We start from the raw sequence: 144,179 nt of genomic DNA, 5'->3' as shown, positions 1-144,179 counted from the left end.
CTTAAGGATAGTAAGTTTTGGAGAGTTAATTAAATCTAATCAGAGGAGGCGGAGGGGTTTTTCAAAAGGTAGTTTTTCTAAACTAATAAATCATAGACAAGAAATGAAAAAGAAATGCTGTATGGTCAGGACCTTATTAAAGTTTTGCATCCATCCATCCATCCATTCATCTTCTGTGCACATAACACATATCGGTGAGTGTGCCAGACCTAGTGGTTCCTGACATCATTGTCATCTTCCTTTTGGTTTCGTTTGCCCACCCTTGTTATGAATCTTGTTCGGCAAAAAATATTAGTTAGTATATAAAAATATTAAATCTCAAATTTTTAAAATTAGAGACAGTGGTCTCTGAAACATCCTGTACTGGCGGAATTTTCCCTATTGACGCTGTACAGCAAGCTTTTAGCTATTGGGCGCGAAGACTTACGGAGTCGCCATCTGTCGGAAGCGCCTCCCTTGCGTAGTATGATGGATAACGCGGCCCGCTCCTCATAGGTTTCGCTTACGGCGCTCAATAAAAACACCACGCGGCAGCCGTCCTGGACATTTATGTAGGTACTCTCAAAACGAGGGAAGTTTTTGACTGTCGATATAATAATCTTGGCAAACTTAAAGCACAGAATCGTTTACAGACGCTGTCTCTTTACCGAATACGTACAGCGAGCGCCACTACGCGCGGTCGCAGCGATGCAGTCTCCCGAACCGGCTTCTTGCGTGAAAGGTAGGCAAACGCTGTGAGCAAACTATGTGAAATATGTTCTTATAGTGGGCTGTCTGTATAACCAAATGGGGCATAACAGAATGAACCCTCAATGCAGCGATCGCACGGGTTCGCAGCGACCGACTGCGCGTCTGCATGCGTGTCCACGCAGAATGTTTTGCTTTCGCTGCGAACGCATTTTCACACCGTGCCGTGAGCTTTAGGTCGCAGAATATGAGCATCTTACAGTACACAAGCAACCGTTGTTGCTTGGACGCTATCAGAGCTGTTCAAAAATAATTTCGTTCTAGAGAGTTCGACGACTACGGCGACTGTGATGTGCCGTCGCGACGATTCAATCTTTTCTTTTTTCCAAAATTCTTGGACGTTTCAATATTATTTATCAAGTTGCGTCGCGCTGTACGTTTATCGGTCTTCTCAGCGTGCGATTTCCCGCTGCTTCTTTTTCCTAATCCAGTGCATTAATTCATAACAAAAACATGACCATGTGCCATGCCTTTTTTGAAGCGAAAAGCTTCAAAAACGCTAGCCAACACCGCGCTTCGCGCGAGCCGGCGTATGTCGTAATCGGCTCCGTAAGCGTGTTCGGAGTCGGCGCAGGAGGCCACTGCCGCGCGCTATGCGTCATCGTTTGACGTTCGCCGCAAGCGCGCGTTTATCGCGGAGGCCGACTATATAACCGCTTGCCAGAGAATAGGCGTGCACATTCAACATGGAAGGAGAAGAGAGTGATACTACTGATACAGAGAGCTGTGTTTATGGTTGTACAGAAATCGCAAGACAATGTGCCCAACAATGATGAATAAAGTTCAATAATCCTGCATAACTTATGGTATATATCATTGATAAGCAATTTGCATAACTACACAAGGCACACGTATAGCATAACCACAAGCTAACCAAAGCATATCCATAAGTGAAACTGTAAGCATAACCACAGGCTAAATCATAAAGCATAACCATAAGCTAAACCGTAAGCATATCTATAACTTAAACCATAAGCATATTCATAAGTTAAACCGTAAGCATATTCATAGGCTAAATCATAAAGCAGAACCATAAGCTAAACCGTAAGCATAACCATAGGCTAAATCATAAAGCAAAACCATAACCTAAACCATAAGCATCACCGAACCTTTTCGCTTCGAGATATCCAGGCTAAACCTTAGCTAAGCTCCAGCCAATTTGTTTAATGTACTTCTTTCTGCTCCCTTTCCATTTCAGTGAACTTGCCAGAATCTAGCATCAACAAGTTCATAGACCAAATAAAGTGTCATGACATTAGCCGGGCAGCGGTCGCGGGCGAGCGTCTCAGTGCGCGTTTTCTCACCAAATATCGCAGTCCCGACGCCGTAGCAGAAATGTTCCTCGCGTTTGTGCTTGCTGCATACCCGAGTTGTAGCCGATGGCTGTTTGCTGGTTCTAAGTTTTGCGAGTTAAGCTTCAAGCGGCTTCTTGTCCTGCGGCTACGTGTGAATAAGGCTGACACCAGGCTCTGTTGCGTACGTCCGCCACTGCGGCACCGAGCAGTAGTCTACCGTGCTGCACGCCTACAAAGGCAGCCACTACCTATTATAGTGATTTCAAATGTTGTCAAGCAGACACCCAAGGCGGGAAAACCTCACCACTTGATCAGAGCTGCAGCGCAGGTGGGACTTTAAAGTTTCGTTTTCAGTTCGCTTCGGCGCTCCCGAAGCAGCCGACGCGGCCGCTGTGTCCACGTGATCCCTCATGACACGTCACGCCGACGGTGACGCCAGCTTTTCTAGTGTTGGAGCTCGTCCCCAATACTTTAAAGGGCACTGTTGACTCTGTTTTTACAGGTAAGCAGCAGTTAAAAAAGCAGCAAATTCCATAACTAAGAACAATGTACGCTAAGGCATGGGCCGATGTTTGTTGGACAAATAGAGGAAGGAAGCTTTGGTGTTGTAATGCAAGCAACCTTAATTCCAAAGTTTTCTTTTTTTACAAACAAGCGCCATGCGTGTTTTCCACGGAAGGTCATCGTCAACGTAAATGCCAAAGTATGGCACAATTCACACACGTTAACATGGTTGCAGATCAGGCAGTACATTTAGACCTGCACAAGCAGATGGAATTGCTTTGTGGCACAACCTTGAGTGGATTGCGCACACAAAAAAGTTTAGTTTTAACAAGTTTACGTGGACGTGTATTGAGTCGGCTTCAAACCAATCACTCAGTGAAACATCGGCGTCCTTTTGAAGGCTTATACACGCTGTATACTGTATTCTCTGCTACCTGAAGCAAATAAAGTATAACATCAGCATACTGACACACTTGTGAAGCCGTAATAACACCTGAAGGGTCATTAAAGCAAACGTTGAATAAAAGCGTCGATCATTATAAACGCTGAGGAGCACCACCGTTGACGTATGCAATCTCACTTTGCACATTCGGAAATGTTACCACCTGGAAGCGACCAGACAAAAGTTTGCGCAGCAGTGGTAAATAACTGACCCCCAAAACCACAGTCATTAAGCTTATAGCAGAGTATCTGATGGTTCTCTATAACAAACGCTTTTTAGGAGCGAAAGATATTCCATTGTAAAGTCGAGTGCAGCTCATCAGATAGCTCTTCAAGTAATAGTTTAGCGTCTGATCCCGATATGAAAGCATACTGAAGTTTATCGAATGTGTTATGCTTTACAATAAACTACTCCGTCAAAGAAAAAGTGCACATTTCAAGAATCTGCGAGATACTGGAAACTATATAGGTGCACGTTAAAGAACCCCATGGGTCCAAATTTCCGGAGTCCTCCGCTACGGCGTGCCTCATGATCAGAAAGTGTTTTTCTCACGTAAAACCCCAGAATTAATTTAACAGAGAGATATATAGGTTGTCCCAGTTGTCATTAGCCAAGCTGTTCAACGAATGAAAGAAAAAGAGTAAGAAAAACAGCGTGCAAGGTACGATCCTAATACCTACTGTGTTTGGTCGACAGACCACTGACTACCGAACACCGTAAATATTATAACTGCATCTTGTACCGTGTTCTTTATATTTTTTCTCCGTTGAACAGCTTGGCTAACGCTAGCAGGCACACACGGTATACATCTATAAGAAGAAAAGGCAGGTAGCCTAGCCATGTAACGGTCGCGGCTGATTACCTACTCAATAATACGCTAACTTGATTAGATCTTGTTGCTGGGGAAAGAAAAGCAGACGCCGTCAGACAGGACACTTTAAACGAGTGTAAAGTTGTGCCTCCCGAGCACTGATATGATGAGAAAGTAAAGTCATGCTCGGTTAAATTGAGCCAAAGTTGAGCTGAACAGTTTCCTCCGTACATGGGCGTTCATATTCACTCAGTTGGTTTACGACAGTCCATGTTTTGGCAGCGACACAATGCACACTTTGAAATTTTGTCGCATATTATGCGACATTTTTTCAGACGAAAAAAAATCTGGCGTTTTTGTTACAGTCTAGCTGTGAGGTACGCTGTAGTGGGCGGCTGCTGGTAATAATTTAGCCACCTGGATTTCTTTACCACACATCAACATCTCGGGGCGCTCTCGCGTTTGCATTTCGCCCCCATCTAAGTGCGGCCACTGCGGAAGGGATAGAATTCCCGACCTTGACCTCAGCAGAGCAACGCGTTACAGGTGGCATTGCGTGACGAAGAAGCCCATTTGCCTTGTGACAGGCAGAATGGTCATCTGCGCGGTGTAGATATCGTTCGTAGGCCTGCCGTCCGACATCGATACCAAGTGACCACCGAAAAATAATCCCTGGACCACCAGAGAAGTAATACAGGCAAAGCGCCGTCTGAAAATATTGCGTAGAGAGAGAGAGAGAGAAGAATACAGGAAGGCAGGGATGTTAACCAGTCAATAGTCTGGTTGGCTACCCTACACTGGGGGAAGGGAGAAGGGGAAGAGAAAGAAGGGAGAGAGAAGGTGTAGGTACGTGTACGGACAGCACTTCAGTTAAAGTCGCTCGAGCAAACCAGAAGTTCTGAGAAAACACAAAAGTGCCTTCACTGCCTTCTGAGCCGATGATCGGTCGGGACGGTGCTCTAATATTGTCTGTTCACTCAGAGGACGATGGTCTAGTCTCCTCAATGTGTCGGACAAATACTGTCTTTGTGCTTGAAATTGAGGACAATGGCACAATATGTGGTCAATGTTCTCCTCGCATGCGCAAACATCACATGCAGGACTATCAGCCATTCCAATCAGGGCTGAGTAGGCATTCGTGAAGGCCACTCCAAGCCATAACCGACACAGAAGAGACGCTTCACGCCGGTGCACACCGGCTGGAGGTCTGAGTTGAAGTGATGGGTTTAGTCGGTGCAGTCTTGTGCGCCTTGTATGTACGGTATTCCACTCTGCTAAGGAGATCGTGCGTGCCAGAATGCCAAGTTGTCTCGCGGCGTCGGTCCTTGAGAGCGGAATGGGGACGCAGCGGTCTTCTTGGTTTGACGTCCGAGCTGCCTTATCGGCGTCATCATTACCAATGATACCGCAATGACCTGGTATCCACTGAAAAGCGATATCATGGCCTTTTTCTCCTAAGTGATGGACAAGTTCCGCGATTTCGCACGTGAGCTGATCGTGATTCCCATGTCGGAGAAATGAATGCACACATTGCAAGGCCGGCCTTGAATCGCAGAAGACTGCCCATTTTCTAGGACTTTCAGTATTTATCACTTGAAGCGCCTCGCGGAGAGCCGCGAGCTCTGAAGCTGTAGACGTAGTGACATGGGAAGTCTTGAATCGCTTGGTTATTCTCATTGCTGGTATAACTACAGCGCCGCCGGAACTGGTTGGTGTAGTTGATCCATCAGTGTAGACGTGTGTGCAGTCGCTGTATTTCTCGTACAACAGAAGTAAAGTTAGTTGCTTGAGCGCTGATGATGGCAAGTCCGACTTTTTCTGAAGTCCTGGGACTGTAAGGTTCACTTGAGTACGGCGCATACACCATGGAGGAATAGAAGGCCTTGCCGCAGGTGTGTAACCTGACCTGAAAGAGGCACGGTGCGCGAAGACAGTCGCACTGAATGTCGTGTGGGGCCTATCTACTGGGAGACTTGCTAGGTGGTGGGTAGGGGTCCGGGCGACGTGTCTTATGTGCACACGCATTGTTTCAATGTTAATGTGCGTTCTAATAGTGAAATCTTGAGCGACTGCAATGACTTCAGTCGTTGACGCACTCCGCGGTAGACCGAGACATATCTTGAGTGCTTGGGCTTGGATGCTTTGGATTGTGTTCAGGTTAGTACTGCAGGTGTTGGACATGACAGGTAGGCTGTACCGCAGGAATCCAATAAAGAGGACCCTGTACAGTTGCAGCATAGAGTGTATTGGCACTCCCCAGGTCTTTCCTGCAAGGAACTTAAACATATGGCAAATTCCTGTCAGGCGTTTTTTCACATAATTCACATGAGGGGTCCAGGAGAGATTTTTGTCAAGGACCACCCCCAAAAATCTGTGACTCGTGCTGTACGAGATGATGTGTCTGTCGACGGATATCACGTATGGAGACATTGATTTCCTGGTAAATGTCACCGCTGCGCACTTCTCGTATGATATACGAAGTCCTTGTTCTCGAAGGTAGGATGATGTTAAAGTAGCTGACTTTTGAAGCCGCGCGCGAAGCTGCAGTCGCGTCACAGCCGACGTCCAAATGCAAATGTCGTCGGCATAGATGGAGAGCCTAACGGTGCCTGGCAGGATGTCGGTGAGTCCAAGGAGTGTTAGACTGAAGAGCGTTGGGCTGAGTACTCCGCCCTGAGGCACCCCACGGTTACTGTAATGCTGGGAGGTCGGGCCATCCTCGGTAAGTACGAAAATTGTTATAAAATATTGCGTAGAACAATAAAAATTAAAGGAGGAAACGTATTCAGAGTGACGAAACTGTCTAAGCCTTCGCGGAATTTAAGCTTACAGCCAAACGTGCAAAAGAACATTATTTTAATGTAACGTTACCCAGCTTTCTTACTAATAATCCCGGAAGGCTCTGGAGGCACTTTCGCACCAATGACAGAAAAGCATCCCACCTACTCCCTGATGAAGAAACTGTGAAGGCCAACACATATATATATTTTTTTTTCAATCAGTATTTCCTACAGGCAATAACATTATTCCCCCTATCCTAACCGGACAGAGTGTAAGCATTGGCAAATTAGACATTGCGCACGTTGTAACACTTAGTCTTCTGCTTAACCTTGACCCTAAATAAAGGCAGCGGTCCTGACAATATACCTAACGACTTTATAAAAAGTCATGCGGAATGGTGCAGTAGATACCTTGGCATAACTTTTCGCAAATCCCTCACGACTTAACGACTACCAAACGACTGGGAGATTACAAAAATAAAACTGATATATAAATCAGGCGACACAGCATAAATTTCAAATCTTACAGCAATTTCATGAATTAGTACAGCCTGTATAAGCTTCTAGAGCACATAATCTTAAAGCACATCACAGTTTTTACGAGCGCATTGACTTTTTCTCTCCCTACCAACATGGCTTTCGCAGTGGTTTATCAGCTGTAGTAACCCAACTAACAGAACTAATCCACGATCTTGCATTTACAGTCAATCACCGCGGTCAAGCTGGCAGGATTTTACTTTTTTTTATTTAATACATACTTCGGACACGAAGTCACATGAAGGGTTGATAAAATACAGTATTAGGTCGCAAGAAGTAAAACAATGCCAATACAACAAAATGCTGCAACAATACACCAATCGGCGAAGAAAAACATTTGGTATTATCGGGTCCCGAAAAAATTTTAGTTTTAAGTTAAGCAGCATTGAGAGCAAGGGTAACTAATAATATTTGAAAATTTTTTAATTGCAGTGTCGGTGACATCGAGAACCCGATAATTAAAGGCATTGCTGAACAATTCAATATATACTTCAACCTCGTATTTTCTGCTGCAACTGATGGTGGTCATCAGTTGCAGCAGAAAATACGCGGTTGAAGTATATATTGAATTGTTCAGCAATGCCTTTAATTAATATGGGGTTTTACGTGCCAAAACCACTTTCTGATTATGAGGCACGCCGTAGTGGAGGGCTCCGGAAATTTCGACCAGCTGGAGTTCTTTAACGTGCACCTAAACTAAGTACACGGGTGTTTTCGCATTTCACCCCTATTGAAATGCGGCTGCCGTGGCCGGAATTCGATCCCGCGACCTCGTGCTTAGCAGCCCAACGCCATAGCCACTGAGCAACCACCGCGGGTTGTTCAGCAATGCCTCTTTGTTCGTTAATAATAACGCCGTTAGCTGAAATCTGGGAAACTCGTTTCTTTTTCTCACTCAAGTAGTTCCAAAATTTAGTTGGGTCGGTTTTAATAAAGTTTGGTAGCGTTGTACTGAAACAATGCTCCTTTGAACGATGCAATGCTCTTGCAAGGCTTCCGTTGGATTGTGCTATGATGTTAAGTGATGCGCGGTTCTTTTTTAATCTTTTCACTTTGCGTTTTAAATGGATGATGTCTCGCGTCATCCGCGGCGTTTCCTTGTGTGCTTTCTTTCGTTTGTTCGGGACAATCTTATCAAGGCAATACCGGCACATGCTCTTAAAACGTTCCCATAAAGCACCAGCATCACCACTATCAGAATCGGTAAGACATGCCTCCAAGTGACCGATAATTGACGCATCATCCGCACGCGAGTAATCTTTGTAGTAATGTACAACAGTTTCGTTTTGTACTTTATGGCAAGAAATCGACATAGAAACATCGACTAGTTCGTGATCAGATAGCCCGTTTTCTATATGCGCAGTGTAATCAACAATACAGTGTGGAAGGAGCACTAAATCTAAAACAGAACTGCAAGAGCCATGCAGCCGAGTCGGATGGTTTACCTATCAAAACCTATCTTCATGACCTATCTAAGGCATTTGATTGTGCATGCCATAATAAATTATTCGCTAAAGTTGTATATATATATATATATATATATATATATATATATATATTACTCCAAGTCCTAAGATGATAGTTGTAACCGCCATTTTTCCCACTAATTTCTTGCCTAGATGTTTCTTCTCAAATCATTTCTTCTCTCTTTCTAAGTGCTGTATGTTATAAGCGCATCTCTTCCCCCAACACAACAGTATAATTTTTTGCCGCGTTAAGGGTTATATTACGGTTTGTTCCTATTTTATGTATAAATGGTTACCTAAGCGTTCTTCAATGCTAGTTTCTTTTCTTTACTATCACGTTAGTTAATGTCATGTGTAAACATGTATTTGTATTCCTAAATTCGGCGTCCTTTTTATATTATTGTCCTTGAACAATTGCGTTTCTTTTTCTTCTTTTCTTCTTTTCTTTTTGAGTTAGCTGTCATACCTAGATATTATTTAAACATATTTTATACTTAAATCCCACATACTAATATACATGAATATACACTATATTGCCAACTACCACGCTCTCGAATGAGAGTAGCAGTATTGCAAATAAATAAATAAATAAAGCTCGCGCCAATAATAGATAAGAAATAATTAAAATAAAGATAATATACCCTTGCGATCACGTTCGATAATGCTTTTACGACGACGCTCCTTTACCGCATTTCTAAAGAAAGCAGGAAAACGTTTCCAAAGAATGGGTCCTAATAGAGGCCGGCAAGGTGAGCGTGTTATTTCGAAGTGTTAACCGTCTCTCTGCACGCTCGTGCAGCCGTTGTCCCGAAACGGAGACCTTCGAGAAGGCAGCGTAGGTGAAGAGATCCGTTCACTTATAACGCGCACGCGTAACTATAGCCAGCTCGTGAAATCAGCGGTGTTTGTCTGAAGCCGCTAAGAAAGCGAACGAGGAAGGCGCCCGGGCCTCCATGCTGGCTCCGGTTTGTCTGCAAATTTAATTCGTCTGCACATTTTATTAGCACTACGGGAAACGGCAACGCAGAAATTTGAGGATAAACATCATTAAGCATCCTTCATATTCTTCAAGCTAACACTTTGAACACAAAGTCTGACACGCGTATGCCTGAAATTGCGCTACTGAAATGTTTGCTATTAATGGATAACGAAAACATTTATGAAGAACCAGCCCCGCTTACTATTCAAGAGTACGTTATGCCTTGGGAGGTGGTTATTTGCGGCACTATCGTTATGGCGGGGTGGTCCACCTTGCCACCGTTCTTTACCCGTACGTGGCAGCCAACCGGTACTTCGAGTGCCACTTCCTCAAGCAACGCGATCGGAACACCATGAGGCATCTGCCGACGCATCTGATCGCAGACGCTGCGACCAGAGGCGCAGCTTCTCTATGACAGTGCCTCAAAGCGCTAGCTGTCACGAGGGAATGCGAGAACGGATGGATGGATGGATGGATGGATGGATGGATGGATGGATGGATGGATGGATGGATGGATGGATGGATGGATGGATGGATGGATGGATGTTATGAGCGTCCCCTTTGGAACGGGGAGGTGGGTTGCGCCACCAAGCTCTTGCTATTATACTGCCTAATGTCCTACCTAGGTTAAACAATGAAAAAAAAAAGAAAAACACTATGAACTATACACGCCCAAACGTTCCCCTTACCACCGCGCCACCATGCGGTACTGAACGGTACTACCCTGTCAGCGGTACCACCATACTGTACAAAGGCGATGTTGCGCGCAGTTGCGCGGGCTTTATCTTGAAAGCGATCTGCTTTGGGGGCACGGTCTAGGTGGGCCGACTGCTCGTAGCTTTGCGTGTGCCGTTTTCTCACCGCTCAGTTTTCATTGAAGCGACAGGCAGCATGAAGGTCACTTCGCTCGCTGCTGCTGCCGCGATTCCTCACGCCAGCGTTTTGACAGCGAATGTCCGCCGTCATCGAGTGTGAAGTGTTCATGTTTGCCTGTGCGCGCTGACAGCATGCTAGGTAATTTAGACAGTAAGCGAATGTTTCCAACGGGACCTTCTACTCCGGCGGCTGCTGCGTATGGGGCAGCCGCGCGAGCCGTGTCTTGAATACGAGCTGCGGTGCGGACAGTGTATGTGTCTAGGCGCACCGGGGGCCCATAGCGTCGTGTGCGCTATGGCACCCACACGCTTGCGCGTCACCCGCGTGCACGAAGTAAAACGTCACTGTAACTTTTTTTTTAATGGAAGACAGCCCGCATATGGCGCTCCACTGCGGGTGGATATTTTCGTTGTGTGTAACTACGAATGAGATCGTGGCAAAGGTAAGCATTTATAAACTGAATGCTGCAGCAGTAAGAAAGTCAGTATGACACTTTCCGCCAAACCGCTCGTCTCTGCTGTATCCGTCCGATTTTTGCGTTATGCCGTCGGCCTCGTTATCGTGCCGTCGTCTTCAGACCACCCCTGATCATCCTCCGGTTCACCCTCGGTACACGATGCAAATGCAGGAAATGGGACAAAGTAATACGCGACAAGGACAGTAATTTTGTCCCGTGTGCTGCATTTGTGCTGTTACCCAAACACCGTTCGTGAATCCAGGCCGGGAGATGAGGAGGGGCTCCTAGGGACCCGCATCACAACCTACCCCAACCCCCTCCAAGAGATGCCAGCTGGAGGTATAGAGCATGTAGCTTTCGAAGATAAGCTCGTCTGGTTGAGCCGGCCCTGCTAGAGCTGTAAGGGAGCTGAATTGCGTGAAGAGCTCTGCACAGTGGGAAAGGCGTTACCACGGACCAGTCAAATTGCAAAGTATGTATAACCACTCTTGTGGCGGGAGGAGAGCCTCCTCTTTCCGGTCACTTGGATCAACACCACTTGCACAAAATGTACCTTGCGCAAATGGTCCCAACACTTCTTCGCCCAATTCACGTACATGTGGCGTCCACGTCCGGGCACGCCATGTCTGGAGACCTTTCCTTCCAAGCTTTCCCTCATCGGGCCGATGTCCTTTCGCTCTCGCGCGCACGTACTTACATGTACCGTGCGTGCTCGTATACTTCCACTTTTATTTTCAATCTCGCCGCTACGCACAAGAGGAAATGCTCACGCACGACGCGCGTGGTCGCGACTTCATACGCCGAGCTCAGCGCGGTCCCGCTCGGACGACCCCGGGCGCATTTGGTCCCATAGCTGAGGAATACGGCTCTGATCGCGTGCTCCGAGATGTTTATACGCGGTGTGCGAATCAGGGAAGCGTGCGGCGGCGTTGCGTATCGGGGTCCTTTCGCGGACGGCTCTCTCCTTTTTGTTCGCGCCGCTGTGGTCATTTGGGACGAGCTCGTATAAAAGCGACCGCCGACGGGGCAGTCCGAAGCGATTCATTTCGGACACGTGCACCAAACCTGGGCCGGGACAACGCGCATGGCCCGTCTCCTGTCGCCACCCGGCTGGGGTAAGGTGTATACGGCGTTCTGTGTGCGGACATGTGCTTATAAGCTGCGCTAGCAAGGTGGTGGTAGCGTTTTTGCAACTCAGAAGCACACGGCGATGTCCAAAACGTGGCTTCCATGGCGTGTTTTCGGCCCTGATATAGCTTCCGGCGCGTGCAGTCAGCAAAAGCATGACCTTCGAGATTAGTTTTTACTGCTTGGAGGAAGCCGTGACTGGTCGTAAACTTCGACACCGCCTATTCGAGACGGCGTGTATGTTTCTGTATTGGCCTAATTGACCTCGTATTCGGCGTCATGTCTTTAACGCGGCTAGAAGATTGGCCCAGAAGGAGGAGACGGCACTTTTTAGGGGTATGCGAATAGTAATTTTCGAGACCGAATCGAATACGAATAGAAAACTGCCAAAAAGCGAATCGAATAGCGAATACTTATCGATTAGTCCATGGACAGCCACTTTCACCAGTGTATTAAAACAATGTTGGCATTCCATTATTCGCTACGTTAGCAAGTTACCGTCAATACGCTGCACATTATGAAGCAAGCTTTATCAAAAGCTCGAATGGAGCATTATAAACAAATATTAAGGTTTCTTCGGAGCATGCGTCGTGGTTCATTTTTAGAATGAAGTTTTAAAAGGCATTCTTATGAGCCCGTTAGATTACGTGTTTACTTTCGAGACTAGAACGGTAATGAGCGTTGAGCGCAGCAGTAGCAGCGCGAATAGAAAGCCTTTTCAATAGTATAGGAAGGGTTTCTGCCACGTGGTGCTACTATATTATATCAAATGATGTTGCAATGGGTGGGTATGGGGGGGGGGGGGGGGGAGGAGCTTATTCATGGCTAATTTCACGAGAACACACACTCGCAGTATTCATAAATAGTACCAAAGAATATTCTTTGTCGAATGTCCTGTCTGAGAGAAGTTTGAGGGCAAATGATTGCGATTTAGATAAAAAGAATCTGGCTCCCAGAGCGACATAGCGCTCTGACGTTACTTCCCGTTCTTTATGTCCACAGTGGCAGTGATTAAATTTGCTTTTCTTTTTTTGCTTTAGCTTCATTATTCATCGTGCACAGCTGGAAATGTGAAGAATTGTAATAGGGCTTAAACAATATTCGTATTTGTGAATAGTGACTAATCAATACAAGGACCGAATCGAATAGGACAACATTTTACTCGTTATTCGAAAGTTTCCAATATTCGAGAACCCCTACACTTTTGTGCTCCTGCAGAACGACTGGCTTGCGCGAGCACATTTGACTGCGCGCTGCTGTCCGCGCACGGGTGCACATTCACAGCCTTCATCTCTTTCTCTCTTTCTATCTCTGTTCCCCTTCCCCAGGTTATGGTAACCAACCAGACGCTCTTCTGGTTAACAGCCCCACCTCTTCTCTTTCTTTTCTCTCTCTTTAACGGGCCTCGAAACTTCATGAATCTAGAGTTCTCCCACGTCGCGTCTGCACCGAGATCCGCCATAACGTCTGTGCGTACTTTGACCGCGACTTCACGCAAAGCATCAGAACAGAGTTACCCGGCACCACACTACTGCGGGCGAAGGCACTTCTGATGTACACTGAACAAAACGACAGTCCGCGATAGCGCAAGGTAAAATAACTATTTTGTATAGAACTGAAAACTTGGTCGTGGCTAGCTTGCCTCGTAAGCATATTTTTTTTTTATAGAAGGTGCTCTTTTGGGGGGAAGTACCACGGACAAATTAGTTCGAAGCAGCAGGCTTTCAGGTGGTGACGAGATTTTCATTTCAACGATCGTGCAGGAAGTGCGTCTCTCTCGTGTCCAGGTGAAGAGGAATTTACTATGCACACTTTTCAAGTTTACGTAAGTTTCTCTCCCACGTGAACGACGATGCACAAATACATCGTAGCCAAGGATGCCGCATGGGTGCCGACCCTCATTTCTCCTCGACATTTTTTTTTTCTTTTTCTGTGTATGTGTGTGTTCTTCCTGTTTCTCTCGCCTCTCGTCCCTTCTCTCCATTTCTTCTTATACGAACGGTAGCAAAAGCCGGCAGCATGCTAGCGAGGGGTTAAGGAGCCTTCAGAGAACTGAACAGAAGCCGTAGGTGTAGTATGCGGCGTGCGTTTGTGGTCTTTGAAGAGCCAGTCAACCCATCTGTGCGCGAGTAACAAAAGGCATGAGTTGACAGAATGATTGAGTAGCGTAGCAGCACTGCGTCGGGTAAGCTTTAAGGTGTTGAGATGGTGACACGGAGTCTGGAGGCAATGGATGGGGATAGTTGAAAAGAAGTGGCTTGGTCTTTCAAGGGGCGTTCGCCTCAGTAGTTCGGCGTAGGCGTCGTCCCGGCGTACACAGAAGTGGCGCGACCCGGTGGGGTCAAGGCTCCGAAGAAGCTATTCTGGCTGTGGGACTTTGTAATGTGTCGGTGAGCGTCCTTTAAAAAATTAGAAGGAAAGAAAAAAGGAAAGAAAGAATAATGGCAGAACATATAGGAGGGTGACATCAGAAACAGCGGGAGGGGGCCGATGTACATGGGAAAAGGGCACGTATGGGTGACATGTACGTAAAAGCGTGCAATATAATATTAATTTGAGTGGTAGCACTGCGGTGCGGTGCGGAAGAACTGGAAATGGAGAAATAGGTGAGGTTAAGGAATCGAGGTTAGCTGGCGGCAAAATTCCTTTCTTAATGATATGAGAGTTTCTGGTTCAAGTTACAGCTTTTAGCGATTCGACGTTGCCACGTCCCAAATTGATTCCCGTCGGGTGTAGGCATTTGAACTTGTGTATGAAGAATGATTCCGTGCATTTCCTCTCGCGAGGTGAACGAAAATTAGTTTGTACTATATAGAGCTTTGCTTTATCGAATACATGGTCATGTTCATTGAAGAGGCTGGCTACGGCTTTAGGTAAATTGTGCTTTGTATCTGCGCGATGGCCGTTGAATCTTGTATGAATTTGTTGTGAAGTCTCATCTGTGTACTGTTTGTTACAAACGCCACATTCTAGACAGTAGACTACGTTGCTTGACGGGCAGGTGAAACTCGAAGTTACCTAGTGAAGGTAATCCGACGCTGTACTTTTTACTGTAGTAGCACTGTTTGTATTGAAGAAGTACTGCTGTGTCTCGAAAGTTTCCTATACAGTGTTGTCCTTGGCGTCCCATTGTCAATATATATTGTTCCGTCCGGAAAGTTTACTTACACAAGGTAACTTCGGGTTGTGGAAGAGGAATTGTGTCATTTGAAAAAAAGCTCCAGCGTACCCGTCGCACACATGACAAATAGCGCGGATGTTTGCTAGCCTTGTTCGTAATCGTAGTGAAGCAGGGTAACTTACGGACGCCCAGTTGTTCCCAGAACTTTCTGAGCAGCACATAACGGTGAACAAGCCGGGAGTACTCGCATAGGTCTGTTCTTTGCTGCAAACGTCTGTATTGACTACGGTTTGTTATTAATATACATAAAGAAACGCCTGTGAAAACAGTGAAAATGTTGACGGTCACTTTAGCATAAGCTTAAGAGGATGAAGGCGAAAGAATTCACACGAGACATTCATTAAATTACTTGACATTCTCATTCGAATGCGTTGTTACTTCCTATTACTTGTTTTCTCCCACCAAAGGTTGTGGATTCGAGTACCCTAATTAAATCTATACCACCAAAGGTCGTGGGTTCGAGTGCCTTAATTAACATCGGAAGTTTTGGGTTAGACTCCCAGCAATGGTCGCGGGTTCGAGTCCCGCCAATGCTCGTGGGTGACACCATCAATTCTGGTGCCATTGAATTTTGTTTCCATAACGCCGGATGGTCAATTTTTCGATAACGCCGGACAACCTATTTTTCGACCCATGAAGCACTTAAGGCTCTCGCCTTAATAATAGTATCTGTCAAGGCCGCTATGCGGCGCATGATATTTTTGGAATCTTCAACGTGAGAACAGGCCCTCCCCGTACGTGCGCGAGCTCACCACGACTTTCCTCCCCCTCCCCCCTCTCTATCTTATATTTCTATTCCCTCTTTCCCGTGCCCCAGAGTAGGGTAGCCAACCAGACGCATTTCTGGTTGACACCCCTGCCTTTGATATTTATTTTCTCCTCCTCCTCCTCCTCAGCGTGAGAACTGAGATTGCAGGGTATTTGGTTTGTCCACGTGCCGCGTAATTTCAACGACTGGCTAGCGACATTTTTATCCAAGCGACGCAACAACTTCCAGTAATTTCACGTATATGTTTTTGAGTTAACCTTGTAGGACAGATGAAGGGACTAATCCTCTACTAAATTCGAGTTAGGACATCTCCCCGAATTTGTACCTAAATTAAAATTAATTTTCTCGAAGCGCCATGCAGCAAGGCGTAACGAATCAGACTTTCCATTTTGTGGCGGTATACCGCCAGTTGCATGCGAAAAACTGCAGCTGAACGACAACTGATGAACCTTAATATTGCAGTTCAATGTCTGGACGCAGTTGGACAATGATGTCTCCAAAAATTGTCATCAAGAACGTTGTGTCCGTTCGCCTAATTTGATTCAGAAATCAAATAGTCGTAGATCTTATTTTTTATTCCGTCTTTCTTTTTTTTTTCACAGTCCTTCCCTGAGAAAAAAGATCACAGAAAGGTCGCAACTATCCCTGCCACCCCTCTCACAGTCACCTGCGTATAATAAAACAAGGAGGGCGATCGGACGCTAACGTAATCTTCGCCGCATTTCGCAGGTGCATTGCGGCGAAGCACAACGCAAAACTGTCAGCATTCGGATACGTGGCGCCACCGCGTGTTTCTTAGGGACACTAATGTGCTAGCGCATGACCTCTGAGACTGTCGATCCATACACGGCATCGCTGACCCGGCAGCCTATTGTTCATAGGCAATTGTAAAGAGAGGAGGGCGAGAGAGTTTCGCTGTAAAATCATTTTAGACATACTCGACCGCTTGTCGTTCAAAGCCAATCTACGACCTACTCACGAAATAAATTTGGTAAAGCGCCTGCAGCCCCCGCGCTGCCAGTCCAGCGCCTGTGCACAAAAGAGCGATTCGCATTCTTGGCATCGCAACAACAATTGATTGATTGATTGATTGATTGATTGATTGATTGATTGATTCGCTTATAATGGTTAACGTCGCAACAACAATTGATTAATTGATTAATTGATTGCTTGATTGATTGATTGATTGATTGATTGATTGATTGATTGATTGATTGATTGATTGATTGATTGATTGATTGATTGATTGATTGATTGATTGATTGATTGATTGATTGATTGGATTCGCTTATAATGGTTAACGTCCCAAAGCAACACCAGGGTTATGGCAGACGCCGTAGTGCAGGCTTAAACACGCGCTTTTGACCACTTCGGATTCTTTAACGTACGCCTAAACATAAACGCACAAATGTTCTGGCGTCGCGCAGTCATGCACCATCGCGGCCGGTGATCAAAACCACAGTTTCGTGCTCAGCTGCAAAGTGCCGCAGACATTGGGCCACCACGTCAAGAAGAGGTCCGCCCGCTTGCAGCAGGCGGACATGTATTCTTGCAAAAGTTGCCGACAAATTGACAATTACTCCGTCTGAGCGCCATTTATAAAACGCTGTAGGATGCGAGGCCCGTCACATTCGATCTGGTAACATAACAGCACCCAATAGCACGAGAAAGTTGACACGGAGCGTAACAGGCTGCGCGCCATCCATTCCACGTTGATCCACACGGCTCAACATTCACATTCTTAACCCTGCATAACAGAGGAACCTTAGAAGGAGCCGAAGCACATCTTTAAATATCCAGTGTCACGGTGTGCGCATATCTCACGGTGTGCCCTTATTAGTTGCTCGGAGAACCTGAACACCAAACAAACTAAATCTCATTACGAGTTGTTCATCAATAGGAAGACAATTGAATACAATTAATGCATAGTTCGTCTGTCATTTTTTCCTTGTCTATATTAGACTAGCCTATAAGTTGTATTTCATGCATGCAATATTGATTTGTGCTGACTGAGGTAGCAGGTAATCTTTTGCTGAGGATACAAAAAGTGCGGAGGGCACGAGTTCCTAATACTGTTCGTCGTGCATTGGCTCTAGTGACAATAAACTACATCAGAAGGCACGCACTGTTACGGCTTCCTGATCAGAGCTGTACACTTCCAGAAGCACGTCGCATCGGGCTTGTCGGCCATCGGGTTAAAATCACAGCGTACCACTGCGCGATATCCCTTTTGACGCAGCGCTCTCAGTGTGCCTGGTGGCGGCGACGACCCTGGTGGCTCCTTCACTGCAGTCACAGATCATCATTATCCGGCGCACCGAGGAGGCGGCCGACGACGGCTGGATCAACGGTGTCCAGCGAGGACGGCATCTGCCACCGCCGCCGCTGCCTAGGCCGCCGCCGTCGTGGTCGCCAGCCGGTTGGAACAACCACGGCTTCGTGGCGGCCCGCCGGGTGCACCAGCCTTGGCACGTGGGGCCCACGTTGGTGGGCGCGGGCGGCGGCATCCCCGGAGGAGGAGGCTGGAAGCCGCTGTGGATCCCGCTGGACGGCAGGCATGGCTGGAGGCCTCAGTGGCCTCCGAAGGTGCCGTCGTCTACACCGACTCCATCTTCGCCTACGCCCTCACCGCCACCACCTCCCCCGCCACCGCCGCCACCGGAAGAACCCAAGCCCACGGCAGAGTCCAACCAACAGGAACCGCCAGCCAAGCAGGTCGTGTCCACTGAGAGCCCCAAGGCCTCTCCTGGTGATACCGGAAAAGTCAAGGAACCATAGTCAACAACTGTATGCGGGAGAAGGCGGGTCGTCCCGGTGCTGCGAGGCGGCTGAGCGCCATATCAAATTGCGTTTATCTCATATTCTTCCCGACGATTGCGCTGACGTAGCACTTCCGTTAACCGCGCGGATGTTGCACTTTCCTGCTACTGCGCTACATGTGTTCAAGACGACGCTTGCAGTGACACGTCTCTCACGTCTTTTTCACGCGCGCATGACCCGCTCTATCGAGAGTCCCCGACCCAGCAGAGAGGTATGGCAGATCGAGAGTCTGTTGATCAGTTTGGTCTTTGGTACTTACTGTAGGTGTACACAGGCGAATGTTTCTCAGACGTGGTTCCGCGCATGCGCCGTGACTCTGACCACGTAGTGTGTGACTGCGTTTCAATTTTCGCGGTCCGCTGCGACTCCTTGCTGTTTAGACAGACCCGATCAGTCAGTTCACCGTATACCAACAATCATGGTCACATGCTAACACTGAACCATTTTTTCTATGACCCGGCTAGTCAGTCCTCAACTGTCACTTCTGCTCGACTCACGTGTATTTCCTCCTGAGAAAGTTGCTCGCAGTTCTCTTACGCACGAGCTCTCCTTTTGGTTGCGCTGTGCGTTTGGCGCGTAAGAGCTTATGTTTACAACTCTTGTACTTTGGGACCACAGCTTGCTTCTGCCGTTCTTTTTGTTAGCGAATATGATTTCGTACTACAGAAAAAAAAGCAGTGAATGTATAGACGATTACACTTTTATAAGCTTGTTCTTAAAACGCAGGCGAGAAAATATCAGTAGGTGACTTGTGTTATTCTTACGAGCTTCGATACATGCTAGTCTTGGCGAATTCCTTAAATGTATGTTTTTTCGTTATTGTTCAAAGTAACTTCCTGCAGTGTAGCTGCCGTCTATTTTGGGATGAGCTCAGGGGGTGAAAATGTTCCAATTTGGTTTGAATTATCTACGTAATGCTTCATATCCTTAATGTTGCTTTCACCGTTCCAAAATGATAGCAGCACAAAATCTTTTACGTCCCGCCCAGACGCCGCTTAGTGTGGAGCGACGAAATATCTCTTACGTGACATCTCAGATCCGTGCTCAAAATTTTCGCCAGTGGTGTTTACTTGCTAGCTGACTTAACTGTCATCGCTGTGCATTAGGAGGCAATTCTCTTCAGGCCTAATTCCAATTTTCTTATTCAAATATATGTTAAATGCGGTGACTTTCTCTACAGGCAACCATAAATTTGAGACTTGAAATTAAATTTGCAGTATTTAAAAGAAAAAGTCGAATTCCAATGGCTGAGGGAAGCCATGTCTCGTGGTGGTCATCTATACGTCTCAGAGAACATCAGAAAGTTTCAATCCTTCTTTAAGTAACAGCCTTACAATTATGCAAATGCACAACAAAAACGTTTTTGAAAACATTGCCCATGTGCGTCTAAAGAAAGAGGACCAAAAATTAATTTGTATTTGTCGCCAGTTCTAGAGCTCACCTCTATAATTAAAAAAACATAAAGTGAGTAATCTTGCAGAACTCACGTAGCCGAGGTATCTACTTCGTGCTAATGGAGATTTAACATGTCCGATTTGCTCACTTTAATCGAGCACTGTCAAGTGCTACGAGCTCAGCTGACCAGTCACACGTCTTGCTGTAACGCACCAACCACGACGGCCTACTAGGTGGACAAACATCTCCACGAAATTGCCACAGAGCTTTCGTGAAGTTCCGAGCTAAAGAGCTGTTTTGAAACTCTATAAACTTACTAAACCATTCTTGTTTCTAAAGCTAATGGTATGCGTGGAGAAGCACCGACAAAGACTATTTCAAGTGTATTTACAAGAACAGGCCTGCAAGTGACCAAAGTGGAAAGTAAACCGCCTCAAGAGCCCAGAGGTACCTCGTCGTTTTCATTGCGCAGCCACTGTCTTTAGCTTCTGTTGTATCGCAACAACAATTTTATAAGATTAACTTACCGTGAGACACGTACGTATGTGGCAGAAAGTTAGGTGAGCCAGCATACAGTCTGTCACACTCGCTGCTTAACGTTATTCTTGCAGTCAACCGTCACTAAAAATTTATTGAAAAGCACTCCGTATAGTCATATTTTCAGCTACCTTTGATGTTGACAATGCAAATATACTCGCTTATATTGTTTCGTCTAAAGAACACCCACGTCTCATTTTCTTTCCCGTTTACATGTTTGGATGTTAAATATATGCGGCGTTCGTTCGTGAGCAACTGGCGCACAACATACGTCCCTGGCTTCTTGACGTCAACTCTCTTAAGGACTTGCTTACTTGAGGTTTTTTTTTTTTTTTTTTTCAGGACTGACATTTAGGCTAGCCGGCAACGATTCATCTACGAATTAAGCCGCACACACCAGAGGGACAAAAAGAGAAAAGACGACGACACGGAACACCATCTCATTCACCAGTAAAGTTTATTTTAAAGTGGACATTCATAATATATACATTCAAGCAGACACACCTGGCAAGAGATTATCTAGTTATTATGCGAAGCGAGGCACTAGAAGCAACCGAAAATCCAATCAAAACGCACCTGACAGCGCCTCCCGCTCCAGCATGAATAACGTTTTTCGCTGCTGCAGCATAACGAATGGTTGGCGAACGCGCATGTCGCTCGTTAATGTTACCTGGAACGTTTCTATCATGTCTCTGCTGTTTTGGTCACGCTGTTTGTTTAACGCAGTCCTTTCATTTATGAACGGCTTGCGCTCGCAATACGCTCTGCATCATGTGAGTGAGAGTTGCTCTTTCATGAACACTTGTGATGAAGCAATTTGTTCACTTTAGTCTAAACGGTACAATTCCGGGCAGTTAAGATAACGCGCAAAACACCAATTGTACAGTTTTCTACTGCTGTGAGTTATTCATCGTTGTCATCTAAATATATGAAAGAGAAAATTTTGCTTTCCACCCGTTTTGTGGCCCGAAGCTACAGAGGTAGCTACAAACCCTATAGAAAGCTACACGTGGCTATACGAAACAACATAACCCTATATACGGGTTTCTCAGAGAGAAAGCCGCGCAGCTGAAGAAAATTTATCTCCCCGCCCCCCTCCCCCGGACCAGGACGAACTTTTCTTCAACTACAAAGCTGTCTTATTGAAAAACCTGTGTAGGTTTCCTTTGTAGCTTGTGGCTACAAATCGAGTTGATGTCAAATATTCTCTTTCACTAAGTTTGGCTTCTGCAGAAATGATTTGTCATATAAACATGTTTACATTGCGCCAAACTCGTCGATGCACTTACATCAGATTGCTTGAGTATAAGAGCTCCTTAAAGAACAACGCGTAAATTCACGTTCGACACAGCGCTATTCAAATTGTGATTGTAAACTCTTATTCAATAACAGCAACTACTAAAAATTGTCTAACAATATCGACTAGCTCATCAGATAAATCATAGAAAGGTTCCAAATGTAACCTAAGGAGTAACGCTTGCATAAGTCAGCCGTCCGTCAATCTGCAACGACGGGAAGTGTCAGTTCTGCTAGCGGAATTAAGAACGCAGAAAGAGAGAGAATGCAAATTATTTACAGAGGGGCAGACAGGGCGGCCTGAGCTACAGCTTGCTGTAACCTGCTACTCTGCTCTGGGGAAAAGGAACACGGGGAAGAAAATTTATGATGAGTTAGGATGATAAGAGAAGACGGTGTGCGTATACCGGTTCACTATGTTGCAGCATCTCTAAAGACATGTGTCTATAGTTCAGTGGCTTGTAGAAAGGCTATAGCTGATCTCGCAATCATGGCTGCGCTGTTTGCGTCAGGCCAGCTGCGGAGCCAAAACAGTCATGAGATAGTAAACTGAGTATAAAGCTTACCCGATTAGATTTTCAATTGCTCTTAGTGCATGGATTTGCATAAGTAGACCTTTTGCCACATACGTGTTTTCTTGAGGGCATAATATTACGTGAACAAGTACTTTGGAATGAAGTTTAGTTGCTTTCAAATAAAGTTTAGTTGTACATGCATACTGTGGATCGCCGTTCTTTCTCCTTTATTTGTTTTCTCTTGTCTTTTGTTCGCTGTTCGAGTCACAGAAGGCTTGACCCTTGCGTTGAACTATGCGTGCCTTTGCTGTTGTTATAGCACTCTCCCATTACGTTTTCATTTCTGATCTTTTGTTTGTGCCGTACAGATACAACTGTCTGTGTGGCCCAAGCTGATCGCTAGAATAGAATTAGCGATGCTGCACGACCACGTGACACCTGTGACGCCTGCTACATTGAAACTCTTTCTGGCCCTACGGGCCAGAGGGCAACGGCATGGTGCGTCTTCGTCCGCTACGAGTAACTGAAGCTAGCGGATATCCACGGTGGTTGGCTTCACTTGTCATTTAAAATGCTCGTTCGACATTATCAAAACCGAAAGCGGGATAAGATTGTAACTGATCGTAAGTAAGAATAAACATGTGAAAATAGCAAGGTGCGAAATGACGCAGACAACACTGGCGCTACGCTCACAATTGAAGTATTTAATAAGAATCGAAGTTATGCGTTCGTATATGGGCGAGCAAATGCACGTGCTGTGAGGCACATCAAAATGATTTGGAGAATACACTTGCATAAAATATTTTTACGAACCATTTCCCTGCGTAGTGAGTGCAGAATACGACGATCGCCGGGACGTTGCACGTGATCGCTCTTCGCTTCCCATTTTGACTATGTCAATCTGTAGAAACTATGCACACAAACCTTGCTTTACTTTTCATCTATTTGGCGCCCCGTCACAATATCGCTGAAAAGTTGTACTCTGGCAATATTGAAAGTAATGGAAGTCTGGCTGAAGCGCATGGCAAAATGTTCATAAAAGGTGGACACCAAGGGTGACAAGCGCATATCTATAACGTGATACCGAAAAAAAAAAAAAAAACGGAAGAACATCAGCTGACTTCAGCAATCCCTCCAGCTCTGAACTCAATGCGTCAGCAACGACCCGTGTCAGCGGACAGGGTCGTTCCCGTCGCTGTTTTGGCTCCAACGTTTTTAGATTAAGTTCAAAAGACCTCAAAACGTTGTTTGACCCCAACACATGATAATGATGATGATCCTCTGCCATGGCTCGTACCCACTAAGGGGGATAGGTCGAGAATCAGGCCGCAGGAGGTAGCCCCAGCACATGGCACCATCTTCCGAAGAAAAACTTCTTAGCCAAGCAGACAACGTCGTCCTCTTTCGCTACGCTGTTTGTTGTGGCCTCCGGAACGCATTCACAGGCGCCACTACTATCAGAGTCTGCGTGGCGCGCAAAAGCATGTCACCAGGCACCAAATCTACACCAGAGAGCAGTGGTTAGCGCGTCCACCTCCCAACTGCATAATGCCGCAGGAACATGAGAATCCGAACCGAGACAGATGGGCGAGGTTTCGTTTTTTCTGCGCCCTCCAAAAAAACCGAACGATGAGGAGGCGGCCTGAAGACGACGACGCGATAACGACTCCGTCGTTGGCGGCAGCGTGTCGACCTATAATTGCGAGATTTTAACCAATGTTGCAATAAAAGAGGCATTCTAGAGATGAAATACCGTTGAAGCTAAAGGAACAGGGCCGGGATCGCCAAAAAAGCTCCTATGCTTGATTGTTCATATAAGAGCAAATTCTAGCTAATCCTGATGCTGGACATATTAGCGAATGCTCCTGGCCAATGGCAAAGAACACGTACGAGCGAAACGGTTTGTAAATTCGGCCCCAGGTGCCGATTATCGACGGAAGGGGCCAGTTCATTCACTTGCTCATTTCTAGCATTGACGAACATATAAATTCTTGGCCTGCATGCACGAGAGACTTAATGAGACCCAACGTGCAACGTTTGTCTGCGTGGGTACACGTTCTTTTGTCTCGTCATTCGAGCGCTGGGGCCGCATGCGCGACCAGTTACTTCCAAGGATCCCTTCACTTCTATATAGTACAGTGTAACGCTCGGTGCGACGCCTCGCTGAGGCGACTGAAGCGAGGACTATTCAGCGTGCAACGGAGCAACAAAGCAAACAGTGCATAAAGGTGTCACGTCCACTTACACTGGCTTCCCCAATCAACGCGCGCTATGCCAGAAAATTATCGACAGCAAGTGTGGCCTCTATTCTCTCTCAAAATTCACAACCAACAAGCACGAGTTTGCCCGCGCCACGTATTTGCACGTACGTATAGCTGTATACATATAGGCGCGCGAAGGGTCGACTTCATCGTTTTATTTCCCGCGAATGCAGCTCGCATCCTCAACCCGTCCACAAGGCACGCCGCAAGAGGAAAGCCAACTCACGAGCGCGTCGTCTCTCGTGGATGTATTCTGCGGCCGGTTTCAAAGCCGCGATAAAGTGTCTCAAAATGGACAGAGATATAGTAGCCCTTCAGCGGTCGCTGCGTCTTTAGCGTAATCGCCTTTTCCTTCTTTCCGAACGCTAATTGTCCGTGGCAGAGTGAAGTTCACTTTCCTCGCTGCGACATCAGCATCTCTCTCTCTCTCTCTCTCTCTCTCTCTCTCTCTGAAAGCGTCGCCGTCGCCGTCGCCACAGCCAGCGCCGCGGGAGCCTTTGAAAACAAAAGCCGTAGAAGGGGGCACTTCCTTCAGGAAGGGGGCCCGCCGCTATCGGGGCGCGCCATCTTCCTTTCCGGGTCTCCAGGACTCTCGAGGAAGTGCTGTGTGGCAACTGCGGCGATCTGCTCCTGGGAAGAAGAAGAAGAAGAAGAAGAAGAAGACCGCAGTGGCGGGCCGTTGCAGTGAATGCGAACGAAAGCTCGGAACGAAGGACGTCCAACGAGGTCACGAGAACGAAGACAAAGCCAGCGCGGACGCGGATTCATCCGATGCTTGCGTATCGACATCGTGTATATACGACACACTATCAGACCGCCGCACAATCGAGAGCAAGCCTTTCTTTTCTTTTATTCTTGCGCGTATACTGTAACCTTTAACTCGCCCCCCAAAGTAAGCATGAAAGCATTCGCTGTGCAGATATACGACGGGAAACATAAATATCGGTCCACATTTTTTTTTTTTTTGCTTTTTTCAAGTGTGGTAGCTCTTGGTAGAATAATAGCAATGGTGAAACACAGAATATGGGTACGTGTGTAAGTTTCCTGTTCAAGTTATATCTCAGTTGGACTTGTAAAAGACATGCTGCTAACATGCCGCGCCTTACAGACCCATGCAGTAAGGACACACTATAGGTATGTTCCTCGCCCACCTAAGAGTACAAATATCTTAAGGTTAATTGTACCTATTGTGATTGTTATGTGATTATGTATGACTTCATATTACCTAAGTACGAGTTTTCCTTTTTTTTATTAGATTTTTCGTATGCGAAACAAGGAAATAAACCATATATGTGGTAAAGATTCCTCTGCGCACAATGTCCGCATACGTGGGTTGAAAGGTTGCAGCCTCGGTGAATTGCGGAAGTAATGCGTCAAAATTAAGTCGGCGGTGATATGGAACCGTACCAGAAACTTCTTGAGCGGTAAACGAGTGCACATGTGATTGAACCATACGGACAAGGCTGGAATAGCGTAGGGTAGCAGCAATTCTTGTCAATTAATGAGCACACGAATATGACTTGCCCTAGCAATGTTCTTTCGATTTGGGGCAGTATATAAACGACACGATCATGAGAGTGCATGCGTGCACTTGTGCGTGCGTGCGTGTTTGCGAAAGATAAAACATTCGTGTGTTTTTGAATGTGTACTGTTATGTGTTCAAGTGTAATACTCCACCATAAAACACTAGCAACTAGCGTTACCGTGCGTGCGTGCGTGCGTGCGTGCGTGCGTGCGTGCGTGCGTGCGTGCGTGCGTGCGTGCGTGCGTGCGTGCGTGCGTGCGTGGCTATTAAACAATCGTGGCGAGCGTTGGCGGTGGCCGACGGAAGTCAGTGGCCATTGAACTGTGTCGCAGAATTCCAAACACCCGGAGTGCAGGTTTGCTGAGATACAGGAGAGAAACGCTTGCATGCAGTGTACAAAAAGCGAACACACCGGAAGGCCGCAGTAAAGCGGAAACACATTCACGGGCGTACGCGGCCAAACAACGCTGCAGAGCCGGCGCAGTGAAAGCCGAACGGAAAGCCCGAAAAGAGCAATGCTGTCGGCATGGCCACATGAGGGTCAACGACGCCGGGCAGACAGACATTGTCTCAGAGCCTATGTGAGTTGACAGAAACGGTTATATAACTAGTGTTGCCAGAGAGAGAGAGAGAAGTTTCGTGGAGAGATTAGCAACAGCCAGTGTTGCAAGCGAAAGAAAGGTTTCGACTAGAGCTTAGCAACAATTAGTAGGAAATTGAATTTCTAGCAATAGCTTATCAGTAATGAACCATTTCAGGAAGGAGGAGTGGGTATCTGTCTCTCCCTCTTTTTCTTTTTTTTAATGACATTGCTCTGCTCATGAAGGTGCTTACCTGATTGAAATTCAGTTGTGCTTCTCTGTATGCAATTTTTTGCTCTCGTCCATTGAGTGGACTGCTTAAAGTGCGTTGTTTCCCGTGATTGTTAGGTGGAAAGGAACGTGATGTAACGTAGAAGTGTTCAGCTTTATTTAACAAAGGCTCCAGACTTCAATGACTCCTTGATTCAATAATTCAGGTACTGCGAATGTCAGTTATTCTAAAATGATCAAACGAACAATTAAAGACATCGTAAATGTGTAGTGTATCGTAACGCTACGATAACGCATTGTCATTACTTACAAAACAAAACAAGCGAACGATTGAAAAGCACAGTTCACTGATAGTTAGTTGCCTGTACGTGCAAGCCACTTCCTTATTCCTTTTCCGTTTCGTGAATATGTTGTACAAGCCTACACTGTGGTCATTAAATAATAATGGCGCACATTAATTACGAGTGTATTTTACCATACCTAATAAACACGCGTGACTTAATGCATCTTTCCGTTTTTCTTCGTGTAACGTTTTTATCAACCGGTAACCTTATATTATGATAAGTTCATCGTCGTCGTCGTCGTCGTCGTTGTTGTTGTTTCTTATTCGTGTTTAAGTTCTCTATACGTATGTGTAAGTGACTTATGGTCGTTTGTTGTTGTTGTTGTTGTTGTTTCTTCTTCGTGTTTCAGTTCTCTATACGTATGTGTAAGTGACTTATGGTCGTTAGTTATGCAAACCGCAGCCACCGCACGTTTCCAAACACGAATGGGGTTAACTCGTCTTGCGAGTTGCTTGCGACCTGTCACGTTTCATCTTTCCACAACACAGACGGTTTATGCCTGGCCAGCATCGCGGGCATATGATGAGGCACGCTGTCAGCGAAGTGCAGACCTACGCCGCGCTAAGCTTATTGCAGTGTCCAAACACTCCGCACATACTAAGGCACTGCGGAACGCCATTACCAACCCTTTCCCAACGGCTCCACCCTCACCGTATTCCCTACAACAGAGTGGCTGACTACAGCCACCACACTCGACGACCAAGCGATCCTGGCTGCCTACGTCGACTCCGCATTGGTGCAGGCGACCAGCGGGCTCCTGGATTAAAGTGCCCAGTTCATTGCACAATTTTCTTTTCTAAACAAAGTTTACTACTACTATACTACAGTGCCCGCGCTTCGGTGTTGCATAAAGGCAAAGCCGGCGCAGTTTCCGAAAATCGCGCATAAAGAGAATTCTAGCGAAATCTCTCTCTAGGTTATACGTCTCTTATGCGCGGGCACGACGTATCTGTTCGTATACCACCGCAATCACAGCGCCACTCTAAGGACGGTCCCTTCACTCCCCCCTCTGAATCCGCCAGCGCGTCTATCGCGTTCCTTTTTACTCTGTGACTTTGGAAAAGGGTTGATCACCCCTTTCCCGATTAAAAAAAACGAAAAAAGAAAGAAAACCGAAAGAAAGAAAGGAAAAACGTAACTTCATTTCTGATGGCCGTCGTCTTCGTCATCATCATCATCAGCGCTGCAGTAATCTCGCGAGTGCTACAGCCGCCACAACAGCTTGCGCGCGGGTTCCCAGCCGTAATCCGAGGCGAGGTTTCATGACGCACGCATCCACCCGTTCCCGTTTTACCGACCGTGCACGCACCGTGCACGGTCGGGTGTGAGTCACGGCTCGATGGCCGAACGCGTTTTCTAATAACAGGCTCGATTCCGGCCAGTCCCCGTTAAGTGTCCCAGCAATCGAGGCTATTTCATATCATTTCGTCGTATTTTTATTTATTTTTTCACCTGCTTTTTGGGTGTTAAAGAATATTGCATCGAGTTCGCCGGCTTCCCGACTCAATGCAGGAGTTCGCGGGCGGCTTTTGTGTCGCAACCGTTTCCCGTTCTCGCTTTTTTTTTCCGCTTTCTGTGCCGGGCGCGTCTGCCCTCCCGTCCCGTGCATGGCCGTTGCTTTCCGTCGTGCATATTGTATACAACGTGAAGCTGGCCGCCATGTTATCGCGATCTGTTATTTTCGTCCCTTGTTGCTCTGCCGCCTTTATGTTGGTCGGCTCTGTTTTGTTGCGGTCAACATGAACAATTGTTCACGTTGAAAAGTGAAAATACTGTTACAGCTGCTGGCTGCTCTTGTTAATGGATTGCGGCATAACGCGTTGAATTGGGCTAGTTGGTACATTACTGAGCTTCAAGGAAACAGAGCTAAATAGCAGGACGGCGGCGAAGGGAAACAAACGCGGCGCTGTTGATGTCGTTGTCCTCTCGAATCAATGCCTGCTCACTAATTTGCGAGACCCGAAAGACTGCGCAGTGCGGCGTGATCGTGTGCACTGCAGCAGCGCGGAAGTTCACCTGTCATCGTCCCGACACAAAACAGAAGAATTAATGAAGGGGGAAAAAATGAGACATCCACCCAAACGTATCGATTGCTACAAAGGAAACCCATACGGTTTACACGAAAGAAAAAAGCCTCGCAGTTGAAGAAGAATTCGTCCTGGTTCGGGACTCGCACCAGGGTCGGGGCAGCCACTCTACCATCTGAGTTAACTAGGCAGCTACCATATGGCAGGGCGAAGTCGAATTTATCAACAACTCGAAGCAAAGGCAAGAGTCTGACGTAATAATTCTGCGGAAACCCGCAAGGTGGAGAGAAGTAATGAAGGGGAAAATGAGACATCCACCCAAATTTAGCAATCGCTACAAAGGAAGCTCATACAGGTTCCACGAAAGAAAAAGCCTCGCAATTGAAGAAAAATTCGTCCTGGTCCGGGACGAATTGGCTAGCTAACTATAGGCGGCCAGCAGATGGCAGCCGCTCAGATGGCCGAACGGCAGCCCCGGAAAGGCGGTGTTGCCGGGTTCGAGTCCCGAACCAGGACGAATTTTTCTTCAATTGCGAGGCTCTTCTTTCGTGTAACCCGTACGGGTTTCCTTTGTAGCAATTGCTACGTTTGGGTGGATGTCTCATTTTTCCCTTCATTAATTACTTATCGACACCTTGCGGGTTTCCGCAGAACTATTACGTCAAAATAGCAGCATTTATCTATGAATATTTATTTATTTATTTATTTATTTATTTATTTATTTATTTATTTATGCCGACCGACCGACTGACAGTCAATAGAAAGTCGGAAAAGTCGTTCTGCTCTATAAACCAGATAATAAGAATTGCCCAGCCAATTACCACCCCATTTCTTTAACAAGTATTTGTTTCAAACTGCTTTGTATTTACTAATCTTGTCAACTTTTTAGAATCTAGTTCATTTTTCTTGTCGGCAAAGCATGTTTTCCGGACAGCATATTCATGCGAAACCCAGTTAATATACTTTAATAACGATTTATATCGGAACAGTAATCTCTTGCCGACTGTATTTTTCTCGACTTTCCAAAAGCATTTGCTAAGGTTTGCCATAGACTATTACACCACAAACTACACCAATCAAATGTCGACCGTAACCTCTTAAAGTGGATTGAGTGTTCTTTTTTTTTTTTTTTCTTGCAAACAGGTCACAATTCTTTTTGCGACGTTCACTTCGGCGTTCCACAAGGTTCTGTCTTAGGCACTCTATTGTTCCTATAGATCATATTAATGCCCTCCCATCAATGATATCTCCGAACATTGATCTCTTTGCCGACGACTGTAGTATATTTCGAGAAACAATTAACGATGACGACATTAATGCATTGCAATCTGACCTTCTCGAATATATGTAACTAGCGCAAGAAATAGTTAATGCAACTAAACATTAAAAAGTGCAAAGTGATGCGTGCATCCAAAACCACTAAAAGCCCAGCTCCGTACTACCTCTAAAACATGCTCTTGAAATCGGTTAACTCTTACAAGTACCTGGGAGTCCCCATCACGGCTAATTTAACTTGGTCGTTACACACCGAACACATTATTAGCAATGCTAACCGCATGTTTCGCTGTTTACATCGTAGCATTTCTACAGCTCCACCTTCCTTACAATTAAGACTTTATAAAGTATTGATACACTCTAGAGTATGCTGCAGCCGTATGATACCCCAGTCATGACAAACTAATTACCTCCATGATATTTTGCAAAGAAGAGGGCAAAAGCGTTGCGGAAAAAAAAGAGACGTGGACAGGAAAGACGGAAAGTTGTTCAGAATATAGCTCCGTTGGTTTTATATTCTCCAATCATAACAGAACTGCGTGTATCTCCGCTATTAAGACTTCCCTCTCTAGCATTGCGCGGAAAGGTTCCTCGTTTAACGCTGCTCCCGAAATCGTATCCTCATTGTTTTCTACGTGACTGTACGACTCCTTCGCCCACTGCAGATATCCCACCATCGCATGGATCATCATCACCAAGTAGGTATCCCGTCATGCAACACGAAGACCTTCTTTTGCTTATTTTTGTCTCGTACATGGCAGGAGTGGAAGTGACCTCCCGCTGATGTTGTTACTGTTAATAATAACTGCAAGTCTCGCGCTGTTTTAACTAACATTGTATGTCGCGAGCCTTATTTGTACGACTCAACTATACTGACCGCTTTTTTGTTGACTCCTTGATTTTGTCACTATTAATAACGGCCACAAACGCCGTGATGTTTCAGCGAACATTATACAATTAGGAGCTTTACTTACGTGGCACAACTGCACTGACTGCTTTTTGTTCAGTTGCTTTGTATGAAAGCCCACTCCCCTCTGTAATGCCAATTGGCCCATGCAGACGGTAAATAAACAAATAGGCAAAATAGTAACTAAACTGGTCCAGGCCGAAGCTCGAGTGACATTCGACCTTTTCGCGAAAGCCGTATCCCATGAACTTTCGAACTCACCTGTGTGAGGAATCGCAGAAGGAAACCAGTCGCTATTATTATTGGAGCGTGGTAAAATCATGCGTGATGCGGGGATTTCCCTCATCTTCGCATTGCTATTGTCGCTGTTGTTTTTCCAAAAACACATAACAAAATACGGCTACCTGCTGGATCATCGCAATCGTGATATAGCGCAGACAGTCAAGGGCTCCGCACGAAGAAAATAACGCCAAACTTCACGCGCTTCACACCGAGAGTGCAGGTATACAGCGGCACAAACCGCAAGAGAAGGCGTGTGTGTTTTTTTTTTTTTTCCGCTACCTCGAAGCCCGTTCACGCCACGGTGGCAGCGCTGGCGTCAAGCGTTTCTCGGCGCGCCACAGTGGACGGGCCGTTTTCAGAGCGAAGTCGGTTCCGGTCAGTGGTTCGCTTTCAAGGACCTCGCCGCGGAGCGAGTGTCTGAGAAGGCCACGCCGCTCGATCCGTCGACGGAGCGTCGCACGCGCCGCCGTGTGCAGACGACCCGACGAGACATGGCGAGATTCGAACGTTATCGTCTGGTCCAGCGCAAGAAGAAGAGTCGTTCGTGCCCGGAGGAGAGCGACGCGTCGTGCGGAATGGTTAATGTTATCGGGCGACCGGCCGTCGGGAAACCGGTCAGCGTCAAAAAGCCTCCTCCTGTGGCGGCACGCCGGGCCGACGTGCAGCGTCAGCGCGCGGTGTCGCGAACTGGTTTGTCGCGTGCACTGCAAAAAACAGTCACGAAGTCACGCTGCACGCGGTCAGTGCAGGATGAGCCGCGGGCAAACTGCAGCGTGGGCTATCTTACGCCGCGGCTGCAGCCGAGCAGTAAATGCGGTCGCACTGATCGGAAAGAGAGAGGTGGTTATTTAGATGACAATGCGCGATTATACCGGGGTTCGGAGAAACTGGTGTAGGGTGAAATATTGCGTAAGGCTTCTAACCACTGAAACCACGGGAAAGGTATTCGAATGATGCGGCTACAGACAGGCTGGGATTTATGTAAACATTCCGCAATCTTTGCAGGTTTTTTATAAATGTTTCCAACTATGACATCGTTAATTAATGTATCTGCGGAGCTTAATGCATCAAAGCAACACAGGGACTGCGAAAGACTCCGCTGTGGAGGGTCTCGGAATTTCATTTCACCTCCGCAGAAGTTTTTGTATTCCTCCCACATCGGAATGCGACAACTAAGGCATAAATATCAAGCTTAAAGAAGCTCGTGCTTGCTCTAAGTAGATTGATATGCAAACTCAGTATGCATCGGCAGAAGCCTCAGCTGAAAACGAACAACTATAGTGGTCCACAGCAGTGCTGCTGTCGCTTTTACGCCGCAAATGCATGAAGTTTTTTTTTTTCTTCTTTTTGAAACTCACCGTTTTGTGTGACCACTTCGGACTGGAAAATTAACGCTTGAGTGTGCGCGTGCATGCTAATTTCTTTCCTTCTCCTCTTCTTCTCCGTCCCCTTTCTTTCTGCAGGGCTGCTAACGAGGTTCAGTTTTGGTTAACCTACCTGCCTTTTGCTTGTGACACCTAAATTTCTCTTTCTCTCTATCCACAAGTATTTTTCGAACGAAATGCTCGAGTCTCTGACGCCACTTCATCCTGCCCGTGTTCGCTGCACGCCCACCTGCTCTTTACCAAGGTTGACTGTAACTTAAAAAAAAAAATATGAGGTTTTACGTGCCAAAACCACTTTCTGATTATGAGGCACGCCGTAGTGGGGGACTCCGGAAATTTCGACCACTTTTTTAACGTGCACCTAAATCTAAGCACACGGGTGTTTTCACATTTTGCGCCCATCTAAATGCGGCCGCCGCGGCCGGGATTCGATCCCGCGACCTCGTGCTCAGCAGCCCAACACCATAGTCACTAAGCAACCACGGCGGGTTCACTGTAACCTTGGCAGTCAGTTACGGGCTATAGGATTTTACCACACGTTTTAGGACTATCATCAGCATCTACATATACAAAAGGTCTACTCCGGCTCCTGCAAAAGTTTAGCCCGATTCGTCATGTCGTGCGCCTGTGGTGAACGTTGAAAATTTCCTGCACGCACACGAGATTTGACGCAGACTCGGTAGAATGTGGATCCCTGGCGAATCCAGAGTACGACGGGGGCCTTGAAGCAGCGTCGCCGAAATTAAAAGCTGAAACTTATCATGAATGCATGAACACGTGCTCGCACGATCGAAACAACAAATACAAGCAAAATAATTCCATCTCAGAGGTCATGAAGCTAAGATCATTTATTAGTGTCGTAACCAGGTCATTCATATTCAAACGAGGGGGGGGGGGGGGGACTATGCCAATTTTACTGCAAACTAAACACCACAATGATGTTATGTGAAACTCCATGTATGCGGTAAATAAATGAACTTGAACTTGATGTTAATGTAGGCACACCTAGTCCCTCGGGCCTGTGGCTCCTTTTGATGCCGCGGTTGGTTTAATAGCATGAGGTGTTTTTGACGCTCGTTTTAGCTAAACCCGCATCCGTGCATCCTCTCGAGTGCCGGCCGCTATACTCACAAGACGACGCCTTTACTGGTTCATTGCAATCGGCGTTAATTTATGTCATTATGGTGTCACCTGTCTTTATTCCTCACCTTCTGCTCGTCTATACTCTATGGCACGCCAGCCTGCATGTATGATGAGCATAGGATCGAGAAACAGTTATCGAGATTTTCAGTGGGCAAGCAGAAATGAGTACACCAAAATAAATTTCGCGAGCTCACTTTCTAGCATGGCTGTGCCGCTTGACCGATAAAAGACCTAGAAAAAAGTTTTCTTTAGCATCTGCATACTGCCTCGATCGCGCACTGAAAAGCGTCATTGTGTGTGACAATCTCTCCTTGGCATGTTTTATTTATTTATTTATTTATTTATTTATCGAATACTGCGGACACGTGGTCCAAGCAGGGAGGGCGACATATGGTACATACAAAGAAAATCAGATTGACAAAACAAACAGAACAATGAAAAACAAGATTAGGAAGTAGATTCAATTTATACAATTCCATTCGGTTACAGTTCGAGGAAAAAAAGAAAACTTATATGTGTTTGTTCTTGCAAAGTAAGGGGTTAATGCATCATGTCTGCGGTGGCGTGTAGCTCTGGTCGATAACTGCGATAAATGTTCAGATGGGTCAAGGGATAGATTGTTAGTGTGAAGTAGTTTACCAGCCATGGTTGCTTAGAGGATATATGGTGTTGGGCTGGTAAGCTCGAGTTCGCGGGATCGAATCCCGGTCACGGCGGACGCATTTCGACGGGGGCGAAATGTTAAAACACCAATGTACTCATATTTGGGTGCATGTTAAAGAACCCCAGGTGGTCCAAATTTCCTGAATCCCCCACTACGGCGTGCCTCATAATCAGATAGTGGTTTTGGCACATAAAAACCCCATATTTTTTTTTCAGTGTTCCTTATTTAAAATCGGAAGAGAAAAATATGGGAACAAGGTATGACACAGTTGTCGCAGCATACGCTATACCCGCTCGCACGCGTGCCACCTTCAGAGTATATACTCGATCCTCCGTGGACGCAGTACAGAGTTCTTACACACGAGCGCCTTGTGCAGCACAGAGTCGTCGCACAGCGGTCAGGGGCGCTGCTACCAGGCACCCAGGAAAGTTTCGCAAAGCTGAGCAGCAGCGCGTCGGTTTCCCACGTCCGTCCGCGCGTATATACACAGTGGACTGCCGCGGACGCAATCGACAACCGCGCGGCACGGGGACGGCTGCCGCGCGAGGTCAGAGGTCGCCGCCCATTCTCGTCTCTCCACACACGTGACGCGTATACACGAGCACGCAACCGAGGCTCTCGCCTTCTGGCCCGGGTCAATGAAGGGCAGGGTAAAGGGGAACGCACAGGCGTCGCCTTTGTGTACGACGGTGGCTCGCGGAGAACTGCGCGCTGCAGAAAAAAAGCGGGGCGCCCGCGCGACACGGTGCTGCATGCACTGATCGCGCCGACGTCATGACCCGCGCCGGGAGATGGCACGGGTTAACGCGTGTGAGGAAGCGCGCACGTCTCAGGCGCGCGATAACAGCGTGCGACGTGTCGTTTGTAAGTTTGCTTGACAATGACAACTATACAACAGCGAGCGCGTATCGGTTAAGAGAGGAGTATACCGCCACAATAGGCTGCGCAGTGCCTGTTAAACATTGTTGCAGACACGCGCGGCAACCTCGATCGCGAACGTAGCGTGTTCGCACCCCGTGAAGTGCACAACAATCGGGAAACTGTGCCAGCTCGGAAACGCTCCGCAGATGCCGCCCAGAGATAACGAGCGTGGCATATAACACAGTGAGCAAAAATAAAAGCGTTAGTCTTCTCTCTCTCTCTCTCCTAGCAAGGGTGCAACAAAGGAGGAAGAAGGGGAGTAGAATCTGGTATAAGAGAGACCGCCCCTTCACCTGCCTCGGCCCCCCTTTTTGCCCCGCCATTGTACAGCGTGTAAACTGACGGGTCCAAGAAAGATGAAGCGTGCAGGCAGTGACCACCTGTATTTTGCTTACAGTTCGTGCCTTCTATGCACTGTAAGCGTTAATTTTCTTTTCCCTGAAAATTCAGAATATCTATATACGCTCTTTTCCAAAATCTGCTGGTCACACTGCATGAGACACTTCCGTCCAGCTGTTGTTGCCTGTAGCGCTTCAGAGCTGAGGCTTGTACGTTTTTAGTCCATGGCCTAGCGCAGGCTACCCAGGCAAGTTCATACGCGACCACGCACCTGTCACCCCAGTAAAAGCAATAGGAGAGAGCTATGAGGCATGCTTTATTTACGGCAGCTGGAGCATTAAATGTTTTCGCGCTCGTTTATGGCTGTTTTGGCAGATGCGCCAATATGGCGCTGGCGCACCTTTCGGGCTCTTCGAGCAAACGCTTTCATGATGCGCTGCAGGCTGACGGAGAACGCCTTCGTACAAGTTTAGTCTAAGCTCGCGACACATGCCAACATATTGCGCGTCAGCTCCAGCGGTGGCTTGTCGACAAAACCAATGTTCAGAAGTGTGTTCTCTTAAGTTATAACGCAGACAGACATAATAGACTCGATCAGCAAAGGCAGTGATGTAATCACCTGTTGCGAAGGTGGCCAGGCGTGATATCTCGGCCTAATATACGGTACATAAGGCTGGTGCGAAGTGCCAGGCCAACAGCGTACAAGCAAAGCCCACCCTGCGAAAAAAAGCTTCGACGCTTTTAGTCAGAGTAAGCGACGACCAATCTCAGATGGGAAGCGGTGATGCGTAATAACCACGAGGTGGTCAAAGCCAGTGCCGAAATTCAGGGTCGCTAAAATGTTTCAATTAAATTCAATTTATTCTTTCTGTTTGCATGACAGGAAAACAATATAAAGAAGACTGTCCAGACCCACAGCCAGAGGGTAGTAAGGGGTCTAGTACATGAAAGTTGTGTTAGTGCAAGTAAGAAAAAGACTGTTTTAAAAGTTAGATTGGCATAATAAAGAAACGCTATAACAAATGGATATATAGTATCATATATTTAGGATGCGATTTGATAAGCTCGCTATCCTAACACGCTAATGTTGCCGACAAACACGGGTACGCCTCCTTTGTCACATTGCTAGTATACATATCATTAGAAAAGAAATGCTATGCACAATATATCTCCTAATGACAGACGGAAAATGAGAAGACTCTTTTTTATGAAGCGGAACTTCATTCCAACGTTTGGCTCCGAGAAACTCCATTAGGCGTTCTCCATATAGGTTCTTCGCTAGGGATAGGTTAAAATTTCTAGATATAACACTTCTGGTGATGCGATCTGATGAGTGAAATTTTGGCACATCAAATGGATGGTTATAATGTACAATAGAGGCTACGACAGAAACTTTTTAATTGTCATAAGGAGTCAAATGTCAGTATGTTTAAGTTATCATAGAGTGGCTTACTGGGATGGTCGTGCCTAGATTTCGCAATTATTCTGAGCGCTCCTTCTTGCAGTTCCATTACGGGTTCGATATGTCTTGTACGTCCAACCCCAGTATTCGACGCAGTAGGACAAAACATCGTGTATGAATGCAAAATACAGGGTGCGCAATACTTCAACATCAAAGTAATTTCTAGCTTATAAAAGAACAAAACATCAAGATGCCAGTGTCACACAAACATAGCTTCAGTCAGCGTGCTATTCCCCACATACCTTCACGGCCTACTCCTCCTGCCGCTCTGCCTGTAACGACGCCCATTAACGGCGTAACTAGCTGCGATATCCGCCGCTTGCGACGCCGTCCTCAAGCCTCCTTTTGCAGCCTCCTTCCGCAGCCTTCACCCATAACACTGTTTACACATACTCGCAGGCCTCCATAAAGGCCTGCGCCCGGCTAGACTCGCGCAATGATGCTGTTCACTGTATGCACCGGGCGATGCGAATCGCCAACGAGGCTGGCCACACTGGCCACCTCGCATGGACACCAGCTCACGCTGGGGTCGCCGGCAACCGAATGGCCGACTCTCTGGTAAGGGAGCTTCTTTGCTGCCCCTCAGAGACCCGCGGCCGCAAGTGCCTGACGACCCATACCCCATCGACCCGGACACAGTCTTGGCAGAGGCGAAGGCGGCTCGAAGGGTCGCGCTCCGCAACATCCTACCAGAAATATCCTACGCCTCTGCCAGGGAAGTCTACTCGTGCTGAAGCCGGGTACACGCCTGCGACGCATCGTCACGGAGACAGCAGTCACACCAGCGCGCCGCGCCAGGATGTGCCTCCAGACCTGGCAATCAGCCACTTGCCGTTCCTGTTTGGGGAACCAGCTGCTGGATCAGCAACATACACTCTGGGGCTGCTCGGCCCTCGCCAAGCACCGTATAGAAGAGCGATGGCCGCCGTCCCGCCTACTCTGAGGCCTCAGGATTTGGACGCCTGGCGCCTTCCTACTGGTGCCCCCGAGAGCCGGCGCCTCATATTCCATGTCATTACTTCGATTTCTACAAGACGCAAAAATAGTCAATAATGTCTGAACTGACCTCCTCCTTTGTTTCTCCCCCCGCCCTGACCGATGGATCCACTTCCTGGTGGCGGATACATTTTATGGTTATTTTAATAAACGTTTTAACAACAACAACAGCAGCAACAACAACAACAACAACATAATTAATCTGGTCGCGCCAATCTAAGTAGCAGACCAACGACTCTCCGAGGTACCTGAAGACCTGTGTGCACGCAAGTGAAGATGAATTTATTTCTGTACAAAAGTCACGATATCTTTTTTTTACAACGTACTGCGGTATAAATCTCGTCTGCCTGGGTGGAATATTGTGTGTATTGTTTTATTTTCATTTATAGTTAACTTGTTAGCTGAGCACCATTCTAATATGCGTTTTAATTATGAATATGTTTTGTTTTTAAGTTCAGTGGAGTTATCAGCCATTATTAGCATTGCTGTGTCATCGGCCTACATGAGTACTTCAGATGACAGCAAAGTATTGGGAAGATCATCTACGTAAAGAGAAAAAAGAATCAGGCCGAGAACTGAACCTTAAGGTACAGCTATGCATTGAGGTTGCATAGAAGACGACGTGTCGCTTATCATTACTTTCTGATGACGACCATTAATGTAAAAAGAAAAAAAGGTCTCACACTCTCCCACGGAAACCATAATGCTGCAGTTTCAATAAAAGAATACGGTGGTATATTGTATCAAATGCTTTCTGCCGATCGAGAAACACCCCTGCTACCAAAACGTTTTGGTGTAATCCTGAATTAACTTTCTGTGTTAATGTTAACACTGCAGATGCTGTTGAGTGATGCGTACGGAATCCATGCTGCAGGGGGCATATCTTATATTTGTCCAAAAAAATTTGTATCCGAGTTGCAATAATTGTTTTCAAAAATAGTATTAATAACGCTAAGAATCGAAATTGGTCTGCAGCTGAATGAGCTTGAGTGATCTCCATCTTTGAGCATTGGCACTACCTTGGCTGCTTTTAAGCAAGGTGGTTTTGTTGATTTTTCCAGTGAGTGATTGAAAATGCAGCATAAGATAGGGCGGAGGATGTCTATTTTCTTTTATCATGCGCGTCGCGATGCCGTCTGGGCCAACTGCCTTATTGAGGGACATGTTGGCCGCCGTGGTTATTATATCTTCTAGTTCAATATCAAAAGCTACAAAAGAGCTTTGAGTGGAAACGGAAAGGTACATTTGTGGATCGGATTCTTCAAACTGAGATGCTAAACGCGCGCCTACACTAGTTAAATAAGTGTGTGTTTTTTATTGATATGACATAAGGAGATGTTGACGCAAAATTTAAGGCACCGGCTACTCCTCAGCTCTTGAATGGTTCTATCTTACAACAAACAAGGTTCAAGATTACATATCAAATAACCTTTTCATATAAACACCAGGACTTGTCACGCAACGTTTTCACAGTAACACTACGGCGTAAGAAACACATGGTATATACAATATACAAGTTAAATGTCTCCACAGTTATGTAGAAAAAAGTCTCAAAAATATAAGTGATACAGTCGCCTAATAACACAGTCTCTAGTCAGCGGGTGGTACATACATCGTGTAAACGCATTATCACATATAGTCACAACAGAACAGTCAACATAACACAATCTACAAACACATACATATATACAGCGACATTGAAATGAGAGGGACAATAAAAGTGTTGAAGTTATTTGCTATGAGTTCATCAATGGCATCGCGTAGAGCTCGCGGAGATCTTGGTTCATCTGCAACCTTTTTTACAATTTCCCCAAATTTTTTTTGTATTTCCGTTAGCTTGCTCGATGAGACCAGAGTAGTATTCTCTTTTCCTTACTTTTATAATAAACACAGATTGATTTCGTAGCATTTTAAACCGACGTAAACAATACTCATTATCTTTATGCTATTTTTTTTTCAATTTCTAGTGCCAGTGATCTTTTCTTTCTTTTAGTAATAAAAGTATCTCATCGGTAATCCATGCACATATATATGGCTTTCTCATAGGAGTGTTCTTTAATATATGTTCGACTACGTTCGATTACAGACATAAGAAATTCGATTAAATTATTGAATTCTGTGTCGACATCCTCGTTGCATATTTTATTGGTTTCGATTAGCAGAATATAATTACGCAATGCCTTGTAATCTATCCTACTTCGCTTTGTAACTTTAGGTCTCGTGTGTTAAGGCAAATTGTGTATGGCGACAAAAACTGGTTAGTGATCAGAGAGAGGTTGATCATAAACACCTGCACATATTCGCAGTGTTATACTGCTTATAGCGGGATCAAGTAACGTCGCCGAGATACTCATTACACGTGTTGGGATGGTATCGGCATTTTCGCAATCAAATGAGCGTAATTGGTTTGTGTATCCATAATTAATTGTGTTCATAGTGTCTATATTGAAATCACCGACAATCACAATGGGCTCGGCGTGCCTTTTGGTTAAAGTGAGCGTTAAAGTCAGCGTCTGTGATCCGGACTGAGTGACCGACTGATATCTCCAGTGGACTTTCTCTCTCTCTCTTTTTTTTTATCTTTCCGTCCCCCTTTCCCTTTCCCCAGTGTAGGGTAGCCAACCGGGCTCAGTCCTGGTTAACCTCCCTACCTTTCATTTATCATTTTTCTCTCTCTCTCTCTTGGTTAAAGTGAACAAAATGTTTTCAACTTTATCGAGAAAAGAAGTTAGACTGGAGTTGGGAGGCCGGTAGATAAACATATCGTTACACAACCGTCAAGTTTTACAAAGAGTCATTTGAACTGCACGACAGCGAAGACAAGCTCACAAATGAGTAATCTTTTTTGACGAGAAGAGCCAGGCCCCCATCGCGTGAGTCGGAGTAGCGCGGGTTAAATATTGTCTAGTAGCCCGGAATGCTTACATTTTCACTTGTTTTTAACCAAGTTTCGGTGACAGCTATTATACCGAATGATTGGCTGTGCTGTGAGAGAAGTGCCAATAACTGGCTTAGGTTTTATTCAACCGCTGCAAAGCTACGGAGCTCTCGTGCTCACTTCCCAATGATTTTGAGCACGACTTGATCGCCGCCACACCTCGTATCTCGTTCAATACCTCATTGCAAGGTTCCTCTACACACGTGTGTATTGGTGTAAGCGGATTTCACTTGTCGAGGTGCATGCCATCTCGTAATATGCATGCGTAAGTACTACTGCTACTACTACTACTGTAGTAGTAGTAGTAGTAGTAGTAGTAGTGTTGCTTGGTTGTGTAGTAGTATAGTACTTACGCATGCGTATTCTGAATTCAGCAAAAATGCGCTTGAGTGCAATCACGCACATTTCTCCCAGTCACGGCCTGATCTTGTGCACGTACTTATCGAGCAACTGATAGAAAAAGAAAAAGCCCGGATGGACCACAATATTTTTGACGTTAACGTCCAATGAGCCATGTGTGCGGACTGTCCACATAGAGTCGGGAGTGCTCAGGGTAAATGAGTGCCGACGGGTACTTTTCCACCACTGCAATGGTTCGGCCAGATGTCAGCAGATGCAATCGTTCAGCACACAAGGTGGGGAACGATGAGGAACTCTTTCCAGAGGGCTGTCTCCGTCCCAAGTACAGGAATAGATAACCATGTATAGATAATCGAAAGGGGTCGGATCACAGTATATCCGGAAAGGCGTTGTGTACAGAGCACTTAAGAGTGATTGCTAGTTAAGTCTCTAGTTAAGTCAATCTCGCATAGGAAACACATAAGCGAGTACGACGTACGGGCTGCTTTTCTTTTCTTTCATTCTTTTTGACAGCGAGTGATTTCTATACCAATTGCTCCGGCGGAAACCATGAAGCGTGCGATATGCAACTTAGGCGTGTCAGTTCAAGCACCATGGCTCGTTTGTTTGCCTTTGTTATTTAGCTTCGCTCCCACTTGGTGCTGATAACATGGAGAGCCCTTACACGCTAGTATGTCTCGTGCTTGCATAAGGAACCAGCCGCCTAGCAACAGACAGTATGACGCAGACCAAGAGGGCTCACATAGCATTTGCACTGCTGCCACTGTCAAACATCACAGAGATAGACAGCCGAAAGGTTAAAAATATGTAGCTCAGAAATAATTGAATGTGCAACAAAGAAAAATAACAAAAAAACTGCAGCAAAATACAGCCACCTTAGAAACCCAAAAGACACCATACGATCTAAACGTAACGAAATAGCAACTTGGTAGTAAAGCATGGCTGAAAACAAAGCAATAAAAACGAAGGTATATACGATAATGAAAGTAAATGACACGAGCGCTGACTGCCAAATACCGGTTTATTGAGGAAAAAATTGGCACACGCGAAAGTTCGCACCGATCTTCTGTGTACTGGTTACTTCTCGTGTCCCCATCCCTCCTTGCGCTGCTTTCACTCGTCTTAACTTTGTTTAACCAGTCCAATGTTCGACATTCGAGCATTATGTTGATTTGTTGATCATCAATGATCAACCAGCACACTTGTACAGCGTTCTCAAGTGGTTTCATACAGTCGTGCATTTATTCCTTCGTTCGCTTTTTCATAGCAACATTACGAAACTGAAAATAATGAATAGCAACAAAATTACAATAAGAGTGCGTTGAGGGTAAGAAGAAAATGTCACAGCGCCGGTAACGACCACTTGGACCAACAAATCGCAGCACCATCTGATGCTACGTGACTGTCCGTGCCTAAATAACGCGTTCCGTTTCAGCGAGAAAGGTGGAGACGACAGGGACGAGCGCCATCATGAGATATTTCTATGATGTCACAAGAGGCGTTTCGTAATGTCTCGCAGACTATAGAACACGGATTAGACAGAGATGCCCTTTCTTTTCGACTTGGAAACTCGCCCTAAACACCGCATCGTTCAATGTATCGCCACACCGCTTTCATTTATAAGGGCCGATTAAAGAGAGATACCTTCACTTCTTGTAAAGTATGCACACGGTCACGAGAAGCAAGCACTACGTAGTGTAGTAAAGGTGCAAGCAGAAGTGGCCAGTATAGTCAAACAATAACACTTAGGCAGAGCGTATAATAGGTGATGAGACGACACATGACGCGAAGCCAGCGACAGTTTTCAGCAAAGCGCTCTCCGTGGTTAGTCGCACGCACAAAAAAAGAATAATAGTAATAATGAACTCAAAGGCGCAAAAGCCAGTTCTAGCTAAGGAACTATACTTTTGATGAAAAACGGAGCGGTACTTGGCAGTGGCTAAGCCGTATGTATATTTTTGTGACGTCGTGTGGCCGAAACATATTTCGCTAAGCGGCGAATTTCATCGTCAAGATCAAAATAGACATAATTGCCTTATTGAAGGGATAAAAGTAAAACCATGTATGTTTCTATTATTTCTGAAATGTTACTTTTTTCATTGGCACTGTGACCGATATGCATCCGGGCTGAATAAATTCTAGAGGTGTGCGAATATTCGAAGCTCTCGAATAACGAATCGAATAGTGTCCTATTCGATTCGCTCTTCGAACCGGATTGTCACTATGCGTTAATGACGATATTTTTCGAATACTTTTGGAATATTTCACAACGTCATCTACACCCAAATAAATATAAAATGGGAGCAATAATACGACAAATTCTAATCCCAGCATGTATAGTAAAGACATAAAACTACGTCACTTAGGTAGCCATGCTTTACAGGATATACAGCGTTCATTCGCATACTCTAAAGAGTCATGTGCAGGTGAAGGAACTATCGTTTCCTCCTAATGCTCCATTTGTGCTTTCTGTAAATAACACTTCATAATGTACTATGTAATGACAGAAACTTGCTAACTTTAAGAATACTAGGATGTGAACATTCTTTGATATTAATTGTGATAACGGCTGTTCATTACTCGAAAACTATTCGATATTCGATTCGGTTCAAAAATCACTATTCTACACCCCTAATAAATCCAGGTATAGGTATAAGATAGCAAACGGAATTCTTTGTTCTGGCTGCTGCCAGAACATGCCATGCTGCCTCTCTGTTTTCTTTCTCGTCTTTTTCTTTATCTTTCACGTCGCCTTTAAATAGATTCTGGCAGCACGCGCACAGGAAATGCCCTTTATGGGCACTGCTGCGCTCTCTCCTCCCTCACAGCCTGACAGCATTACCTGCTGGACGCGACGCTCCGCTTGTGACGTCAAAAAAAAAAAAAATAATAAAGGAAGCCCGCGTACCCATCCACACGCATACACGCTGTCGGTATGCCCCTCTCCCCCCCCCTTCCCCCGTGACGTCACAGCTCAAAGTGGTCTGGCCTCAGGCCACTTTGGAGGTGTTATAGTGGTCTGAGGCCGACCTTCGTGCGACGAGTCCGTAAGGGACGAGCCTTAACCTTCCGCAATGGACACCGGGGGGGGGGGAGGCAGCAACCCACCACCGAGCGTGCCCCACTTTTGAAAATCGCAGAATTCCGCGCGCGTAACGAAGTGCCGGGAGCAATTACGGCGCGTCGTCTCCTCCGCTGGTCGAGTCGCACGACTTCTCGAGATTACGCCCGGCCGCTGCGCAACGATACAGAGGCCAATTTTATCTCGTCCGTAGAAAGAAACGACCGCACCGCTAGCAGCAAGCGGCGACGAAGACGACGACGCCCCCAAAACGGCGCGTGCACGCGGGTGCCTGGACGCTGACGGCGACGTCGCGAGTGCGACGCCCCGGCACTAAGCATGCAGCAGCAGGAGGCGAAGAAGAAGAAGGAGCTAGCGCAGACCCATTGTCCCGCGCAACTAGGCCTTGGCAGAGCGCGTTTATGCAGTCGCGACGGGGGCAAAATAAAATGAAACAGAGGCGCACTGTGCCACCCAGCAGCAGCAGCACGCTACTGCCTCTTTTGCTGGCCCGCGCGGTCTCCCGAGTGCGTCTCTCTCTCCTGCTCCCGTGATCGCCGCTGTCGGCGTAATTGCGCCAGTCCCGGTTGGTATCCGAAGTGGTTGGTGTGCGCCGGCTAAGGGACGCGTATAGTCGTAAATACGCGCTGCCTTGGAGGCGGCCTTGCCGCGGGCGGCGCCGTGCATGGGCGCGGCCTTCGATGCAGGGGCGTATGTAACGTATCCAAGCGACCAGCAAGAGCGCTGACGGTGTCGGCTGCTTCGGAACGGTCCCGAGGTGCTCGAGTGCGGGCACGTGTCCCCGTATTGCCACGAATCGAAGAGCCCCCAACATGATAGCTTCAGCGCAGCATACGCGAAAACGTAGAGACGACAACGCGATCGTAAAAACTCTGACAATCGTATACATCAAGAAAGAAAAAAAAAAAAAAAAGAAAGGCCCGCTAGAAAGGCACGGAAGGACGAATCGGATCTAAACGCCCTCTGCTTACGGTTGGAAGCTTCCATGCAGTGGAGGACGTCGTTCGCGTGAAGTGCAGTTTTCTCTCAGTCCAATGCTCCTGCTCCCTTTGTGAGCATTTTCTGGAAGCCAGACAAAAGGGAGCTAAAACCCCTTGAAAGAAGTGTGGGTAGCCTGAACTCCTCCTATGCCACTCCCTCGAGCTACAACCGTTCATTGACTTTACTGAATCATGTGTCACCTATAGCTCGACTATCTGAAGCTTGGAAGGGCGCTTAGATGCGGGTGAGCGTAGCTATATGAGTTTGTTGGTACAGGTCATCTAATTTGTTGTAGCGCAGGCGCGACGACACGGACACGGCGGGCACATGTGAGACAACCACCCGGCGCTAACTTCCAAAAACATATCTCCAGTTTTTAGATCCATTCTAGTACCAATAAAATCGCCACTCAAAACGTGTACCACTTAAAGCGAGTAGACGTCTCCTAGGACGTTTTCAGTAGTATAAGTACGGGTGTGAAAACTGAATATAAATGCGTTGTTGGAAGTTAGCGCCGGGTGTTGTCTCATATGTGCCTGCTGTGTCCGTGTCGTTGTGCCTGTGCTACAACAAATTAGAAGCTTAAATTCGGGTTAATACGGTGTACACGCGCGGTTTCATGGACGTATATCGCAGCCGGAGAGTCAGCCAAGCCAAGTGACAGGCTGGATGTTAACATACGAACGCATTTACCGGAAGGGCTGTTTTTGACTGCGGTAAGGGTGATCGTGATGTGGCACAGTCCACTTCCGGCGGGGAGAACTTGGCGTGACCGCGAACGTCACTCGAGCTATATGGAAAAACAGGAATTACAGAAAGCGAGAAACGCGCCAATGATACTCGTATATATGCGACCTTCGCGTGCCATCGACTTCGGCGAAAATTTGGAATAGCAGGATTTTGATTAACTGCAGAGTGTACAACAATTCATCGCGTAATTTTGTCACCGGTAACGATACAACAAAAGGGCGCTGGAATGAAAATTCATAAGAAATTTCGTTGATCGCTTTTTCTTCTCTGAGCGATTTTTGTTTCCTGCAACCGGATCGCATTGGTGAAAAAGTTTCACGTCCACTGAGCAAACAGTAGGTGGGTGAAAAGAGGAAAAGCAAAAAGACAATGCGGATAGCCATTTAGCCTGATCTACAGCCTCGTAGACGCGTGCCATATGTATGTGATAACAAACAGCGCCCCACTAGCGTCCGAGCGAGGCGCGACTATATACAGGCGGCGATAAATAAGCGCGAAAGGCAACGCCCATAACAGGCACTTCGATACCTCTAAGCACATATGTAGAGAAAGACTGATTAACTTTATTGTACAAACAGCTATTTGCCCGACTCGTCGTAGCGATGTGCAATGCGACCATGGCGCGATGTCTCACCAGCGCACCTGGGGAGATATCCGAGCCCGAAGTTTGTTGCGAACACGCCTACATACATCTGTACCCTCTCTGTATGCCTCCTCTGTTCCTACAAGTAGATTAAGTATTGCAGGGACATGACAACATACATGCTCGGCTGACACTTGGCAAATTCCTGCTGAACAAATGATGATAACGCGTATTTTCGAAGTTAACAAATGAGATACAAGCCATTTCCGGCCTTCGCAGTGACCACGTGTATACGCTGGCAGCACTGCAGGCTGCATGGGGCTGAAAAATTTCATAAGAGCTTGTTCTTGGTCTATAGTTGGTATTTAATGAAACACGTATCCTCCGTTTATAAAGATGCGCACGCTCAAGTCGTGGTCCATATTTCAATGCCACTTGTTCGTTTTTTTTTTTTTCTCGTTTTTTTTTTTTTTTTGCGTGTGTCTATTACTAGTCGGCGGCGGCGCACTGTTATGATCTAAGGGTTTTGTCTCAAGATTGTTCTCGCCGGCAACTTTCTTCGGAGAACGTGTTGCTCTATTTCGTCCAGGGAGGCGCCAACATGACTTTGGCTTTGAAGCAAGAGCGTCGGGTTCCGAGCGCAACCGAGGCAACGGACGCGAGTGCCAGGGAAGGCTGTGGTTCGCTGTTGGCATCACGGTCACCTTTTACAAGGGGGGGGGTCCCGTGAGGGGCAGTGGCTAAGGGCGGCGTCACATAAAGCTTCGTACACAATCTGCATTCTGCAAAGGCTATACTTTTATATAAGGGCTATACCGAGTCCAATAGACCTGCCACGAGGAGTTTGTTCAATGTCAACGAAACCTCCTTCTCAAGAGGCGAGCCGCTCAGAGCCCGCTTCGGAAGCCGGACGGGTCTCGACGCAGCGGTTGCAAGTAGCTACAGTGGGCGGAAGGAGTGGCTCCGTGCTCTCGCAGCAGCGCCAGCGGCGCCAGCGGTATAACGCAACCTTGGTGGCGTGCCCCGGCGCAGTTGCGTGCAAACAATTTGGCTTTCCCTCGTCCGTTCGACCAGCAAAGCCGCCGTCGGCGCGGGACAGTCGATCCATGACGCTGCCTCGGCGCACCGTTTGCCGCTGCGTTGCGCCTGCGCGTCAAAATGGCGCAGCTCTCTCTCTCTTTCTCTCTCTCTGCCAACACGCCACGCACGGTGTGCACGCCTCACATGCGGAACGAGAGCCTCGAGAGACCGAAGGGCGCCCGTGCACCAGGACAGATTGATTCAAGACGGTGGGTCTTGCTTGGGCGAGCCCAATCTCGCACGGGAAGTGCGTTACGCGACGTCGCCGCCGTCATCGGCCTGTACACATGCACGCAGCCGCTGCATCTGTGCGTGCGCTGTGCACTTCCGGGGTCCCATAGACAGACACACACACAAAGGACTCGCGCGTCCGTCGCCGTCGTTTTCCCGGCGGGGAAAGTGTATTGCCCGACCCGCAGCCCCGGGAATGACCGCTGCGCTTTTGAATATACAGTATAGCGTGCACGCATGTACGGGTGCCGCCATATGCGTAGAGTACATGGCGTTGCGCGAGGGACGGTGCGACAGCGGACCTACTATAGGGCACGGCAAACGAGAAAAGTCAGCGGTGCGTACGACGCCGGAGTTGTGAGCCTGCTGGTGAGGATGCAAAGAAAGATGCAAATAAGGCGCTATATATATATATATATATATATATATATATATATATATATATATATATATATATATATTAAAATGTCCTTACAGGCCTCGTATGAGGCATTCGGTAAGGGGGGGGGGGGGCGTTACAGAAGGATTAAAGAGTATATAGTGCATATAACAAAACATAATATACATAGATTATTAATCATCATCATCAGCCTGGCTACGCCCATTGCAGGGCAAAGGCCTCTCCCATACTTATCCAACTACCCCGGTCATGTGCTAATTGTGGCCACGTTGTCCCTGCAAACTTCTTAATCTCATCCGCCCACCAAACTTTCTGCCGCCCCCTGCTACGCTTCCCTTCTCTTGGAATCCAGTCCGTAACCCTTAATGACCATCGGTTACCTTCCCTCCTCATTACATGCTCTGCCCACGCCCATTTCTTTTTCTTGATTTCAACTAAGATGTCATTAACTCGCGTCTGTTTCCTCACCCATCTGCTCTGTTCTTATCCCTTAACGTTACACCCATAAATCTTCTTTCCATAGCTCTTTGCGTCGCCACATTATTAATAGACAGGTATATATATATATATATATATATATATACATATATAACTGTTTTTCTTCTTCCAAAAACTCCGTTCCTCTCTCATTTCTAAGTAGTCAGTGACGGCCTCAGCAACACACGCCAGGCCCGCACAATTTATTGATATATATATATATATATATACAAATAAGGTGCCAATATTTGAGCGGGCATGATATACATCGGTAACGCCAGTCAGAATAATGTTGTACTTCAGAAGTCAAGTCTTTTCTTATTCTATAGTACTATTCCGACCGTTCATTCCCCGCGTTTCTATTGAGGGGAGCCCCGACCTTCACCGGAATGACAAATGACTCTTTCAAGCATCGCATGCCAAAAGTACATTTACAAGTGCTACCTGAACGTCTCGTTCGCCATCTCATTTGTATGCTGTTAAGGTCGTGCGCTTCTCATACTTTTAGTTTGTCCCCTTTGTAATGCACATGCGTTTCGCGGTAAATAATTAAACGCTTAAAGAAAAGAGAAAAAGACTCCCGCCGGACCCCGACCTAGCGACTAAACAGAAGAAATAATTACCCTAATACGGCGCAAACAGACAACTACACGGAGAAGACACACGAAAATCGACAATACGGTTTTGTTTCTTTACTGTATCATTGCTTATTCGCGCTGTGTTAACATAGGAATGAATCCGTACCAACTAACTCAATTCAACGCACTTCTAAGAAGAAATCAATGTATACAGAAACAGGAGCAACTGCTAAAAAGTAAGAGCCTCCTTTTCTATTTAACCCTGGCCGCTGCAAGTGTGACAAGCTGTTCCGACTGCGTCAACAGCAGTCCAAAACTATGAAACGTGCGGTGAGCTCGTGCCCTCAGCACCCCATTAAGTTCAACTATAGTAGTAGTACCGCATCGTCCCGCAGCAGCTCTGATTACTCACACTGTAAAATAATTTACACCCTAAAAAGTGAAAAGGGTGTAAACGTGTCTATAACTCACACGCTTAGGGTGCCCGTCATATAGATAACACCCTAAGGGTGTAAGTTATAGACACATTTACACCCTTTTTCACTTTTTAGGGTGCAAATTAGTTTATAGTGCACAGCTCACTGACCTGAAAACTTTTCAAAAAACCGCGCTATTCTGCTATGCACTGGAGAAACCCTGACCCCGCGGTACGTGTATTATGCACTGTTGTTCGGACAAATGTCGATACGCGCCTTATCACATTGCGCAAGAAGAACGCCGACAAATATATCTGCCCCGTCCTGTCAGCGAAAATCTCGTGTGCTATTTCTGACCGCACTGGCCTCATTCCGACAACGGTGACATCCAAGAATAAGCTCAATTTTTTTGCCTTCTTTTCCTAGAATTCCTTCACAATTTATTCGAGTTTTTTTTTTTTTTACTTCTTTCAGTTTATTGTCCAATTGGCCCTTGCTTGCTACTGCTATATTACAGTGCGAGGTCGGGATTCCTCTCCCGTTTTGTTTGTTTTGTATTTGAGGGTTAAAAAAGGGTCAACGGCAGTGGCCGACCGGCCGGCTGAGTGACTGAAATTGTTATGTTTGCAGGTGACACGTGCCTATTAGTAACAATTAATGACTTAAGACGGTCGTAGGGCAAGGCTGAGGCTCAGCTTAGCAAAATATTTAACTGCAGTGTGTCGGCAACAACCTCACAATTAATAATACGAAGGTCTATACTGTGTAATATTCCAGTCATATGACAGAACCAATTGGTACAAAGCAAGCAGAGCTATAGGGGATCAATGAATATTCGTAGAGCAGACTTATCCATATGTAATTACGTCGGCGTAATTTTTTCATGAGCACTTGTGCACGTTGGTCTGACCACAGAAACCTAATTATGTTTAGTACGCGTCTGGATTTTACACCTTGTTACAAGTATGTAAGTATATTGATGCATGCATGTTACGCATTCTTTATTTCCCTCTTATATATACTCACTTAACATAACTGCATTAATTCGTTGGGAGAGGACCACGCTTACCTAGCTTCGTCGACAATCACAAAAGCACGCGTTCAGAACTATCGCTTATTCTAACTGCGAGCACAGTTGCGTGTCCCTTTCTGGCAGATTGTATTGATACTACCACTTGACTTATTACGGTTATTATAACTGAACATATGTAAGTGTGTAAACGGCATAGTTATGTACGCAGCCCATTTCATGCCTTCTTTTCCTCTTCATATTCTTCTTTTTTTTCGTCGCGGATGACACAATGTTCTTGGAGAAAATCTACCGCCAGAAATACAGCGAGGTACGAAGTCCAATAATGTCGTAGAGAAATATTTGAGCACTATGAGCGTTGGCACTGTAAATTCTCACTTAACGGCGAAAATTTCTTCACTGATTCCTTCACGGACTTGCCTGACCGCGGCAGCTGCCCTTGCTGGCTTGCCGAATAGCTCATATTTAATTTTAAAGAAATCACATGCTAGATGGTGGGTTGGAACCTCATTGTCCCATCGCAGCAGCCCGATGCTCTAACCACACGACCACAATCGCTTTCCTTTTTCCTTTCCTTCCTTTCGTGCGTGTGTGTTATCATATTCGTAATAAATAACACGGCCACAATCGCACGTATATTTTTATCTTGCCAACTGTACAACTCTTTGAGATGATCGCCGCGTGTGTGACACTGCGTAGCCCGGGTGCGAGAGAGCGCATGCCCGCGCGCCGGTTTCCTTTACGTCAGAGACGCAGGAACGAGATGTGAAATTTCATGGCATTCGATTAGCTGCTTCACGAAAGCTTCGCGTTATACAGATTCCAAGATGCGTGTTGAATCTGCTTTCCTTTTTCTTTTTTTACGCGATTGCGTTAAGGGCCCCATGTCAAAGAAAGTCCGGTGTCGGCGTCGGCGGAGTTGTCCGTGAGCGAAAATATCCGTGCATATTGGGGTACGTGTACATGTCAGGCCTTGCTATGCGACGTGACGTATATGCCGGGTTATACTACCACACCATTATATCGCCAAAGTTGCTCATACCTTGTCTTAAGTTCTCGACAAAGTTATTCCTCGGAATTTTGAGCATGACATCCAGCAAACAAATTGCACGAAACAAAACACCGACAGCGCATACCTTTTATGTTAAGTATTCTCAGACCGAAATATTATAAGTGCAAAACATATTATAAGCAGTCAAAACAACCTGAAACTGGTGTCCTCTTTTATTTTTATTTTTTTTGCGCGGCTGTGCACATCTCGCGGATCGGCCCACGCAAGAGGCCGAGTTTCTACCAGATCGTGCAAAGCGTTCACCACCCCCGTTTCCCGGTAAACATTACGGTTACATACGCTACAGTTGCCGGAAGACGTGAGAAGCAGTCAGGGATCTTTGAATGCTATAGCGTTCCACTCTTAAAGGCGAAACTTAAGTGTCCTCCAAATATTTTTACTTGCTCCCACACAAGCCCTCTACATAATTACCGCAAGTAATAATCCATCCTTGATTTCTGACGCTGCTTGCAAATTGTATATTGTTACTTTCACTGCGTCGTTATTAAATGGAAATTGTGCAGTTTGTCCTGATTGATGTTAGGTCTTTAGGATTGTTAGAACTTGCTATATTTATTGTCACAGATACACAAAGGTTGCTTGAATTGTGCTCTAATCAGATCAATAAGGTATAGCCATTAGCTATTGGTCCGACAATCATTTACATTTTTTAACGCTATCTGAGAAAAATAAATGAATTAACGAATGAATTTCAGTAAACACACAGTATCCAAGCGGGGCAAAATGCCACGCTTGCAAGTCTGCAAGTATGACTTCGTCAGCGCGCGGTTAACACGAGCTGCTAAACGAGCCGTCACAAACGCCTCCCTCTTAGCCATGGTATTTTTTCCCACCGCAACTCAGCGACAAGCGCTGTAACACCGTGACGAAAAAAGAAAAAAAGAAAAAAGAAGAAAAATGCAGCGTATGCGAGCACAAACCTGGACACGTTACACGCGCCCAAAGTTTGCACCGTAGGCAGGGCACATGCAGACGCCCATTTCCTATCTCTCGAGGTAACCTAAAATGATCACAGAATCAGCCGTTTTATTGTCGGCTTGCAGGTCCCGTAATGGGGGCGTCGAAAGCTTCATTTACCCTTCGAGCCAAAGAGATACGCTTCGCTTTATCTCAGCTCTGTATACGCTAATAAAGAAAAAAAAAAGAACGTCTCGTTTCAGGCCAGACGCGGAAAACATATTCTGGGAGCACGTCACGTGAATATACCAAAACCTCATCTACGAACACGTCGGCTGCAATCACTTTTTCCTTCTTTAGTGAGTGTACAACACCTTCAATATATAGTCAAGCCACTGTGCCTTTTTTACTTTAACAGATATTCAGCCACCTTTCAGTGAAGCTTTTATGAAATCTAATTTTACGGCTCAAGGCAACCCATGTCACCCATGGAGTAACGGGCTACTCGACTGTCTTCTCTCTCAGCGAAACTAAAATACCGGTCAGGAAAATTAGCGCAACAAAATGACAACGCACGCAGGAGGGGACGACCAAGACAAACCGCTTCTCACAAATTGGCTTTCCTCGTCAGCGATGCATGGACCAACTGGCCCAACGATTAATTATTCTTGAAGACAGAATAAAACTATTAAATCCAAAAATGTCGCAGTCTCGATCGCCCAGGCTATACAGAGAGTGCGAGGCCGCGACGGCATGCGACAGCCAGTGCATTATTGCGTGCAGTACAATACGGCCAATGTCCTGCGCGGTAAATATCGCACAAAATAATGTCAGCGGCAATCGGGCTGCATGCCTGCCTCTGCTGGTTTGAGACTGGTTTGAGACTGGTTTGAGACTGCCCGGTGCACCATGGCGCGCCACGGCATCGGCACACAATGCTGCGCTCTTCGAAGTTGCGCCGCGTCGTCGATGCCCCGGAGATCAGTTATCTTTACTGGCGCCATTTACTCACGCACGCAAACAAAGAAACTAAGAAGTCCCATCCACACGGTTAGCGGGAGCATTAAATTTTGGATGAGACGGTCCTTCTTCGAGAACTTTGGCGGATTGAGCCATCTTGCAGTGAAGCTTTAACGCAGTGTATTTCATTCTATCGTCGTCATAAAGCCATGAATATCACCTTAAAAGTGTGCGACACAAGGCGACACCGCGAATGCAACTACACGAGTGGAAAGCCCCTATAACGACCACTGTGAAAGAAAAGAAGAAAAGAAAGTGTCAAAATAAGGGAAAAGAATAAAGACGTGACTTTCGAAAGAAAAAATGGTAGCGGCTTTGTGTCATCCATTCTGCGAAACGCAATTCAGCGCTTCACACTGCAAGATATAAGATATATATATATATATATATATATATATATATATATATATATATATATATATATATATATATATAAACAGCAAGCGAGCCACAGGTATTCATGACCAAACCATTTCATTTGCAGTCAACTAGTCATATTGCAGTGTAGAGCTTTTGAAACACTGCGGTACTCGGTATATGAAGCTCGTAAAATGTTCTGCCAATATGGGATGCTTCTCGGAAAGATCGCGATAATGACTAGGTGAACGGCCAGTAAACTTTCATTCGTCTGTTGTCCTCGCTTCTCCGTTGTAACGTGAATTTTCTTGGACGATGACCAGCAGTTGTCGATCGAATGCAGAAATGAAGCGATGGAGATCAGATGGACAAGGTACATCTATAGGTAAACTTTTGTATATACATGGCAGATAAAACAGACGCATTACAACTTGAACAATTGAGAAACAAATTCTTACTCTTCGACTGTATCAATGACTGTTAGAGCCCAGGCTCGTTTTAACGTACATGGCACGGAGCCTCACTGATCTATCAGCAATCCTGATTTCAGCCCAGTCTGGGGGACATCATATCGTTCCGATTATTATAGCTCAAACAGACAAAGAAAAAAGGTGGTAGGGCCGTTGCCCCGTCCCACAGATGCAGTTGCCAATGGGGGTTAAAAGTTTGTTACGCCACAACCCAAAGGGATGAGCTTACTCTTAAAAGTAAACATATTGGAAAACAAAACTGTTTTCCTTCTTCCAAAAACTCCGTTTCTCTCTCATTTCTACGTAGTCAGTGACGGCCTCAGCAAAACACGCCAGGCGCGCACAATTTATTGCTATATATTTATTGCTATTTATTGCTATATAGTTTACCAGCGCCTCAAACCTTGATGGCGTCTCTATCCCGCAAATGTCTCGGAAGCCGGGGCTTCAACACCGCGTACAGCAGCTCCACTCAAGGTTTGTCCGCGTGGGAGAATTATGACCGTCCATGGTATCCGGAAATTATTCTCTACAAGACGACGTTCTCCGCATGCGCTCCTCACATGCGCACTGCATCTCTAAGCGCACACTGTAAGTCGTCATTCGACACCACGCAGGCTTTCTTCAGCACTTGGCAACAAAGCCCGACGGTTGCCCCTCGGGCGTGGAGGGAAGTGAACCTCCTCTCTATGCACAAAGCACGTGGGTGACTCGCGATACTTAGGAAGTACACAAAACAATCAGTGCGGCCTTACACGGCCTCTATATGGTCTACGTTGGAGACATGCCTGAGGTAAGTTAATTTCCCGGATAAAATCCTATACCAGCCAACAGCTGTCAGCGTGATGGCTGTGATGCGCATGCAGACCCGAGCGGTCATAACCCTGCAGGAGAGATGTTATTGCTAATATCTACTCCTATTGTGCCCTTTATTTGCGGATAAGAAGGCACGAGCGATTCCCCTTCTCGAGTGCGCATGCAATAGTTTATAGATAAGCGAGCCCGGACCTATAGCTCCGTCTTTCTCTAAACGTTTTCTCCCTTTATCTCTTTCTGGGGCTACAGGCAAATGGTGGTCTTTTTATACGGTACTTAAATAAGCAAATATGTCAGGCTGTGAGTATGCTGAATCGCTCCACAAATGCAGAGAGAGTGTGTGTCTTATGGCAAACTTCGAGACGGTGAAGACGAAAACAGAGAACGAAAACCATGGACACAGCCGAGGGCCGCGAAGATGGAGGGAGGTTCCCATGGACAAAGACGGCGCGAAGAGCCATGCATGCAGTGTCGAACTCTTATCCCACGAAGGGGCGGTTCCCGCACAAAGGGGGCGCTTGTCTGAGCGCGACCCAGATTGGCACAAAAGGGCCGGCTGGGCACCATGCACTGCGCGACCAGCCGCACTCGGCGTGGTCGCCTTGACCTAGAGCCCTTTGACTGCCTGCCTCCGAGGGCGGTAACTGTGGTGCGAGCGGGCAGCATATCCGAGACAAAAGGTGGACGTTTAGGCCACAAATGGCTCCACTGGGCCCGGCGTGTCGCCCGCCTTGGTCTGCATCTCTGTAGTATGGGTCTTCTGTTTCTCGCGCTGATCTTGAATGGGACATACGAATGGCAGAGGGTGGGTAGCGGATTGCGTACATGGTTTGACCAAAGGGTTACCTTTTCCCATACATCGAGCGTAGTGAGATCGTCCTGTACAAATGGCTGCATAAGTGCCGGAAGGCTTATTCGCCAGTCCTACCCCTATATCCCAGAACGTTGGCTACCGTATAGACACTTGCCGGGGAACGTCGTGGCGGGCAAGTTTTGGGATGAAATCGACCCACTATGGTGGGAAGCCTGTACAATCGCTTTAACTGTGCACAACATTGTAGCTGTCGCACTTTGAGCAAACCATGAGCGCTTGTTTATTTCTTTATTGGCCTTTATACTGGGGTTCTCTCACTCACTGTGGGCCCAGATGACGTAATCTGAGTACCTCTATGGCTAAATGCGGTGGCAAGATTATAGGAGGCTGTCACCGCTATTGAGTGCGGTCCCGGCACAGGAAGCATTGCAAGCGCGTCGATCCAATGCCTCCTATACCTTAGTCGGTCATAGAACATTAGATCTGCGCAGGTCAGGGGCGGCTTACTCAATCTCCAAAGAGGCCAGCTTGTTTTCCAGCATCCCTCCGGCATAACGTCCCCGTTATCGCGCTTACATATACAACGCACCCACTTCGCGGCAGTTACTGCTTCTAGTGCGACGGCTGCCAGTCATCTTCTTTTCATAAACCGAGCTGACCATCTTCGTCCATGAATGGAGGATAATTCTTTCCTCCATACATTTGTCTTTATTTGGTCATCGCCACTTTTCTCATCAAGACTTACTTCAGTGGTAAAGTATTCGTCCTCTCGCAAGCTTTCTCTTCGCTTGTCCTCGAGGTCTGTCACTGTCATCTGGCGTCGCACAACGGGCTCCGAAAGTGGCAACAGCTCCTCGCAGTACCAGCACATTGTGGAAATACTATACGTTAAGCTCATGATTTACGGTCGCTATACAGCATCGGTAGCATAAATACACCTGATTTCTCCGTGTATCCACCAGAGGCGTAGAATTTTCCTCCGAAACAGCCTCCGAAATTGTCTTCAGTGACCCGTTGTCTCATAACGATTGTTATTTTGCGTGCTATATATCATGATATAACTGTTGCTTTGCTGATAAAGCGGCACCTGCCACAGCGCACAAAAATGTCATGTAAGGTAGACCGAGGCCAACGCTGCCAGCACATAACCTTTATAGTTTTTGTCTTTCTTTCTCTCTCTCTTTCTTTAGTGATGTCCATATGACGTGCGAAAGATTGCTAGTTCATTGAGCCAAGTTTACCTTTCCATTTTGCAGGGGTTGGTTTATTGACTAATATAAATCGGGTTTGACGTGTCGAAGCAACACTGGGAGAGACAACGTATATAATGGGAAAGGGGGAGGGCACCGGATTATTTTGACATACCGTGGCTCATTAACGTGCGTACAAAGCTCAGTACACAAGCGTTTTTGCATTCCGCCCCCATCACAATGCGGCAGTCGCAGCAGCGAGTCGAATTTAGGACCTCATGTTCAGCAGCAGAGTGCAAACGATTATCTTTCATTCTCTCTCTTTCATTGTATGGGAACTGCGCTTGCTTGCGTTGAAAAGTAAAAGAAAAAAAAAGTGTCTTGCGTTGTTTTTCTGCCTCCGAAGAACAAAGAAACATTATTTGCCTTGCCTGGGTGTCGCGGGGCGCAACACTGATTTTATCCAGTTTCTCATTACTAGGCCAGCGAATACAAAAAGTCGGTCGAGCGACCGCCGCAGAACGCAATGGAAAACGAGAGCCGGAAGACAAAAATCGAAACTGGACCACTTAGAGCCGCGTTACACTGTTACATGCCGCGCTCTATTTTTCGATTATACCACCGCGACCGGTTCGATGTGCCCAGAGTGAAAGCAGCACCTGTCCACCAGCGCCGTTATCCACGCAGCGCTCGTATTTTGACGTCACAAACCTGCGAGGAGGACATGCTGAGAGCGCGCTCCCTTTCTCAGACAGCCATTACCGCTCCCCTCCCTTGCCGCTCTCTCTGCTTCGCTGCTTCCCCCGTTGAATGCGTTTGTTTAGGCTCGTGCGTCGAGCTGGCTGGATGTACGACGAGCCGGCCGCAGTGGAGTGTGCGAAGCGTAACCGAACGGATTTGCGCGGTACTCCTGACACTGTGTCCAGGCGACCGTCGACATCTGTTTCTTTCCCATCTCCAGTCCGCGCGCCCGACGACAACGCGGTGGACGAGTCGTCGGAGGCAACCGGCCGAACAGCGAGCGCGTGTTGAGTGCACGGCGTTTGAATCGTTCACCGGAGTTTCGGAAACATCAACTCGCTTGCTGCCGTCGTCGTATCATCGCCAGCCCAGCAAGCCGCTGCGATGTCAACGCTGCTGCTTCCCGGAGCGGTAGCGGTACTCTGGGGTTCCGCTGACAACCGGTGACAGCGCGCCGATATCCGCGCTACGGTGTGTGTGTGCTGTGTGTCTTGGTCTATCAGGCGGACACACGACGACGACGGGGCCTGCAGACGCCAGGCCAGGAAAGGGATAGCAGTTCACACGTCGTTAAAGGTGGGTTGCATACTCTTCGGCGTTCAACATTTCTTCCGTGCACGGATTTGCGGCCGTGCTTGCAAGGGCCTCGCGCTAAGCTCCGCCTATGCACAGTGCGAGCGAGCGCGCGGATTGATCTCGCAGTGGACGCGACTCCGGGGCCGTCGGCGCGACGCTTACGCAGTATTTCTTCTTTTTTCTTTTGTGAATAGAAATAGAAAGGGAGCGCAGCAGAAAGAGCGAAACAAAGGAAAGCCACCGGGCGCGACGCGCGAGAACACCTGCGGGATCCGCTCTCGCCGCGCTGATGCGTAAAAGTGAGGGACACGCGCGCAGACCTTGAACGGATCTTATGGACTGTACTGAAGCGCGGACGCACCTGTGTTGTTTTCCTTAAAAAGAACGAAAAGCTCGTGTCAGCCGGTAGTCGAGAATTAATTCGAGTTTTGCGTCTGTGTAGATCGAAGTTACGAAGCAGTGAACGTCAGTATTGCCTTGTTTGATCATTTTCTTGACGCGTTCATTACACCACTGCGGCGCAACTCTCCTTTCCGACCACTCCCCAAGCGCGCGGAGAATGTTATGTTGAAGCATGCGGTTACTAAGGCGCCGAGGTACTTGAAGGGAGACGTTAGCGATAAAAGAAACCGAAACCTACACGGACAGCTGCTGCTTACCAACCGAAGTGGCTGAGGACCTTGTTAATCGCTGAATCTAGCACAGTGCATACGCAATTCTGTGTGACCGCCGCAGTACAAATCACGGATTTTTCCTTGTGAAGCTTATCAACAAACAAATTAGGGATCGAACAGTGATATCCCAATGAAAATGAGTTGCATGTTGCAGTACCTTGATGATCTGTACATTTTTGCGATCTCCAGCACCATAATGTTGCATCCAATCAACGTACTGGTTTGAGTGGTAGTACACCCTACTTTGTTCATTAAATAAACACAAAACTCAGCTGACAATATCTATCGAGTAGGGTGCAAGCCAGCAATGCCTCTCTCTCTCCTCAGAATTATCAGGAATTCGAATACACAAATTAAGGATATTCACAGAAAGAAATGTTCAGCTCGTATCTATATTCTATAGTGTCTAAATTCTATTTCAGACCCAGCTTTTAAACTTCATTGCTCTTGCGTGATTTGTCGTGCACGTATGTACATTGTACAAGTCAATTGCTAAGTGCAGGACTAACGTACGTTAGCAGTTCATATTATATATAAACACAGCAACGTAGTGGGACCGCAGGTGAACATGTGTGTGTATACCAACTTAAGCATAATAAACACTAGATGAAGTGCTGCGAAATTTTGGACTGACTGTCTGGCATTGTGCCAAATGGGTTATTCTGATGTTTGTAATTACTGTAATGTTCAAGAATTTGCCCAAATAATGTCCTTAGTGCACTTTTTTTATGTAGTATGCGCACCACTCACCCCCCTACTACAGTGGCACGGCATTTTTTTCCGTTTTACACTGAGCCCAGCCTTAATATTTCACATTTGCAGCATACAGGATTAGGGCTACTAGTAAATGCTGTGGAAGTATGTCACAAGAACACAATTGCCATGTTGCTGTTTTACTACATGCTAGCCAATTCGTGGTGCTCTACATTGATAGATGCAGTGTTCTGTATACATTGAAGTTGTTCATGGCAACATATACATGGATGCAATAACACATAACCCAAACATTCAAGATGGACTAAAATCAGTGGCTTTGACAGCTGCAAGCTGTAAGAAGGGAACAATGATGGTTTTTTTAAAGAACTAAACTAGCAAGGCACCCTCACCTAGAGAGCTTGCCGACAGGCTAGTTAAGTTAGCGTTTCTGTAAAAATAATGGAAAGGAACTAAAATCATGTTCTGATTAAGTCTGGCAGCAGCTGTACACATGCAAGTTTGTTTCTTCATTAACTGTCCTGAGTGGATAATAGTTTTTAATAAATGACCATTTTCTTTTTTCCTGCCCTATGTGCATGCTTCTAAGGTGCAAAAAGTAGACAACAGACAACATTGGCAAAAGTAAAGCTACTGAAGCATTAATATCACTTTGCAACAGTATTTTATACTATGATCCCACGCAGTAAAAATCTTAAATATGTACAGTCGATCCTCGTTAATTCAACCTCGGTTAATTATATTCTTCAATTAATTTGAATGCACTGAAAAGGCCCAACGAGAAATCGTACATTGCTATGAAAGGAAAATTAATTCAGTTTGAATGCTAAAGCAAGTCGTTTTGGTTAATTCGACCCCCACCGGCATCTTCTGATGTGCGCAGCAATCACTAAAACCTTGAGAGCAAGAAATTCAGATGATGATGATACTGTTTACCTAACTGTGAAGCCATTTTATTTTTATCTTTTACTGGCCTATGCTCCTTCCTCCCATGAAGCTATTCATTCCCGCTTGTTTCGTGTCATGTCACACTGAGGCAGCATTTTAACATGTCAGTGCTCATCACTTCAATGCTGGTTGAGTTGCACTTCAAGAAGCAAAAAGACATTGCAGACAACTTCAGGCAATAAAAAAAAATCATTTGTTCATTTTGCCGCCATTTGTTCATTCGGCCTTTTGGATAATGCGACCAAATCTTGCAGTCTGCAAGAGTCGAGTTTATGGGAGCCAATTGTATATATTTCTGGCAATCCTCAGACCTTCTTTTCTTTCTTATGGTAAAGTAAAATGTGGAAAAAAGTGTGAAATATGCAGTGGAAATTGACAAAATTTTCATTGCATCATTGCTTAATGTGATAAATCATCATTTTTTATACTTAGCACAGTTGCTGTCATTCAATGCTTCACCGTTTCTTTAAAAAATTACAATGGAATGGCTGCATTGTGCGACCTTAAAAAAAAGCAGTAGTACAAACTTTTTTTTTTTTTTTCACATGCTTGTTTTCTGCATGCCGTCTCCCCCTGTCCCACTTTTTTTTTTCTTTCTTTTTTTAAGTGCAGAAAATTTTTGTGAGGAAATGAACAAGTTAGTAGCTTTACTTGCACAGCAGGCCTTTGTGAATGTGCCACTATAACATCTTTTATAACTTTTGCATAATTAACTATTGGGGGATGACTATGGGGCTACATTTATGAACTCTAAAACCAATATAGGTATTTCAAGACCTGTATCGGTCTTTCATATCAGCATGAAGAATTTTACAAGAGTGTATCAAACCTGGTTGGTCTTGTGCATAAATAGCCAAAAAGCTGTTAATGCCTCTCTGCACTCCCATATGCAGTTTAAGCAGCAGTGCTTTTTGTGTACCTGCCGTGATGGCATAATAGCTATGGCAGTCTGCTGGTAAGCATACAGCTGCGCATTTAGTTTTTGAAAGAATGCATAGGTTTGGGTGCATTTGTACTTCTGGTGATGATGGCATATTCGAATAAGACTGGCATGCAAGAATGATTGTGCACACGTGCAGGTTCATTTGCGTGTTAAGGAGCCCCAGGTGGTTGACACTAATCCGGAGTTGTCAAGTATCTCTCACTACCACCTCCACATCCAGTAGCTCCGAACACGGGGCTGAAAATCAGTAAATCTTTTCTCTGTCTCATAGCCCGATTGCCACTTTAAGACACTAAATATCATCAATAAATCACTTTAAGTGGTCATGTCTCAGCAATTCATTCTCACAGGAATATCTTGGTATAGCTTTGTTCACTGTTCTCCTATTTTGTTTCTTTAATAAACTTACAAAGAAAGGCCTGTGCTTTGTACAGAGGCAGTCAAAGCTAGAGAACAACGAACCTGCTGTGTTAGATTCCACAATCAAAAAGATACTGTTTTTTTTTTAGGGGGCTATCTTGCTGCCTTGTGACTGTATACAAGCATATGTTATATTTTCTTCACAGAACAAATCAGAACAATGATACAATGTCTTGCACTCTCAGTATCAGCGTAGTGCTTTTTGGGTGTATAAAACTATATCTGCACCTTTATTCGAATGGAACCACCTTGCACCTGGTAGGATAACCTGAGAAATAAAAAAAACTTTATACAGCTGCTTCCCTGACACACAAAAAATTTGGTGAATGCAGGACATGGCAAGCAAGATAATCAGCTACTGTAAGGTCCAGGGGCACAATCTTTTAATGGTTTGGAAAGCGAACCAACCGTTTACTTGTACTTGCGTGATTGGTCAGAATTGCGCTTTCATCAGCAAAAGCACCATTCTGATAAATCACACGGTGACACGCGAACAGTTCGTTTTCTGAACCCGATCGCAACCCAAATAACCATCAGTGTTGATGTCCGGGCACATATGCACTGGCATCAGCTCCACTAGTGATGATGTCTTGAAACAGTGTTTTCAAGTGCAATAAAGCTGAAGCATTATTGCGTGGCATAAATAAAACAACAGGGTTGTTTTATTCAAGTTATGTGCTGATGCCCTTATGCCTGCAGATAAGTAGAATCCATTCATTAGTTGAAAGACATTCCTCAGTTGCAATGCGAAGCCAGTCATGCTTCTTTCACGATTTGCTGGCTTCTATTTGCTCACAATTTCACATTGTTTAAATACAGCATCACAAGATGTTGCTACTAGTACTGCAGCTCTCATCTGGGTTCATGTTGTGACATCAGGAAGTACAGGGCAACCAGCAGTCTACTGGCACCGGGACTGTCACAAAATGTTCACGTCATGGCCATGCACAAATATTGTCGTAACACTGCAACCAAAGAATTTGACTTGATGCAGTCCAGAAGGAGTAAACCTTGCAACATCTTCCACATGTTTTTGAAGGAGCACTGACACATATTTCCCAAGTTTTATAAATTATACCACTTTCTTCTTGCACATAAAAGGGTCACACTTTGCAACTGTGAATGCTTGAAACAGATATGAGGTATCTTAATTTTATACCGGCGTAGTCTCTAAATGCCAAACCTGGCGTCATCGGCATTATCGTGACGTAATGGTGGAGAGTAAAACTTGCTGATGTCGCATAGCCTTATGGCCAGGTATGACAATACTGTGACAACACTGCGCTCGTGTTTGGCAGCTGCAGTGATAGCAGTAACACAGCGAGCCAATGTACTGCGATGTCATGACACATCCACCTCCTGAGTACAAAAACAGAAACTGGTTCATAGAAGCAAGTACACCGTAGTAAATTATGCCCTTCAGGCTCTGTGCACACCAAAATAATGCATCAAAAAGAAACGCTGTCACAGAAATAGTTTGCAAAACGTGTTGGGTAAATCTTTGAAAATTTTGGATTGGATATGTGCTCCAAGTTTGACTAATGTGTGTAAAGTATTTCGGTAAAGTGAGTTGGGAGATAGACAACTGGATGCATGCTCTCAGTGTCTATTGTTTTTCACGATGGTTTACATCACCCATATCTTTGTAGTGGCTGGATAGGTATTTTAGACAAGAAATAGTTGATGCTCTCATATGTGATGTTCCTGCAGAAAGTTCTCGCATTGAGTCCACATTCTGTGAACTTGACAATTAAGCTCCTCTCTGTAGCAGTATGCTTTTCATAGTTCTAAAGATGCAAGCAATATTGTGAAATTAGATTTTCCACGAAAAGAATCAATTGGTGCCTGAAGGGATTACTCAGGATGCTCCAATGCTTGCCAGTATTTTCTTTGAGGTTGAGAGATTAGACTTTCATTCAATGTAAAGAAATGGTCATGTCAGTACACCTTTAAGACTGGTTTAGCCCAAAATGTAGCTTTATGGCCAGCTACATACCTTTGTACTACGGCTCTTCATACAAGAGTCATATACATACAAGGGGACATATTGAGAAAAACTAAGCAACTGTGAGTCCTGCAGTTTGGTAAGCCAGCATCAAAAGTTTATAGACTGCAGCACCTCATAAAAATATTAATATTTCCACAGCATTGGCAAGCAAGCCTCTTGTCCAGATTTTTATCCAGTACTATCAGTACATATATGCGAACAACAGTGTTATGCAGTTTTACTGGCTACAATCACATACTGATAAAAAAAAAACAGTTTTTTTTTTTTTTATGCTGCTGTCTGGAAACCTTTGACACCGACTGTGCATGTGCTCAAATTGTGTAGAACACATGATAAATGTTTCATTGACATCTGTGTGCACTCATTTTAAACATTACTGCAGTTTCCTTTCAAAGGCCTGGCCTATCATATATGTCATTCACCTGCAGTTTATTCTTAATTATCATTGTATTCTCATCATACATGTTGTCACAGTATTGCGGCTAAAAAAACATTGCGTGTCTTGTGAGCACTTTTTCACTGTTGACTGGAACACTACACACCGAGTAAAATTATGTGTTGCAACCGCTCTGGTAATTCCCAACTGTGTGGCCAATTACTGGTTAGTATTTAACTAGTTGAAATTCACTCTTCGGCAGCCATATACATCATATTAAATATTTGCATAGCTTTAAAAAGCTGTGTGCTAAAGCTCTGGCTCTGGAAAGCATAAAAAAGTGCTGACTTTTCTTTAACAAGGATAAATCAGACTATGTTCCTTTGTTCTTAAATCTTGCCAGTTGCCTTACACATGTCTGTGCATCTGCAGTTTATTCACTGTAATAATAGATGAACATTGCTGATGCAGTTAGGCTCATTAGTGACTTTTGCCTGGAAAGTAAATTGTGTGCATACCAGCGAGTATGAAGACCATAAAAGTCATTTGTCTGGTGTGTGTTAAACTGTTCTGAGATCTTTATTTATTTTTTTCTTTAGCACATTGATTAAACTTTCCAAAACCAGTACATTTATTTTCTTGTTTTGTTTTTCAGCTGGGCATGGCTTCTGTTCTTACTTCCTGACCAACATGTGGAATATTCATGATGTTGCTGACGTAACAGAAAATGGACATCTCAACAGGTGGGATAATAATGAGCAACTCTTGTTCATGCTAAGGTTACCCTCTTTCATAACCCTTTTCTTAGGTTTGTTTATATAGTGGACATATTGAGAACGTTCAAAGCCAGCTTCATGTTGATTCTTGAGCTTAAATGAATGAAGGTATAGAATGTAACATTCCAAGGGTGATGAATTAGAGGCTGCAAAGATAAATTTCTTTGGAATCAACTTAATGTGCTATTAATACCTGACAACAGAAGAAACACACCAAATTAAATGGATAATCCAATGCCTTATAAGGTGGGCAAATGTGATCTCATATCAAATGTGTATTTTTAGTCTGCTTAGTTTCTAAAGTAACGGCATGTATAGCAATGTTAATTGTCACAAATTAAAAATATCCTGCATATTCTTGGAAAAACTCGCACAAGCAGGTGAGTTAAGCATTAAGAGCAGCTTTTGCTCTTAATGTCATGGACATTTTCAAGCTTTCTGTGCCCGTTCCCAGGGTTCCACTTGTCTTCGCACACTTAATACACACTTGTTCCACTTGTCCTCGCACATTTAATGCCACTTGTGACGTCCATAGTCTGTCAGTTAATGGGATGTCTTGTCAAGTACACAAGAAAGGAAGGGTGTTATAAACACTTAATAGGCACTTTAGGGTCTAAAAAATATGCTCGTTGGCGGCTTTTCGTTAAGGAGAACATGACACTCAATATTATTGTAGAAACAGCTGAATATGTACATATTATATTCTTTTCTTTTTCTAGTTAGCAAATGTTAAAAGCCCCCATGTTAACAGTAATTATAAACTTTAGTTTCATTAAAGCACAAGAGGTTGTGTTATTTGAGCTTGTTCTAATTATTACTATGTACAAGCCAAATTGGCAGTCTATCGCCACCATAGTGAAACCAGTACTATCAGTGTCAAAGTTTATGGTACGTGCGGGATCCAGTCCCAGCTTTGGCGGCCGCATTTTAATGGGGGCGAAATGCAAAAGCACCCATGTACCATGCACTGGGTACATATTAGAGAACTCCAGGTGGTCAAAATTAATCCCCACTCTGATGCACCTCATAATCATATCGGGGTTTCGGCTCGTAAAACCCCATTATACGTTTTTTTACATTTTTTATATTGTGTAGTTTTCACAGTAAAAGTGGGACTTTATGCGCACTTTTGCTATGCGGTTTGCCAAAAAGTAGAGCAGTATGCTTGCCGCATATTCTGCTGCCCACTGCAGCTGTGAATTCGAAACTGCACACCCAGGTTTTGTAGTAATTAAGCTTTATGACAGATATCCCTTGCCCCGTAAAGCTTTGATGCTGATAGAATGCGATCAGAGTTGATATGCAGAAATCTCTGTGCCCAAATCCTGCAAAAGAAAATTTTGCATTTGTGGCGATTACTGAGGCAAGTAACTTCCTCAATGCACTGAACTTGCATTGCAATTGCACGGTGCGAGCTTCTGAAAATGTTTGTTCATTATAATGAGACTTCAGGCACAGCCCAGCCTGTTGGCAAAAGTTTTGGTGCACCCACGCTCACACAGTTTATGATACCAAGCTGTACGTCTTTGCTGTTAATTGCAGTATCTCAACCTAATAGTTAGACTGTAATGGTCGTAACATTGATTTCTCATATTGCAGTGTATTTTTGTGTGGTATTTGCAAGCTGTTCTAAATGTGACTGATAATTGGTGCAAAGCCATCGGCCTGTAGCTCTCACTGGGACAGACGACCCTGATCTCAGTTACGGATTGTCAGGGCTGCCATTGGCTGCAGAACAGAGCTCTTTCTCTCAACCTTTATGGTCATCCTGTTCTGTACGTGGAGTCTGTTCAAGTTTTAGGCCTCGATATTGCAGCTTCTGACTTGGCTACGCGATGGGTGAGAGAAGCATGCCATTGCTCAACCCAGCTGCTGCATCTTGTTAGGCACATCTCTTCAAAGGCCAGTGGCGCTAGAGCTGAGGTAGCCCAATTACATGTGCGTGGTATATTGCAGCCAGGACTCGTTTATCAATCCCAATTTCAACATATGACAGTCAAGGACTGGGATCCATGCTTCACTCCTATTCCTATTCTTCAGGGGAAAGCAGGCCTCAACACATTAGATGAATTACTTCATCAGTGGTGCTCATCCTGTCATCTCAAGCTTTAAGCTTGTCCAGCAGTTCATGCCCTACGTCATTACGAGGGGCAACACACCAGTCCTCCATCGCAGGGCCATGTCAACCTATCGCCATGGTCACGCAAACAACTATCAAACTTCAAGCCTCTTTGTCTCATCCACAGTCAAAACCCGCAACCAAATCTAAAGCCGCCATCTGTCAGTGAAGACATCAGAGAAGTCCATGCTTTTTCCGATGCCAGTGTCACCGGCCAGGTAGTTGCTACTGCCCTAACCTGTCATACCTTAATCCTGTCTCAAACACGTCACTATCACATTACACTTGTGCCGCTGTCTATATTCACTGAGCTGCAGGCTATACATGATGCATTGACCACCTTGCAATCAAAACTTCCTCAAGAAACATCAGAACTAGTTATATACACAGATTCGGACCAAGCGGTGATATACTTTTGCAAAGTATTGAACAAATTGCCTTTTGCTGAAAAAAGTGCATCATGTGTCGACGTTCCCATGCACGGTGCGAATTATTTGGATACCGCATTCATCTTCACCCGGGCATATATCAAGCAGACACAGCCAGTCACAAACCTCCAGTGATATATCCACTACCACTCTTCATACAACACACCGTGCTCACATGGCTGTCAAAAAAAAAAAAAAGAAGTCCTTCGACGATCCACACGAGCATTGATAACTCTGTGTGGGTGCTGCGTTGATGCCAGCTGCAACCTGTCCATAGGCTCCGGATCATAGGCCTGCCTTTGGTACAACCTGGCCCTTCTGCCCTCGCCTACCTGCCCTCACAGATATGCCGCACCTCTTGTGGAATTGTCTTGGACTACACTCACCAAGGTGCCACTACCTGCCAAAAGTGGGGCTACACCCAAGCCAACCACCTGACTTATCTCTGGATCTATGGTCTGCACTATAAATACTTGTTAGATTTAATAGGACACAACCAACTATACATATATACAATGTGCACACGCCAAATATTTTATGCTGCAGGGCAAACTTTCGAATAAAAAAAAAAACCTGTTCTTAAGGCTTCTCTCGCCTGTGCTACAGTTCTCTATATGTGTTTTTAGCTTCTGACGCTATTATTATTGACAAAGTCCTCCATGATAGTTCTTCAACACTGGCTCCTCCAATCATGCTGTTTCTATATTAGAGTATTTCCCCAGCTATGTACAAAATAAATTTGTTAACCTGAAATGCTTCTCATTTCCCTGTGCCTGTGCAAGTGCTGGATAAGAAGGCACATTGCTTTTGGTGTTTTACAATAGTATAAATTATGTCTCCTGTTATGTACACTCAACCACAAAAGTTTATAGATCACAGGATCCGAGAAAACATTGAATTTCTGAGCAGTTTTGTCAGTAAAACAACAGCCAGTAAAACTGTACTGTATGTTGTTTGCATATACTAAAACAGGCTGAAAATTTGAATACCAGGCTGCATTCTGAGGCTGCAGAGATGTGCAGCTTTTTCTCGGATGCTGCAGTCCGTAAACATTTGCGATTCACTGTACATAGGTGCACTAAATTGGTTAACTTGAAGTGCCCCTTGTTTCCCTGCACCTGCTGTAACGCTGATGAGAAGGCACTTTGTCTGTGGTCTTTGGAACAGTGCTTGCAGCGTTGTGGGGTGTCCTCGTGCTCCTGCAAGAACCCTGTCAAGGTGTGCTCCAGGGGGGCAATGCCCCGCCCCCTGTGGTGTTGGTGCCTGGCTCCTTGCCCCCTTGGGAAGAAGGCGCCGGCAGCCCCCAGGCACCCACTTACAAGGCTCCGCACACATCTCCCATCTTCGTGCGTGCCGAGCCCATTGCCCTTAGTGAGCCCCAGGGCACAGGCTGGAGGCCCATGCACAACCCTTCCAGCTGGCTGTCCCAGCCCCACCCAGACAACCTGCCCATCAGCATGGTGAGTGGCAGGAGGGAATGGGAAGATAGGAGCATGCACATAAAAGGCACAGCTAGGGTAGCATACCGAGCATGTGCACCCCCTGAAAGTTCTGTGTACCAGGATACCTGGCATAAGACGATGTATGACAGCAACCGCCTACCCCTCCCTTGATGAAGTGCGAGCCCTCCCTGAAAAAAATTTCTGGCTACGCCACTGATGCAGATATCTTACTGAAGGGCAGTATTGGTGGTAAGGGACATTTGCGACTTTTGCACAAAGCTGGAGAAATATCCTTGGGTTACATTCACTTTCACAAGATTTCATGCAATTAGCATAAGCACCTACAGGCAAAAGCATTTCTGCCACAGTGCCACCAGGAATGCTGTCCCTCATATGCCAGAAAGACTGGTGCTAGTGATGCAAAAACTAATGAAAGTGATTGCATCCCCATAACTGCCAACTCTCCAAAATTTTCCACAAAGCTTAAGAATTTGGGTTTGTTCTACAATTTTTACGAATGTTACGTCAAACTTTATGAAATTTGGGTTGAACTTTAGTTCATCAGCTTGCAAGCTCAAAGTGTCATTGAATGTATTGAGCAAACCAAGATGTGCTTACAGTGGGCACAAGTACAAGACATTTTAGGTGTGGACAGATTGCTGAAGTTACATAAGATCACAATGATAAGGCTGGAGATGCTGTCTATTCCTCATGGTAATGCTGTATGCAAACAGATATTTAGTACTCCAAACAAGACACTAAGTTTCGCTCCTTGATATGGTCGAAGGACCCTACTCGTGGAGGTCTTTTTAAGATAAAAAGGCACCAGAGGAACTTTACTTAAGCAAGTTTAATTCTTGTAGCAGGTGAAATCAGCAACCACAAGGTCGCTGGAAATCACTGGGATCTAAAAGCAATGTGTTGCTTGTTGGTTTCTGCTGTCCCAAGTCTGCTTCTGCTTGTCTGATGTGCCTAAAGGTGAATTGTTAATAAAGTGTGTATGCATGCTTCCAAACGTGTGGTCTCAATCTCAAGCTCAGGGCAAACATATTAAAATGTGTGCTATCCTCCCTTCACCTGGTGTAGTGTCCAAGGTATGTATACAAATTTCGAGGTGGATAAACTGGCAGGTATGCATTCCTGAAAGTGAATGACCAAGGATACCACCCCACCCCTCTGGACTATGTGGGTGGCTCTATTAATTCTGTAGAGCTGTCGTTGATCAAAGACAAATGAAACTCAGACTGAGTTGGGGCAAACCAAAAAGCATATTTCATTACTGCACTTTCAATCCTGCTCCAAACTAAGCATACAGGCTTAGTTTGGAAGCTAACACCATCTTTGAGCACCCCATATGTAGTGGTGCTAAATTGCACTGTCAAGTTATTCTCTCAAGTGCTGTGTACTATTTTGCTGCTTGCATTTCATATGTTCATGGTAGTATACTTGTTTGCCATGTGTTTCAGTAGAGACAGTTGGACTGTTTTTGTTGTTGCTGTTTATTAAGTAACATATTGCCAATGGACATAGCTAATTTTGTAGTTTCATGGCTTAAGAACTCTGAAACATATTTCAGGTGCCAGTACAAAGGCAATCTTTTCATTTGCACTGTGCTTGTAGAACAGGAATTTCAGAAATTTCCCTGGCATTAGCGATTGCTGTCAAACGCAACAACATAGCATGGCAAGTTGGGCTTGGTAAAGTTGCATGATGACAGATGAAACTGCACTGTTGATCTGTCATTAAACAACAAAATAGGATCCACTGCACAATCACATAAAGGTGCCGGTAGCAACCACATTGACGTTTATCTTCCCATGCTTTTCTCCGATACACATCGCACATTGCAACCAATTTTTAAGCACAGGTGTAAGCTGAAGAGTCTTCAGATACATGACTTTGTTATATGCAACTTGTTGTCATTTATTTTATTGGTACTTGTAATCCTGTGAGTTTTTTTTAAGCATGCACAATTTTAGCATCCTTCCCAGTTTAGATTACAATTGTTATGTAGCAAAATCTGACTATTCGGCGAGAATGCATCGATTGTTGCCAGGCACTGCAGCCAATTGGGACATGAACTTAGTAACAGCTGACCAGTTACCAACCTATACATATACATTTTGTGTAAGCTAGTCTTAATGTGTGATGCTAGCAAAGCCTTTGTGACTAATTAACTTTACACATTAGTTTTAGCTATTCTGTATACATATCTTTTAAAGAATACTGGTTTATCAGAAAATGGTTACATAGTGATTACATCGGCAGTGGTGCCATCTTGTGGCTCAGAGAGGACAAAGCTATTACTGCAGTAATCAACCATAGTCTATTTAGCTGCTGGTGTAAAGCATTGGCAGCAACGTAATCATCAGCATGCAGTTCGTTTTCATTTTTCTTCAACAAGGACACCCATGTAAGACGAGCGTTTCTGACGTATTGCAGTTGGACGGACGGACGGAAAAAACTTTATCGAGAAAAGCACCTGCGAGGTTGCCAGCCCGGGCTCAGGCCATCTCGGCATTATGTTTAGTGAGGCATAGCCTTTCTACCGCTGCCCGGGCCTGCTGGATTGCCCACAGCTGGTCATGTAGATCCGAGCTAGTCAGAGTGCTTAGCCATCGCTCCTCAAGCATTGCAAGATGTTGCTTCCAGCATTGTTATTGCCACTCACTTCTACGGTAACTTCATATTTCAAGTATAACTTGAAGCAGCGCGATGTACAGTAAACAGCGCAGACCAATTTGCTTCCTATTCCATGAAGGGAAATACACGTGCGGACAAGCTAAAACTTAACTCTATTGCCAAAGTGCCCAGAAGTGTGGTTCTTTTCAGACTTGTGGCAACTGACAAATCAGTGCTCCAATGCAGGCTCCCTCACCGTATGTCTTTCCTGGAAGCAAGCCTCCTCCTCCCATCACTGCCCCTCCATCATTTCCACAAGTGCCACAAGGCCCCGTCACGCATCCAGACTGGGGGAGCTCCGTACCACCCACACCAAGGTACCCCGTCTTACCCCAGACACACACATCACCTCAGCTCTCCAACGACATTCCACCTGTGAGGACAAGTTCACCAACAATGCCCAGTGAGAATACTGTGCCACACCCCGTCTTCAAGACGGAGCCAATAACTGAAAGGCTCCCAGACACCACCCAGGCTACGGCTGTCACAGACGCAACGGTGCCTCTCTCTGTGAACACAGTGTCTGATGAACACGGAAATGTGCATCAGCAGAGCAATGCGACACCCGGTTCTACGTCAAGTGACTCAAGCCCATTGCGGGTTCCTGGTGGCTTGTTAGACCAGAAAACTACACGCCATGTGAGTGTCTCTGTGGATGCCACAGCAGGCAGTAGTGCTACTGTCACGCCGAACGAGACATCGACACCAGCCCCAGTTGACAGGGACTCGCCAAACATTGAGTCTCCAGACTATCCATTAGCAGGAGGTGCAGTGGCTGGAATAGTCATCGGCTCCATTGCATCAGTGGCACTCCTTGCAGGCAAGTACTGCTGTGGTATTAAGAGTAGCTCGGATCATTGGTCACAATGACAATAACTAGTCATGACAAAGGTAATAAATCTTGAGGCATTAATAAATAATACACAATATCTTGCTAATTTTTTCATCAAGAACAGTAGAAAGTGCTATAAGCATTCCTTGTATCATATCTTTTTAGAAAGAAATGGCAGAATAAATGCAAGTTCTAAAAAATCTGCACTATTGCTGTATTTTTTGAAATTTTTCATGGCAGTGAAGGCGTTAAGGAATTGTGACTCACTCGCTCTCTCTTGACATTTATTACAATAAACGACTGTCCCGCTTCACTTCATGCCTACTTCAGCCACTTTGTCTTTGCTTTAAATCTTTCCCCTTCACCTTTCTTGTGGATGCTAAAGTCATGAAGTATAGCTCTCACTCTCACCTTGCTACAGTGCAGTCGTAAACCACCAACAAAGTTAAACAAGTTAAGCCATACTAGCAGGCTGTTCACTGACCACGATGTGTAGCAGCGTAATGTTGTCCAGATCTCCACCAAGCACGCCACCTTTTCACTGTAATTGTTGTTTATGGTTTTTGTGATTCAGTATAAAATGCAGTCAGCTTTGTGCAATGAGCTCGGTTGGTAGTGATTGATTGTCCTGGTCATTTTACACGGCATATTCCATAAAGTGTTGTAACATTTCTGCAAATTAGTTTTGAAGATTAGCATAAAATGTCCCTTTCTATGTGCTCTAATGGGTCATCTCAACTGGCCACCATGTGCCTAATTATGCCACAGCCTAGCAATGTTGGTGTCAATGTCTTGCGACACTGCCTTTAAACAAGGTGTGGAAAGCTTTGATGGACATGACCAACTCTGTTTAACTTATATGCTGGCATACAAATTTCAGCAGCCACATAAAGCATGAGCTTTACAAAGAAATCACTTTAAATTTTGTGCCAAGGAGAGTAATGTGTCACAACAATGTTTAGAATACATTGTCTTAAGGTGTTGTTACCTTCTGTTTCAGTTTTGTTCTTATGCTTCTTGCTTATTAAAACTACTTTTGCATTTTATATGTACTGAACTATCTTAAACATGACAAGGGGTGCAGAGATATCTTAACAACCACTTCCCGGACATGGCGAGTGAACTTTTCCACTTGGGTCATTTTATGCAGCTTGTTTTGGAATCTTGTAATGTAGCTGCGTGTCTGCTGGCCCAGCACCATTCGGTCATGTACTTGTGAAGGTCAAAGCATCCAAGGCACCATTACATTCTTTGTTAATACATGGTATGCATCACATGAAAAGACAGGACGTGATCTTAAGCGTAATACGGGTGTCACACGGTACACTTTTCAATGCAATCGTGCCTAATCTGTATTGAATTTCTTGGTCATGATTGGCTCCCTTGCTCAATCTGCACAAAGAAGCCAATCACAGTTGAAATTTCGACAGATCAGGCTCGACCATGATCGAAAGTAGCCATTTGAGACTGGTATAATGAATTCAAAGCATCCCAAGGTTGCTGCTGCTTATCAGATGTGAAGTGTTTCAGAGCCACCTACAGTAAGATAGTGAGACAAGATAGTTTGTTGAAATTCATTATGCATATTATAAACATGCAACAAGATGCAAGTGGAGGAAACTCCTTGATAGCTCTGATTCTATATAAAAATCAGGCGCTTGACAAAGCTCAAAATGATCCAAACTAATTTCATGCAGCCCACAGTAGACTGAACTAGTGGATGTTGACTGTGTAACATGACGTTTTTTGAGTCTGAAGTTTCAAAATGTGCTTGCGTCAGCTCCAGGCGAGTGCAAATTTCGAAAGAACACGAACTTTGAGTGCCGACTCTAAAACAATCTAAGATATTACTTCAGATTACATGATGGTGATGACGTGGCTTTGTTTTTTGCTTAGGTCTGATAACCTACGTTGTCTTACGGAGGCCTTTCCTGAAGCTGCTGAATGGCCAGGACAAGTCGTCTACTGATAATGTCGCCTACATCGATGACTCGGTGCGCAGTAGCTACATGAACACCCATATTGAGCTGCCCAAGGTACCTCCCCTTGTGTTTACATGAAGCGGTTTCCTATCCAGCGAATTTCCATTCTAAACTGAGCTCCTTACATTTCCATTAGAAGAACTAGGCCATTGGCTAGCCAGTAACATAACAGGTGGGAGCCAAACCTACACCTTATGCATTATGCGTGCAATACTCTTATCATTGAGCTACTTTGGCGGCCGTCGTCCACTTCACTTTCTTCGGTATTTGTGCATGTGTACTACTTCTAGGCATGGCTGTGAGTGGCACTGGCTAACACTCAGTCAAGACTAGATGTAGTACATGTACATAGGTAAATACCCCAGAAAGCATATAGGAGGATGACTGCTGGAATAGCTCAATGGTAGAGCATCACATGCATAATGCGCAAGTGTGGATTCCGCTCCCACCTGCAGCAGGTTCTCTTTTCAGCCGCTTTCATTTCCCTTTTCTTTATTGCTTCCAAATTTCAATCATTAAAAAAAAAAGTTTATTTCCCCTATGCTTTCCTTGGCTTTATTTCATTGTCAGTTGGCTTTACGCGATGGTAACCAACTTAAATTGAGGGAGACATGCTGTATTAACTGCACTTTTCTGTGTAACTAAGCCAACCCTTGACACAGAATAAGTGTTGAGAGATTTACCAAGGTTTTCAGAACACAGTCTCCCTAGTGGGTGGTAATATTTGCTTGTAACGTCCTTTTAAACTTTGTCTAGTCAAACCAGCATCAGAAGGTATCAAGTTGAAAAAAGTGACAATATATTTTTGTAAGTAGTTGAGCACAGATAGGATGGGATCGCCTATCTTTTGCGACATAAAATTTCTTGCAGATACAGACTCAGCATTGTAATTTATGCCCTGGAGCATTCTTTTTTAGCAGCTTGCCCTGCGGCATAGATGTGTGCTGCTCTAGTGGCTTAAAGAACTTATCGTCCATGAGTCGATGCCTATAACTATCTGTTCATATCCATCCATATATTGCTTCTCGTCCAGTTAGTCTATGCTGGGCCATATGTCACAGGAAGCTTCAGCCCTTTTCATTAAATGCAATCTTATTTTTCAGGAAAACTCAGAAGAAATGACTTCACTGGACAACGATTCATTTCTCAACAGCCTGGAAGCAGTGACCATACAAAACTACTGGGCTGACACCAGCAAGAACACTAATGTGTGAAAAACAGAGCTAGCAGACGAAGATGCCCGCCTCCGATGCTGTGCATTCCTTAACTTGTGAATACTAGGTAGCGGACTGAAATTGCTGTGCTGCATTGTTTTATCTTTTGTTGAAGAGGTGCAGTACTCGCAGCAAGTGATGGTAACCTTGCTGTGTCCCCCCCCCCTCATTGTGCACTTCATTCATTTGACTTTTCAAGCACCCTCGCTGAACATTACTGCAATGATGTCTAAAGCTCTTCTTGCCCAGTTTAATTTTTTTATTGCAGCATCAGGTTGAAAAGCAGCAACATCATTTTCCGAGTTTCAAGTGTGGAATGTTGATCTACAAGACAATGCAGTCAGACCTCGATAGAACGGACATGCACATAATGAATTATAGTAAATAACAAAGTAAATCGAAAATGTTTCTTTACAATTTCACTGCATAACAAATACATATAGGCTTTTAACAGATATTGAGTATAATGAAGGTATTTGTATGTTCAACGGGACTTCTTTATAATGATGGTCAACTGTATGCCAAATTTGGCAAACGCACTTTTCCACTCGCCTTGAATGCTACCAATATGGTCGTGGATCTCGTACATGAGGTCAGCAAGAATGGGAGATTAGGACTTGCTGACGCATTCCCTGCACTGTATACACTTCGATCCCATGCATCACTATTTTAGTGGTGGCATTCTTATGTAAAGTTGTCTGTCCGTCAAGTTTCTCATATCTCCCTCTGTTAGAATTTAACTTTTTTGCAGCCTGTCGACTCAACATTTCATCATGCTGCCGAGCACGGAGGGTAGTGTAGACAGCAGCGCACTGCTGTTAGAGATTGGCATAAATAACTAGTTCACCTACTGTTCAGATTTTGCACTTAAGTGGCATTAAGTGGTGGGCTTTGTTCAATGCAAGGTTTATAACGACATTTCTTTCCTGGTTTGTCCAATATTAAGAGTGTGGAGTTGCCTGCAGCAAGGCTATTTCAGAGGTGGAGAAATTTACCATGCAGGCTGCAGTGGTGCCTTATTCAAAAGAAAGCTTTAGCCCGCCTTACTCAAATGCATGTGCAAAACACAGAAATGTCCTCCTTGGGATACAACTCAATTGCTTTCTAATAATTATTTTTTTATTTAGCAGAGAAAACCAAATCAGTCAATTATTGGCCCCAAACCACTGATTCAGACCACACATTTTTTCAATATTGATGGAAATGACAACTTTGTCAAGAGTGGGGCCTCTCTATTATGGCAGCAGGGAGGAGGACACTGCCACACATTGCAATTAGAGACCATGCAAGTTTGCTTGAGCACAGTGTCACAAAATGTCCCCATCAGTGCTGCTTTTCTATGCTTCATACTGCAGACATACTTGCAATCGATCCTGGTAGCAGTCAGACACTTAGTGCTGCACATGTTGCACCCAAAGTATTGCAACACTAGTTGCTGCCAAGGCTTTAGGTACGAGGGCATGCACACTAGTCTACCATACACTTTGGATCTACAACTTTTGTGTTTTGCTGAAACTTTGGGATGCAATTTACTTGAATGTTAGTGTTGTTTTTTTTCCTCCAAGGGTTACATACACTGTGAATATGCAACTGAAACTTGTCTTTCAGCCACAAAGCCTATTTGCTACCGCTGATCTTCGGCACCCGTTGATTCACAGTATAAGAGGGTCATGGAGATCTGACACAGGGATTGAAGTGGTTCTGGAGTGAAACTATGCACGAGCACTTGTTTCATTGTGGATGTGCCTGTACAGTCTGTTTTAAGGAGCTCTGCGAAAGCACGTGCTTGTGGCTTAAGACTTTCCCTGATGCTGAGAGCCTTATTTGTACTTAGTTTTATAATCTCTGTGATCACCAGGAACATCAAAACTATAAGGGTCTTCTAGCATAGACAAGTCTTAGCTGAACTGCTTCTTTAGGTCATCTGAGAACTTTATTAGACATTTCTCCCATGTGATGTACATTGCAAGACTTCAGACTTTGTACTTACCAATTTTAATTCTTTCACAAAAGGTGACAAATATGTGACGATTTGTTACACACGGCACAGTAAATTTTAGATGCACATTTCTGATGCTAGTATAGCTTAACATGTAGTACATATGCACCATTTGACAAAACACTGGCGGAGAGGCTCAATGTGGCTGCAGAATATGCGCATATTTTGTTCACGTACACTCCATTAGTTCTAGTCGTGGCCTTAGATATTACAGAATATTATTTATTTTTTTCTTCCGGCTGTACTTCTTTTATCTTGCAGCAGGTTGTTCACTGTGGATGATGACATACTTAATAAAAGAGAACCGACTGAGTAGTGTTGGAAAATAAATCTTTATGTATACTTATTTGCACGAAGTGCTACACTTCAATAAAAAATATCATTAGAAGTTTGCTTAGAACTATAAGACACAAAATTTCCTTGCAGCATATTGATTGCATGCCTGTTTCCAGCAGCTGGGCCATCACGCGGCACAGTCGCAGGTTTGACTAAGGGTCTCCAGATACTGAGAGCGGGCTGGATGGTCATCGGCCGGGCGATTGATCGGCGTCCAGACGGGCTCTCCCACGAACAGCCGCATGGCCTTGATGTAGTTCTGCGATTACCATTGAGTAGTTAAACATTCGGCTGGAACTTTACAGTAAACTTGATGCTGGATGCAGCCTTGAGTACGGACATATTTTTGAAGCTGTACAAACTTTACTACATGCTTCTTGCACTTAACAAGTATGAACGTTAGGAAAAAACATTCAAATTTGATATACTAATGTTTCTCTATAAATGGAGACCTGGCACCATTGACATACATATGCAAATCTGCAGACCTCATGTAGTGTAAGGGTAGGTACGATAACATTGCTCATAAAAAATAAATGGGTGTTCTGCACCCCTTCCTTTTGGCTACTCTCATGTCTGGCAGCCACAGTGATCACAGGAATAGAGCAAGTCATTGCACCATGACATCGCAACACATTCACCTCGATACCGAAACTGGTTCGTAGAAACAAGTTATAGCGAGTTTAGGGTTTTCAGACGCTATCCACAATTTTTTTTTTTCTAAGGTTTAAAAGGCTTGAACCTTCATATAACATTAAAAAATTGAAAATGTCATGCCTGTACCTCTTTAAAGGGAGAAATAAAGGCAAATGTTAAAGGCATAGTGGTAACGATTAGTGTTCAAGGTGTTGCCCTTACCAAAGACCTTTTTTTTGGATGAGATTACGTAACATAGAACAGGATTGGTCAAGCCAGTATGAAAATATGGTAAAACAAGAAATCTAATTATGGGGTTTTCGATGCTAAAACCACATTTTTATTATGAGGCATGCCGTAGTAGGGGACTCCGGAATAATGTGGACCACCTGGTGTTCTTTAACGTGCATCCAAATCTAAGTAGATGGGTGTTTCGTGAAAATGTGGTACTAACTCCATAACAACGTGTGCTGTTTGCAATTGGTAAACCATAGTTAATGAAGTTGATTAGGTTGCATTGCATTTCCACAAAAATGCAGCTCGGGCAATTCCCTACAAGAGAACTTGCTGGTGCTCCCTCTTTGCACCGCCATGTCTGCGCTCGTGACTAGAGTCACTTGGAAAACAAGTTTAGAGTATCGCATTCCATTTCCTATTGCTGCTTGCGCTCCCAATGGCTTGTGCCAATCACATGGTTTGTTGCGGCATAAGGCTCCCAAACACCGGCCAGTACACGTTGCACAGTGCATGCCACAGGGACGCAAATGCCATCTTCGTCATTTATTGGCAAACTTACTCTACCATTTGCTGCAACTCCCGTTGCTTAGACCTTCATGTCTTCATGCCCTGTCTGGTCTCTGTCAGGTTACTGACAGAGACCATGAAACCAAAACATTTTTTACCTTTCTTTCCCCTTTTTATTGCATTGTGGAAGGGAAAGATTACCGGACACACATACACGATATGCCTTGCGGCTCCACTGAATTCAGCAAAAGAACTTCGTCCCCATCTCAAAACACCCACACGTGAGGAGTAAACTTTTTGTTGTTGTTTCCTGCCTCCTTGGCTAGATTTAGCCTGAGCTATTCAGGTGACGATTGCCCAATGCACTTTCAATGGGCTGTGGGCAAAGTTGCCGCAGTGCGCACGCTCGGAAAGGCACACCTGAATACGCAACTATTTGAGAATGCAGTTGAGCATTGTTTTTGTGTGCACTGAAGAATCTTAAGGAAAGGGCTGCGAAAAATGTAGGTGCAGCAACAGGCTAACTGGCAAAGCCAAACCACTGAATGGTTTAAAAGAAATCACATTAAGTGACTGGGACAAAGGCACTTAGAAAAAGCGGTGTTCTACTCCCCCATACTTTTCGAAACATTTACAAATTCGGACTCGCTCTAAAATTTTGAGAATGTTGTGCCAAGCTTTTCAAAAAATAAATCCTGCTAGTGAATACACTTGAAATATGTTGAAAGATGGAGTGGCATAAGATTGATAAAAATCAATTTTGATAGGGAAAATGCCACATCCCAGAAGTACAGAAGGGTACTTGCTTCCAGCAAGTTTATTCAGATAAGTTTCTGAAGCAGACAATATTGGCAGCAGCACAAGCGCTGAAAAACTCACTGGGACCTAAAAACAATTGTCAGTTTCTGCTGTTCCCAGTTTGCTGCTTGTGTGAAGTGTCTGAAGGTAAATAATTGTTTAGTATTAAAGCGTGCACGATGCAACAATGTAGGCAAATGCATGCCATTTCCTCCTCCCTCCCTCCCTTCCCGAATGCAAAATCTTGTTTGGGTGGGATGTTTACACATTATAATGCGCTGTGATACACTATGCAGCACACAGGCGTTATCCCATAAGGTCACCTAGCATTATAATGCGACAGCTGCAAGGGCTGAGAATAGCGATGTCACACTCAATCAATAGAGAAACTTGGGCAACAACTTTACCACTAGTGCTCAATCACAGCTTGTTTCAGATGCACATGCGGCAGTCATGTCTTCACATGGTTGTAAGCCAATTTAGATGCAGTGAAAATTTAACATGTTTGTATTAGTTAATTTTCACTAGCACTTTGTTTGGCAGGCTCTTGGTGCATGCAACATCAGGCAGCGACAAAATTAATAGACTGCATGGAATACAAGACAAGGACATAGTAAGGGTCATGGATTCTTGTCCATGTCTCTTACTATGTTCTTTTCTTGAATTACGTGCAGTCCACTTATTTTCTTGCAGTATGAACCAACTCGCCCAACAAGTGTTATTGAAACATCAGGCAGAGGATTAAGAAGACATGATAGAGCGAAGTTTTGGCACCAAGGTACATATAAACTCGCAACTACTCGCCAGATTACTTGTGCCATGCAGCAACACAACATAGTCCTGCTGACCGTTCACTTGGCACATTAAAGGTCATGGAAAACTTCAAGCCGCCCATACCAATAAAATTGTTAAAACAATATCAAAATAGTGGTTAGCCAGGGCTGTTGGTACAATGACATACCACTGCAAATAGCGTGTGAAGAAAGTAGTCACAAACCATACCACAAACTTTAACGAACGCAAATCTGGATACAGTTTCTCAACGCTGTGAGAGCGGCAGCTTGGAAGTCCTATGGAAGTCGCTGTTCCCTGTTGATAGCTGAAGGGGCAGCCTCTGCACTACTATGAAAACTTGTTTTTCTAGCGACTCTACTCATGACAAGAATGGGGTGCCTTCTCTGTGCAGCTTTCAGACTAAAAACAGATGATAGTGCACAGTAGAAAATGGTCTGTGAGGTGGCTGGTGCAACTAGTACACAGAAAACCCCATGTCACCATGGCCTACATGAATTGCAGAAAAATTATGCCGTCCCCTCATCTGCAGTTTCTTTCCGTCACGTAAATAATATTTTTTTTTAATAAGAGACATTGCTAAGTTTCAAGATGGATAATCTAGCAACTGATATTCAGTCAAGTTTTCCTTTAAGCAGAAGTTCAAATGAAGATTTGAATCACTATGAGAAAACACAGACTGTGGACCACGCATGCCTCGGAAGTATGCCATCACCTATGTGCTCCTGTGAGGCAAGGAGCTTATGTCTCCACTTCTGTTTCATTGTAAATAATTCAACTGGCCGCTTAGGAAAGCACAACCACATAGTGCAAGGATAATGCTGAGATAGCAAGTCGAAAATCAGGCCTGTTCAAATGCAAACCTACGAGAATGTCATAATTTAGGTATCCCACCATGTACAAATTAGTATAATGTGTCATGGTCGTCGATGCAGGAGACCAAGGGCAGAAGAACAAACTTGGTGAAAGGCATGAGTGATACAAGGGCAACTTATGTAACAGCGCGAAACATACGGAAGGGACAACAATAGAGACTGAGTGAAAAGAGCACTTACTTCGATCTTTATTCTACTGTCGATGCTATGCGGTGTATATGTACAAAACGCCATTAGGAAAGGGAAAAAAGATGTTTCACGCTGTTACATCAGTTGCAACTAGCCCAGCTAGCCAACTAGCCCAACTTAACAACCAACTAGCCCAGCTAGCAACCATTATACAAGGGCAGATGTAAGCAAAGAAGCTGTCATAAGTATTTCTACTAAAGAAGTGTTACAGCAAGGATATTAATGGATGACCATGGTGTCATAATGATGGACTGTTTGCAACGGTACTTTAAAAACAGCCTGTTGCAGATAGCAAATTCTAGTCCTTAAACAAGATTATCAGAGGCGGACATTACTTGCACAAGAAATCTTAACACACATTCAACTATTTAACAAAAATCCACAAATTATCTTTTGAATTATTTACTTTGCGGCACATGCAATTTACAAATTGCAGCCAGTGAGTTCACAAGGCATACCCACTTGAAATTAATTTCCAGAATGATGCTAGTTTGGAGATATGCGCCATCAAACTTGCAGTAAAAATGCACTGTTCCACTTACTTTTTCTTAACAAAATGCTGTTTTATGCATTAAAGCTCAAAAGTAACTAGTACACCATCTATTTCATTCCACCCAATATGGGAAATAATATCTCGAAACCAGTGTCATCACTGAAATTAACTTCAAGCACAAATGCTAAGCACAACGGCACAGGTAAGCATGCTTTTTGTTTCACTCACATACCTGCTTGTCAAGAGTGAATCTGTGGTAGATTCCAGCAGGCAAAACAAGGAGGTCTCCTTTGGTAACCTCAATCCTTATCCACTTGTCATTGCAATCTCGAACATCAAAGTAGCCACTCCCAGCCAGGACAAAGCGGATCTCCTCATCGGAGTGCAGATGCTCTTGGAAGAATGTCTTTATCTGACAAAGTATTTCAAGCAGTTAAGCATACAAAGTTACTTGTATGGCATGCATGGCATGGCACTAGTTTGCCATTGCTCAACAGCCAAACATTTTTTTTGTGAAGCCACTAAACAGCTAAACTGGCAAAAGAATAACTGCCAACTTCTTAGTTATCAATTTTTTGTATTCAGTTAATTTATTCAGGTAAACCAATGTCATGCATTCATACATAAATATATAGGAGGAGGACCTAGTGATTGAGAGTTGTTTGAGGACTGCCTGTCAGTTAAAGTATGGAATTAAAGAACTAACGACAGCAAAGATAAATACGAATGTCGAGTAGAAAATATTCAACACGCAAACTGTGAGAGTAACAAAGAATCGCAAACTATACAGCAAAGTATGTCAGCAGTTAGGCACCTCACGAAATACAGAAAATAATGGCAACGCTCACAGGTTGTATAAAAAGACAGCAATAATGAAATGCAGATTGTGATGAAAACTAAATAAATATAACAAAATAGAAATCACTATACATCATAAATTGGCTACCTAGCAAGATTATGCTTCTTAAAAAGCACCTAATATGAAAACATAATAAGAAAGTAATCAATGACAATGCTGAAAAGTATGCAGCTTGCTTTCTGCAATTAGTACCCATCATAGGAAATTGCTTAGCTCACTAATCTGGTTTGATTTGTGTTAAAGAAACATTAAATAGAAACACTTTAGAGTTGTGAAGCATTCTTTCAGAACTCCATGTTTATTAATTTTGTGGGGATAGGTTGATTATAAGAGAAAATGAAGGTAAAAGTTCCATCTCCTCAGTTTCACGCCGAAATCAAAGCAGCAGTACATCATTAGGATATCACATATTTCGAAGTATTTTCCTGTATTCCGGCCACTGAGGCTCAGTGACAGTTCTAGAAACTGGCCAAGTTCAGTCTTTGGCTCCTGTAGAATACTACAACGCAGTCAATATTTACCAATAAAAATGAACTAGGCCCAAGCAAATGTAAAAATTCATAACATGGCGAGCTGGTGCGGTAGCTTTAAGGCGGCCTTACCACCAGTGCTTTCATTTTCGCATCTTTTCTGTCTTACTCCTTCTCATGGTAAGAATAGCTTTCTTGGTACTAGGTAATTTACTAATACAGCTCCACTTCTTATTCTTTTTAGTGTCCCTTTAATGAGAGAACTGATAAAAAAGTGTTTACAGGAACCAGATCCTTGACTGAATCATCAATTGGTAATAATCTTCGATCACAAAGTACACAGGCATTACTATAAAACAGGCTAAATGTTCAAATTTGGATGGCTTGGTTGTAGCGAAGTTAGATGCAAAATTATTACCTCATGTTTTTATGCAGTAATTAATATGGCTTAAATAAATGTATAGCAGAGTGGAAACAAAGTTCACCTATTGAAATGGGATCATGCCTTGAGTATTATTCTGACACCGAATGTTGTTCAAGGAGTGTTACACCACAATTATTTTTGAAATGGGCTAGGTAAAAGCAGAGACAGAAGCAAAAAAATTATGTTAAGCAATGGTGCAAACAGATAAGTAAAGTATAAACCCCATGCAAGCGATCTTGAGCGCGACGCCGACAAGCAACGCGATGGAGATGGCTGTCGCATTCACTCGTCACCTACAAGTCTTACCCCATGCAAGCGATGACTTCGAGCAACGTCTCCCCGGTGTTGTCGATACGAGGGCAGCAATATAGGCGCCAAAACTAGCATGATGCGTGCTTTATTAACTTAAGTTGATGTGTTTGATTGTAAAAAGCAGCATAAAATATTTCTGAATGTCTTCCAGTAGGTTCTTATCTTTGCACTATAAAATTTCAATCGTTTGCTCACGCTGTGCCACAGTCGGTAGTACTCGAGTGATGTATAGGCGCCCAAATCTTTAACTGGCGTGCGCGAGCGGCGACTTTTCTGTGCGTCAGCACCGTATGACGGGGCGAGGCTGGAAACAGTTCGAGGCTAAACGCATGCGGACAAAGCGCGCTCAGCTGGGCCCATCGTCTGCTAGGCTGTTTCCAAGCTCGCCCCATTATACAGCGCTGATGCACGAAAAAGTCGCCGCTCGTGCACACCAGTTAAAGATTTGGGCGCCTGTACCTCCAGTTCCAGCTTCACGCTATTAGCTAGTTTCTCATAGCACTTCCAGGCGACGAGCGACAAATTCTAGATTTGCAGAACCGAGCGATCTGTTCAAGCAACGGCTCGATCCGTCACTCGAAGCTGTTGCACACAATATCACACTCGTGGGGTTTAGCCTTAACTTATCCCACACGGACGCTCTTTTCAATTGCCTCAACCAGTGTCTGCAAGCAACATTTCCTTCCTGCCTTCTCCCTTTCCCCTTCAGCCACAGCTTACACATTTGTGTAAAAGACCTTTTTTTGTTAATTATGTCCCATGGTGACAAGAGAAAAAAGACAATCAGTTGTTGGGTAAACCACACCCTCTGATAACGTAATGTGGTTCCACTTCACTATAGTCTGCAGAGTATTGCTTCACACAACCATTTTACTAAAGCACTACCACATTTCTCCGACATGTTCGGTGGTTTGCGTGGCATCTCCAATGGTGAAGGAATTAGCCCTCCTTTCTAGTAATGACTGCAGCAAATAAGTAACTCGTACCTGTGCTTGCAATCAGCAATTTGATCCATGCTATAGCAGGAAAAAAAAAAGTGTGACACAACACTGCAGACTAAATAAAGGTTTAATTATACTTTGTAGTTGCGAGCATTCATTAGAATATACACCAATGGTCATACTAACACCTTGTAGTAAAATCACGGAAATGATGTTTATCAATAGTCCGATATAATTCGAGACTTAAGAGAAATGATAGACTAGTCGGTAGCCAGGATTGGCGTCATCGGTATACAAGAGAGCTCAAGTTTTAGTAAAGCAATTAGTGAGGTCACTTACATAATGCAAGAATAACAGCGGGCCATGTAATGACCCTTGAAGTACACCTCTGTTAGCTGTAATAAATTTGGAGACAGGTTGGTGTGCATGACTTGTTGCCTGTTTAACACATAGCTTTTCACGAGCAATAAGGAAAGGCCAACAATGCCTACTACACACAATTTAGCTAACGAGACACTCTGGCTGACAAAGTAAGGCAAAGTCAGTTGAGTATCCCATGCAGAAAACAAATTTGATTGCAAAGTTAATCCATTCAGCAGAAGTGTGGCTTCAGTGACAATGTTTGTTTGATTAAACAATGAGTGTTTCACACTAAATGTAATGTTGCATTCATGAAGACTTTTCCATGATGAAATGCACATGCTACCACCCCATGGTGCAAATACATATGTATTATAGCAGAAATATAGAAATGAACAGTAAGCAATGTCAAAACTCCTCTTCTCCTAAAAATAAATACGTAGTGATGCTGGTAAGCAGTGATACACACATTTCTCGCTTTAAACTTGTTTTTATTGCATCACGGGAGCAGTGCATATAGATGCTGGGTAGGGAATGCTCAGTCACATATTTATTTATTTATCAATACTGTAAGCCTTGAAAGGCTCATACAGGAGTGGACATACAAACAGTACAGGTGTAACGCTTTGTCATAGAGGGGTTTGCAGCAAACTCAAACAAAAAGGCAATGGTTAAAATCGACGCGCCATGTAAGCAAGAAGTAAATACAAGAAAACAAAAACACACTATATAGTGCGTACGCCATGTAAAGTGTAAGAAGCAGTTAATACAGGGGAAAAAAATGCACATTGAGTGTGCCGTGTAATGTACAAACAGTACTAAGTGTAATGTATATTAACATACCATCCAATGGACAAACGTGAGCAAGAACCAAGCGAAGAAAAGTACGAAAGAACGTATGGACACCGGCGCATGTGGAAGTTGGGGCAGGGCCATACGTCATTGATAAATTTTTTTAGAACGCTCAGCCAAGACGACCACAATGCGTTCATCATTCCGATAATGACTCGAGGTGCAATTCGAGTGGCGACACGAATGAGTGCACAGATTGTGAGCAAACAATTTCACTTGGGAGGGAATTCCACATATCTATTGTTGAAGGAAAAAAAGAGTATTTTAGTGTGCTGCAACGTGAAAAAAATGGTCTAATAAATACATTTATCATGGTTAGTTCGACTGGAGTGACGTCTGGGGGACACCGAGTAGTCCGATTTTGTTAAGTTTATTAGGTCCTGGTAAAGAAGACAAAGCAACTCCACCAGCCTTCTCCGACCAGCAAGTGTTGGTATGCCTGCATGTGTGCGAAACACAGTTAAGCTGCCGTACTACTTGAATACTTTGTGTATATGAATCTAAGCTCCCTGCTTTGTATCTATTATAATGCCAAGTTTAAATATTTTTGATGCAGGTTCCATACTATGCTGCAGTATTCTAATATTGGCCTAACCAGAGTTTTATAAGCAGCTAATTTCACTGAGGTGGGGGCTGTCACTAGCTTCCTTCGTAAAAATCTAATTGTTTGAATGCAGATGCGCAAACGTTATTGATATGTACGTCCCATTTCAACAACCTTGTTATTGTGACACCTAGATATTTGACTGAGTCTACTCGTTCCAACGAAGTATTAATTAATTTAGATGTAAATTTAAGGGCTCTTTTTATGTGTTACAGTCATACACATAGTTTTCTGTGTGTTAATTTGCATGCCCCATTTTTTTCACCAAATAACGATGTTTTGTAGAGACTTGTTAAGCTTCGTCTGTTCATCGACTGTTTTAACAGGTGTGTACATGACGCAGTCATCCGCAAAAAGCCTTATTGTAACCCCTGGTTGCATACATGTATACAAGTCGTTAATATACACAAGAAACAGAGTTGGCCCCAGAACCGATCCCTGTGGTACACCGGAAATAAGATCAAGATGGTCTGATTCAGTATTATTTATGTTAACAAACTGGGACCGATTCGAGAGGTAGGCTTCAATCCATGAAACAATCTTGGAATTAATACCAATTGATTTGAGTTCGAAGATAAGCAAGTGTGTGGAACACGGTCGAAAGCCTTTGAAAAATCAACAAAAGTTGCATCAGCTTGCAGTATTGAATCGATTATTACAGCAAAGTCATGTATAATTTCTAAAAGTTGAGTAACAATTGAAAGCCCTTGCCTGAAGCTGTGTTGGATGAAGTATAATAGGTTATTTTATTCTAGATAAGTTTCGATAGCCTTATTTATTATATGTTCCATTAGTTTGCAACATGTGCTGGTTAGGGATATTGGCCTGTATGTGTCCAGAAGCTGCTCGTTTCCACCTTTGTGAATTGGCACAACCTCTGCGCACAACCAGTCCGTAGGAAGCACTGCCGTTTCAAGTGATGCACTGAAAATTTTATGCAGGAAGGGAGACATCTGACATTGTATCGCTTGAGGAAAGTTCTTGATAAATTATCAGGGCCACACGATTCCTTAACGTCTATTTGTAGCAGCAAATTCAAAATATATATCCTTGAGAGAGGTGCCAAAATACCTTTTCCTCATAGTTCGGTAGTTTGTCCTTGGATATCTCGATGACATCTGTGTACGAGTATCCTCGCTCTTTCCTGATCTTCTCGAGTTCGCCATCCTTCTCGTATGTGTCGGCATTCAACTGGAAATCGCAAGCACAAAGTAACTACATGGACACGCTACTTGATAGAATGGAAAGCTCGGAGAGTTGAGACTTCAATCCTGCAACCACAGCGCAACACAAAAGACAAGAAAAACAGCTGTAAGGACTGTGTTCACGGGGTTTCACTTCCACTTCTTTCAAGTTGCGTATTCGGCCAAGCTTCCGGTGTTGGTGCCACTGCACGATTCTGCTCAAATGCAGTCATGTAGTCGGTTGCACAGCTATGCATACTTTTCGACTGCGCGCAATATAACTAAAAATTAAATTATGCAGTTTTACGTGCCAAACCACTTTCTGATTATGAGGCACGCCGTAGTGGAGGACTATGGAAATTTTGACCACCTGGGTTCTTTAACGTGCACTTAAATCTAAGTGCACGGGTGTTTTCGCATTTCGCCCCCATCGAAATGCGGCCGCCGTGGCCGGGATTCGATCCCGCGACCTCGTCCTCAGCAGCCCAACACCATAGCCACTGAGCAACCACGGCGGGTCTCTGGTGTTCTGCTGCTCAACACGAGAACACGTCGGCGTCTCCGTAAGTGCCACGCCCCGCTGTACGCACTAGCAATTATAAATACGCAGCACGGACTCGACTGCCAGGGCAGCCATATTCCGATAGGAAAAGAAAGCAAAGTAAGAACTTCGGCTGTCAAAATTATGCCGAATGCAGCTGCTACGGCATATCTCTAACAGTCCCTGTGCTGTAACACACGATATCACTCCTCACATCAAAGTCCGTGTTTGCTGCCGATAACATGTCAAGCTACCATCAAAAAAGCTTTTCTAGCTCCCACATACCTTCCAGTAGAGTACTCCGCTCTTCTCACGAATTTCGTCCAAGGCCACCGGCACAGGTGGGTCCAGTTGATGTTCCTCTCGTTGGTCGGTCGACAAGTCGTCGTCCATGTACCAGGCTCGCACCATTTTTTCTGCCTCGCCGTATGCTCGCCGTCCTCAAAAGCGTGTCAACTAGGCGAACATCGAATTCCGCAGACTTCGCAAGCAGCGGCAAGGACAAACCACAGATGGACAAGCTCCGCCCCTTCTTTTTTCTTTTCAATTACCTAGAATTCTAGGATTCTTGTACACTATTACTGATGATGATGATGACGCACCAAACGTCTTCGTGCGTCCTCTTTGGCCGCTTTTAAGAGTTGCAGAAACCAATCCCGAAGGCCGTGCTTTTCGTACTGCTGAGGTTGCCAGCGTCGAAAAAATGCCGACCGAACCAAATAAAGTTTTGCATGCGAACAGCAAAGACCACGCATTCAAATCCATGATATGCGCTCCCATACAATGTCTACGCAATGTGGTTCCTTATTCTATGACATGTTCTACGGCAATGTTATATATGCCGAACATCGGTCACGTTACATCGCAACGTTGCGGTGCGCACTTTTAATAATGTGACCGGTATCCCCAAGATAGGTAGCAATTTGTGCAGAGTAAACAACATAGTAACAATGAAGGACTCTGCCAGCTACCATGTAGGAACGAAAAAGAAAGCACAGGAGCACTGGCCGTTCCACGAGCGCGTGCTAAAGGCGAGAAGCGGAGCACGTTCCGAGGCGAACAGGCACCCATGACACCGACGTCCCGAGAAGCCGCCGCGCTGGAGAAGGCCAGCGCAGTCTCCGGCCGGTCGGAAAGCCGCGGTGCCATAATCCAAACGGTGCGGAAGAGAATTGGGGAAACAAATACCGAATTCGAATCAGGGACGTCACCCCCCTACGACGAAGACGAACATCCCAATCTGACCAGAGTCCAGCTGCGTTCCGCCACACCGCTCAAGCAACAAGCATTGATGCCCAACACGAATGGCTACCGCGATTGCGAGCTCTGGCTCTACAAGGACCGGCTGGGCTGTGTGCACGGACCCTTCTCCGGTGCCCGCATGGCCTCCTGGTTCGCCTCCGGGTGCTTCCGCATGTCGTTGCCTGTGAAACGCACTTGCGACCGAGAGTTCCAACTGCTTGGCCAGCTTATCAAGACCTGGGGCCGGTTGCCGTTCCGCCATCAGACTTCACCAGACCAACACTGCAGCGCTGAAAAGCAGACGGTCACCGCAGGTACGACGCCGCCCGCACTGCCGTCAGACTGCAGCCCCGCAAAGGAAAAGCTGCCCTTGGGCTGCGACGACAAGATCCTCAAAGAAAGCCAGATTTCATTCGTTGACTTGCAGGAAAAACCACGCCCAATGATAACGATAAAGGCGCTGCCGATGACTGCAGCAAGGCACCCGAAGTGTCCACCGGCTGCTTTTGTACGCAGTGCCGAACGAGTCAAAGTTCCGCTGGGATTCCGCGATGCTGCAGAACTACCTGCTGAAGACAAGCGCACAAAAGACGGCACTAAAGGTGAGGTGAACCAGCACGAAGGTGCCTGGGGCGGCTATAAGGAGTGCCAGGCAGCAGCCCGAAGCTTCGTGACAGCAGCAGTGACGCAGCCAGCCGAAGCAAAGACTGCGGCCAACCGCCGTTCGACTGCCGCCACTGCTACTGCTCCGATGACCTGGGCTAAAGTGTGCCAGAAAACGCCGACCAAGCCACGGTGGGAGGAGCCTGCAAAGCAGGAGCCCGTCGCCATTGAGAACATGGCGCGGTTCCCGTCGCTCGGTGGCAAGGCTTTTACAGACGCCGTGCAGAACAAAATAAAGAACCAGCAGCAAAACCAGCAGTATGCATGGGCACGACGCATAGCTGCTGACCAGGATTTCACGCGCTGGAGCTACGACAGGCTGAGGAAGCTGCCGTCGTACGTCCACGTGCCGACTTTTTTCGAACTGCTGAGAGACGTCGACTCCAACGCTGAAATCGAAGAGTATGTCCGCATGCACCTCGGCAACGGCGAAGAAGTCTCGCGCTTTGCACAAGAGTTCGTGCAGCGACGGTCTCAGTGGAAGCAGCTGACGGGCTGGAAGAGTCCGGCTGAGCTTCGTGCGGAGACCGTACGCGTCGACATGGCGTCGAAAGGCCGAAAGAAAACGCAGAAGCTCAATGGCACGGCCCTGGGCTTCGTGACGGCAGGAGAAGCTTTCAAGAAAGTGTGAAGGCCGTCGGTCTGAGCTTTCGTGGCCTCGGGGTTGCACAAACACCTTTTTTTTTTTCCGACACCTGTGAAGACAGCACACTATAAAATAAAGTTCTTTTAAGAGTTCAGTCTTGGGTGAGAGAAGCTGCATTTTGCTTACTCAGTGGCACCTAAGCCAAGAAAGGCTCGGTCAGTGAGGATGATTTTCGTTCGTACTATTAGCATTACTCTATGCTAGTACTGTTGTCAAGGTGCATTTTCGCATCTCCCGCGTAGCCATTCATGGACCGCCGTGACCATGCGGTTCGCACGAGAATCGTACGGAATAAAAAATGATGAATGGCGGCGTAAATGGTTGGGGAAACTGCACCGTTTTAGTAGAAACCTGACTGGTATTTATATAAACGTTAGCTTCACAGCAATAAAGTATGGCTCTCTTGGGCCTTTAGGCTTTAGCGCTTGTGTAATTTACGCGTATCGTTGGCGACATCAGTGACTGCGATTTTGTTTTTCTTTCTGGCGCCGCGATGCAGCTCGAGCGCACGTTAAGCATTGGAAAGCGTGCAAACATGTGACATTAACTCCAATGATTGCCGACTATGAAGAAAAACAGAAGCGAAATGGTTGCTGCAGCAGTCGGTCGCTACTTGAAAGGAAGGCAGTACATGGTAATAACTATTTTAGCATTTATTTGCATGGTGGGTGGTGAACGTGAGTTCACGTCAAGTTGTCGTCCGCACATGAAACCTTTTGACAGAATATTTACCGCTGTCTCATAGCGTCATGTTTGTTCTCATTGAAGAGCTGTAGATCTGAACAATGTTGTACCGCAGGACTGCGATTCCTTCAAGAAAGCCGACGTGAAGCTGCAGCAAAGCGTAGCCGACTTTGCGTTGAACGGAACGGTGGCTTCCGAGACGGGAGCTAAAAATGTTCTAAGCTACAGCCCTGTAAATAAGGACGCTCAAGCCGTCGAACAGCAGTTTAGCAAGTAAGTTACTTTATTGCTTTAGCAGTTGCAACTTTCGGCGTTTACGACGAACCTAATTTTTTTAGTTCTTTATTTTCTTTTCCCAAAAAGTGCGGAACTTGTAGGCTGCATCGTTAATCGTGTACCCACCCTGCAGCACTCGGTTTTTATCTTCAAGTATGCTGTCCATCTACAAAAATTTCTTTCTCAGTGTCATTATATTTCCATAGAACATTGTATTTCTACGGTAATCTGCTAACTTCTGAAAGAATTGGTACGGTAGCGCAGCTGTCAATGCTCGTCGTCACATTCACGACTGCTGAGTAGTTCTGTCTGAAAAGCTGTCGCTACCTGTTTTCTTTTTATCTGTAGCGCAAAAGTTGTTGACTAACGCATATATACACATGCCTTTAGTGGCATCTGGGAAATAATTTCGTTAGTAATGTCACTTTTTCTTTCATGTGCAGGCTTAAGAACTTCATTGCCGATGCCTGCGAGCCGTTCAAGTCCGAACTCACCTTCATCCTGTTTCCAGTGTTTGTGCATTTGTACCTTGAACTCATCACCAATGGTCAGAAGTCTTCAGGTAGTAGTTGACATTGGGCTGTATTTGCTGGTGTTAGTCATCGGGCTGCCTTGTTATTGCTCAAATGCCTACAGAATAACAAACCACAAATCAAAAGCTCCACATTTTCTTTCGTTTTGCATGGCACACTACTTCAGTCCTGCATCTAGTCAGCTGATGGCTTGTTTCACATGACAGGAGTATCTTCTGCAGAATGCATGTTTATAGCTGTTGTATGGTTTCTTTGAACTGGATGAAAATAAGAGAAAATAGGACACACTTTGTAATATGTGCTAACAGTATTGCTGCCATACCTTATAACAAGTCTTGAGTGCTCTGGCAAACACAAATCTCAGCTGTGACAGCTACAAGACTGTGTGTACTTTTTTCAATTGTCAGTGATGCTAGTGGTGTTGCTGTAAGATAAAAGTATAAACCCCATGCAAGCGATCTTGTGCTCTTCAGTAACAAGTGATGCAATGGCGATGGCTGTCACGTGCGCTCATCGCCTACAAGTTGTACCTCATGTGAGCGACGACGTTGAGCGACATCTCCCCGGTGTTGCTGGTAGGAAGGAACAAATATACGTCGAAACTGGCATGACGCCTGCTTTATTAATCTAAGTTAATGTGTTTTATTGTAAAAAGCACCATAAAATATTTTGAAAGGTCTTCCAGTGGGTTATTATCTTTGCACATATAAAAATTAAATCGTTTGCCCTTTCTGTGCGACAATTGGTAGTACTTGAGTGATGTACATCCAGTTCTGGCTTCATAGTCGTTCATAGCACTTCTGGGCGACAAGCGACAAATTCTGGATTTTTAGAACTGAGCGATCGAGCGACAAGACTGAGTGATCTGTTCAACCGACGGCCTGTTTCGTCACTCGAAGCTGCCGCTCGTCGCTGTCGCGTACAAAATCGCTCTCATGGGATTTAGCCTAAACAGCTTGAATCTTCTGTTCCTGCTTTCTTTTATTTTGTGTGCCATGGCCTAATGTGACTACTTTTGGGGAAATTCTCAGCTTTCTTCTTTGTGAGCTGACAAGACCTGTTTTCCTTTCTCGAATGGTGTCCACAGCTCAGAAGTTTCACAGTCGTCATCGGACCACATTTCTATCATCAGACCAATATCGTATGATCACAGACATGCTGCCCAGTATAACTTCTGCATCAGATGTACCATCCCATCCTCATGTAAAAGAATTCAGGTAAAACACTTTACACTGCAATCATAATCAGTCTGAATCTGTTGTAAATTGTTTCATTGCAAGCATCTACTAATAGGGGTGTCAAAAGCAAACTGTATATTTTGTCACCACTGGGTTATGGTCAGCAGCAGCCCAACAAGAAAAGCGTAAGACGTTTTGACGGACGAACTTGTCTTGAATACGGACCTGTCATTGGCAGGTATTGTGGTGCTCAAAGTATGTCAGAAACCGAAGTATGTCAGAAAGGTGGTCTCTGTGGTCACATTGTGTCATGCACTGTACCAACAATGACTCACCGCACTTTGAATGGCACCATTCGAGATTCACTCTTGTAGTGGTTTGCTGCAGTGCTACAAAGCTGTGTGGTGCTTAATGAATGTAGAATATGTGCATTGCTTCCTGTATTGTTTTACTACCATGAGAACACCAGGAAATGATGATGAGTTCTGAATACATTTATTTTACTTTATTTCGATGGCCCATACACTGTGCTTGCATTCTGAAAGCTACTTAGCATGGTTTGGGCACCACCTACATTTGTTACAGACAAGTATCTTTTTTCTCATCTTCACAATACTCGCAAAATTGAATGACATGCACTTTAATCATTATTATGGCTTACTGTTATTGACATAATAGGAAAATAGTGGTGCCCGTGTAAATTGGCATATTTCAAAGTTGGAATGAAATTTTAAAACTGATATTGTGATTCTTTTTAAGCACTTTTATTGTATGCAATGCTTCAGTAAGTGAATAAAAACATGCGTGCTTATAAAATGAAGCCATTTCATCTTGTTTTTCAGAGAAAACAAGTATTCTGTAAAACTCTCAGATGACAGCTTGGAATATGTCTTAAATTTTCTCAGGGTAAGAAATTCCATCCTATCCGATATGCTGTCTCATGGAGGGACAGACTTTCCTGTAATCTAATTTATTGTTTTCTTTTTCTTCTTTTTTCTTCAGGATAGTGACAATCTCATTCTGCTTCAAGTCTTCAACCTCCACATTGACATTGATGGTGAGAACATGCATGTTCACGGGGTGTGTTTTTATTAATTCAGTATTTCATTGTTTCATATAATACAGAAGTAGCTGTCATGAATAAATTATTTCATTGTCTAAATTGTTTTTCAGCACTGGAAAGTACTGACAGCCATAATAAAGCATTTTAGCAATTGCAGATTTCTTTTAATCTAAGATCTCCATTACCACAAATCTGGGTTCTCTGTCCAATGTTGCAAGCAGTATCGTCATGGGTAAAAGTGATACTAAAGGGGCACCAGTGGACTTCTTGTAAAGAGTGCAATTATACTGCAGTAAACAAGAACACACTAACTGTACTATGCTGTACCATAAAGCAATTCTGAGGAAAAAAATGATAAAGGGTCACCAGAGCAAGCACCTCTGCAACAGAAGCTTTTTCCCTGCATGTCTTGAGGCTAAATGTAATAGAACCATAGCAACAAGGTAAGCATACCAACAAGTGACAGCAACAAGCTGTAAAAACAGCTGCATCTGCCAACAGTTCTGCATTGATGGCGTTTTATAATCTTTATTTTTGAAATTGTCTGTGAATGCCTTTACAGATGTGCACTTAACATAATCAGAATGCATAACATAAAACCAACAGAAGCTAGCAAACAGACAAAAGCATTAAGGTCGGTTAAAGAAAAAGTAAACTTACAAAAGAGAATGCTAACAGCTAGATACAGCTTGAGCTGTTACGCTTGAAAATGTTCACTTATTGTATGTTCCCACCGTGATGTTACTTTACTTAATGTATTCTTTACTTATTTCTCTGAACAATTTAATACATCTTTCTCTCACTGTCCCCTCCCCCCCCCCCTCCTGCGATAATGCCTTCTGTAAATAAATAAATAAAGTTTTGAAGATTCCCTGCACTGTGGGAATCGGCGTTATACGAAGCATTTTGCAGGAAGCTGCCTATGCAGCATTGCTTCAGGTTCCACAGAGCTTTACCAGGTTGACCAGTGTGTTTGTGTAACTCCAGTATTTGTGTGGTTGACGTGAGTACGGTGAAGTAGAATTAGTGCGAGTGCATGTCTGTGACGGCAGCAGCAAGACGATGACGATGGTAAAGACGAGTGAATGGTTTCTACGAATGATAGAATTGATGTTAATGAGCGGCATGGAGGTGCGAGATAGGCAAGGAACGCAGAAACTCAGCACTCACTGATGGAACCATGTGGTATCGCTTCGAGGACACAAACGAGTGACTTGACGGTGAAACTGTAGCACAACAGGAATCCTGTGTCCTTTTATAGCCGTTCGGACTAGTTGCATGGTGCAGCTGCTAACCGTGGCTGAGCTGCGATGACACTTCCACAGTGAAATTTGATGCATCATTGTCTTACTTGGACACTGTGTGCACCAAGAAAGAGCATGCCTCGATGTTTGATGAAGCAGCCTCCCGGTGACGATGAGAAGGGCCGTGCAAGTCCATACAAGCCTTGGGAGGAACAAGCTGCTGTCCGGCGCTCAGAAATCAATGCTTGGGGGAATTAAACTTGTTCTGCTGCGGAGACGTCAGGATTTTCTTACACATGCCACCTGGTTCGAGCGCAGATGGCATGTGAGAATCAGAGACAAGAGTCGGATGATGAAGCTCGAATGACGATGTAACAACTATCACAGCATCATGAACATGAGCCTATAGTCATCAACCGAAGTTAGTAGACAACTTGGTCGGCATAAGTTCTTGCCATGGCAATATCATGCCACGCATGCATGCATGTCATGAATTTATCTCATTCTTGTCATTCATGGGAATCGTGCCATGACTTGACGTACAGACCATGGTATTCATGCCAACAATTTTATTATATCGATGGCTTGACATGTCATTAATGTCACATATGCATGGCATGTCATTCATGTCATGACTTCATTGTCATTCATGCCAGTTTTATTTTCTAACAAGTTATGTATCAGGATGGCATGTATGTTATATATATAACATGGCATGCATATCATGATGTAATTGTCATGAATGACCTGAGGTGATGGCATCGAGGTCATTTGTTTAATTGGATATGTATCGGGATATGTGTGGCAAGATGTGGTCATATCATGACAAGAACGACATGGAATGACATCCTCATGCATGTCTTGTCAATAATGTCATGTCATGCAATTCATGGAATTCATGTCATGACACATGTATAATTCATGTGATGACATTTATTTCGGGTCGTGTGCACATGGTTGTCATTTATATTCAGATATGTAGAGTTAAAGAAACGACCATGACAGCATCAATTTATTTGTACCATTTGTGTCATAACAAACGTGATGTCATGACATGATATGCGCTTGTATGTCTTGTCATCATGTCATGGCACACATGACATCATGAAAGCCATGTCAAGAAATGCGTGTCATTAATGACATAGCATTTATGTCATGTCATCATGCATGCATGTCAGGTCATGCATGCATTTCATTCATATTCTGATATGTAGTTAAAGAAATAACTATGACAGCATCATGTCATTCATACCATTTATGTCATGACATACATGCCATGTCAAATATGACATGTCGTTCATGTTATGTATGCATGTATGTCATGCTGCCCCATGCCTATATTGATATATATCCAGTTGAAGAAATGAACATGATGACATCACAGTGTATGAGGCTAAATAGATTGATACACTCAAAATGCCTGAAGTTCGCAAAGAATGCTGTGCATTAAAATATTTTGGTGCATTAGAACGCAAGTAATGGACCTCAAATATATCATGGGCATAGAAAGCACGAGGTCTGGGTAAGCCTGATTTTCATATGGGAAAGGGGAAATGATTAAGATGAGGTTTGTGCAAAGCACCAGATTGCATGAAATGAAATCATGCAGCAATGCCTTCTATGACATGATAGCTTTTGTGAGACCATTTTAAATGCTTGCAACTTGTGCTCATAATGTTCATTGAAGGATGATCATACATCAACTACACAAAGTATGTTAGAACAGCTTCAAGGTTTCTTGTATACCATATTAAGAAATTAAGCACCTTTTACTTCTAATTGACCCTGCTTTGTTTGGTAACCACACTTGTTTAGAAGTCTAAGGACGGGGGTGGGGGTAGAGATTGCCTGCAAAGGAACATACTCATAATCATGGCATCTGGCACAGTTGGCGTGATATTTTTATCTGATACGTTCTATGCATAGCTGTGATTGACAAGCAACATGGTTCAGGGATACGTGCTGACTGCAATGCTACAACCCTGCAAATGCTGCACATACACTCTCTGCAGGCAGCTGCTGCTAAATGTGCAATCTCAAGGCATTTATTTCCTTTGTGTTTATTGTTGTAAATGTTGTATGATGTTCTCTATTTTTTCTGCATGCGTGATGTATGTTGGTTTCTTCTGGCTTGTTTTTGTTTCTTCAACATCAAATGTAAAGTCTTGGCATGCTTTTTGGGTCTTGGAGCATATCTTGAAAAACAAATAGCTTAACTAATCTTGGATTCTTTATATGCATTGTGTTAGGTAATACGTGGCTCTGTAATTAATAGATTACAATTTATGTAACTTGCTTATTAAATCATGCAGTACTCCACTAAAGAAGCCCACAATTATGAATATATAATTGAATGCAGTGTTGAGCATGCTTCCTTATTCTGCCCATCAATTTGCAGTACAGCTTCCTTATGAAAAAATGAATGGAGATGTGCAAGCCCTGGGTCCGCAGCAGCATTTGGGATCGTCAACAGCAGCCAGAGGGATCAGCGTTGATACTAAGCAGACACCTTCTGCTGAACTCTGCAAGGAATCGTTAACCTCCTTGCGTCAGGCCATCAAAAATGTCAAGGAAGGGGCCCCCTGTATTCCTTCCATCTGCCTCTACACAGTCAATGACCGACTGTCTGGGTGAGCACAAAGCGGGACTTGTAGCAGCAAATGTCCAGTTATATTAGGCACCTTTTTTTGCAGAATGTAAAGGTGCCGTGTTTCACTATTACTCCCTTTGTTCCCAGTCCGTCTAAGTAGTGCTGTTCAAATAGAATAATTTTTTTAATGTAATATAGAATATTGTCTTATTTCTACACAGTGGTATTGAACACATAACAGACAATAACTAGGTGCTAAAAACACCACTTTCATGTCCTTCAGTACGTCTGATGCCATTCAAAGCCAAAGGTCTGGCCACCTGGGTAGGCTGTCAGTAAAAAACAAGTAAAAGGTGATCAGATTTTAAGAGGCCATAACGATGGCATTTCAGTTTTGTTCATTGCATCTACAGTTCTGAAAAAGCTTCCCGTAGTTGGGTGGGCCGATTCCGTTGTTTCTCAAATTTTGAACACGAATTTCTCCCCCCCAAAAACAAAACAAATTTTCTGTGCGGAATGCTGCTATACAACACAGTTCCGTGGCAGTGGGCCATTCCTGAAGCCTTGGCTTTAGCCATTGTGAATATCCGGAGTCTGGTTTGTACATTCTAATTTTGTTATGATGACATCTGACATGAAGATACCTTAAATATAGTGAAACCTCGGTGAAATTTTCTATTGAAATTCGACCTTTTATGCAAATAAGTACAGTCACCGATCAATTTTTCTTACATGGAAAGGGGCCTCAGAAATTTCTGAATTATCAAGCAACCGAAAAAAAGCAAAGTTGAATGAGAAAAACAATTCATTTTGATCAATTTGGGAGTCGGCGACGATTGATATGGTTTAAAGCACATACCTTGATGATATCTTCTTGGTGGTACGAATTAAGCGAAGCCAGCCATGCTTTCACATGCACTCCGCCCCTGCAGCTGATAGTGTTGCCCACACTGGGACAACACTATCAGGTAAAGCGGCAGCAGTTTTGAGCAAATGCTTCATCTGCCTCTTGCTCCAATGGGTCACCCAAGCTCGAAATTACGCAACCTTCAATAGTAAATACGCAATAAGAATGCTTACACGATGCCACGGCGTCTCGACATGCCCACTTTTTGCATACGCGGCAGATTACCTGTAAAGCAGGATGCATGACTACGTATGCACTCAGCCACACTTACAGCCATGTGCAGCCACGGACCGGACGAGACACGCACAGACACACCCCCCACTCCCCTTCCTATTGCCCCCTCGCGCGTGCTTGATTGCGCTACTGCGAGCGTGCTCCCCTCCCCCTCTTTTCCTTTGCTGGCGCAGGAAGGCAGCACTCGTGAAGCCACCATCTTTCTTCTCTCACCCTCGCACACTTTCACTTGCACCTAAAGCACACAGTGCGTGGGGCGCGATAGGATCTTGTCACACTTGGGCTTTATATGCAGAACATGATGCGGCTCCACTTCAGTGGTCGCTCTTGTCACGCGGCACATGATTTGAGAGGTGCGTTTGCAAGTAGCCCCTTGTAATTCAGTCGTTTGACCATCAGCATCGGCGGTAGTTTCCATTTATTGTCTTGGCATTCCTTTGTGGCGGCAGTGAAATTTGGTATATTGAAATGGCATACAAACACACTTCATTATATTGAGGTTCTAATACATGGTGTTCTGTTGACAAGAGGTTATGAAAAGTTAAATACTTCGTTATATCGAGAATGTCGTTATATTGAAGTTTGTTATATCGAGGTTTAACTGTATATCTATTATTCGTTATAAGCATATATTGATTACATGCTGACATTGGCAAGAAACACTTTAAATTTACTTTGTTATATTCTTGTAGTTCATTATATCAGTGTTCGTTATATTGATGTTTGACTATTTTGCTTTTGCACAGTGCAGTTCCAGCATTAGATAACTAATGTTATAGAAAATTCCTATTCTGAAACTGTCTGATGAAGTTTATCCTGCCATATTTTGCACATGAACAGGCTCTGTTCAGTGTCACAAGCGGAAGATGGCAGTCTCCTGGCATGTGGCTTCGAAGACTCGTCTATACGGCTCTGGAGTCTGTTGCCGCGTCCCCTCCGGACTGATCCACCTGATGTGGACATCAGCAAAGTCAGGCTGTACTGTGATGCTGATGAGACAGACCACTTTGACACCCCTGAAGAAAGGTTTGTCTTATGTAAGACTGTCTTATGTCAGCCTTCGATGCATCATTTGAAAGGGATGCATCACAGTCTAAGAAATGCGGCCAAAACGCTGTATGATTCATTGTTGGATATAATGAAGTGAATATAATTTTTGGGTTGTTAACCTTTACTTTAAAATGAATATTCTGCTACTTATAAGGAAACTAAAAATTTAAGATCCTAGGTAATATTGGTGACAGTTAAGCAAATATTTGTTTTCTCGCAACTCAATATACAGCCGACTTCCATTAATTCGACTTTAATGGGAATGACGAAACTGATAAAATTATCCAGCAGGTCAAATTAAACAAGGTGCAGAAAAAAAAAAAACACCAAAAAACACTGCTGATTCATTTGGCAATATTTGCCCGATTCTGACATGCTCCCGAATCAAGAAGGCGCCCACTTTGTGTTTGTCCAAAGTAGTAAACTAAAGTAGAAATTACATTAAAGCTTCTAAACAAAGTAAAAATCTAATGTGCAGCCAATTTTTTAACCAAGAAAAAGTCAGGTTTGACATAATACATTTGTGTTATGTGGCAAAACATGCGAACTTCGCGAGAGTGGTTTTGTTTTCGTACCCAATTGCACCGCGCAGGCAGTTTTTGGCCCAATATTCCTTTAAAAAAAATAGGCATGCCTTGGAATAAAGTAAGAATCATAATCAAGCATTGTGAGCTACAGTTATTGCTTAAAAATCTTCCAAGGGCAGGCCGAAAATAGGTGGTGTCGACAAAAGATGCCGTGTGTTCAATGCATTCACTGTCCCCTAAGCTCCGCCAAGACAGACGCTGCCACTGATGATATGTGGTTTTTAATGGCGCAAGGGCCAGTTATGGCCAAAGAGCGCTAGACGCTGCCACTAAAGGGGTCACTATCGAGTTCATCATAGGGGTCAGGTATGTGTGTGCTAATTGGTCAAGTTAAAATTATCCGGTGAAGGCCAATTTTAGGATTGAAATAACAAAAGTTTGGGCCCATAGAAATGCATGGGCGCCGGCCGGGACCTTTGGTTTAGATCAAGTTAACCAGAGAATCTAATTAATCAGAGCTGAATTAACAGAAATCTACTGTATGCACTCTGGCAGCAAGAATGTGAAATACTCGGCAAGAGCAACTTGAAGTGGCACATTCTAGATGTGCAGGGGCATTTTAGCCAACGGCCTGGCTTGGCTGGTCCACAACGTGCAAGCCAATGTGCTGATCCTGTGTGACAACACAATCACTGGCTGCATATTAATGAGAGTGCTAAGCATGTGTTTGTTGTAATTCAGCGTAATTCGCATGCTAAATATTGGCATGGCAAGCCACCATGACTCTTTGCTGACCCATCAGGGGCATCATGCTTGCATTTCTTTTGCATGGACCTGATCATGAACTTATTTTGGAGATATGTGCATGTACATTTCTAATAAATGTAGAATAAACATAGGCATTTTTATTTTGGATGCGACTTCATTTAACCAGGTTTGACTGTATGCACAATGCGTCTAGTCAAAGCTTTTCAAGCAAATGGGATTAATAGAGAAGGCCATGTTTTCATAATCTTTGCATCTGGTCAAAGCTTTTCAAGCAAATGGCATTAATAGAGAAGGCCATGTTTTCATAGTCTTTGCTTCTTTTTCATTGTGCTTACTTTACTCGAAGGTGTATCGCTGTGCTGATGCAAAGAGATGCATTTGCTGCTCTGACCATCAGCACACTGAGCTGTGGTATTGGAATGGTCAGCACTGAGTCGAGAGTGCAGGATAGAAAATGTGGCATGTCACTGTCCTTTGTCCCTCTGCGAATGAAGAAATAGTCCTTTTATAAATGACCTTGGCAAGAAGAGCGAGTGCTCCAGTTCAGCAGTAATGAGCATGCTATGGTCACACACCAAATGTACGAACAACCAAAATTGCCAGCTGTGTTGACAAATAAGACAGTTCACTGCATAGGCTGGCCTTTTGGAAGGGTACAGGAGAAGGATTTTTCTGATCTTCTATCCAAAGTACCTCCTTGTCACCCCTGCCCCGATGTTGAGTGTGGGCTTCCAAGGCAATGAACTATTAACGAAATGGGTCGGTTAGTCCTTCCAGATGTGGTTATCACTCACACCTTACGAAAAAGAGATTGAGGAGTTTCAATGACAAGGAAGTCATGCCTCAGTAAGGCGAAGCCAGGGACATGAATACGCTGTATATAGTAAAACTTATCTAGAAAGGTCAATCGGCCAATTTGGTCCCCGTCAGTCATGAGAAAAGGCACTAAGAACAAAGGTGCTGTTAGATCATGCATTCACACGTGTCATTCACATTGTACAAATTATAATGAAGGAGAGAGAGAGTCTACAACGAAGTGATTTGCTGGCACATGTGTACATGCTGGTTTTGAAAGCACTTGTCACAACATTCTTCATGTGCAGCCTACTGTAGATTGATCCATTGCAACACCGGATCTTGGAAGCCATAGTGTCAGCACAGTGGCACTATTGTTCTCTGCCATAATATGGTGGCACACTTCCTTACTATACAAAGAAATCGGGAGTGAAAATTTGTAGGATAACACAAAGGGCAATAAATGGCTTGCTATTTGAGACCTCAGCTGGCTGCCTGAGGACAAAAGCATACCGGAGCAAATATTTGCTGCAGGATGATGAATGTCTCTGCTGCAGCAAAAGTCAGGAGACAACTCAGCACATGGTAATGGAGTACCTAGATATTAACCCCGCAAGAACTGTAGGGAACATCCACCTTCCAGAAGCATTGGGATTCAAAGTGGATGGGAGCATTAACTGGTTAGTGGTTGGGATAAGCAAGAGACGATTAGAGTACAGCCAAACCTCGTTATAACGAAATGGAATACAACAAAATAATCGTTATAACGAAGTGAGAAAAATTTCCCTTGAGATCATCTAAGGGAGTCGTAGTGCAGTACAAGCAACAGATGATATAACAGAGTAATGGATTTAACGAAGTAGTTCTGCCTCTCTCTTCAACTTTGTTATAGTGAGGTTTTACTGTATTAGTAAAAAAAAAGTAGCGGAGAGATCGGTAGAGCTGGGATGGTTACAGGTCTACAGGTAACTACAATATATAGATAGAGGTTTAAATGAAGAGTGGAAAGATCAAGGAGGGGTGAGATAAGCAAAATGCTAGACTGCAATAGATCTAGTTAAAACCTGGTTAGCTCAAGCAGCTAGGACACATTGCCGGGCTAGTTGGTTTGGATTCATAATAGACACGGAGCAGCACAGTACCGACAGAGACCAAGAATAGGAAGACACATACACAGCGCTAACTTTCAACTAAACATTTTATTTGATCGCACTTGTTATTTATACAATGACAGCGGATCGAAAATAAAACGAAGGAGACAGATAAAGATGCAGCACAGAACCCACATGTGTCATCACTATAATCATATCGCACCTGGTTATTTCAAGGCATTAATTTTAGATACCTCTTCTCTTTCCCCGATAAGGTAAAAGCTGGAAAGGTCGCGCATTATTATTTTATTTTGTCAAATTCGTATGCTTTGTTTATCTCGCATGTTGTTCTGTCTTGGGGCCTATTTATAATGGTTGTGTTTATAGACTGGGACGCAGCCCTAATTCCGGTAGTGGATTCCTAGATGGCCTGACACCGCTTTTTCGACATTGTACTGGTGTTCTTCGAGTCTCTGGTTAAGGCTCCCGCCTGTTTGACCTATGTATACGCTCTGACATGACAAAAGTACAACGCCTTGAATGCAATCCACGTGTTTTCCACAATGCTTTATGGCACAGTCGGGCTGCTCTCTCCTGTCCGCATTAGCATTGTTGTGCAAAGCCCTTGCAACCGTTCAGGAGCAGAAGAAATTACGTCCGCACCAAACTATCTCCCTATCCTTAGCAAATTACGCAAAATCATGTGCATGTATGGAACTATGGCCACATTGTTTGCTTTAGTACTGTTGGTCTGCTCATTGAAGTTTGCCCTACACTTCCTACTCGCATTTTCAGCTACGGCGGTCTACAGGATCAGAGGATAGCCTGAGCCACTTAGCCGTTTTGTCTCGGCCCACAAGCTTATTTCAAGCTTATGCTGACAAGACTTCATCAGTGAATTTTGGAAACCCGAACTTATCACGGTGCGTCTTAACAATTTCGTGTGGGCGGAAGTAAACAGAAGTACAAGCTTATTGCTTCTGGGTTCGTAGCTCCAGCACATGCATCTTGACAAAAAATACAGCCCTAAGTCTAAAAATCTTATGAAGTTGTCTTAAGCATTTCATGCATCGGCGCCAAAGGAGATAACTCCAATGTAAACGTGGCTAGTGTTTCTGAAACTACCGAGTGAAAATTGTTGGCTTCGTTATTGGTCACAATTAAATAGTCGTCTACGAATCTAAATACAGCAACAACATCGGTGTGATTCAAACACTCGTCAAGGGCTTGATTACGCTTTGCTAAAAACTGATCACTCAAGCATAGGGTGATGCATGATCCTGTACCTATGCTGTTTTTTCTTTTGTCTCATAATGTCCCCATTCCATGTCGCATAATTCGAGTTGACACAAAAGAAAAGGAGCTCCAAGAACAGCTCACATGATACCCCGGCAATATTTTGAAATTGAACCGCTCCTATTCTTTCAATACCTTTGGCCACACATGACATTAATTCGGTCTGAGGAAGGGAATAATACAAATCTTTTACGTGGCAAAATGCGTCGTGATAAGTTCATGTTTGCAAATTTCACTGATGAAGTCTGTCAGCATAAGCTTCAAACAAGCTTGTGGGCCCAGGCAAAACGTCTAAGTCACTCGGGCTATCCTCTGATTCTTTTGAGCACCATAGCTGAAAATATGAGTAGGAAGTGTAGGAGAAAACTAAGTGAGCGAACCAACAACACTAAAGCAAACAAGGTGGCCATAGTTCCATACATGCACACGATTTCGCATAACTTACGAAGGATAGTAAGAAAATCCAGTGTGGATGTAGTTTTTTACGCTCCCGAACGGTTGCAAGGGCTTTGCAAAAAGGTTAATGCAGACAGGAGAGAGAAGCCTAATTGTGCCGTAAAGCACCATGGAAAACATGCGGATTGCATTCAAGACATTGTATATTCTATACCTTTATGTAATAGTGTGCACATAGGTCAAACAGGCCGGTGTCGAAAAAACACTGTCAGGCCATCTAGGAATCCACTGTCGGAATTGCGACCGTGTCCCAGTCTACTAAAACATGACCATTCTAGTAGGGCCCAGGGCAGGACGACATGCAGGATAATTGAAGCACATGAAATGGGCAAAATGAAAGAAAAATTTTTGAGCTTTCCATCTTTGGTCTTATCAGAGAAAGAAAAGATATATCTAGAATCATCACCTTGAAATTACCAAGTGTGATGTGATTGCAGTGACGATATGTGTGGGTCCTGTACTGTATCTTTATATGTTTGTCTCCTTGGATTTATTTTTGGTCCGCTGTCATTGTATAAATAACACGTGTGATCAAATGAAATGTTTAGTCGAATGTTAGCACTGTGTATGTGTCTTCTTATTCTTGGTCTCTGTCGTATTGTGCTGCACCCTGTGTAGTATAGCTCAAGCAGGCCAGGTGATTATTCGTCACTGTCCCATTTCAAAAGGGATGCCAATAAAGATCATCATCATCATACATGAGATCCACCTAGTTTTAGCCCTGCTGAAGGCAGTGCTAGTCGTGATGTCTAAAGAAACTGGCCTTAGTCAGAAAGTGCTACAGAGCACATTTAGGAGTTCATCATTGTTTTATAGTTTTTGAATGTGTGGATGTGTATGCATTGCAAATAATTTGCCATGATTTAGGTACCGTCAAACCTTGATATTGAAGTTGTACTTGCCGCAAGAAACTGTGTAGTTGTGAATTTCATAAGATTGACATTTTATATTTCAGCAGTAAAAACTCTTCACAAATATTTATAACAATCACCATTGATAGAATCTTCTCAGTAGGCATGTATGAACTGAATCCCACAACAAGCTTGACCAATAATTATGGAATGAAAAATAGTGATGCCTGCTGTAGACACCACATTGAGATCAAAGCTTCCATGTAGACTGTGTATCACTATCACCATGGCCCTCCAGTGCTATCTTGCCATTTTACTCATTTGCAACAAGGTAGCAAGTCGTGAGGCCAAGGTGACAGCTAAGGTGTTTGAGATATTACAAATTCTTTTGTGGTTCTTTAACACTATGTCTTGTCTAGCCACTCTGAAAAGTGTTTGTTTGTTTTTTCCTTTTCATTTTGCATTACTTTCGGGGTTTTGTGTACTTCTATGTTTTTTTTTTTACCTGATTCTTCTTATGAGTGCCTGGTCTAAACTCTCATTGACACCCAATATAAAGGAAAAAGCCGCTTAGACCATCGTCATTATCGTCCACTTTATGTTGAAGCAGACTTTTTAATGTGCAGTTAGTTGGTGTTCACTCAAAGTCCTGAGGACCATGTATGTTTGTTTTGAGTCATTGAAAGTTGAATAATCTAGAATAGAATTATCAGTTCTTGTGAAAAGATGCAACAGGGAAACAAATCTGTTCCTTGCATCTTGGCTTTATGAATACAGCTACAAATGATAAAGCTGGAGATACATGTACTTTGCAGAAGAGCGGAGAATAGAGAGCCCCCATGAATACACACAATCTAATGCAGCTGGGTCTGTAGGAGCATTTCATAGTGGCAATATCAAGTACTATTGTCATGGCTGCTTAAGCCTGCAAATGTCCTCTCACCAGCCACATTTGGCCGCATTGCCCTGTGCAGGGAGGCCAGAATGTTTAAATTGGTTGATTTAACTGAAGCCGTATATCAATAGCTGGCCTCAATATATGCATATATGCAATAGAGGCCAGGTAAGTCTTTGAGTTGCATTTGAAATATCAGTTCCTGAAATATTGTAAATGGAGTTGTAATGGCAGTTTCATCAGAAAATTAATTACAGGGTTGTATGTGCCAAAGCCAGGATCTTATTATGAGGCACGCTTTAGTGGGGAACTCCAGATTAATAATTTTAAATACCTGGGGTTCTTTAATGTGCACTTACATCTAAGCACATGAGCATTCTTGCATTTCGCCCCCAATCGAAATGCAGCCGCTGCGGCCGAGATCGAACCCACAGCAGGGCAACACATAGCCACTGGTCTACCGAGTTGGGTGGGCAGTTTCATGTAAGAAATAAAGTTCCCGACTAACCTTTCCTTTGCACACAGGTATTTGGTTTATGGGGACTTGTCGTTGGGGTGGCCTGAAGAAAGTGTTTTGTTTCACTTTGCCAGTGACAGCAAATTGCTGCGAGGCCACAGCGGACCTGTGTATGGCCTTGATTTCCTGCCTGGAAAAGAGCTGATGCTGTCGTGCTCCGAAGACACCACAGGTAAGTGGATGGTTTCCACTAGTGGTAGCTTTGTATGGGGCACAGATGGTGTCTAAATTTCACCATCAGGATGGGGCTTATTTGTAGCATCAGAAGGAACAGGAGAAAAAATAAGTTCCTGCCAAGCCAGAACCACAGTGCCAGGTGTGGATTTTCTGATTCAAGTCATGCTCTTAATTACAGTGCGTATCGACTGTTGTTAATGCGGCTTGTGAATTATGTCTTGCTGCATATTTGCCTTCCCTATGTATGTAAATGTGAGATGCGCTAGTGGCATCGAAACGTTTGTGGGAAGCAGGATTGGTGAGATTGCTGAATTCTTCTGTCACATGAGCGCAAGGCTCAGAATCGAGTTTCTCAATCTGCAGTAGTACTACGTGTGACCAACACAGGGTTACAATTTGTTTATAGCTTGCGTGTCTGAAGTAAGAAGGAACGTTTGTGGGATGTGGGGCATGGGTTGTGGGTCATGACTCATGGGTTGGAAAAAATAGTGGGCCAAGGATTGCAAGAAAAAGCTGTTTCTGTTTCAGGAAAGTATGATGTTGGGCTGGTTGGCGCACTGTTGTAAATGTGTATAGTTCAAGAGAGAAAGAATGAACAAGTATACCTTTTGCACCACGCACATTGACAGCTATGCATCAACCAGGGTTCCCATCTTTGCCAAGAAACCAGCATAGATTGGGGGTTGGGGGGCGTTTTTGCGAAGAGCATTGTACGTAAATATACAAACAAGATATATGGAGCAAAATAAATTGGCAATGTACCAAGTACAAGCTTTATACAATTAAAGTTTACTCGAAGCCATTATATAAAATTTGGTACACTCGTCAGTCATGTAGTTGGGGTTGTGGGGGGGCTGGAGATTGAGCAGTGTGTGCCTGTTTCACTTATGTGGCCCGAACTGGTCGTGTCAGCTGGCAATGTAAGCACTGGCAATGGTAGATTAAGGAGGACATGTATTGGACAGATGCAGAGGATGCGTTTGGTCTTGTCAGAGAAAGCTCAGAAGAGAAAAAAAAGAAGCTAAAGGGTGAACAGTTCTGTCATGCAACACAGTGGTGAAAAGTTGAAGTGAATTGGCAAATGCACTTGTGACTTGACAGTTGTCTACAATGTATGAACACCCAACAGAGTGTTTGCGATACAGCTTATAATGTCCTAATTTAGGGACAAATACATTCACACAATTTTACCACGAAACAAAATAGCAATCACAAAAATAATATAAGCTGTCACACTGAGAAATGGCAGGCTGGTGTGGGATTCGAACATCATCAGAAAAAAAAGAAATGGCTGTGTCATTGGAAAACCAGCCAAGTGGCAACCCTAGCCTCAGCTAGCCCTACTCTACTTTGATGAAGCAGAAATAGAGCTTTTTTCTTGTAGCCAACTGTAAAGCATGAGACCATTTGTTTGGCTTCTGTGGATGCTGCAAAACAATAGAATTCTCTAATTTGGCCCGCCGTGGTTGCTTAGTGGCTTTGGTGTTGCGCTGCTAAGCACGTGGTCGCAGGATCAAATCCCAGCCACGGCGGCCGCATTTCGATGGGAGTGAAATGCAAAAACACCCGTGTACTTAGATTTAGGTGCACGTTAAAGGACCCCAGGTGGTCAAAATTAATCCAGAGTCCCTCACTGCAGCGTGCCTCATAATCAGATTGTGGTTTTGGCACGCAAAACTCCACAATTTAAGATTTAATTCTCTAGTTGTCTGAGTGTGTAGCTTGCAACCGAAAAGCAGAACCAAAACTTGGCTGTGTGAGCGTGCCATTGCACATATTAGTTTCAGCATGTGTGAATTTTTAAGGGACACTAGAGAGAAAAGTTAGCACAACACAAAGAAAGCCACTCTTACCCTGAATGCAACCTTGGCAACCCTGTAAAGGTGCAAAAACAAAAAACTGGTGGCGCCACCAGCTTGAAGTTTTTGCACCAGCTCAACATGATGTCATGGATTTTGATGGGTGTAGTTAATTGCTTATTAGTAAATAGAGTGAATTCTAGAAGAGCCGAATACTTAACTCGGAAAGTTTCAAGAACATTTACCGAGCCCACAATGGCCCATATACAAACATGTAAATTGAAATACACGATGTCACACTGATATACTGGCACTGAGGTTACAATGCAAAATTCAAGAAAGGAAACTTTGACCTTGACTTTCTCTTTTAATGAACAACCTATTGCTACAAAATTAACGTAAATATAGTTTTGAAAGAATGCTTCAGCAATCTAAACCGACTTGTTGCTTCTCTTTGGTGTTCTTGTCTTGGCATTTGTGGGGTCCAGGCTTTTTGTCCTTGCAGGCACTATACAGGGTGTGCCAGCTAACTTTAGCTAGAGTTTAAAAATATGCGAATGCCACGAAGCTGGGCAGAACCAAGGTAATGTTGTTTGCTGTCGCTTGGAGATTCTCAGATTAATTTTTTTCATGCTACCTAATTACATAACTAGTCATAATAAATAATCAGCGTCTCAAATATTATAATTATATGAAAAATGTCAACAAGAAAATTGTAGAAAAACTCCTGATACAGCTTTCTGTTGCTCAATACGTGCTACGTAAACACGTTTTTCCGAGCGTGAAAGAAGCCCGCGAATACACGCAAAGTGCCTCGAGTGGCCAGTAGCGCGACAATTTTACGTGCATTTGTGGGCTTCTTTCATGCTCGGAGAAACACTTTTTTGTAGCACGTATTGAGCAACAGAAAGCTGTATTGGGAGTTCTTCTACAATTTTCTCGTTGACACTTTTCATATAATTATAATACTTGACAAGTTGATTAATTAATTAGGACTAATTATGTAATTAGATAGAATGAAAAGAAATAATCTGAGTATCTTCAAGCGACGGCAAACAACATTACCTAGGTTCTGTCCAGCTACGTGGCATTCGCATATTTTTAAACTCTGGCTAAAGTTAGCTGGGACACCCTGTATAAGAAATAAATTTATTGTTACAATACACTTAGCATACTGGCAGACACAAAAGGCAGTATTTGCAAAGGTTTCTTTTCATATGGTTTTTATTTGTTCTTTTGCAGTGCGAGCATGGAGCTTAAAAACGCACAGCAATGTTGCCATTTACCGAGGTCATTCATATCCTGTCTGGGACATTGACATTGGGTATGCCAGGTCTTTCCTTCTAGATTTGAAATTTTGCTTCACTTATCCCAGAGCTTTGCACTTGCTCAGTTACTGATGCTGCTGTTTTTTTCTGAAACATTTTGGACCAGGAGCAAGTGCTCTTGAAACATGGAGCCGAGCCGTTTGAATGTTACAGCTCTTTTGGACCTTCTCCTTGTGCTTATTTTACACTGTGTTTAATTTGGTTCTGCAAAGCAATGCTAGATCATTTCATGATCACTTTGTTGATCTGTTTTCTGATGGCACTATAGAAATGCATACGTCTAGCACTTGTGCTGTCTTGGCTACGACTGAGACATGGTGCCATTGAGTGTGGGGTTGCAGTGTCTTGTGAAATAAAGTAGCTCTGGCCCATATTTTCAAAGTTGTAGAAACTCTAGCACATGCTTCCCACACTTGGAAGGATGAGGCTTAGCCAGTATGAATGTTGGCAAACACTTCTAAGATATCTTAATGTGATAATAAGGTTGGTCTTAAAATGCCAGACCTGGTACTGTATTTCGACAGTATTGCGACGTCATGACACAGAGCAAAATTTGCTGACGCTGCATCGCAGTAAGGCTAGGCATGATAATGTTACTCATAAGAAAGAAAGAACAAGAGTGTTGTGCACTTTACTTCTGGCTATACTCATATGGCACCCGTTGTGATAGCAGGAACAGGGCAGGGTAAGCCAGTGTATCCTGTTGTTGTGACGCACCAGCCTCCTTAGTACCAAAACGAGTTTGTAGAAACAAGTATTATAGCAAATTATTTAAGACACTGTGATGCCGGCCAGTGTTTTTTCTAGGATTTAAAGGGTTTGTAGCTTCATTTGCCTTGATTTGAATTGCTCACAGTGAAGGGCGCTCTTAGTACACCTGGCCACAAAATTTTACAGACCACGGGATTCCGTAAAACATTGAATGTTCGAGCATCCTGTAAGAGTAGCTAGTAAAACAGTGCATCACTATGTTGTTCACATAAGCAGTGACTGGAAATGCAAACACCAGGCTCTGTTGTGAGGCTGCTGATATATTAACTCTTTCCTTACTGCGCGAAAATGGTTGTTTTTCTTTATATGTCTCGGAAAAGAAATTATTTACCACTACAAATAATATCTCAGTACGCATTGCAGCATAGTATATTGTGCATAATGAAATGCTCTTTCCAAGAACACACGTTGCCAAATAAAAAAATTTATTAGGTACGACATAAAAATTCTAGAAAGCGCCATTTTCGCTGCCAGTTGATAAAAACAACAATAAAGAAACATGATATCTACAAAAACATTAATATCAAAGGAAATTCAGAATATACATTTCAAAAATAACTAATGCAGGAATAATCTCAGAAAAAATAAATGCTCATTACACTGCCGTTCTTCGGATACAAAAAGGAAACTAAGACCACTTCGTCACTCATGCCATGCGGTGAAGCAGTTCCTTGATTTTGTGAAGCATAGGTGAACTCCGCACTTTTCCCACAAAACGTCTGGTTTTTGTTCAGCTTTGCAGTCCTCGTAACACATTTTGCAGTTCTGCCTTTTTGGCATCTTCTGTAGATGGTCCGATGGGAAGTCCAAGGAACGTACTTCACCAGTTTGTGTAGAGTCATGCACCTCTTCCAGGACAGATCGCTCTCAGCGTAGCTAGGCAACTACAAGATTATGCAACCAAGCATATCTATTTGCATTTTTGCAGATTGCCTTTATCACCTCTGCAGAGAAGAGTAGAAAGAAATCCCATGCTGTTATAAACTGTCTTGTGCTGATCCGTAGTGCTGGGCCGATGTGTGCTATGGGCGGACTTCTTGGTGTGAACGGAAGTTTCTTTGCTGCCAATGGCAGTACATCATAACCAAGTGAAGTATGCACTTAGGAGAGCACATAGTTGGGCTAGTTGCTTGAAATGCATACTGAAAAAGTTTGCACGGAGACACGAGGAAATTGCCGAGGAAAGACAGGGACGAACACCCGCTGTCTTTTCTCAGCATTGTCCTCGTGTCTCCACGCACACTTTTTCAGTATGAAGTATGCACCTGAAGATAATCAGTAGAGCTCTCAGGTTGTGCATAAAGATTGGCGGATAAGCGTGCACAAGGAAGGAGACGGCTCAAGGCCGTAGAGGAAACTCACAAGTGAACAGCTGCGGATGTCTCATGCTGACTCAAAACACTGTCGCCGTCTGAGCTTGAATCTTCATTGCTGTCATCTTCGGAGTAATAACTCGAGCCATCATCACTAATTTTGAAGTGCGGGTGCAGCATAGTTTTGAGCACGACGCTTTTCTCGCGACGCAGCCGCACAGGACCATGCCATGGCAGTGACTTTCAATAACTGCGCAGTGACACTGGGAGCGCCCCTTGCTGGGATTTTACGAAGCGAAACCTAAACTCTTGGAAACTGGTTGAAAATGCCAGGTCCACATGCTGGACATGCGGCGGACCTTCGGAAATACACTTTGGTGGAAAAAACATCTCGGGCTCCAAACCAAAGCTCACTGATGAATAGCTGGCATAATTTTGGTTAATTATCCCCGCTTAGCACTGTCCGATGGCAAAGCTGGCAATATAATTTAATTCTTGACTTGATGGGAGTCATTGGGTTACAAAATTTTGATGCTAGTGCGACGTAATCGTGAGCGGCATGCTTTCTTCTCGAGCACAGCAGAAGTTGACAGCCACGCCTCTTTTCGCTACGATATACGCACATTAGTTCGCAAGAAGGTCCGTCAAAAATCACATCATCGCTGGAGTGTGAAAATTTCAACTGATCCTGAAAGTGCAGTGCTTGTAATAACTACTGAATGGCCTTAAGTGGATAAGAAATGGCTCCAACATGTCAAAATTGGCGATCTAAAGCATCGATCACCGGTGATCGATTTGAATAGGCATGGTAATGAAAGAGTTAAGTTTTGTGGCCGGGTGTACATACCTGCCAACCTGCCAACTTCATTGTGGCCATGTGGGCTTAATACGAAAACTGCTTTTGAGGGGAAAACTGCCCGTCTTGCAGAAATTTGTCGGAAATTGTTTCTAATGCCTGTGGCTGCGAATTTTTCTAATTCTATATTGTGGCAGCACCGCTATATTATGTCAAATGTATTTCTAATCAAATTTGTCTTGCTATTTTTCTCTCGTAATCTAAAGGAACAAAATATATCACTTCTGCATTTTCTTCTTTACTGCGAACAGTGACTATGAACTGGGAACAGGGCTGATCATGTTTGTTCGCTTGACTTGATTTGGTTCATGCACGGCATGACATAATGTTGAAGAAATATGTCAAATCTATGCTTAAACCAGCAACCTTGAAATTTGAAGCTAAGAATTCTAATCGCTAGGCCATGGCTGCTTTACACAAGGAAACAGGTAACAAATTGCATTGGGCACTGATAAATACTTATGGTTATTTGTCAGGCTTGTCTGATACCCATACCACAGCACTGATCAAGACATGGTTCCTGCGACTTTGGTGCTTATACACTACAGTGCACTCTTTTTTCACTCTGCCAGCATTCGCATTATGCTACGCGTCCTTTCTGCAAGATTTACAGGTTTGTGCAGAGAAAAGAAAAAGAGAGAGCAAGAGAAAGAAAGGTAGAAAGGTGCACTCCATAAAGGAATTTGTGGATAGCTAGCTAACTAGGCACGTTGTGCATGTCCTTCTTGCAAATGAATGGCACTGTGGATGTCATGCATCTGTAGCTGTACAGTCGAACCCAACTATATCGAACCTGTCTACACCGAATTATTCTGTATATCGAACAATTTCTGAACATGGTACAGTTACAATGAGTATACATATAAAAATTACGCTTACATCGAACAAAAATAGCAGCGACTCCCGATATATCGAACGTCAAGCGGTGCAAAGTGCCCCCAAAAGTTGGCTTTCCCTTGCGGTGGCAGAGAAACCCGGCAGCGTAGCTCCATCCAACTGCTCTCCCTACTGTGACTGCGCTGCCTCGGGCGAACCGTTGACTCCCCCCTGCAAAAAATTATCCTGGCCCACCTGCAGCGCTTGCTCAGACAGCCACTCAGAGGCTCTTGTGCCCTTGTCGTGCAAGATGGCAAAAGTACGAGTTCTCTCGCTCTTTTTCTGGTTCATTGTGTTTGCGCTTTGAGGGCCTTCTCCCGCAGTGCTGCCGTGATGAAGCGGCAGAATTCACCTTTCGTCGTGAAGCTTGAAATCATAAATTGGATCAAACGCGGTGAGAAGTCGGATGTCCCTGCAGTGTGCAAGATTCCGAGGAGAACGCTCAGCACGATCTTGAAAAATAAGAGGGAGATTAAGGCTAAAGTGGCCAAACTCGCGACCCGGTGCCCACGGCACTCGACGTGTATGCACGGCTGTGTTCAAGTGGTTCATCCGAAATTGCTTCAGACGTGCCGGCCTCCGGGTGCTCGGTGATGACTGTAAATTCTAATGAATGCGACAAAGCCGTTGTCGGTGTTGCCGAAGTTTGGAGCGAGCTATCAGAATTTCCGGAAGCTGTTGACGAATCAATGGTCGATGAGTTTGTGAGTGCAGATGATGGTGTCGCGACCATGGGAGAGCTCAAAAACGGAGACTACAGTGCCGACATTGTACAGAGCACAAGTGAAAGTGGGCACAATGAGGAAAGCAACGATGGTCCTATGCCCATAACGTCCGAGGTGATTGGTGCACTTGTACTAGTCCGGTGCTTCTGCGCGATTGCGGAAGGTTGCAGCCTCAGCTGCTACGACTCCTTAGACAATGTGGAGAAGTCTGTGCATCGCAGGCAGCGAAATTGCCCACGCAGAAGAAAATACAGGTCTATTTCATGAGCAACTAAGCTAGTTTCATCAATAAAGTGATTTTATAAATGGTATGTGCTTTTATGACATCCAAATCTTTAGCAGGCTTATATTGAATTATGCTCTATATCGAACTTATAGGCGTTCTTTTGCAAGTTCGATAGAGCCGGGTTCAACTGTACGTGCAAGCTGCATGGTTCTTCAAAATTGCAGGGAGACATAGCATTGTCCAGGATTTTCCAGAAATTCTTCCTTTTGGTGCTGGAGCCCTCTTAGAAGCTCTCCTGGAATACCAGGCAGTTATTCTAGAAGTCACATCGATTTTTGTTTATACATCCAGGAGCTTAAGACTCATAATTTTGTCACTGGAGGTCACTGGAGTCTCTTGTGGGGATGCGCGACTCTCGCGCATCCCCTGATGTTTTTCCCGCATAGCGCATCCCCTGATATGCCGTTTTCCCGCACGGCTCGCGTGGCCTGGCGGTCGGAGTGGTACAGGCGCGGTGCGAGAGATGGCGCGACTGTCGCACTGCTGCGGGGTTACTTGGGCGCCGAAAGGGAAGGCGCTTGGTCTCTTTGGTTCGAGGTCGTCGGCGGGCGCGGACGTCCGCGTGGGCGCCGTTGGATGCTTCTGCGAGACTGTCTCGCGTGGCCGCCTTCGAACGTGCCACCATTCGCGTGACTGTACACGCGAACGACCAGGCGTTGGGATCCAGCATGGGGCTGCTGCGGTGACCGGCGGAGAGAGATGGCGCGACTGTCGCGCTGCTGCGGGGTTACTTGGGCGCCGAAAGGGAAGGCGCTTGGTCTCTTTGGGGTTCGGGAAGCGAGCGGGAGCGGACGTGCCGCTCGCGCGTGCGGCGACCATGCTTCTGCGAGACTGTCTCGCGTGGCCGCCTTCGAACGTGCCACCATTCGCGTGACTGTACACGCGAACGACCAGGCGTTGGGATCCAGCATGGGGCGAACATATTCGCTCGCAATGCGGTCGCGGTAAGTCGGACTTCTAGATTTGTCGCGCGCCCATCGGCATATTTTGGGGATAGCAACTCGGCTAGCAGGCATTGATCTATGAAAGGTGCAATAAATGCCCTTGTGATTGTTTGCACTACTGTGTTGTCGTTCCTTTGTCCCAAGAGTACGGAGGAGAACCCCGTATCTCCCACACTCTTTAAGACATTATCCACAAGCATTATAAAAGCATCTTGTGGCTTTGTGATTGTCGTCGTTTCCTTTCACGTGATTGTGATTTTTTGTACTTGTTTCAATCATGGGTATCTCAGACATGCTAGGTTAATTAAGGAGACTTTTTCCATGTGGCATAGAATCTGCCTGTTTATATGTTGTGGAACATCTGCGTCATGTTTGTTTGTTTGTTTAGGCTGCAGCTTTTGTATGAGTATTTATATTTTGTGTGGTGCTTCAGCATTTCATTGTAGCTGTGTGATGCATGCAGGCCCCTGGGGTTATACTTTGCCACTGCATCAAAAGACAGCACAGCAAAGATTTGGACGCTTGAAAGGACGTACCCACTGAGGATACTAGCTGGCCACAACATGGACGTTGACGTAAGGATTTCACAATTAGTCCAGGTTGCATAAGCTTGCATAGTTCTATGAGTATATCTATAGCTTGCATAGGTCTATGACTAGCCGGTCATAGCCATACCTAGGCTATGAAAATAGTTGAAATTTTTAGATGTATCTGTTTAAAGAGACACTAAAGGAAAATAATAAGCCAAGTTAAATTGATATATTATTTGTCTAGAAGTCTGTCATCATTCTCTGTGTGCCAATGCAGTCACCAATCAATAATTTGGACATGCTTAATTATTTGCACAATTTTCAGCCTACTGTTTGATCATGCGGACTCTGCCTGCACAACCGCATGCTAATTTGGCCACCAAGTCAAGTAGAAAAAGCAATATTTTTGCTTTCATATGTTGCCGGCACCTTCTCGAAAGCAAAACTTACGAAGTCTAGTCAATCCAGTAGTCGCCGATTGCATCCAAAGCATGGAAAAAGCCAAGCCAAGCCAAGCTGCCAAGTTTTAAAGGCTGCATCCTCTACAATCTGCAATTTGTCATGCGGGTGCTGTGCATGCAGCATTTGTTTGTTTACGTTTTGAATAGTGCTACGGTCCTAAGGGTGACTTCCTTGATTACTCTTCTGAATTTTCGTCGGTCAGTATCGTCAAGCAGCTTCAAGTAGCACCAACTCCACCCACGATGTTCGCACCAACGAGGGTGGCATTCAACAAACGATGACCTTTTCAAAGTAACCTGCAATCATTTGGCTATTGCAGTGCAGTTGACTTTTGTTATGCTACCAGGGGATGGAGATTTTATGCGTGCATTGACAGAACTTTTAACCATCTTCAGCGCCAGCATGACAGTGGTCGAAATATGAGCTGACCCGATTGCAGGCAAGTGTATGTGCATGCAGCAGTGTGTTCACAAGCTTTTTGGCCACTTGTGATAAAGTCGCTTATTTTTTGACAAGTCACATATTTCAGCTTCTTGATTATTCATACTTTCCGACAGTTTCTGTAGAGTTCGAATTATCAGTCGGCGACTGTATATGACTACATTGTGTAAAAAATTGCCGCTGAAGGTCCCTCTGCTGCTCCTCAATTTGAATTCTGCCTGCCAAAACAGATATGTTGACGTAATCCCCCACTTGACTTTCCTCTCTGCTGCTTCGTGAATCAGCCAGTGATGAGTCACACAAGCGGTACCATATTCCAAAATTGGTGGTGCCACTTCGATTTTTCGATTTTCATAATTTTCACTCGTACACAAGCTTTGTTCTCACTATGAATGACGAATTCGTCATTACAGAAGCCTAATCTTTTAATTTAGCTTGACTTTAGTGTCTCTTTAATGTGATAATGTGCAGTTGTGGTTATGCAGTGCCTGCATGTGTGCGATTACAAAGCTGTTTTTCTCTGCACAGCTTGTTATTTTCGTGCGTCTGATTTGCTCTATAGATATCATGGACTTGAGAGAATAAATATAAGTGAAAGTTCAGTGCGCTTGTGTTTGCCTTCTTGTCTAACTTGTCCTTCATATTTTTTGTACCGTAAGGTGTTTACCATGATCCAAAACCACCTAGTCGACCTGCAACATAGAGATTCACTTGAGTGTTCAGTGCCTGTGTGCTTCTTCCGATTTCTTGTGCAGTGCGTGAAGTTCCATCCCAATAGCAACTACGTGGCGACAGGTTCAAGCGACCGGTGCCTGCGGCTCTGGTCGGTGCAGGATGGCCGAGTGGTGCGCAGCTTACCCGCTCACCGGGGCACCATCTTTGCTCTCGCCTTCTCACCTGACGGGCAGCTGCTCGCCTCGGCTGGTGAGGATGGGCTGCTGGTGCAGGCATGACACTGCCCTCATCAGTGAATTGCATTCAGTTTATGTCGCTCGTAAAAACTGTTGGCATTGACTCATGTTAATTCAAGCTCCTAGAGACCTCAATTTTTCTGTTTGAGTGATCTGAAGTTAATTAAAATGTTCTTAAATAATTAAGCTGCAACCACACAGAACATATTTTCGATGTGTTTTTTGTGCAGCATTGCTTGGTGTCGACCCGCCGTGGTTGCTTAGTGACTGTGGTGCTGGACTGCTAAGCACGAGGTCGCGGGATTGAATCCCGGCCTCTGCGGCCGCATTTCGATGGGGGTGAAATGCGGAAACACCCATGTACTTCGATTTAGGTGCACTTTAAAGAACACCAGGTGGTACAAATTTCCAGAGTCCCCCAGTACGGCGTGCCTCATAATCGAATTGTGGTTTTGGCACGTAAAACCCCATAATTCAATTTTTTTTTGCTTGGTGTCTATGCAATCACACTGTGCTCCACAGTGACTGTTTTGTGATCTCTGAAGAAGAGCATTCCATGTTGGTTGTGGATTAAAAATGAATACTCCACAGCACATATTTTGGCCATTATAACGGTGTTTTTACTGTGCAGTGCAATAAAATGTATGTGCGACACTGACTGCAATGAAAGTATGTTCAGTCCATGTGCAGTCAAATCTTATAATGAACTCTCATTCGATGTGCCTGTGTTATACCTTACATTCATTACAGGCATACACACTGATATTGGTGTGAAAAAAAATTGATGATTGAGTCTATGTGAAAGAAATGCATGTATGATGCCTCTGACAGGCCAGCAAAGGATCTACTGTTGACTTGTTCGTGTCTTGCCCTGCCGATATATTGCACTGGAGCAATGCTAAATTATTAACACGTGTTTTGCACCATCGTTAATAAGCAACCATGCAGTAGGTGTAATCCTTGGCACTTGCTCACTGTGGCATGCGCCACCATCGTATGTGAGTATGCTTTGGCTGTTGATTACTTTTGAACGCCCTCTTATTAGTTGTTTGTAGCTGCATTGCCCCGCTTATTGTGGAATTAGCCAAATGTCTCGTTTGAATTAAGAAATTTCAAAATGCACTGCTCACAAAGCGAAAATTTGGGATTTATTCGAATTAAGCAGCATTTTGGATATAGATACCCAAATAGCAGAATATTCCGATTGATTAAAATACAAATATTCAAGATATGTAGGCTTTGAAATCTAATCAACTAACACAGAGAAAAAGAAAAAACATTGGGAGGAAGTGGGGGTAAGAAAATAGCCTTCCATCAATGCACCCTATGATGGTCAGTATTTTTTTTTAATGAGGTCTCGTGCCCCCAAGCCTTGTAGAAAACTATGAGGGCTGTGTGAATAGTGATTTTTGACACTGAATCAAATACGAATTGAAAAGTTCCAGAAGTGAATCGAATCAAAAACTGTTAGAATACTTTTTGAATAAGGAACAGCCGTTATCACAATTAATATAAAATGATGTTGACATCCCAGTACTATTATTAAGGTTGGCAAGTTTCTATCATTACATAGTACGTTATGAAGCATTGTTTATTAAAACACTAATGGAGCATTAGTAGCAAACAAGTAGTTTCTTCGCATGCGCAGGGCTCTTCAGAGAGAGCGAATGATCACCGCACACCCTGTAAAGTGTGGCTACCTAAGTGACGTAGCCTGTTTCACTACGAAAGTTCTCATGTTGCGCACGCGGGTGTGTAAATTTACCCTACTTTTGCTCCAATTTTACGTTTATTTGGCCACATTTGACATTTTAAAATATTCGAAAAGTATTCAAGAAATATTCACATTTACATATACTGACTATTTGTTTCGAAGACCGAATTGAATAGGACACTATTCAGTTGGTTATTCAAAAGTTTCAAATATTCATTGAAAAAAAAATGCCATACGATTTGATTAGAAAGGTACTGCGAAAATGAGCATTCTTTTTTTGTGCTCACAGCATCCAGAGAGGTGCAGCCATCCTTCCCAGGGTTGATGGTCTCGATTCTAACACGCACTTTTTGACTGAAAAAACATTTACTAAATTTTGACATGCTCGTTAGAAACAAGTACAAAACCAATACTACAAAGGTTATGTGGAAATCCCAACACCCAATCTGTTGAACACACATATTTTCACTAGACAAGAGTCAGTTGGCTGCCGACGGAAATGTGGTCTGACAGACATTATTAACTGTGCCAAATGCAGGTGAGGACCGCAGGATCAAAGTATGGGACCTGGGGAGCTCTACCTTGCTCAAGGAGCTACGAGGGCATACGGACACAGTCTACAGCATCTCATTCAGTCGTGATGGCTCGGTGCTTGCCTCCGGTGGCGCTGAGCCACTTGTTCACCTCTGGGACCTTCGAGGCAGTGTTGGTTCTTCACCAAGGTGTGTACTACACAAAGTGTCAGTAGGGCCAGAGCATAGTCCAGCACAATAAATGGGCACTCGCTCACACTCGTGTTTACTCACTCTCGTGGACACTCACTTGCACTCCTACTTGTGCCCACACGTCTCGCATTCATTCACACTGAGCAGCACGCACAAATGCGCAAACTCACATTCACTCGCTGTCACTAATTATTGGCATTCACGTAAGCAGCACTGACTTCTCTTTATAGTCGTGTCCACGCAAACTCACTGGCACCTGTACCCATTAATACACGTCGAATTCACCACTCACACTTTACCCCATGTCTGTCAAATCAATGTAGAGTGAGCACGAATTGGTGCACTCATGACTGAGTATGCTGACCTATGCGCCAAAGTGACTGTTCATCCGTGGCGGTGGTAGTAGCCATTCAGTTAGTGCAGATTAGGTCTAAAAGACAAAATTGATGGGTTTGTCGTGTATCTAGATGTAGCATTGTGACTATATACTGGAAAGATGGAGTGAAAGAAGATAAAGTGCGGGCAGTGGTGAGCAGGGCATTGCACATGAGGAGAGCACATGCTGTGGTGCGTTTTGGACGGGTCCGAAGGACGGGTGCGAACAGCGCCGATCCAGAATGACCTGTTCCAGTGGGGACAAAGTCGGCTACTGGTCCGCTTAGGCACCTGTGCGTGGGACACAGCAGGACCAGCCAACGCACAAGTAACTACCGGTCCACTCTGGCGCATGCCTCAAGGACTTGGCTGTGCCAAGGGATAACTCTTGGTGGCTGACAGTCCACCCTGGTCCACTGACTAAGTCCACCCTGCTAAGTCCACTGACTAAGTCCAGTCCGCCCTGACAGTCCACCCTGCTGATGAGACCGAGCGGTGCTATGGTTCGCATGGCTGCCAGCACAATTATGCTGGCAGAAACCAGTGGCCAAGGGGTCTGCCATGCCCCAAAGTGGTAGTCGTGCCTGCCCAATGCCAGGGCGTAGACAGCTCTCCAAGCAGACATGGCCGCGCACAGTCTGGGTACTGTGAGTGCACCACCGTGAGACTGCGCATGGGATAGTTGGCTATCACATGAAAACAGACACACATAGGATAACAAACTATACCGCATATGCATGGACTGTTGGAATAGGGTAACGCAACCGTCTCTTTATATGCTTAAGTTTTCTATGTGTCCTTGCTTTTGTTGTGTGTTTTAAGTGTCATATGTGAACAGACATGAAGGAGATAAGAGCAGTGTATGTTCTCAGTGCGTCTCGTACTGGGCGCTGAGCCCCTGGGCCGACGAACCTCCACAATCGGTGAATTGTGCCTGCAGCGCTGCTGGCGACCACGTAAACCATAGTGTTGCTCGGTCGCGTCAGCAGCTCTCGGGAGAAACTGCAGGCACTGGCTCTGCCGAGTCCTCGAGGCAGGTGCCAGAGCGGACCAGTAGCTGCTTGTGTGTTAGCTGGTCCTAGTCACCACTGGGGCACATCATTCAAAGATTGTTGCTGGCTGTGCCCCTTCGGATCCGTCCAAATTGCATCGCATCGCATCATGCACTCTCCTCATGTGCCACATCCCGCGCACCACCGCCCACACTTCATCTTCTTTCACCTCTTCTGTCCAGTGCACTGGTCACAGCATGGAGTGCTGCATTATCTGATAGTCACTGGTGCGCACATCTTATTCTATGAAAACTCCTGTACTTTGGCTGCCATAGCAGTGAATGGTGAGATGTCGGCACAGAATTGAGGTATTAGGTACCATGTGGTGATCGTATGGCAGCAATGGTGCTTTAGCAGACAGTGCTGCTAGCGGCAGAGGATGCCATTCTTGGCACGTAAAAAAAATAATAATAAAAATTTCGAGGTACATAGAGTGTGGAGCATGTTTCAGTGTGGTTTTGTGAAATAACTGGCTTTTAGTTTATTCTTTTTGAACTTTAAACACTTAAAAAGGTTGCTCCTTTTGCACAAATGGTTCTGTCTGCAAGATCGAGGGATGCAAAGATGGCAATTAATGTTGTGTCAACAAAGCATTTAGATGGCAATGAATGTTGTGTCAACAAGGCATTTAGAGCACAAAAGTACTGCAGGAAGTGTGCTTGCCAAATGTAACATGTTGTGCTTGTCTCTTGCTCCATTTGGGTGATACCATCAAACCTCGATGTAATGAACATGGTTATTATGAATTATCGGATATATTGATGTAAATATCTTGTTTCTTGCCGATATCTGTGCATAACATAGCAGATATAACAAAGTGATATTCGTGTCTGGTGCACCTACGTTATAATGAGATTTAACTGTGCGTATGTTCAAGCACGTTGTGACATTGCTATCAGTACGTTGGAACTAGGGGTTCTAAAAGATTTGAAATTTCACATACAAATGAGTAGTGGAGACTATTTAGTTGGTATTCATTGCAAGAATTCGCTATTTGAAATTTCTGAATACCGTATTTACTCGACTCTAACGCACCCTTGATTGTAACCCGTTTTTCGTGACTAAAAAAAAGGGGGGAAAAAAAAACCCTGCCCTCGATTTTAACGCACACCTGTTTGGCACGACCTAAAGAAAAGGAAGGAAAGAAAGACTCAGATTTTAACGCACATCCGTTTTGCTGCGACCTAAAATAAGAAAGTCCTTTACAGTACCATGCACTTCATTCTTTCATACAGGAATACAACTTGCTCTCATTTGGAAAAACAAAGATTTACTCCGAATGCACGAAAGTTGTAATAAATTAAAAAAGTTGCAGTTCTGCCTGAAAGGCGAAGCATCAATTACGATAGCAAATTAGTAGACAGCTATACAAAAAGTAAGGATAGCAGTTTTGTTGGCCGTATAAACTTTTAAACATTGGCTTATTAACTAAATTAAGAAGCGTGGTGTCGCGCGCACAAGCTATCATGAACATGTCTCACGCAATGACCTCGGAAACTCTTTATCAAAACGCTGGAGTGGGTAGTGCGTTAGCAGGAGCGAACGAATTGACCTTTGTGTGGACTCTCGCTTCAACGTGCACTAAGTGACGAGAACGCAGCATGGTGCGCCTAGATGCGTAGATTCTTTTCTCCATCACAGATCGCTTTCAAGATACAGGCAACGGGGCCGCACCATACATAGCGGCCGCCGAAGTAGAAAGCTTCTCCTGTTTGTGCCAGTCCCGCACGCAAGTTTCGGGAACTACGAACGTCCGTGACGCGGCTCGATTTCCATCCGTCTCTGCACACATGATCACTTTCCTTTTAATTGCGGCATCGTGATGCTTTGCAGTCGGCACTTCCATGCTGATATAGCCAATGCGGAAAATGGGAAAACTGGGAAGACGGACGGCGCACTAGAGAAAGCTACGGCAGCTAGGCTCGAAGTGTGTGCAAGGCGGTCATTTTGAAATGCCGATAGCGATATGGTAATGTAGATTTAGGGTCACATTCAATTCTAATGTGCAGGCTATTTTTGGACCCGTATGATCAGAAAAGAAGTGCGCATTAGATTCGAGTAAATACGTTATTTGTTTCTGTTGAATACAATGGATAACAACACTTTATTGAAGTCGCGAGGGAAAGTGAATGATGGAAGTGAGGAATCTTTCGAATCATTCTGCTGCAGAAAGCTGCGGTTGCTGCACACAGGCATCAGCACTTAAGTGTCCGAACACAAAAGATAACTTTTGCTCAACAAAAAAGTCATTCAATAAAAATGGCTTGCTTTTAGCAGCCTATATAATAATTTTTCTATTTATCATTCGGCTAATCTTTTTATTAGGCTAGTTAAAGCAATGTGCAGTGCTGCAATATCACACTTCTGTCCTTCAAGGAACACAGCACATTTGGCGACATGCTGTTCGCTGGTTTCATTACTGCCACTCTCATGGTTCTCCTGCTAACTGAAAGCAGTTTTCTCATTTACAAGCTCTAGTTGACCCATATGTCCAGTAGCAAACAGTATTACATAACTGTGTCAAATAATGTATATAAGCCTCACATTTTAGAAACGGAACCCCCGCAAACTTGATATTTCACTTTGTTTAGAAATGAGAAAATACCTATATTCAATTTATTTGGGAAATCTCGCTATTCAAACATCCCTAATTGAAACAAAAATAGTTGAAGTTCGATTGCATCTTTTATCTTTCGTGTTTGTGTTTTTAGATGCCTTTTATGATAGAAGGATCGAGATTTGGGCGAGTTGGTACTGGTTGAACATCTTGAAGGGGCAGCGCAATAAGACGAAGACAGAAGGCAGGAACACACAGGACAGCGCTGAGTTTATAGACAGCGCCTTTTATGACATCTACTGCTGCATTCAGACTTAGTACTACAAGCTGTGAATGCCATTCAGAAGAATAATACATCAAACATTTACCACTAGGAAACAAGGCAGCAGATACTAAATAATGTAACCTACTTAGCTGTTGTGCACTGCACCTTGTCTACATGCTTCTCCAGTACATATTGATAGAGAGGTAGTGACAGAACATGAGAGGATTTTCCAACATACTTGCAGTACAGTTACACTATCTGAACAATACTAGAGACACAAACAGGAACAGTGCAACATATTGTAAGGCTGTGCTTAATTAGAAATCATTATAAGCTTCTTTAGTTGTGCTTCTTCTTCTTTTGAACAGAAAGAGAACCAAAGGTGTATGTGTGAATATTATGTTGCTGCTCAATCCTTTTACAGTGTAATCGCTAATAGTTACGATAAGAGTAGTTCCGTGTGCTTTGGTTGAATGCGGCATCGCAAGATTTTATCACTGGTACTACTTTTATCAATTACGATAAGGGTAGTATGAACGGGTTAGCTTCAGCGATAACATATGGATTTCTTCATTACTACTATGCAAGTGTGTGGATTACTGTTTTCTATGTTCAAGGACACATCAGTATGCTCACTCACACAGAAATTTATCATGTCAGCAACTGTTCGGCCTAAACCAGTTGGCATATGATTGTCATAACATATGGCTCAAGATTATGGACTGGCAGAAAACAAGATAACATATCACTGACTAGAAGCTTTAACGCTGATATCTTTCAACTAAGATCTTTATAAGGTTTCCAGTTGCTATACTTAATTTCATACATAGCAGGCAAAGATATTAAGGCTTCCCTCATTGCTAGCATTTGCAACCAAAAGATAGTGCATCACATATGAAAGAAAGACATGCGTCAAGCAATTCAATTTAATAGTAAGTATCCTACTGTTATGTCTCAAAATATGATGCATTTATTGCATGGAAAGCGTCATAGCTTTAAGCCTATTTAGATCACCAAATGAGTGAAGTAACTTGCTTCTGCAAGCAATGGCCCCAGTGCAATGCTTGCACTTGCCACCAAAACATGTGCCTTGCACACCTAAGGCACGAAGGTGCACAAACAATATGTTATTTGATGTAACCTTCCGTGCACAAGTTGTATAGTTTCAATATATGCAGGAGGTATTCGGTAGAAAGTGTCGCAAATGAACAACCGCGCTGCCACACTCGCAGAATGAGCTTTTTATTATCGCACCTCTTGCGTAGCTACCGCAGTGCTGCCTGCTATGTATGAAACACATCATAGTCAGCCATGTATCATGTCGTCCTATCCGTAATCTTAGGCTTTATGCCAAGATTGATCACGCAAATGTCCGTTGCATGCACACACTCATGCACTCTGCTTATCGTAAAGGCTGACTGATGCCGTCACTATTTTTTGTAGTGATGCAGATCCCAATGGCCACATGTCGCCGGAGCACCTGGCAAGTTTCCCCACATCCACGTCTGCGCTTCATCTGGTGCAGTACGCACCTCGAAGCCTCCTCACCCTTGCTGGTTCTGCAGCGGCTGGTTCCGGTGCCGACATCTCTTCCATCTCTTGACACATTCGGTGTGCTACACACAAGGCCAAGTTCGCAAGCTTAGGTTCTCGGGTCACTGGTGACCTGTCATGCTGTGTTCCGGCTCCTTGCTCATTCAGTGCTCCAAGAGACAGTCACCTTCATCGAGACACATAGTGCCACAAATTTTCCTGTGCTCATTAAAAAAAAAAAAATTGGATAGACTCGCCATGCTGTCTGGTTTGTTTTCGTGCAAGTAGAATTAGACTGCAGCTGCATGAGAATATGTTGCAGTAGTACTTGGTGGGGCTGGCCTGCCACCACTTGGTGTCGTGATTCAGCCTCATGCAACTGGCCACCAACTGCCAACACTTCCTGCAGGTAGTTGCACCCATACATAGGTTGAATATTGCTCATCTTTTAAGAAATCGTATACCACTTGCATAGCAGATATTTGACTTGAGGGGCAGGTGGTTAGGTAAAGCATTTTGCAGGCAGCTGGCTACATCATTTGGGACTTCGCAAACTGTATCCAGGTGGTGCAGTGTGTCCATGTAAGGTGAGCATTTGGTTGTGTGATGGCCGTGCAAGGTTATATCAGAAAGATGGCGATGCTATGACAATTAATTGAACTATGACGTAATGTTACAACATCGGTTGATCCCAAAGGCAGTGAAATGTCGAACAATGGCGTGTCATTCACCTTGGCCCAGCCATGCGGAGTGCCTTGATGCATGCAACATTCCCACGGCGTGCGATCTCTATTCATACAAGGTATGACCAGGTCAATCGGACCGATCAAAAAGATTAACACTACACAAACAGAGGGAACAACAAAAGCAGCGCTTGTGGAAAGCACAGAAACGTGTGAAGATCGGGCCGATTAGCCACCGGAAGGCATGCATGCGATCACATCGAATACGTGAATTTTTATCACAGCCGCACCAATAGCCACACTGTTTTGCCTGTTCGGTGTAATCGGAGATGCGTCAGCAGGTGTTGGTGATTAAGTTATGCATGGTTTCGTACCGAACGAACACAGATCTATAGTCTCAGTGCTTGCACAATACTCGGAAAGCCAACACACCGCCTCGCCAACGAAAGTGAGTGCACTAGACAACCGTTGCATGTTCACGGCAACCATCTTTGCGAAATGCTGTATGGTGGCTCCGGGTTCCGAACGCCATTCGTAGGTGCATACACATAGGTGTATCTGCCAGGGAGGCAAGGGGGGAACTTGCCCCTCCACTGTCAAAAGTGGGGGGGGGGGGCAAAGTATTTCATTTGCCCCACCCCCCCTCCCACCTTCGAAATTAAGCTGGTACTTTCAGCTGCACGCCGGAAAGTCCAACAAAACTACAGCTAAATTTTCTTTCTTAATATATAGTAATCACATAAGTAATGCTTTTCCTTACTACGCATCCCGTGCTCGGGCAGCGAAGATCGTCTTTTGTGCCTTCTCGGGACGTCCTGTAGTGGACGATGCGCAGGATTCACCATACACGCTCACATTGCGGAGAATGCCTGGTGCTGGGCAGTTGCTGCTTTAACAAATGTCAGCTTGCACAACTTTCATCATGCTCACTTTTTTGGGACCGCTATATCCGAATTCGAAAACACAATCAGCTTGCTACATATAACCTGTAGGTGAGTGGGAAGTCCGGATAAAGTATTATAATCAGCCGTGCCCAATGACTGGTGTGTCTCGTGGCATGAAGTCGTTTTATTATCAAATGCTGGAACTATTTAGTCTCTGTCCAGAGATAGCCTACAGAGCACTGCAGTCTCATTATCTTATCACCATAAAAATCTAATCAAACCTTTTAGAAGTGTAACTGTCAAATTTTATTGTGTAATCATGGCTTATTGTAGATATGCTCATGAAAATGACATTGGTCAAACGTGTGTCACTTCCGACTTACACGATTTCATTTTTAGGCTGTTTCTAAATGAGAGCTACTACACTATTGCTTGTTTACCTGCACGAGCAGGTAAACAAGAACAACGGATATTTCGTATTTTTTTAAAACGAGGGCCGCTTTTTGGTGACGTGTGCCGAAAATTTGCACTGTGTAGGTTGCTTATGTGCTCCGAAAACATTTATTGAATAGTCAATTTCTCCTAACTTTCTGTGTTACACACAACATTTAGTTGTTTTCCCCCAGTATCCTCGGTAAAATATGCGGGGTATGTTGTTTATATTTATTCGAAGTACAAAGCAATGTTGTGAATGATGAGCCACATATGTTTATTCTGTGTAGGTTCATTACAGCCTTTGTAGAAAGTTACTCAATGAAGTGTTCCAGGGTGTCATACTGCCGCTAATCGAAATGTTTGCCAGACTCCTAAAACAACAGCGTGAGATGCAGACGTGACATTCCGTGAATATAGGAAAATTTTAAACGCAATGCATTGTGAAACCTTCACTTTCCTGCTTTAAATGCAAGTGTTACAGATGATTACCAAACCCTCGTTCTCCCATGTGTTTTCGTGCATCCTATGAGATGCGTAGTTTGTTTCTCTGGTGTCCTTGGCTCGGTGTGCTAAACAAGGCGTCGTTTTTATATCTGGGGAAAATTAGGGGCATGGTATGGCGAATGTGCAGGCAATGTTCCTAATGGCTGGGTTAAATGCACATTTTCCAGTAGAATATGTATGCAATATGTATGCATTATTAGTCTGTTCTACGAGCGGTGTAAAACTTAGATGGCTGCACTGGCATAACTACAACTACAACTTAGGTCAAATTTTGTGAACATGGTAAATGTTACGTAAATGATGAATTACTGGCTTTTTCAAAATTTCCAACAAGAAGCGTTCCAAAACATTACACGTGGGCAAGTTTTCAAATAGAACAGTCATGGCCAAAATCTTAAAGTATGTGATAAAATTACAAGAAGCTGAAACATTTATTGCAACTTTTCAAAAGAAACATCGCTGGAAATTCGGGTTGTAGTTCTCCAATGTTGCACACATCTGCTGTCGTTTTTTCTTGTGAATATTGCAAGTAACTTATGTTGATTGTACTTAGTTGCGTATAACCTGAGCACTACATTTAAACCTCGATATAACGAAGTAGGTAAAATCGGCAATTTGCTACGTTATATCGAAATTTTGTTGTATTGAAATTCGACCTTTTATGCAACTAAGTACAGTCGCCAATAAATTTTTCTTGCACGGAAAGGGACCGCAGAATTTTCTGAATTATCGGGCAATCGAAGAAAGCAAGTTTGAATGAGAAAACAATTAATTTTGATGAATTTAGGAGTCGGCGACGAATGATACGGTTTGATGCCACGTCGACGATATCTTCAAATGAGCGGTACGAATTAAGCAAAGCCAGCCACGCCTGGCATGCACTCCGGTCCTGTGCCTGATAGCGTTGCTCGCACTGGCCTGACGCTATCATGAAAAGCGGCGGCAGCGCGGAGTGAATGCTTCGTCTGCCTCCCGCTCCAACCAGACACCAAAACTTGAGATTACGCAACCTCCAATACTAAACGCGCGGGAAGACGGCTTACATGGTGGCGTGCCGTCTCGGCACGCCCACTCTTTTCACATGCAGCAGATTACCTCTGAAGCAGGGTGCGCGGCTGAGTATGCGCTCAGCCATGCTTACAGCCATGCACAGCCATGCTTACAGCCATGCGCAGCCTGCGTATTACGCATGCGTGCTGTTGCCTCTGCGGGTTTCCTGCACACGCAGAGCTGCTGCGGACGTGGAACTGTGTATTGTCTCGACATTCCTTTGTGGTGGAAGCAAAATTCTGTTATATTGAAATTGCTTACCAACATACTTCGTTATAGTAGTGAGGTTCCAAATACATAGTGTTCTATGGACAAGAGGTTATGAAGTTAAATATTTCGTTACATCGAGAATTTCGTTATATCGAGGTTTAACTGTACTATTAGCTGAACTAAAGGTACACTCACGCTATAGGTCTAAGCACCAAGTACAATACTTTGTTTTATTATTAAAATTGTTTGTGGCAAATGTGCACTTTTTATGTGTGCTGTACTGCTGCTACTAGGCGGGTCCAGGACCTCTGTGATGCACTCTGTCTTTGGTCCCTAGATCATCGTGAGATTTTATATAGTTGCAAAGAATAAATGCAAATTCAGATTATTTTTCAGTCCCCCATGGTTCACCATGTGTGATTGATAAATTCGGGTATGTCTGTTAAATATGAATATAAGTGACAGAAACGTTTCCAGGATCGTTCACTTGTTGTAATAATAATTCGCAATATATAGGGTGTCCCAGCTAACTTTAGCCAGAGTTTAAAAATATGCAAATGCCACGTAGCTGGACAGAACCAAGGGATGTTTGCCGTCACTTGGAGATACTCAAATGATTTTTTTCATTCCGCCTAATTAGGCAATTAGTCTTAATTGATAATCAACTTCTCAAATATAACTAGATGAAAAGTGTCAATGAGAAAATAGAGCGACATAAAGAATTCCCGACATAGCTTTCTGTTGCTCAGTACGTGCTACATAAAAGTGTTTTTTCCGAGCATGAAAGAAGCTCGCAAATGCACGCAAAGTTGCCACACGACTGGCCGCTCGAGGCACTTTGCGTGTATTCGAAGAAGAAAAGAATCCGAGGTGCCCAATTCTTATTAGTCATATCATAAGAAGCCAACAAACAAAGACACCAAGTACAGCATAGCTAGGGGAAATTACTTGTATTTATTAATTGAATTAAAGAAATGATAAATTAATGGAAATGAAAGTGGATCAAAAACAACTGGCCACAGGTGACGAGGAGAAGGAAGAAAAACATTTATTTAAAAAAAAAGGACAAGCAGGTGTCTTTCTGCATGCACGGGAGGCCCCCTTAGTCCAGGGCTCCTGTGGCTTTTGCTGTCTCCCGGGCCCGCCGCACCAGTTGCTGCTGGTTACGTGGGATGCGAGCCCGCGTCTTCACATTACGCGTGCTATGCTCTTACGAACTGAGCTTAATTCAATTGAGCTTTAATTCAATAAAGAAGTACAATTCCCCCTATGCTGTCCTTGTTTGTTGGCGTCTTACGATATGACCAATATAAAGAATTGCCGACATAGCTTTCTGTTGCTCAGTACGTGCTACATAAAAGTGTTTTTCCGAGCATATATATATATATATATAGAGAGAGAGAGAGAGATCGGATCGTTTGTGGTTTGCCCCCCCCCCCCCCCCCTACACTCGAGAAATGGTACGCCACTGAGTGCACAACGGTTTTTTTTTTCTCATAGTTTCGAGCGACCCATCATTAGACTAGCTTTGGATTTACATGGCGGGCTCGAAAATATGCGACAGCGCGCTGATTCCCGGCTGCAGACGCATGTGCACTGACGGCAGATGGACACGGACGAAAAAAAAAGGGTGGGGGGGGACATCGCGCGAACGTGTAATGGGCCTGCTTTGAGAACTCTTCAGCGGTAATTTAACATCAACCGCGGTGGACGCGTATGGTGTGCGTTTTACAGTAAAGCTGTGTATGCGGACCCTGTGCCATCGTTGTCATAATTCGCTGAAAAGGGGCCACGTGACCTAGTGGGAGAGGAAAAGAAGACCTCAACAGGGAGAAAGGGATTGGAGCATAGGCGCCGACTACGGGGGGGGCTCCAGGGCCCGAGCGCCCTCCAGAGTTTATTGGGGTGGGGGGGGGGGGCGAGGCCCCTGCCCCCCGGCGATGCTGAAGCCTACCCTCCCCCCCTCACCTAATGTGTCGTTGCCAGAGCTTTGTCACCCACATCATTTGAGGTTTCTTTTGATTTGCCTCGACCTTTCTCTTAAAATTTTATTACTACATCATTATTGGCGCGGACGTGCACAGCTTTTGATTCATACTTTGTTTTATTTCTGCAAATCCTGACAAAAGGAGAACAAGCGCATTAGAAGTACCAGTGGCGGCTGCCTCATCCGTATTTTCTCACTTCAACATTGTTTTAAATTTCCACTGTAAACACCATGCATATACACAATATCTTTAACTACATACACAGGACAAAGTTTATTATATGTTTAAAGAGAAGAAGGTAGCCAATTAACAATAATTTCTAAAGGTATGGATAGCTTATGCCTAGAGAATGAATATGTTGCTGTATGTACCTTGCTTCAAAATGCTTTGCGTGCTTTTTTGACCCTGAAAAAAAACCTGTAGACTTTAGTAACTCCTTTGGCAGAGTCTTTTATCAACGGCGTGTGAAATGCACGTGAATGATGTATTTCTGTATCGCTTCTCTTTCCAGTAAGCAAAGCTAACGACTCATTAAAAAAACACTTCTAGTAATTTAAAGCATTTATTAGGAAGGGAAACATCATCACTTGCATGCAGAGGTCATAAATATATACAGGGTGTCCCAATTAACTATTATGCACCAAGATTTTAAAAAAGGCAACGCATTACTCCAAGAAAACCTAGTGCACATTGTTTCCAGTACAGTGGAGTAGTTACCAGTATTTTTTTGTTACTGTGATTTAATTAGGCAATTGTAGCTAATTACCTAATTACCTAATCACTCATACAGTTTGAGTGATCACATGCCGCTATTCCTCACTATCAAACGGAAAGATAAAAGATCACCAGAACGAGTTTGCTTCTCGCAAATTATAACTGAAGAACGGCTAGTGTGTTTTCGCGATGACTTACGCCACGTAGTAGGGGACAGTGTTGTTGCTGCTGCAAGTGCTGATCGCGCTTACGATGCTTTTCTGGAAACGTTCATCTCTTATTAGGTTAAACATTTTCCTTCCATTCCTAAAGTATCCGCTCCATCAAGGATAACTTGATGGAGCGGATACGATTTAGTAAACATTGATGTTGATACGTGTTACGTAATCTATGCTGATGACACTACGTTATTCTTTTCATCTAACTGCCCTGCCGAATTGATTATAAGAGCTAATGCAGTTTTGAATAAACTATACACATGGTCATTTGACAACGGTTTGACTATTAATTCGCAAAAAACTAAGGCAGTGTTATTTCGCGCTAAGAACACGCGAATTACTCTAGAGGAAGATTTGCTAATGAACAATTCTAAAATTGAGCTTGTGCACTCTGTAAAATCGCTAGGTGTATTTTTTTATCATACTATGACGTGGCAGAGCCATATAAATTTTCTTGCTAGTAAGCTTTCACAAATCACTGGAATTTTTTGTTCCTTGAACTATCTTCCTCGCTCTATTAAGTGCTTGTTATATAATTCACTTTTTCTCAGCCATTTAAATTATTGTTGTTCTGTCTGGGCTACCACTTCTGACACAAATATCAACAGGCTGTACATACTGCAAAAAAAGGCTCTTCGCGCTATTTGTAATAAACCATACGATTTCCCTTCAGCTTACTTATTTCATAAGCTTAACACACCGAAAGTACAGGCCCTTTTAAAGTATTGTTTAGTGCTTGCATATAAAAATGAGCAGAGAAAGAACAAACTACATTACTTCTATGGCTAACTTAGAACTACACGAAACTCCATACAGCACAAGAAAGCCAGAGTACTGGCACACACCAAAATCACGCACAAACTATGGATCACAAATGCTGTGTGCTCCAGGCTACCTCGGTTATTAAATGATCTTATTGTTAATAAAATTGATATTGCAAATTGTTCTCCTCCTGATATTCTTGATTTTTTTCTCTCATATGTGAGTTGTACAATGCCTATATGCTTTTGAAGTGCAGTGAGATTTTGTGTTTTTGCTTGCTTGCTAACATCTTGCTTTTGTTGTATTTTCTTCTTCGCCTAATTTGTGATGCGTATGCATGATATGTTGTAGTGCTTGAATATGTAAGTACTCGGGAAAACTGTATTTCCGCTCTGCTGCTCCCTTCTTTTTTTGTATTAAGGGTATTTGGGGCTGGTCAAGCTGCTACGAGCAGCTTTTTCCCCCCTTTACCCCCCGCAAAGCTGTATTTTGTTTTTGTTGAAATAAAGCATACATACATACATACATACATACATACATACATACAATTATCTAACTCGAGACATGCTATCATAATTATCGAAGTGTCAACGAGGTATTTGTAGGCACAGCCAAGGGACATTTAACTTCGACATACTTTTCAGCAACATACTAATTGCGTACTGATTTTTTCGGACTGGTAAATAAACTCTGCGAAATATGGCAAATACCACGTGACTTCGCTCCCACCTGCATCATAAAGCAGCACCCTCGAACAGGCTCGTTCTGAGTTAGCCAGAATGAAATGAAAGAAATAAAGAAAAATGTTACCGCCCAAGCACTCTGTACGGACGGAAGCTGAAGCATGCGGCCCTGATGTTTATCACTGTGTTAATCCCGACGGTTCATTAAACGATGGCTTGGTAGGCTGCCGGATCCACGGTACCCAGTTGCTGCTTGCGTTTGCCTGCAGGAGTCTGATCTTGTCCTGGGCTGCAGCATCGGGACGGCTTAGACAAGCTCGTTCCCAGTTCTGCTTGCGGTGTTGATCGAAAGCTGCCTGCTCCTCAGGAGTACGTATGACGCGTCGCCTACCCATGTTGGAGCCGGAGAGAAACTGCTGCACGCCCACTCGGCTGCGACGGAGAGCAACGACGTCGCTACTGGCACAACCAATCGCGCGCCTCTCTTGCGCTTTTTTTTTTTCGTGCACTTGCATGGGGTTGCGTCAGAGGAATTTTCGCCATACAGGCGACAGACGGACCAATCAGCTAGCCATATACAGCTTCACAGTAAAACATCGTGATCGAGCTAGTGCCTTATCTGCCGCACCTCAGCTGAAGTAACACGTCGTGTTTGGTGTTAGTTGGAAACAAGCTGTGATAGCTGTTGTCTTAGCGTACATAAAGTGCGCGGATGGTTCTTTGCCACAAAACTTTTCACCACAAAAGTGAATTGACGTCAGTGCAAATGTTTAAAGGTGCATTTTGTTTTGTCCCAATCGCCACGTCTTTCTCTAATGAGCAGAAGGTAAAAATGATCCTTGCCTTGGCAGCTGCAAATGCCAACAAGAGGAAGGCCGCAAATATATATCAGTCATGGAAGTCATGGAGCACCAGCACACAGCAGCAGCTGAGCACAAAACTGGCTGGATGCGACTTTTCATGTGCAATAGATTAAAAGGCACGGGCCAGTAAATTAGCCGGCTAGGTCACCTGACCTCTCTCCACTTGATTTCCTTTTTTGGGGTTATGTGAAAGATTGTACTTACATGATCGAGACGGACGTCACATTAGCTCAAAAATTCTAGCTAATTCGAGCGTCGGTCATCAAGAAAGCCACCGAGGATACGATAAAGTGGACTCAGTACTGCGTAGCTGCAGAAGGCGACCTATTCGAACAAGCCCTCTAGGCTGCAACTAGTGTTAACGACACTTACGAATTCATAGACAATAAGGGCACACTGAAATCTGATGTATATTTTGCTTGTTTTTGTGCAGGTGTCTCGATTGCCAGTTTGGCTCATTTAGAAGTGGCTATTTATTTTACTGAACGCAGTGGTTTCGCCTTTTCTCAACACAAGTCGCTTCCCGGTCTGTTTATTTCACATTTATTTCATGGCATGAACCTGTTTTTGCAGCACGTATACACGCTCATGAAAACTAAAACTGTCACTTTAATTTGGCTTTGGTCCGAAGCAAGTTTCTGGCGCGAAATATAGCTGCGAGCGCACTCTGTTGATGCGGTGCGAGCAAAGCCGGGATTTGGAACTTGCTAGGCCGATTACATTGCTTTTCGCATTTCGTGCATGGTCAAAGCGGCGCTTCGGCTGCGTTATCAAGGGACTTTTGTTATCAATGTGATAAGCCGGCCTTGAGAGAGGGATAATAAGTGTGACGTAGAGAGGAAGGAACCGCAGCAAAGCTGCGAAACCTGCTCTTGGTGCTCCTTCCGTACCATCAAGGTGATGCGCTGTCTCGTCGGGCTTGCGACAGGCAATGCAGTTGCTTTCAATCAGCTTATTTGAGGGCGCTGCTTTATGACGCGGGTGGGAGCACAGTCACATGGTATTTTTTATATTTCGTGAAGTTTGTTTGCCAGTCGGAAAAAATTTCATGCAATTAGTACGTCGCTGAAAACACAGCAGCTAGATGTCATTTGGGGGCGACTACAAATGCCTCATTGACACTTTGATAATTAGGACAGTGCTTCTCGAATTATATAAATAATTGCAAATTGTTGAATTAAACTTCAGGAATGAAAGAATTACTGGCGGCTACCCCACTGTCCTGGAAACAATATGCACTAGGTTTTCTTTGAGTAACACAACTGATGATAGTTGTGGCACCCTGTATAATTCACTCAGTAACCGAAATTAAGCCAAGCTGGATTCACTCGAAATCACAATCAACAGCAGTCGCGCACAGGAGCGCTTATATTTGGAATCGCAGAAAAAAAAAAAAGACAGAGAGGCTGCAGTTTTGCCGGAAAGGTGAAGCAGTATTAGTGATAGCGAAGTATATGACAATTGCACGAAGGAAGATTACGCCACCGAGACGCCAGATTCTTGTTGGTGGGAGAGGACTCGGGCTGTGAAATTGAACTGTCTCCTACTAAGAGGTCTTGTAAATTCTCATATAAGGCCGTCACTTCAGTGAACCCTTCTTCGAGGTCACACGAAGTTTCTTCAAGTGCAAATTTACAGGGTCCTGAACATTTGGCTGCGCCTGTTTGAAAAGATGTTACGCTGACCGCTGCACTGTTCTTGCACAAATTTTGCAGAACGGTTGCATTTTGCCGTCGACTTCATTTAGTATAACACTTGACACAGTTACAGTTAATTGCCTGGTTTCTAAAAAAAAAGTGGAAATTTGCCTGCACTTATGGGGATGCGAGCCGCTGCCGCTACAAGCGCAAGCTTAAACTTGCGTCGCCACCTGTCGTCATCTGTAGGAAGCAGCATTTCAGGGATGCCAACTACCTGTTCCAGGAGCAGGCAACATGCAGCAGCCCTCCCTGAAACGCTCCTTTCTACAGATGATGGCACGTGGCAACACAAGTCTGTGCCAGGGCTGGCTTTTCAAGCGCTATTTTTCCCATAGACGAAAACAGTTTCTAATTTTTATCTTAAAGACAGGTGACTAATCGTACCAAGTGTTTTAGCCTAAACAAAGTTGACGGCAAAATACGATCGTTCTGCAAAATTTGAGCAACAGACAATGCAGCAGTGTGAGCAAATTCTTTTTTTTGAATATGCGCAGCCAACTATTCAGGACCCTGTGTGTGTGTGGGTGTGTATATATACATATATATACAAGGTTAGGAGAGCTAGTCCCCCCCCCTATGGAAAAATGAAAACTTTCCGCCTGTGAGAATGCTATCTTATACGTGAATCTTATACGGTTGTCACACAGTGCATTTTCGGCGATCGAGTCAAATCGGCATTGAATTTATTGATGAGATTCCAGCCTGCCGCAAAAGAAACAAATGTCATACTGGCGGTTTGCAGCCAATGAACAGTGCCCAGTGATTGAAACGTGATAGGAGCACGCGGCTGGCAGCCACGTCAATCGTCAAACCTATCCAACCAATCATCAAAACGACTGCAGAGCCCGCACCTCCAGTGATGGGCCTTGCGCCCAGTATACGGAGCTTTGTATTAGTGGTTTCACACATTCCATCCCAGCTACAACTATGGGAAGACCACGAGCGGCAGTGTAAAAATGAACAGAGCAACTTGCATGCGAAAAAAAAAAACCATGGCAAAATGCAAACGGGAACCTTACACGCAAAAAAAGAAAAGAAGCCCACTGAGAGAACTGCAAGAAAAAAAAAAAGCATTTCTAAAGCATGCTCACCACGCGAAGCATGCAAAGGCGAAAATGAGGTGAAAGAATGGTAAAACAAAAGATTTCCAATATAGACTGCTTGCAAAATTTGATTTGCGTGGTGTAACAATCGGTGTAACTAACACAGCTTCGCTGTTCAACTATCTTCAGAGACTGGAAGGGGCGGTGATTTTTTTTTCAGGAAGAATATGGGAAAGTAATACTTTCTAAGCAATACAAGACTGCCATTAAGCATAATATATGACCCACTATTACTCCACAGGTACGTAGGGCAACTTCACTATTTCTTCAGCTTCAGAGGGAAAAAGAACACTTAATTCTATTTGACAGGAGTAGTAGTAGCAGAAGTAAACTTTATTTAGAAAAAAAAAATTGCACAACAGACTACTGATAAAAAATATTTTCCAGACCTTCATATACAAACTGAGTTATCCGTGCTGACATACTAATTTGGTGTTCCCTTTAATAAGAGCAGAGCATACATTTATACGTTACTGATTGCTAGCAAGATTCTTGTAAAAGTAATGTGATAGCCTCCTGAGTTTGTACAACACTGTTTCTTGCAGAAAATTTGGAAGCATAAAAATTTGCATGAAATTTCCTGATATTTGGCTTTTTTTAGAGCTCAGCACTTCGGCACCTGTCCCTGCGTTTAGCATTGGCATCCCAAGGCGTCCTCCCTCGGCGCAACCCAGTGAAAGAGCAGAGCGAAGGAAGAAAAAGCGAACGCGGAGTACAGCGGGGATGAAAGACGGTGATAGCGAAGAGTGCGAGGAGGAAAGCAGATGAGGAGGGCATAGCGAAATCGTGAGAAGCGTAGTGTCGCGCAAGTCGGGCTCTGCACTGATGACCGCTACGAGATGGCGCCAGAGTAGCACGCCATCGTGTGTTCACCAATGACATGTGGCGAGTGTGCCTACCAATGTGCCGTACAAGACAGACTGTCCGCAATAGCCAACATATAACTAAATGAAAACACATATAGAGCTGTGCTCAAATTTTGCATCAGGGAATATTGTAATTGTCGGTGAATTTCGGTATTTGCACAATCTTTACTCATCTCTTGGGCGGGGGGTCTCTCCGGAGGTTCAGTGAACTCTGTCTAAGAGGAGTAAAGATTGTGTGGGCACCAGCACATCATGAAATCCCAGGCAACAAGATGACACATCTCGTGACACGAGGTTTCACTAGCCGAGCTCCTTACACAACAAAGGCGCCCTGGCACCCTCACCCTCACAACAGGCGATCACCATACACTATAGGTTGCAACGTAACATATTCCCACACCCGCATAAAAGCTCACCAAAAGTCACAATTGCATTCTCAAAGTAGTCCAAACAAACAACTTCCCCCACTCATCTAAAAACTACTGCTTTGCCCCCTACATACCCGCTCCACTTTGCCACTTTTGTGGAGTAAAGGGCACTTTTACCACATGGTAGGGGGCTTCACAGGATCATGCCTTGGCACATCCAATCAATACCACACACTTAAGCTTTGGGAGAGAGCCCTAGCCACCTCCACCCCCGCAAACCAGCGCCAGCTGGTAGTGAGGGATGTCGACCTGGCGAAAGCCTACGGTTTCCCGGAAAGGGGAGACCACTCCGAAGAAAATGCTGAAAAAATCCCTGAATAAAGATGTTTATTCTCCCTCTCTCTCTTGGTATTCACACACCCCTACTCAAAACAACTTGAAATGTAGAAATGATAAGGTAAAGGGAAATGTCAACCAGTTGAGCTACAGCAATGGCTGTTCTCACTTCGCAGCTGTACCTGCTGCACCTGCATCATGGTGTTGAGTACAATCTCGCAAATTTAGTACAATGCTTAAAAGATGCTCCACAAACTTCACGTTAGGCAAAGTTTGAATTGTTCATTGAAGGGCCCCTCATATGTTTGGCCATTTTTAACAAGTAAGCGTAGCATATACGTGATGCGTTGACAATCATGTCTGCAAAGTATTACGGCGCTGAGTGCTACGAAAACGGCAGAAATTTTAAAGCAAACACACTGCTCCTTCACTCTCCAGGCAGTGCATTCCCAGCCAGAGAGCCACGGTCACAGGTACACATTCCTCTTCGCAGTGCGTGTTTTGTCATCCATCATGACTTATTATCCAACATGGAAGGAGAAACACCACAAGAAAGAACACGGGGCTACACTTCAATGCGCCCCTCAGCTCCGGTATGGGAGAAGACAGGGAAGGAACACTACTTGGGAACGCTACTGGAGGTAGAAGGAGAGCGCTCTCTTCGTTGGAAGTGATGCTCGCCTCCTGGCGGCATGATAAGAGGACAGTTAATTTCTTCTAGTATTTCCACCATAATGAACCGATTTGAAAAAATTATTTCGGTAGAACTTTTCTTGTATTATGGCGCTTTACAGCTTCCAGTGTATGACCAAAATTTGCAATGGGGCCTTACGAGGAGCCCTTTAAAAAATAAAAATCTCCAGGCAGGGTGGAACAATTGCTCTTGTGATTCAGAGCTGCATGTCTAAACCACTTAACCACGAAATGCACGGAGTTATACATTTTGGCGACCACACATTTGG

General features: G+C 44.4%; 5 protein-coding genes across 6 annotated transcripts; 4 read left to right on the top strand and 1 right to left on the bottom strand.

Moving 5' to 3' along the window:
* Nucleotides 1–11,953: 11,953 nt before the first annotated feature.
* On the top strand, nucleotides 11,954–20,829 carry LOC129386217 (uncharacterized). The gene is made up of 2 exons (XM_055073880.1): nucleotides 11,954–12,009; nucleotides 18,212–20,829. Exons 1-2 carry the CDS (start codon nucleotides 11,979–11,981, stop codon nucleotides 18,748–18,750), a joined length of 570 nt encoding a protein of 189 aa, XP_054929855.1. The 5' UTR covers nucleotides 11,954–11,978; the 3' UTR covers nucleotides 18,751–20,829.
* Nucleotides 20,830–59,209: 38,380 nt separating this feature from the next.
* LOC126536227 (uncharacterized) lies at nucleotides 59,210–79,624 on the top strand. 2 transcript variants are annotated; one of them, XM_050183120.3, is made up of 6 exons: nucleotides 59,210–59,737; nucleotides 66,476–66,563; nucleotides 70,311–70,603; nucleotides 73,454–74,087; nucleotides 75,996–76,135; nucleotides 77,185–79,624. In XM_050183120.3, exons 2-6 carry the CDS (start codon nucleotides 66,548–66,550, stop codon nucleotides 77,293–77,295), a joined length of 1,194 nt encoding a protein of 397 aa, XP_050039077.2. In that variant the 5' UTR covers nucleotides 59,210–59,737; nucleotides 66,476–66,547; the 3' UTR covers nucleotides 77,296–79,624. The 2 variants fall into 2 exon arrangements, with proteins under 2 accessions (XP_050039077.2, XP_054929854.2); XM_055073879.2 differs by lacking the exon at nucleotides 59,210–59,737 and adding an exon at nucleotides 60,072–60,202.
* On the bottom strand, nucleotides 79,608–91,228 carry Adi1 (acireductone dioxygenase 1). The gene is made up of 4 exons (XM_050183122.3): nucleotides 90,990–91,228; nucleotides 90,051–90,170; nucleotides 84,390–84,569; nucleotides 79,608–79,889 (listed from the first exon to the last, which is right to left on the bottom strand). The coding sequence occupies exons 1-4, from the start codon at nucleotides 91,113–91,115 to the stop codon at nucleotides 79,758–79,760; spliced, it is 558 nt and encodes a 185-aa protein (XP_050039079.1). The 5' UTR covers nucleotides 91,116–91,228; the 3' UTR covers nucleotides 79,608–79,757.
* Nucleotides 91,229–91,381: 153 nt separating this feature from the next.
* LOC126536226 (uncharacterized) lies at nucleotides 91,382–93,349 on the top strand. The gene has a single exon (XM_050183119.3). It carries the CDS (start codon nucleotides 91,774–91,776, stop codon nucleotides 93,238–93,240), a length of 1,467 nt encoding a protein of 488 aa, XP_050039076.2. The 5' UTR covers nucleotides 91,382–91,773; the 3' UTR covers nucleotides 93,241–93,349.
* A 345-nt stretch (nucleotides 93,350–93,694) lies between these two features.
* Nucleotides 93,695–130,105, top strand: LOC126536225 (TAF5-like RNA polymerase II p300/CBP-associated factor-associated factor 65 kDa subunit 5L). Its single transcript, XM_050183118.3, has 14 exons — nucleotides 93,695–93,889; nucleotides 94,055–94,212; nucleotides 94,659–94,777; nucleotides 95,836–95,965; nucleotides 96,769–96,832; nucleotides 96,929–96,983; nucleotides 100,632–100,863; nucleotides 102,805–102,990; nucleotides 110,285–110,382; nucleotides 113,429–113,510; nucleotides 119,749–119,860; nucleotides 121,474–121,642; nucleotides 123,882–124,065; nucleotides 129,761–130,105. The coding sequence occupies exons 1-14, from the start codon at nucleotides 93,821–93,823 to the stop codon at nucleotides 129,918–129,920; spliced, it is 1,818 nt and encodes a 605-aa protein (XP_050039075.2). The 5' UTR covers nucleotides 93,695–93,820; the 3' UTR covers nucleotides 129,921–130,105.
* Nucleotides 130,106–144,179: the final 14,074 nt, after the last annotated feature.

Source organism: Dermacentor andersoni, chromosome 4 (genome assembly GCF_023375885.2).
Source record: "Dermacentor andersoni chromosome 4, qqDerAnde1_hic_scaffold, whole genome shotgun sequence".
Lineage (NCBI taxonomy): Eukaryota > Metazoa > Arthropoda > Arachnida > Ixodida > Ixodidae > Dermacentor > Dermacentor andersoni.
This window is presented reverse-complemented; position numbering and strand designations above follow the sequence as displayed.

Coding starts and splice junctions, on each gene's coding strand:
- Adi1 (XM_050183122.3), bottom strand. CDS start 91,115: ATGGTGCGAGCCTGGTACATGGACGACGACTTGTCGACCGACCAACGA. Junction 90,171..90,989: donor GCGGAGTACTCTACTGGAAG/GTATGTGGGAGC, acceptor TGCGATTTCCAG/TTGAATGCCGACACATACGA. Junction 79,890..84,389: donor GATTCACTCTTGACAAGCAG/GTATGTGAGTGA, acceptor TGGTAATCGCAG/AACTACATCAAGGCCATGCG.
- LOC126536227 (XM_050183120.3), top strand. Junction 74,088..75,995: donor ATCAGTGGCACTCCTTGCAG/GCAAGTACTGCT, acceptor TTTTTTGCTTAG/GTCTGATAACCTACGTTGTC. Junction 76,136..77,184: donor CCCATATTGAGCTGCCCAAG/GTACCTCCCCTT, acceptor CTTATTTTTCAG/GAAAACTCAGAAGAAATGAC.
- LOC129386217 (XM_055073880.1), top strand. CDS start 11,979: ATGGCCCGTCTCCTGTCGCCACCCGGCTGGG. Junction 12,010..18,211: donor CCTGTCGCCACCCGGCTGGG/GTAAGGTGTATA, acceptor CTTTTGACGCAG/CGCTCTCAGTGTGCCTGGTG.
- LOC126536226 (XM_050183119.3), top strand. CDS start 91,774: ATGACACCGACGTCCCGAGAAGCCGCCGCGCTGGAGAAGGCCAGCGCA.
- LOC126536225 (XM_050183118.3), top strand. CDS start 93,821: ATGAAGAAAAACAGAAGCGAAATGGTTGCTGCAGCAGTCGGTCGCTAC. Junction 94,778..95,835: donor CAATGGTCAGAAGTCTTCAG/GTAGTAGTTGAC, acceptor TGGTGTCCACAG/CTCAGAAGTTTCACAGTCGT. Junction 119,861..121,473: donor GCCACAACATGGACGTTGAC/GTAAGGATTTCA, acceptor TTTCTTGTGCAG/TGCGTGAAGTTCCATCCCAA.